Here is a 123,644-nt window from a genome sequence, read left to right on the forward strand (position 1 = left end):
ATATACTGTACAAGTATATATGTATACAGTATGTATATACATGTATATAACTATGCTACCCAGCACTTATGCAAACTATTTTTCTGGACTGTGACCTTTCATTTATTTTTTCACTAGGGACACTGATAACAAACACTAGGTTATTCAATAGGCGTTCATTACAGTAGGTATTTTCCTATATACTGTATGCTATTCATTAACTTCATTGCTCTACACATCTAGGGATTTCATTCCACCTTACCACCTTTCCTACACATGATTTGTGCTGTAGGCATTGGTTATATTACTGTATGCTAATGCAGATGTGTGATGCTTTGAGACTGTCATTTATACTTTGACAAGTCTACCTTTTGGTGTGTAGTGTGCATTATCCTTAGCGTTGTATAGGTGCCTTTGAACCCAGTAACCTATTGTGATTCACTTTGATTCTCCCTAGTGTTTTTTGAGTCACTATCCTTTTCATGTTTAGGGTTGACAGTGTGTGTCGTTCCCTAGTGCTGTTCATTAGTGTTTAAGGGTAACACCCGTGACAGGGGTCCATGCCTCTTTTTTAAGTGTTTTTAAATCATGTACTGTTTATTCATCCCTTTTTGCACTGCGTCAAATAAATAAACAAATATATCAATTGCATACCTGAGTGCTCCCATACGGGTTACTTTTTTCTCTTTTCACTCACATACAGTATGTATGTATATATATATATATATATATATATATATATATATATATATACACAAATATAGCTGTATGATATATATATATATATATATATATATATATATATATATATATATATATATATATACACAGTGTATATATGTATACTGTATATATATATATATATATATATACACAGTGTATATATATACAAAGTATATACTGTACAGTATATATTTATTTCTCTTCATGTATTTATTTATTTATATTTATTTATTAATTGTGGGGCTGCTGTGCGTGAATTTTTTTATTGGGGGTGAGGGGGGTGTTTGGCCCTTGGTGTGAGTTTACGACTTGCAGCAGCAGCACAATTAATAAATAAATCTAAATAAATAAATAAATAAATGACAATAAATACATTTGAAATACATTTTTATTCACAGTGTAGATGTGCAGGGGGTCTTCGGAGCTGAAGCGCACAGGTTTCAGGTCTGGGGACCCCGTGCCCCCCGAGATACAGGCCCCTTTAGGGGGTGCCGGTATCCCTCTGCTCTGCTTGGTTTACAGGCCGCGATCACGTGATCGGGACCTTTAACGCAGAGCACTCAGCACTCAGAAACACAGGCCAGGCAGATTTAACACACACACACACAATAGGGGGAGGTTTTTTTACATAGCTTGCAGGGAAGCTTAACGCACACACACAATAGGGGGATAGGGGGAGGGGGTTTTACATAGATTAGAGAGAAGGCAGGGCGTTTTAAAAGCGAGAATAGGGCGAGGGGGTTTTACATAGATTTTATTTATTTATTTAGATTTATTTATTAATTGTGCTGCTGCTGTGCGTGAATTTTTTTTATTGGGGGTGAGGGGGGTGTTTGGCCCTTGGTGTGAGTTTACGACTTGCAGCAGCAGCACAATTAATAAATAAATCTAAATAAATAAATAAATGACAATAAATACATTTGAAATACATTTTTATTCACAGTGTAGATGTGCAGGGGGTCTCCGGAGCTGAAGCGCACAGGTTTCAGGTCTGGGGACCCCGTGCCCCCCGAGATACAGGCCCCTTTAGGGGGTGCCGGTATCCCTCTGCTCTGCTTGGTTTACAGGCCGCGGTCACGTGATCGGGACCTTTAAACGCAGAGGGATACCGGCACCCCCTAAAGGGGCCTGTATCTCGGGGGGCACGGGGTCCCCAGACCTAAAACCAACGCGGTTCAGCTCCAGAGACCCCCTGCACATCTACACTATCAATAAAAATGTATTTCAAATGTATTTATTGTCATTTATTTATTTATTTATTTTTTGGCGGCTGCTGTGTGTATTTTATTGTTGTGGGTTGCGGGAGGGTGGGTGAATGGGGTATTCGCCCCAACGATGGTTGGGGAGGGCTTGCGGGGGGGGGGGTGGGGTAGCGGGAGGGCTTAACCCCTTCATGACCGTAGCGGTATTAACTGCTACGGTCGTGAAGGGATTAAGTGCACCCGCAACCCCCCCCCCTCCCGCAAGTCCTAAACTCACACCAAGGGCCAAATACCCCCCTCACCCATCCCCACTACACACAATAAAGCGGGCACGGTGGGTTAACCCCTTCATTGCCTTAGCGGCTATCCGCTATGGTAATGACGCAGCATTTTCCGTATTTTTAATAATATTGATCAGGAGCAGGGGGGGGGGGGGGGGTTCCCTGAGCATTAATTTCTGGCTCAGGGAACCCCCTGCTCACTTTACAATATTATTAAAATAATGCTTCTTTACCATAGCGCATAGACGCTAAGGTAAAGAACGAGTGTTTATTTATACTGTATATTGTATGTGTTTTATTGATACTGTACATGTGCAGAGGGTCTCCAGAGCAGAAGCGCACAGGTTTCAGGTCTGGGGACCCCGTGCCCCCCGAGATACAGGCCCCTTTAGGGGGTGCCGGTATCCCTCTGCTCTGCTTGGTTTACAGGCCGCGGTCACGTGATCGGGACCTTTAAACGCAGAGGGATACCGGCACCCCCTAAAGGGGCCTGTATCTCGGGGGGCACGGGGTCCCCAGACCTAAAACCAACGCGGTTCAGCTCCGGAGACCCCCTGCACATCTACACTATCAATAAAAATGTATTTCAAATGTATTTATTGTCATTTATTTATTTATTTTTTGGCGGCTGCTGTGTGTATTTTTTTAATAATATTGATCAGGAGCAGGGGGGGGGTACCCTGAGCATTAATTTCTGGCTCAGGGAGCCCCCTGCTCACTGTACAATATTATTAAATCTCTCTCTGCTGCAAACACATCTCGCCCCCAGTATGTGCAGTAATTTACTGAACATGTACTGTAGAATAAATGCATAGTTTTATTTATTCGGGTTTATTACACAGTATACTGTTCGGCTGGAAAACATCAGCATACTGTACTGTACAGCACAATATTATCCATCGAAATCCCCCCATTAGCCGTTTTCTTTTCTGAGGAAAAACAAAATGAAAAGTTTTAATGTACAGTAATGGTCAGCCCCCTAAAGAAGTACCCAGCCAGCCCCACCAAAATAATAGTACTCACCATACTGTATTACTGAATTTCCCATTCAACTTGCGCCGGCGCCGGCCCACTTCCAGTCCAGCTTTCATCATCACCCACGTCGATAGTTTGCAGAGGGACTAGCCCACCTGTAGTCAGCGGGAAATCGCTTAGGTACATGCAAGCTTCATCAAAACTGGCTGCGAAATCCATCTCAGGGTTGTCACCGACGGCGAGGGCATCATGATAAGCTGGTGCTGCTGCTGGTTCTGGTTCTGGCGCATTGCTTGGCAGGGACTGTCGCTTCTTATTTCGTTTTAACACGACCCTTCGCCTTTTGCCGCCTCCATTATCATAGATACGGGAAAAACCCTGTGACACACACCAATACCCTCCAACAAATTGGGGCTCAATACGGTGAAAACAGGGGTCACTACATAACCTTTTCCTTATTGCCCGCTTCCACAAATGAGGAGTTGGCGAAAATCTGTAAAAGTCATAATTTTCGATAAAATACTGATAAATTTGAACAACTGTTGCCATCTTATCCTCTGTTGCATTAATAGCGGCCCATATCAAATAAGCATAACTTCTGTCAGGTTTTTGGAAAGCGGGCTCCACTTGAACACTCATGTCTCTGTAGAATAGTGTAAGCGAAAATGATCTTTGTCTTTATTTAATACAGTACAGTACTGTATGTAAAGCCTAAATTGTTACATTTTTTGCAACTCTTCCTTCAGTGTCAAGGACAAGTTACAATACTGTAGCATACTGTACTGGGATAAAGTATCTTTTTTTGTACAGTAAACGAAACAACTTGCAAAGTCCACACATTACTTAAGTCATGAGTTTATGCCATCTGGTGGACAAACGAAACATTGCCGCCTAGTAAATTCTTCTCGTTATCATTTAACAGATCAGATCCCCCGTCAGCCAGGCATGAACCGTGGCTGGGAAGGCAAACGCAACGCAGCATGCAAGAGGTGAGCAGCGGCGGATTCCAGGTATCTGCCAGGTACAAATCGGGCATTTGCTCGAATAAAGTGTGTCGGTGCAGTATATAAAAAAAATATATATAAAATATATAGATATAACGAAAGAGGAAAAGGAAAGAAAAATATAGGAGAGGTATAACACCAGTTAAGTAACCTACATAGAGAATCAACCTATACTCTAAAAATGACAGATTTAAAATATTATTAAATTGTTATAATATATTTTAAAACCATTAATTACATAATTCATAAAGATAATTAATAGAGAGACCATACGTCGAGTTCTTCATTTAGTCCTAGAGGGGACAGAGTTTGCATTTTATAAATCCACAGGCTTTCCTGTTTTGAAAGCATCTTATCTCTATCTCCCCCACGTCTTCCAATGTTAACAATCTGGATACCAATATATTTCAAGAGACTAGAGTCACAGTTATGTTTATTTTTAAAATGCCTAGAAACACTATGATGTTCTAAACCTAATTTAATGTTTCTAGCATGCTCTAGTATCCGAATCCTCAAGTATCTTTTAGTGCGTCCGATATATTGGTACCCACATGGGCATTGAAGCAGGTAGACTACATGTGTAGATTTACAAGAAATGCAGTCTTTCACCGTAAAACATTCCTTTGTTGTATTTGAAATGAATTTTTTACGGTCAATATGGAGCATTCTACAGGCTTTACATCTACCGCAACTAAAGTTTCCATTAGGTCTTACAGGTAACCAGGTTGTCCCCAATTGTGAGTCAATTGGAGGACCAATATCACTGGGTGCCAGATAGTGTTTTACATTTTTTGCTCTGCGATAGATGAAGCTTGGTGTGGACTGTAAAGATGGGCCAAGGATAGGGTCATTACATAGAATATTCCAGCTATTACTAATAATTTTCTGGATATTTCTACTGACAGAGTTGTATTCAGTGACAAAAGGGACTTTAATTTTATTGTCAATAATTCTATCCTCTGTCACAATTTTAGTCTTATTTTGTATCAAAAGCGACTCTCTGTCCATGTCATAAACCTTTGCCAATGATTTAGTAAGGAGGGCCCTGTCATATCCACGTTCAATGAATTTATCAAATAAGAGTGCCGATTGACTCTCAAAGTCAGACAATAAACTGCAGTTGCGTCTTTTACGCATAAACTGGCTCTGTGGAATGTTATCTATCCAGGACCGTTTATGGTTGCTGGATGATAATATGAAGCTATTTGAATCCACTTTCTTGAAGAAAGTTTTTGTATTAATTTTCATATCTATTCTAGACTCTAGATGAAGATCTAGAAAGTGAATCTCTCTATCATTAGATTCAGCTGTAAACCTCAAGTTGAAAGTGTTCTTATTGAGATATATCTTAAAAAGTTCCAAAGTGTTCTCATCACCCTCCCAAATGCACAACATATCATCAATATATCTTTTCCAAACAATTACATGGTTTGAGAAGGGATTATTTTGCCAAATATGTTGGTCCTCCCATGATCCCATGTAAATGTTGGCGTAGCTAGGGGCAAAACGTGTCCCCATAGCCGTACCACAATTCTGGATATAATGTTGATTCAGAAAAAGAAAATAATTGTGGGACAATATAAATTTAATTGCATTGACGATAAACTCACAATTTAAAGGATGTAAATCAGGATCCTTCATTAGGGTCTCACTGACGGCTTGTATACCTTTATCATGTGGAATGCAGGTGTAGAACGACTGCACGTCGAAAGTAGCCCATCTGTAGTTTTCTTGCCATTTTATTGTTTTCACTAAATGGAGAACTGCCGTTGTGTCTTTTGTATAAGATGGCTGTACTTTTACATACTTCTGTAAGAAAAAGTCTATGTACTCAGACAGATTAGCCGTCAGTGAGCTAATGCCAGAAATTATTGGCCTACCTGGTGGATCAGTCAATGATTTGTGTATTTTAGGAAGGTGATAATACACCGGAACCTTTGGAAATTGTGCATATAAAAACTGAAACTCAGCTTTATTAATTACAGTGGATTCAATAGCTTCATCCAAGAGATTTTTTAAATCCTTAAGGTATTCATTTGTGGGATCGTGAGGGAGTTTACCATAATAAATAGGGTCATGCAATATACGAAATGCTTCTTTTTCATAGTCCCTTCTATTTTGAAGCACTACCCCTCCCCCTTTGTCTGCTTGCCTTATGATTAATTCATTGTTGTCCTGTAATTCTTTAAGGGCTAAATGCTCATTATACTTCAAATGATGTTGAATATCTGTGGATTTAAAGTTTTTAACTAATGAAATGAACTCGTTATTGACTATATTAAAAAATGAATCAATAAAACTGCCTTTACTATTAGCAGGATAAAATCGGGATGGTGGTTTAAAAGGCGTATGTGTAAGGAATCCGCTCCACGGTTTACTGGTTACCTTACCTTGCAGACCGGTGCAGTTCTGGAACAGCTTTCCTGAGGTTTGCTGCAGCCTGGATTCACTCAAAGTAATACACACTCCCTCTGGTATCTACTGCAGCTGTGCAGCCTTTCATTGCAAACTATACTTGCATTCACTCATTAGGGGCAGTACCTTCACACCCCCGCCGGGGATTGGCCCGCTGGCCTTTAAGTATTGCTTGCCCATAATGCTCCTTGCCGAGCATAGTCCTAACTGGATGTCAACTGTTTTGCCACAAGCTCTCGCTTGTTCCCCTTTGCTGATACCAGGTCACGCCCTGCGTCCTTCAGCTTCCTTCAAGCCGTTTGTTCTCCAATGCTGATTCCAGGTTACGTCCTGCATCCTTCAGCTCCCTTCAAGCCGCTTGTTCCCTTATGCTGATACGGAGGTTTCCCCTGCGTCCTTCAGCTTCTGTTCCCCTGTGCTGAAGCAGAGGTTTCGTCCCTGCGTTCTGCAGTCTCCTGGATTCCTGCACTGAAGCGGAGGTTTCCCTGTATCTACAGCTTCCTGGTTCCTGGGGCCTACTCTTTCCCTAATATAGAGAGGCCGTGTCCTGGTTCCTGCGCTGAAACAGTGGATTCCCTTGCCCGCTCAGGACTTTTGCGTTGTAGCACTGGTGCACCCGTACAGCAAGACGGTGTGCTATTCTGGTCTGCCTACCATCTCCTGTGACCAGCACCATGGGCCATGGTCGTCGCTCGCGCAAAGGCCAACCCCGCGCTCCTAAGCTGAAGCGGGTCTCTCCTATCTCCTTGTTGCCGAACTCCTGCATGGACAATGTTTATCCTGACGTCTCCTGTTCTGACCCTGGCTTGTACAACGACGACTCTGTCTTCTCCAATCCTGATCCTGCGACATACGACTACGAACTGCGCAACCCGGATCAGCCTGCGCGGTCTCAGGTCGGTGCTTTTACAACCCCACCTCAGCCTCGCGGTCCGGTCCTGGTTTGTGGCGAGCAGAACCCTGACAGTATGCTCGGCCACACAAACTCGGACCCCGCTGAGGTGAGGGTTGGTACGTTTTTTTCTGAAATCCTGTCCCGACCTGTAGACCAGTCCCAGTATCAAGACTGGTATCTGTGCGATATACTACCCCTGATGGAGGATCCATGTATGTTTGATGGTTTAACTCCTTTGCAAAAGAAATGCCGTAATGATCTCATTAGTAAGGCTTCCTGCCTCAGAGACTTAAAACAGTATTTTGCCACTTGTGTCCTCTCCCCTGATTCCCCTTCTCCCTGGGATAAGGTGAATTCTGTGAAACGGGCCAACGCCTGTAGGACTCTCAATGCCCTGGCTTTGTCATTGGACATTCACGTAGTACTCCCGGACCCTTTCGTCATGGTGGCTCTCGCTCAGAGTACGCTGCATTTACTTTCCTCGGTATTGGACGTTCGCCTGTTAAAACAGGATCGCCTCCTGGCTGCCTACGCCGCCATTTGGCAGTTCCCCTCTGCTGCCAGTCCTGTCGCTAAACCGGGGGACGTATCTCCCTCTCCGGGAGATGATCAAACGGACCCATTAGCAATTTCTTCTAACGTTGTAACTGCCACGGTTCCTAGCCCTGATTGTATGCCCGGGTTCCTTGACTCCAATGATATGTCTACATTAACCCCTGCCAATCAGGTCTGTGAAGCTCCCCTGGAGTATACATGTGTTTCGCTAACCAACACTAAGGTTCGAATATCAGAGAATAAGTCCCTTAGTTCTCCTATTTCTAGCTCTGAATCCCTCTCTCTAGGTCTTGAGGGTTTTCCAGCTTTAACCTCTGCTAGGCAGTCCTGTGTGCTTTCCCCGTCAGAGAAAGAATCCCTAAGTTCTGTTCCCAGGGTCATTTCTGTATTAACCCCTGAGGGGCAGCTCTCTGAGTCTCCTTTGATAATTCCCTGTTCTCTGCCAGCCACGGTCACGCCCCTAGCTCCAGAGGAGAGATCCCTTGTCTCTCCTAATACAGAGAAAAGATTTCCTGTGTTTTACTCTCAGGCACTGTCTGCATTAACCCCTGTAAATTCTTGCTGCCTCCAAGTTAATGCCTTCGTTTTAGCCTCAGAGAATGAGTCCACAAGTCAGACAGCAGAGGTTGCATTGAGGGATTCCCATAACCGTACGGAGTCTCTAGATATTCTTTGCTATAAATCCCCTGCTTCAGCTCAAGTTTCCGCAGTTTCGTCTCCGGAGACTTCGGCTAAAGTTCTGGTTCCTGATAAATGTATTCAGGAGTCAGGTTTTTCCCTAAGCTTAGTCGCAGAGTTCCTTCTCCCGGGTATTTCACTGAACCAGCCTGTCGCCCACATAGCGGTGATCCCTGCTTCAGCGCATAGTTCCCACATTATGGAGTCTGCAGTAAGTTCTGGTTTCCCAGACATTCCTTACCAAATACCTACTTCAGAGACCAGTACAGTTATGATTAACCCCCATGTACTGTCTGAGTTCTCCTCCTGTTTAAGCTTAGGGTTAAAGGCATACAGTAGTCTGTATGTCTCTCCTGGGGTTCATATTGTGTTCCCAGGAATGTTTGCTGACGCACGGTTTTCTCCCAAGAGTGACGCTTTTCCATATAGATTAGTAAAAAGCTTGCACACTCTTTCCCTTTTCGCTGAATTGTGTCTTTCTAGTTTTGAGACTCTGAGAGGTAATGATTCTCCTTCTGATTCTGAAGCTCTTCCTACAAGGATTATCCTGTCTGGGGGTCCCCCTGATTTCTCTCTCCAGGCTAATTCTCCAGGGATCAGCATATCTGTGGTCACTCCCTTAGTACTGTCTGAGGTCACCATGCATATATTACAAGTCCTGGGGTTTAACTCTGAGCTGTTTAGCTGTCCTGCCTTTGCTGAAACCCAGTCCCTCAGTACTGTGTCTAAATATGCCCCAGCAAACATGGGGTTACTCTGGGAAGAAATTAAAACTCCTGTCTTAAAGGGTATTTTTTCTCACATGTCCAGCAAATCTAGAACCTCAGTAATTGTTTCTAAGTCACTTATCAATACATCTGATTTTTTCTCTAATCAAACCCAGACACCCTCACTATCGGTTAGGAGTCCTGTGATCAGAGATTTTGCACTAGAAAACACACCAATTCATGTTTTTGTCAGGTTAGGTACCCCTGTGGTTAGGGCCATTGCAGTTTCGGAAAAGACTCCTTGTACTCCTAAGGTGCCTGTCATTAAGAGTTTTCATAGTTCATACTTGCTGCTTGTTGATTCTCAGGGCCCGGTCACTGAGGTACAGACTTCAGCTTCTGATGTTAGCTTCCCTCCCACCACTACCCTGGCTCTGCCTTTTTCTCAAGCTACTGATTTGAAGATCCCAAGGACTATTCCTGATTCACTGACAATATTATCTCCCAATGAAGATTTCCCAGTATTGGAGAACTCTACTGTTGTTTGCTTCTCTGCTCCTGCTAAACCATGGTTTTGTCCCTCGGAATTTTCGGTTGCCCCTGTTATTTCCTCTCAGTTGGAAATACTCTGTACGTATCCCAAGATTTCGGTCCCTATGCCTGGTTTACTGCTTGCCTTGTCACCTTCCATACCAATACCGGGAGATGCTTCTAACCAGCCTATACCATTACTAACCATTACCTGGGAACCTTCTAGAGGAAAAATTCCTCGCAAATTCCAACATGCAGTGGTCAGCCAAGACTTTTTCTGTTACAAAGTTTCTCCTGGTGTATTCGATCAACTATCAGGCCCGCTGATCCTAGATTCAGGTTTCTTTATTAAGGACTGGGCTTTCAGTTGGGGTTCTTCTACCGTTTTTGCTCTGGAACTCTCTGGTTCTTCACAGCCCTGGATTTCCAAGACATTTTGCGAGGCAAGCCATGTACCAAGGATGTTTCCTCCATCAATCTTATATCCTAGAACTGTACTCACCAAAGAACTGCTCGTTTACGGATGCCCTTTCTACCTAAAGAAGTTTAGGAACAACTCAATGTCCCCAAGGCCCATGGATGGTCCTGTCTGGCCAAAGTTCTCACCGGGGGGTGGGGGTACACTAAGGACTAATCATGAGTCTCTGGAGTACGACTCTAGCTCCAATCCTAGACGGTTCAGCAACAATTCCCGGGTCTCCAACTCTATGAGTGCTCATGTTCGCCCGGAGGTCTCGCGTGAAGGGGGGGGTACTGTAAGGAATCCGCTCCACGGTTTACTGGTTACCTTACCTTGCAGACCGGTGCAGTTCTGGAACAGCTTTCCTGAGGTTTGCTGCAGCCTGGATTCACTCAAAGTAATACACACTCCCTCTGGTATCTACTGCAGCTGTGCAGCCTTTCATTGCAAACTATACTTGCATTCACTCATTAGGGGCAGTACCTTCACACCCCCGCCGGGGATTGGCCCGCTGGCCTTTAAGTATTGCTTGCCCATAATGCTCCTTGCCGAGCATAGTCCTAACTGGATGTCAACTGTTTTGCCACAAGCTCTCGCTTGTTCCCCTTTGCTGATACCAGGTCACGCCCTGCGTCCTTCAGCTTCCTTCAAGCCGTTTGTTCTCCAATGCTGATTCCAGGTTACGTCCTGCATCCTTCAGCTCCCTTCAAGCCGCTTGTTCCCTTATGCTGATACGGAGGTTTCCCCTGCGTCCTTCAGCTTCTGTTCCCCTGTGCTGAAGCAGAGGTTTCGTCCCTGCGTCCTTCAGCCTCCTGGATTCCTGCACTAAAGTAGAGGTTCGTCCCTGCGTTCTGCAGTCTCCTGGATTCCTGCACTGAAGCGGAGGTTTCCCTGTATCTACAGCTTCCTGGTTCCTGGGGCCTACTCTTTCCCTAATATAGAGAGGCCGTGTCCTGGTTCCTGCGCTGAAACAGTGGATTCCCTTGCCCGCTCAGGACTTTTGCGTTGTAGCACTGGTGCACCCGTACAGCAAGACGGTGTGCTATTCTGGTCTGCCTACCATCTCCTGTGACCAGCACCATGGGCCATGGTCGTCGCTCGCGCAAAGGCCAACCCCGCGCTCCTAAGCTGAAGCGGGTCTCTCCTATCTCCTTGTTGCCGAACTCCTGCATGGACAATGTTTATCCTGACGTCTCCTGTTCTGACCCTGGCTTGTACAACGACGACTCTGTCTTCTCCAATCCTGATCCTGCGACATACGACTACGAACTGCGCAACCCGGATCAGCCTGCGCGGTCTCAGGTCGGTGCTTTTACAACCCCACCTCAGCCTCGCGGTCCGGTCCTGGTTTGTGGCGAGCAGAACCCTGACAGTATGTTGACAAAGTGTGTCCTCAAAAGCATCATCTCCAGATCTGTCTCAATTAATGTATAATCAATGCTTCTTTCCTTTTTAAGAAAATGCCTTTTCAAAGTCAAGTTTCTCGTAAATTTATGTACAGTAAATCAGAGAATAGCTGAAACCCATTTGGGCCACTTGACTTTGAAAATTTTAAGCCTTTATTTAGAACTTGTTTTTGGCAAGGAGATAATGTGATTGAAGATAGGTTGAAAATACCATCCACTTTGTCATTTAAGGCTAGTTGGATTCCCTTCTTTGTTTGGGGTTTCCGCCCCCCTCTTGTCCCTCTTCTGGTGAATGATGTAGTTTTTGGGATCTCGATACCTCTTGGCTCTTTATCTGTTTTTCTCTCTCCAGTTTTCCCTTCTCTGTCGGACCCAAATATCGTGATTTCAGGGCCTCTAGAAAAAGGGAACGCTGTGGAGATTGGCGCTCAGAGTTGGTTCGGGGTGGTGTACTAGCTCGTTCATATTTATCATACTGTTTCTCTCTATAGTTAGACTCTCCATGTTTAAAATATTCTGATCTGGTATTAGAACTATCTCTCCTTTTATTTTTATAATTTTTATAATATTTTTCTTGATTCTTTTTGGGAAAGGTTTGTAAGATTTTTGGTGTTCTTTATGTTGTTCACCCTGATCTCTATTCCCTTCGGTGCGGTGACTACCATACCTTTGTTTTTTCTGATTTTTTGGCGGGGGATTTTGACCAGTCTTATTACCACTTTTATCTTTTTCTTTTTCAAACCTATTCCAGTCTTTCTGTCTACCGTTATCGTAATCATATTTATCACGGTAGAATTTTTTCTGTTTATTCAACATGATTTCCTCCGTAACTGATTCTAAGTTCATTTTGAGTTCGCATTCTAATTTAGAACAATCAGTGTTAATTATTAAAGGTTCTAATATTAAATTTTTTTTACCAATGTCTTTTTCCAATTCTGTGATAGTTTTACTACGCTCATATATAATGAGTCTCATCAGGTCTCTAGAACATTCTTCTAGGATCCTATCCCACTCCTTCATGAAGTGGACATTGTCTCTCCCAAACGTGTTTTTTTTTTAAAAACGTAACCCACGTGGGGCCCTATTACAATCCAAATACCTTTGGAGGGTGTTACGTTTTAACCATAATTTGCTTTCAACCATGAGTAAAATTTCCAGTTGTTTAAAATGTGTTTCAACAGAAATTTCAGATATATCATCATCTTCAAAGACCTTATTCTCATCCTTAAACATTGAATCAAAGAGTGCTGCTCTTTTTTCTCTGCAGCTGGACAAGGTCCATGCCATGGTTAAAGGCTATAGTGCAATACAACAAAAATACAATTTTAAGTGCCGCAAAACGTGAGCTAGAGAAATAGTGATGAAAGAAAAAAGTAAATTGCGCTCTAAAAAATGTGTTAATGTGCTCTTAGTGATATTAATAATAAAAATAAGATAACCTGTTTACAATAAGGGAGGTTTATGCTGCTGCGCTCGTGGTACCACTCCACAACCAAACTAGTGCAAAAACAAAGAAAGAGATAGCGCAAAAAACCTCATTGTGCAATATTTTAGACAAAATTGTATTGGTAAACTGGTAAGTATCACACATACATCAATAAAGTTAGATTAAGCAGAACATGTTATGGACATGTTACCAATCTGTGCTCGGGGTGAAGGACTTCTAGGTCAGCTGGCTTCCCACAGGTCTCGTAGAACAGCTGCAAGATACAGACTCGGCAGTCGTCTCGGGGAACGCTAGACGCACATCCGTGACGTCATCGGGCAGTGTCGGCGTTGTGCGCGAGTGAGTCACTGCTTGAGGAAGATGGAAGTCCCGAGAATGTCCCGTATAGTGCCCGCTTGGGGTCACGAACAATTAGACAATGTAAACTTAGTATTAAAACATCCAGTATAGGCTATGGGGACACGTTTTGCCCCTAGCTACGCCAACATTTACATGGGATCATGGGAGGACCAACATATTTGGCAAAATAATCCCTTCTCTAACCATGTAATTGTTTGGAAAAGATATATTGACGATATTTTGTGCATTTGGGAGGGTGATGAGAACACTTTGGAACTTTTTAAGATATATCTCAATAAGAACACTTTCAACTTGAGGTTTACAGCTGAATCTAATGATAGAGAGATTCACTTTCTAGATCTTCATCTAGAGTCTAGAATAGATATGAAAATTAATACAAAAACTTTCTTCAAGAAAGTGGATTCAAATAGCTTCATATTATCATCCAGCAACCATAAACGGTCCTGGATAGATAACATTCCACAGAGCCAGTTTATGCGTAAAAGACGCAACTGCAGTTTATTGTCTGACTTTGAGAGTCAATCGGCACTCTTATTTGATAAATTCATTGAACGTGGATATGACAGGGCCCTCCTTACTAAATCATTGGCAAAGGTTTATGACATGGACAGAGAGTCGCTTTTGATACAAAATAAGACTAAAATTGTGACAGAGGATAGAATTATTGACAATAAAATTAAAGTCCCTTTTGTCACTGAATACAACTCTGTCAGTAGAAATATCCAGAAAATTATTAGTAATAGCTGGAATATTCTATGTAATGACCCTATCCTTGGCCCATCTTTACAGTCCACACCAAGCTTCATCTATCGCAGAGCAAAAAATGTAAAACACTATCTGGCACCCAGTGATATTGGTCCTCCAATTGACTCACAATTGGGGACAACCTGGTTACCTGTAAGACCTAATGGCAACTTTAGTTGCGGTAGATGTAAAGCCTGTAGAATGCTCCATATTGACCGTAAAAAATTCATTTCAAATACAACAAAGGAATGTTTTACGGTGAAAGACTGCATTTCTTGTAAATCTACACATGTAGTCTACCTGCTTCAATGCCCATGTGGGTACCAATATATCGGACGCACTAAAAGATACTTGAGGATTCGGATACTAGAGCACGCTAGAAACATTAAATTAGGTTTAGAACATCATAGTGTTTCTAGGCATTTTAAAAATAAACATAACTGTGACTCTAGTCTCTTGACATATATTGGTATCCAGATTGTTAACATTGGAAGACGTGGGGGAGATAGAGATAAGATGCTTTCAAAACAGGAAAGCCTGTGGATTTATAAAATGCAAACTCTGTCCCCCCTAGGACTAAATGACGAACTCGACGTATGGTCTCTCTATTAATTATCTTTATGAATTATGTAATTAATGGTTTTAAAATATATTATAACAATTTAATAATATTTTAAATCTGTCATTTTTAGAGTATAGGTTGATTCTCTATGTAGGTTACTTAACTGGTGTTATACCTCTCCTATATTTTTCTTTCCTTTTCCTCTTTCGTTATATCTATATATTTTATATATATATTTTTTATATATTAATAGATCTTTTTAAATAACAATTATATCAAGTGTTTGATTTTATGTACTAATATATGTTTCTTATATTTCTAGCAACATCGCAAGTTTTTGTCTGATTAAATAAATATATTGTGTGTATTTTATGTATAATCTATGTTTGCCTAGAAACACTTGCGTTTTAATTGTACCTCCCACAATAGAGGCTGGACTTTGTGGCAAGCAGCCAATCATAAGAGATCTGTGGGTATATGAAGCGCCCCTATGAATTAATCCTCCATTCCCTGACGAAGTGTTGTAAACACGAAACGCGTTGGACTGAGGGCGCATTCATTTATTTCCTATACTGGATGTTTTAATACTAAGTCTACATTGTCTAATTGTTCGTAACCCCAAGCGGGCACTATATGGGACATTCTCGGGACTTCCAGCTTCCTCAAGCAGTGACTCACTCGCGCACGACGCCGACGCCGCCCGATGACGTCACGGATGTGCGTCTAGCGTTCCCCGAGTGAGCGGCTGACGGTGAAGCTCCCCGCTGCGGCATACAGAGCCGAATTATCATTTCGCCCCGTGTGGCGTCCACAGCTGGCGATTAGAGGGCCTGATACAGGTGACGGGACTTCCCATTGTGGCACTTGGAATCGGAGTGTTCCCTTCATCTGGAGTGGCAGTTCCTCTGCGGTGACGACTGCCGAGTCTGTATCTTGCAGCTGTTCTACGAGACCTGTGGGAAGCCAGCTGACCTAGAAGTCCTTCACCCCGAGCACAGATTGGTAACATGTCCATAACATGTTCTGCTTAATCTAACTTTATTGATGTACGTGTGATACTTACCAGTTTACCAATACAATTTTGTCTAAAATATTGCACAATGAGGTTTTTTGCGCTATCTCTTTCTTTGTTTTTGCACTAGTTTGGTTGTGGAGCGGTACCACGAGAGCACAGCATAAACCTCCCTTATTGTAAACAGGTTATCTTATTTTTATTATTAATATCACTAAAAGCACATTAACACATTTTTTAGAGCGCAATTCACTTTTTTCTTTCACCACGTTAGAGAGTGGCTGGAAATAATTGAAAACCAATCCCCAGTACTCCATGTTATGAATAGGGTGTAAAAGGTTTATACTTTATTACAAAAAAAGACTGGACATCATAGTAGAACCACTCTGACGCGTTTCATCTCTACATGGGACTTTATCAAAGAGTATATGGTTCAGGAAACAGACACGTCTAATATACATGTGAGCCACATCTGATTGCACAAAGCCAAATTAGACACAGCAGATAACAATAAACACATGAATTGAAACATATTAACTCTAGCATGTCTGTGATACAGCAAAACATACATATATTATGATGAACTCTATAATAGACTAACAAAAAAGAAGAAAAAAATAGAAAAAATATATATAAAAGATATTAAAAACAAAGAACTTAGTATAATGTCAAGCACAATAATAAAAATTCTATATAGGAAAAGATAATCATGGAAGAGAAAGATCATGGGAGATAACAATCAAATATGCATTGTTAGTACAGATAATTATTATTATTATTATTCATAAAATACAATGCATAATATATTAAACTTGTTCTGTTGTCATATCATAAGTTTGCAAAAAATGGCAAATTATTTTATACAAATGTCAGTAATAAAATAATATAAAACAATATAATGTATTATAATACTCTCCATGTATCTACAAAAAATGTTTCAACTCCCAATCGGAATTCATTCCTAAGGGATGGAGAGTATTAAGAGTATATATCCAATACATTTCTTTCTGATTTAATCGATTCTCCCTATTGCCTCCCCTGGGGTGACGGGGTACATGTTCAATGGCTGTAAAGGAGAAGTTACCAATACCTCCCCTAGGGCACTGTGAGAAATGTCTGGATACAGGATGGACCAAATCTTTTCTCTTGATCAAATGGGTGTGTTCAGCTATGCGCAACCTAAGAGGTCTAATAGTGCGTCCCACATATCTGTGGCCGCATGCACATAAAAGAACATACACAACAAAAGATGTATTGCAATTCAAGAAGTTCTTAATATGAAACTTTTTTAACCCATTAGAGTAAGTTATAAACTTTGAAGGTAGTGCGTATTGACACATAGAACAATTCGCGCAATTATAAAAACCTTTGGGTATGGTACTAATAGTAGCAGTTTTTAAATTAGAATCAAACAGACTGGGAGAAAGGTGGGAGGCTAGGGTTTTCGCCTTGTGGAAGGTAAATCTAGGGCCACTAGATAATGAGGGGCCAATGTCTTCATCAAGGAGAAGAGTATGCCAATGTTTAGATATTATCTTTGAAATCAATTGTGATTGTGCACTGTAGGTAGTTACAAAGAATGGACTTTGTGTGGTATTAGAAGATATCCTATTAGAATTTGTAGATTTCAAACCAGTTCTTTGAATCAAAGTATCTCTGTCCATAGAGTCAGCTCTACTGAATGCAATCTCTATGTCGTTGGTAGAATAGCCCCTAGCTATAAATCTGTCAAACATTTCCTTTGATCTTGACAGGAAAATGTCATTAGTAGAACAGAGTCTTTTCAGTCTCATAAATTGAGATCCAGGAATATTCCTTATCAATGAACGGGGATGGCAACTCCGTGCATTGAGAAGCATATTCCTGGAGTTCTTTTTGCGAAAGATATCGGTCTGAATGTTCATCTCACTGTCAATATACAGGGTCAAATCTAAGTAATTAATGTGATTAATATTGTGCTCAAAAGTGAATTTAATATTATAATCATTAGTGTTTATATAGTGAATAAAAGAAAATAAAGAGTGCTCATCACCATCCCAAATGAGTATCAGATCGTCAATATATCTCTTATAAAAAACGATATTATGATGAAAAGAATTGTTAGAGTGATAAATAAATTGTGCCTCCCAAAAGCCCATAAACAAATAAGCGTATGAAGGTGCAAAACTCGTGCCCATAGCAGTGCCTAATTTTTGTAAATAAAAATGTGAGTCGAAAAGAAAATAATTATGTGTGAGTAAAAGGAATATAGATTCTTGTAAAAAAGTGCAATGTGAGACTGATAATGTGGATAAATCAAGAAAATGTCGTATCGCTTTAAGACCGTCATTGTGATCAATAATGGAATACAGGGAGGCAACATCTAATGTGACCCACCTGTATTCCTTGTGCCATGTAACATCCTGTAATTTGACAATGAGATCTGCTGTATCCCTAATGTAGGAAGGTAGTTGAAAAACCAGGGGCTGTAAGAATTTGTCCACATACCGCGATAAGCCATCTCCCAAAGATCCAATGCTCGCCACTATTGGTCGTCCTGGAGGGTCGACTAGCGATTTATGGATCTTTGGGAGATGGTGGAATACCGGAATCACGGGATGTGGACAATTCAGAAATTCACATTCTTTGTAACTTATAACATTTAGAATTCTCCCAAATTACAACAATTCGGTAAATTCCAAAGCATATTTTGAAGTAGGATCCTCTTTTAAGGGTTGGTAGAAATTGATGTCATATAATTGTCTCAATGCTTCTTGTTTGTATTGATCAGAGGACAATATTACCAAGGCTCCCCCTTTGTCCGCATTTCTAACTACAATGTTAAAATTTTTCTTAATTGAATCAATTTGTTGTATCTCTGTATATGTCAAATTGCCAGAATTAACATTGGAATAGGAAAAGCCTTGGGAAAGTAATTTTAAATCTCGTTCAACCAAACGTTCAAATGTGGTTATAGATGGGCCTCTGTTGTAATTGGGACAAAATGAAGATTTTTTACGGTACCCAGAGTCTTCTGACCCAAAGAATGGTTGGACATAAGTATTTAAAGGCTCTCCTTGTGACTCTAGCAAATTTTCCATATCAGTGATAACACAATTTTCTTGAAAATTTAATGAATTCATAGTCCCAGTATCAAGCTGTGAAGGTTCTGTAGGAACCACATCAGTAACTGTGCCTAATAAACGATTTCGTGTAGAGAGTAATTTCTTTAAAGAAAGTTTGCGAGTAAATTTCTGGAGATCAATTACTGTTTGGAATAAATGAAAATTCTGCGTAGGGGCAAACCCCAATCCCTTATTCCAAAGCCTAAGCTGGTCCAAAGAAAGATCTACATCCGACAAATTAATTACATTGTCAGGAGAGTTCATTCGTATTTCTTCCTCTTGGACCTGCCTCTGCTTTCGTTGTTTTCTCTGGGACCTTCGTGTTCTCCTCGGCCTCTGGGGTTTGACTGTAAAAAAGCCGAGGAGGGTTGACCAGATGATTTTCAAACTTTGGACTGAAATGTGGTAGTTGGGGCTCTGGGTTCATAACCAGTTGCTCCACGATCATCCCTGGAATGCCCTGTAAATCTATCAAAGGACACTGATTGAGACCTTGCTTCATAGTCTGAGACATCTGAGTCAAAACTAGATGTCTCAACTCTAGTGTTCTTTAAAATAGATTTATTGGGATTATTGTTAGACCAGTTTTTTTATTGTTTTTGTTTACCCCTTGGTGTACTAGAACCTATAACTTCCTTTGTAGGCTGTGGTTTTTGCCAACAGTATACTTGGCTTTTGATGTAATCAATGCGGTCTCTCTCAAATTTAGAGTGTTTTTTTCTCACTAATAATCTCTTCGATAGAATCAACATTAAAAGAAAGAGTTTTATAATTTTTGATAAATTGTTCCATTTTAGAGAATGGTTTAAGCTTATTTTGGAGGGTCGCTATTTCTTCCATAAGTATAGATTTTTCTGATGTTTTTTGTTGAATAATTAACTCCATAAGCTGTATGGAACATGTATCCAAAATTTTTACCCAATCTTTCTCAAATTTGTTACTCGTGAAACCAAATGAGGGCACCTTTTTAATACGTAGACCTCTAGGGATTCTGTTATATCTAATATAGTTCTCTAGTGAGGTGATATCCCACCAGAGTCTTATATTCATAACAAGGAGTTTTTCCAATTTTACAAAGTAATGTGTCAAGTCTGACGGTTCATCACAAGTGATATCCAAGATACCATCAAAAAGGTGCGCAGCTTTTCTGGAGCGTTTAGTGTTATCTCCACATGAACGAACATATGTATCAACATCTTCCCCTAATAAAACAACAATATCTTCAATAGATTCTTCCATGATAAATCAATTACAATATGAGTATCAAAAAAGAAATAAATTAATAGAAAAAATAATAATAACCGCTTGTTTAGGTAATCCTGTACAGTAAATTACAAAAGGGTGAAAATCTATCAATATATATCATAAGGAGATAAATATATCATACTACAACAATCTACATCATATAAATATAATAATAATGAGAACTTATATGATGAGCAAACGGAAAAAGTCTGTGGATAGAGAAAAATGGAGAGTGATCTCCAATATTCCAATGCTGCAAATCATAAAAAACAAAATGTAATCACTGTCCAGGAGTAACTAGGAAATGTCTCAAGGCAGGTGTAGGATAATTTATGTAAAGGAATAATGCCAAGATGGCTATGAAGGTATAGGCACACCAGTCGGGGGTTAAATGCAAATGTGAACCAGAGGTAGAGAATAATGAGACCGCAGCCCCACCAACTATAACTCAATAATAGTCCCGATAATGCTAACCTGACCCGACCGGTAATCCTGCCACCTTATCAGCCGTGGAGTGCAATGAAGCAAAAGTCCCCTCCAACCTGTATATGGCACGGGGAATCCCAGCTGTAGAAGGACCGGAGAACCGGGGCGCTCCTTTGCTGAATCTGCAGATGGAAGACCGCAACTGCTCCGCTGCCTGGCGTGTATGCCAAACCCTTGCATTTAACCCCCAACTGGTGTGCCTATACCTTCATAGCCATCTTGGCATTATTCCTTTACATAAATTATCCTACACCTGCCTTGAGACATTTCCTAGTTACTCCTGGACAGTGATTACATTTTGTTTTTTATGATTTGCAGCATTGGAATATAGGGATGAATCTCCGGGAAGCGCAGGGATATGTGAAAACAAAAATGTATATAGATAGTGCAATATTGCTGTGACAAATTGAATAAATTGGCTGATCTAATGCAGATGTACTCACAAGTGTGAGAAGGTTAAAGGCACGTAAAGGTATCTTTCCCAGAGTATGGATGTCACACTGTATTCAGGAAATCAATCTCAGCCCCATATAGAATCCAAGAGACCTTAGAAAAGAAGACTGGACATAGCGCAGACTGTATACCAAGAATTTATAAAAGGTAAGTGAAAGGTATTACACTCACATGATTTCAAAAGTTTAAAAGCATTTCGATCACACGCAGTGGATCTCAGCAGCCGGATAGATGGTGTATCTGGTTCCCCTCCTTCCGTGGCGTGCGTGTCACTGGTTTGCGTTCCAACTGCACAGGAAGTGATGTCATCGGTTTCCAGGGGTTCCGGCCAGTAGTACAGACGTCACTCTACGCGTTTCATCTCATCGATTTCATCAGGAGTGACTTTGTGATGGGTGTGGGATGCATATATACCCCTAACTTAGTTCCCATTGGTGAATGGCTAACTAGATTTTAATTGGTTTAACGATTATACTGAGTGGATACACATGAGATAGAAAGAGACATGTAATTAATCCCTCTACATCTTACATATGCAGAGGTCCAAAAAATAATACAATCAATCAATGTTGAAAATTTAATGCAGAAATGTATCTTTAAAAATGCTAATGCATAGATATAAAAAATGTTTAAATAAACATTATAAAAATATAAACATAAAAACAGGTATATATCAAATAAATAGGCAGTAAGTAAAACAATATAATTCAGAACAGGGAAACTAGCTAATTATAAAGCATAGTTGATTCATAGGAATAGATGAAATCTAATGTGGAAACAAGAAACAGGGCATAAGTAACATTATAGAAAAGGTTTCAAATCAAATTCCAAATTCAGACCAGCAGGAGACATGGTTTTAAGTTCGAACATCCAATATAATTCTCTTTTTATCAGTGCTTTATCTCTATTCACCAATGGGAACTAAGTTAGGGGTATATATGCATCCCACACCCATCACAAAGTCACTCCTGATGAAATCGATGAGATGAAACGCGTAGAGTGACGTCTGTACTACTGGCCGGAACCCCTGGAAACCGATGACATCACTTCCTGTGCAGTTGGAACGCAAACCAGTGACACGCACGCCACGGAAGGAGGGGAACCAGATACACCATCTATCCGGCTGCTGAGATCCACTGCGTGTGATCGAAATGCTTTAAAACTTTTGAAATCATGTGAGTGTAATACCTTTCACTTACCTTTTATAAATTCTTGGTATACAGTCTGCGCTATGTCCAGTCTTCTTTTCTAAGGTCTCTTGGATTCTATATGGGGCTGAGATTGATTTCCTGAATACAGTGTGACATCCATACTCTGGGAAAGATACCTTTACGTGCCTTTAACCTTCTCACACTTGTGAGTACATCTGCATTAGATCAGCCAATTTATTCAATTTGTCACAGCAATATTGCACTATCTATATACATTTTTGTTTTCACATATCCCTGCGCTTCCCGGAGATTCATCCCTACTTCTCAACACGAGGACTGACAGAGCAATCCTCACCGGGTCATAGCAGCACCTGTTTTATGTGTTTGCATAAGTATCACCTTTTGATTATTATTATCACTACGATTATATGTATAGCTAGTATTTTTATATAGAGCGCCACTATTAGATAAGTTTCCTTTTTCACAGCATTGGAATATAGCCTGGCCTTCGGCAGCTATTGCTAATTCTGGGCCTTTCCTCTGTCAGTCCTGTTAGAACAGGCAGTGGAAAGGTTAATTCCTTCAGTTGGCCTGTTTGTGAGTTTCAGCTCTGAAGTATTGTAGCAATATTCAGAGGCGGGCCTAAGCAACATGTGAATGTGTTAATCCAAAGGGTGGATATGGGTTGGAACACCCCCTAATGTGTGTGTGTGAGCCAATCGGTATCCAGCTTTGAGTTGTAATGATTCAAAGCTAGAAACACTCCCTGAGGATATTCAAATTGAGACATATTCCCAAATTCAGTTAGTGATCAGGAGTCTAGAGAGAGAGAGCTGAGAGAGGTAGGAGCTAAGAAGAGGTCTCCCCCTCTTGCCCCACCTGGGTAAGGAGGGGGGGAATTCCAGCTGCCATGAGCAGAGAGGCAGAGATTACACCATGCCTGTGATATCATGCTGTATGCTGTCTGCACACCTATGCTGAATAAAGATCCACAGAAAAGAAGCTGCTGTGTGTGTCCCTGTTCCTGTGTATGGAGAATGGAGTGTCAGTGGGGGTCTCTCCTCTGGAGACCCCAGGGGATCCCTGCTGGCTGGAGGTACTGCACCACCCAGAGAGAACAAGGTAACCTGTCCCACATCACCTCCTGTCCCTGTCCTGGTTCTCCCCACAACACCGCGGAGCCCTCAGCCCTCCTGTTTGCCAGCAGGTCACAGCACCCAGACCACTCAGAGTGACCAGAAGGAGTGTACCCCCCAATCTCATGTCGGGTGGGGTACCATAGAAGGGTTACAGAATATTGGAGATCACTCTCCATTTTTCTCTATATTAATTACCTGGACCTATTCCTTTATATAGATAATGACATGACCATACAAACCGATATTTTCAAAAAATACGTTGCTCAGGGCCAACAGTAGCCATCCTTGTTCCTTAATAAAAAGTATACCACAGGCCCAATTCATTAGGCTTAAAAGGCTCTGTTCGAATAATGATACATTTCTTAAACAATCGCATGAGATGTCAAACAGATTCAAGGCTAGAGGTTATACAGATGAAATTATCAATACCGCCTTTAAACATGCCGATTCACTACTGTAGATAGGGCTAAACTCCCAAATAAGAATAAATCAAGGAGACAAAAATCTAAGTTTAATACTTTCATTCGCACTAATGATACATGCCAAATCTTTGTAACAACATACAGTAAACAATCAAAATCCATTCGAGATATAGTCAACAAGCATTGGTCCACACTATCTTTAGATAAAGACATTACAGAAATTACTAAAGGTACACCAAAATTTACGTACCGTAAAGTAAAGACGTTAGCGTCATATTTATCACCCAGCCTCTTTGACTCCCGTTCCAATTACCCACAAATTCAAGGTATACCCAATGGGTTTTACTCATGTGGCCACTGCTCAATGTGTCGCTATGCTCGTCCTGTGAAAATCATTATGTATGATTTTAAAAAGAAGTACAACATCACAAGCTTTATTAATTGTAATAGTAGCTTTGTGATTTATATGCTATCATGTTGTTGTGATAAAAAATATATTGGTCGCACAACTAGACCTCTCAAGACTAGGATAGCAGAGCATGTGAGACTCATTAAAAAGCAGGATAAAATACATGCAGTATCCAGGTACTTTAGTCTTTGCCCAACAGGGGGTATAGCCAATTTCTCATATTCAGCAATCGAACATATATTGTGTCATCCACGAGGAGGTGATAGGGTTAATAGATTAAATAGACAAGAAATGTTTTGGATCCATACCCTGAACACACTTCAACCATCTGGTATAAATTTGGATTGGGAGCGAAAACATTTTTTGAATGGTTAGCCCCTATCATCATATATAGTGTTGTAGGTGGGATCCTTATATCATGCTTATCTCTGTTATACCTATATAAGTTTATTATTTAACATTGTTTAGATCTTTCTATGTACAGATAATGTTTCATAACATATCATCTTAATATACATACTGTATGCATTATCTGTTAGATTTTGTCTTTAATCAGCCTCTCCAGTAGTATATGTACATATTAAAGCTTATACAGAAGGTATTCATGCACCTATACTTAGTTGCAATGTTAGCTTCTTTTGCATTGGCACTTTAATAATTATTCAGTTCTATTAATGCATCTACAGTGTTCATTATGGATTTATATATCCATGTAAATCATTTATTATGAGCCAATGGAATTGATGATATAACACTCTTATTCCACATGTTCTTTGTTTTTAACCCCCTTTTTTTCTTTTTGTTTGTCATGTCATTATATTGTTATTCTGTTTTTTCTTTTGAATATATCTTGTTATATACTGTGTTCTTTATGAACACTTATGAACGCTTCCTATTCCCTCTTGATACAAGCCGATTTTACTCTAATCTGATTGGTTCTCAGCCCATTGGCTGAGTATGGTCATGTGGTTATTTTGAGCCAATGGCTATGCAGCCGATTTTGTCTTTATTTGATTGGTTCTCAGTCTATTTGAATAGAAAAAAGGGGTTGAATGTCCTCGGGCGCGTCACTCTGCTTGCGGCTCCACGGCGTGTATTATATGCAAGGCAAAAGAGAGAGAGAAGGGCCACAGTGAAAAAAGACAGCTCAAAATTTTGCACACTTTTTCATCAGGGTGGAGGGAAGGGGGGGGGTGGTTGCGAGGGGTGAGAAATAAAGACAAGGGATGGCTATTGTTAATTCAAACTTGTTGACTGGGGACACACTCACATTAAAACTCTCAAAACTTGAATTGGTATTTCCTTCTCTTTTTGTAGTAGGTGTCTTCAACAGATGTCTTCTCTTCTATGTGCAGGTAGATGGGTTGAGGCCGAGGAGATGCCTTCTAAAATCTTCCTTAGTAAAAAATAAAGGGAAAAAATAGTGCAATACAATTTATTAACGAATAAAAACTTGAGATTTAAAACTTACAAGCGACCGATCAATTCGAGCATAGGAAGGAGATGCCGCCAGGTTCCACAATTGATCCCTTTCTGGGCAGTGATGTCCTGTATCGGCTGGTTCCCACTTGGCAGATGTATGCTGTCTGTGGCTTGGGTTGCAGGTAGCCGCAGTGCGGATGTCCAGAGCCCGTGCACAGGCTATGTCCTCCCCCTCCGGCTGCCTATCTTCCCCGTGCAGACAATTCCAGGCTTCTCTGCTCCGCTGTGCATGCGCATGCGCAGACGGCGAGACGCTGGGCCAGGGAAATCAGACCTCCTCACTATGGTGGCTTGTAGAGACCAAAAAACGTCAGACGCGTTTCGCCAATGCTTCCTCAGTGACGTCAGCAGCTTCGGGGTAGCAGTAGTCTTTTATACCTTGTGGAGTCTCTGATCTTAACCTTTGCATTGCTGGTTTTGCTCTGACTGATTATCATTCCTTTTTCAGCCAAAAGTACACTATTACATCAATATACAATAAAATTAAAGTGTTACACATTTACATAAATTTAAAAACAGGTGGCATATTTAGAAAACCTTTATTAGTCATATGTCTCCTGTAAGTTTAAAAAGGAAGTCTAAGAATAGAGATCAATTGCGTATTTGAGATAGAAGGATAGTTAAAACCTATTAAAGGTTTTTACTAATCTTGTTTGTATTCCTGAATTTAAATGAAAGTCTTCGATGAGGGAAATATTAAGAACATAATTTATTTAAGAATGTGAGTGGATAACTAATTTAATAATTTTAAAACCATGGTTTTTTGAAGATGCCATCTGCTTCACACCAATTCTTTAACCCGACGTTTGCAATAAATACTTTATAATAACTACTATTATTTTGACATGCTAGATGACTAATAAAACATATGTATTGAGTCAGAGTCTTTATTTGTTTGGAAGGATATTTTTGACATTAAGGGAGAAATGCGGTGATTTCCATGTCTAGATTTAACCCCTTAGGTGCCAGGGATTGGAGTGTGAAAATCCAGAAGGATTCTCTTCTATTGATTTTCCTAATGTAATCTCCTCCCCTCCAGTCAGGTTTAACAATTTCAATCCCAAAGAATTTTAGACAAGATGGGTTTTTGTTGTGTTTGATTTTGTAATGGTTTGAGACACTATGCGTCTCTAAACCATTGCATATATTTCTGATATGTTCTCCCAATCTTGTTTTTAATTTCCTTATTGTTCTGCCCACATACTGTAGGTTGCAACCACATTGTAGCACAAAGATCACCCCTTTACTGTCGCATGTGATGTGGGATTTAATATTATAATTTAGATTTGACACGATACTATTAAAAGAAGTTACCCTACTGTTAGTTAATGTATTATTCCGACAGGCCTTGCAGTTTAAACATTTCTTGAAGCCCTTTGTTAGTTGATCTAACCAACAGCTTTTGGTTTTGGGAGGTAGAAAGCTGGGCACCAATTTCTGCTTGATATTTGGTGCTCTTGAATAAATTACAGTAGGCTTATCTCCGATAATTTCTTTAAAAAGGTCATCTTGTTTTAAAATAGGCCAGTGTTTCTTTAAAATCACTTCAATTTCTTTTGAGTTTGTGCTGTATGTTGTGGTAAAAGGAATAAAAACATCTGATTTGTTTTGTATCTTTTTCTTATTGTAAACTAGCATATCTTTCCTATCAACCTCCCCTACTTTTTGTAACGCTTTGTCAATAGTTTCTTTATTGTAATCCTTCTCTAAGAACTTATTTTTCATAGGGATTATCTGTTCCTCAAAATCTCTTATTTTTGTACAGTTGCGTTTTAAGCGTCGAAATTCCCCGTATGGGACATTCTCCAGCCAATTTTGCTTATGGCAGCTATTGGCTTTGATAAAATTATTACAGTTGACTGTTTTAAAATGTGTTCTTGTATTAATTGCTCCGTCTTCAATAAAAATTTCTAAGTCTAAAAATATCACTTTGGATATGCTTGAATCATAAGTAAAAATCAGATTCAGATTATTGATATTTATAGTGGTGAAAAAGGTTTGTATTGATTCAAGGTCGCCTTTCCATATGATGATGATATCATCTATGTAGCGTTTGTAGAGCACCAGGTTTGCCTCCCATGTCTTGTTGGGCCAAATTATTTGATCTTCCCACCAACCAAGAAACAGATTCGCATAGCTGGGGGCAAACCTGGTGCCCATTGCGGTCCCTCGTTTCTGCAAGAAGTATTCCCCCTCAAACCAAAAAACATTGTGATGTAGAATAAAACTGATCCCCTCTGTTAGAAAACTTTTTTGTGTATCTTCCAGTTCCAAATACTTATCTAGACAATACCTTGTGGCATCACACCCCTGTACATGATCTATGCATGTGTAGAGTGATGTGACGTCACAGGTAGCAAGTATATAATCAGACTGCCATTGAATCTTCTCTAGTGATTGTATCACCTGTGTTGTATCTTTAATGTGTGAAGGCAGCTTTTTAACTGCAGGTTGCAGGATGGTATCTATATAGGCAGAGAAGTTCTGGGTTAAGGAGCCGATCCCCGATATTATGGGTCTTCCTGGGGGGTTTGTTAAAGATTTGTGCATCTTTGGCAGGTAATAAAAGACCGGTGTTCTCGGATTCTGAGTTGTTATAAAATCATGTTCTTTTTTTATTTTATTTTTTAAAAGGGACAGAATAGATTATGAAGAAAATAAATATCGAGATTACAAAACCAAAGATAAGAGCAATGGGGTAGCAGTAACACAAAAGGAAAGAAGTAGCTCAAGGACAATTGATAAAAGAGAAAAAAGAGAAAGAAGTAAGTCAGCAAGAAAACAAAAACCAGAGCAAAGAGAAAAGGAAAAAGAGAAAGGGAGAGACAGGCATAGATACACACAGCCCAATAATCGCAAGGAGAATAGAGATTATTTTAGGGATAACTCCAAACAAAGTAAATATACAAATTGGAAAGCCACTAATAATAATAGAAAAGATGACGGAAATTCCAGAGCATACAAAGACAGAGAATATCAAGGTAGAGAGAATAAAGATACAACGTCTAGAGAGTATCAATATAGAAGGGATAAGGGCTATGAAGGAGGCAATCAAAGAGAAAGAAGAGAGGGTGAAAGGATGAGATCACCATGGAGGAGTGATAATCAATATCAGAATAGAGACCTCCCTTTTCTAGATCAAAGGAGAGGGTGGGAACGAGACATAGAACCAGAGGGATACTACCCACGGATGTGGAGAGCAACCTCGGACATAACGTCCAGGGAAAGAAGAGATGGAGGAAGAAGAGAGGCTGTAGAGGGGGGAAGAAGAGAGCAACGTAGATAGAGAAAGCTAATAACAATTCAGGAATATTCAATCTTAGTAAACACATTTTGAATAAAGAAGAAGAGGGTATTCTAAGTAGAGGGCTCAATTTCGCCCCATCTAATAGAGCGTCAGTATTTCAAACATTCATGGATGCTCAAAAATATATAAGAAGACTGACCCTTAAAAGGTACTTTGAAAAATCCAAAACTGATCAGGGAGATACAGGCCTGCCAATTGGAGGAGATACAAATAATCTCTTTACTCATACGGCTTTAAAAAAACCCTCTACATTCTACCCAAGCTTTTGTAGGGGCCCATATTTGGAAACCTTTCAAAAGCTGGTGGAAGAAGATATAAGAAAAATAGGAACTAAAAAAGGTAAAACAAGACCAAACCTTACTAAGAAGGAACGAGAAGTCTTGGATAATTTAGCCGATAATAAAGACCTGGTAATCAAACCAGCCGATAAAGGAGGTGGAGTGGTGATTCTAGACACTCCAGATTACATAAAGGAGGCAGAAAGACTTCTGGGGGATACTAATACATATATGAAATTAAGATCAAATCCAATTATATCTTATACAAAAGAACTCTCAGAACTCCTAAACGATGGCCTCCAGAAAGGGATTCTTTTAAAAAAAGAACATGATTTTATAACAACTCAGAATCCGAGAACACCGGTCTTTTATTACCTGCCAAAGATGCACAAATCTTTAACAAACCCCCCAGGAAGTCCCATAATATCGGGGATCGGCTCCTTAACCCAGAACTTCTCTGCCTATATAGATACCATCCTGCAACCTGCAGTTAAAAAGCTGCCTTCACACATTAAAGATACAACACAGGTGATACAATCACTAGAGAAGATTCAATGGCAGTCTGATTATATACTTGCTACCTGTGACGTCACATCACTCTACACATGCATAGATCATGTACAGGGGTGTGATGCCACAAGGTATTGTCTAGATAAGTATTTGGAACTGGAAGATACACAAAAAAGTTTTCTAACAGAGGGGATCAGTTTTATTCTACATCACAATGTTTTTTGGTTTGAGGGGGAATACTTCTTGCAGAAACGAGGGACCGCAATGGGCACCAGGTTTGCCCCCAGCTATGCGAATCTGTTTCTTGGTTGGTGGGAAGATCAAATAATTTGGCCCAACAAGACATGGGAGCAAACCTGGTGCTCTACAAACGCTACATAGATGATATCATCATCATATGGAAAGGCGACCTTGAATCAATACAAACCTTTTTCACCACTATAAATATCAATAATCTGAATCTGATTTTTACTTATGATTCAAGCATATCCAAAGTGATATTTTTAGACTTAGAAATTTTTATTGAAGACGGAGCAATTAATACAAGAACACATTTTAAAACAGTCAACTGTAATAATTTTATCAAAGCCAATAGCTGCCAAAAGCAAAATTGGCTGGAGAATGTCCCATACGGGGAATTTCGACGCTTAAAACGCAACTGTACAAAAATAAGAGATTTTGAGGAACAGATAATCCCTATGAAAAATAAGTTCTTAGAGAAGGATTACAATAAAGAAACTATTGACAAAGCGTTACAAAAAGTAGGGGAGGTTGATAGGAAAGATATGCTAGTTTACAATAAGAAAAAGATACAAAACAAATCAGATGTTTTTATTCCTTTTACCACAACATACAGCACAAACTCAAAAGAAATTGAAGTGATTTTAAAGAAACACTGGCCTATTTTAAAACAAGATGACCTTTTAAAAGAAATTATCGGAGATAAGCCTACTGTAATTTATTCAAGAGCACCAAATATCAAGCAGAAATTGGTGCCCAGCTTTCTACCTCCCAAAACCAAAAGCTGTTGGTTAGATCAACTAACAAAGGGCTTCAAGAAATGTTTAAACTGCAAGGCCTGTCGGAATAATACATTAACTAACAGTAGGGTAACTTCTTTTAATAGTATCGTGTCAAATCTAAATTATAATTTTAAATCCCACATCACATGCGACAGTAAAGGGGTGATCTATGTGCTACAATGTGGTTGCAACCTACAGTATGTGGGCAGAACAATAAGGAAATTAAAAACAAGATTGGGAGAACATATCAGAAATATATGCAATGGTTTAGAGACGCATAGTGTCTCAAACCATTACAAAATCAAACACAACAAAAACCCATCTTGTCTAAAATTCTTTGGGATTGAAATTGTTAAACCTGACTGGAGGGGAGGAGATTACATTAGGAAAATCAATAGAAGAGAATCCTTCTGGATTTTCACACTCCAATCCCTGGCACCTAAGGGGTTAAATCTAGACATGGAAATCACCGCATTTCTCCCTTAATGTCAAAAATATCCTTCCAAACAAATAAAGACTCTGACTCAATACATATGTTTTATTAGTCATCTAGCATGTCAAAATAATAGTAGTTATTATAAAGTATTTATTGCAAACGTCGGGTTAAAGAATTGGTGTGAAGCAGATGGCATCTTCAAAAAACCATGGTTTTAAAATTATTAAATTAGTTATCCACTCACATTCTTAAATAAATTATGTTCTTAATATTTCCCTCATCGAAGACTTTCATTTAAATTCAGGAATACAAACAAGATTAGTAAAAACCTTTAATAGGTTTTAACTATCCTTCTATCTCAAATACGCAATTGATCTCTATTCTTAGACTTCCTTTTTAAACTTACAGGAGACATATGACTAATAAAGGTTTTCTAAATATGCCACCTGTTTTTAAATTTATGTAAATGTGTAACACTTTAATTTTATTGTATATTGATGTAATAGTGTACTTTTGGCTGAAAAAGGAATGATAATCAGTCAGAGCAAAACCAGCAATGCAAAGGTTAAGATCAGAGACTCCACAAGGTATAAAAGACTACTGCTACCCCGAAGCTGCTGACGTCACTGAGGAAGCATTGGCGAAACGCGTCTGACGTTTTTTGGTCTCTACAAGCCACCATAGTGAGGAGGTCTGATTTCCCTGGCCCAGCGTCTCGCCGTCTGCGCATGCGCATGCACAGCGGAGCAGAGAAGCCTGGAATTGTCTGCACGGGGAAGATAGGCAGCCGGAGGGGGAGGACATAGCCTGTGCACGGGCTCTGGACATCCGCACTGCGGCTACCTGCAACCCAAGCCACAGACAGCATACATCTGCCAAGTGGGAACCAGCCGATACAGGACATCACTGCCCAGAAAGGGATCAATTGTGGAACCTGGCGGCATCTCCTTCCTATGCTCGAATTGATCGGTCGCTTGTAAGTTTTAAATCTCAAGTTTTTATTCGTTAATAAATTGTATTGCACTATTTTTTCCCTTTATTTTTTACTAAGGAAGATTTTAGAAGGCATCTCCTCGGCCTCAACCCATCTACCTGCACATAGAAGAGAAGACATCTGTTGAAGACACCTACTACAAAAAGAGAAGGAAATACCAATTCAAGTTTTGAGAGTTTTAATGTGAGTGTGTCCCCAGTCAACAAGTTTGAATTAACAATAGCCATCCCTTGTCTTTATTTCTCACCCCTCGCAACCACCCCCCCCCTTCCCTCCACCCTGATGAAAAAGTGTGCAAAATTTTGAGCTGTCTTTTTTCACTGTGGCCCTTCTCTCTCTCTTTTGCCTTGCATATAATACACGCCGTGGAGCCGCAAGCAGAGTGACGCGCCCGAGGACATTCAACCCCTTTTTTCTATTCAAATCCATACAGAGGTTGGTGAATAACCTCTGAAAGACTCAGGCAGCGAGATCACTCTGTGGAAAGGACTGGAACCACAAATTGAACAGTAGGATAATTCTTTCTTTTTTGGCGCAAACTTTCCCCCTTTTTTCCCCCGTTCTCAGTCTATTGGCTGAGACGGGTTATGTGCTTAATTTTAGCCAATGGTTACTCGGCATTGTGTATTTAGAGATAATGGGACAGAGAGGGTGTTACTCTTTGATAAAGTTCTACTATAGAACGAAACGCGTTAGAGATACACTACCATGTGGATGTTCTTTTTTGTGTCTGATTATTAAAGTAGAGAGATGTGCCTAAAGGAGGCACCAAAGATCCCTTCTAAGAGGCGCACAGCAAACCTTTATAATATAATTTGGTCAGGGGTGAATTGATATATACATAAAATAAAAAAGGTTTATTAAATGACTTCGTTAAAATCGTGTTGTGTAGTGTGATGTGTATGACACAGATAAAAATAGACTGGTTAAGTCTATAGTACTACTCTGTTATCCTAGTCACTACCAGTAGTGAACAATGCTAAAGTGATGGTTTCACACAGGTTGCACTCATATGAGAGCTTATCAGGATGTAAAGTGTTGCTGCTTACAGCTGATTCCTAAGTCCAAACTTAATAGTGTACATCCGTTGTTATCGGTGCTAAACTAGACTTTGTAGACCTGAATAGGCAGGGGATAACTGCTGGCAGCGGATAGCCCGTAAGTAAGGCTCTCAATGGGCTAAAAACTGTACTAGTGTCATTAACGTGGACCCTGTTGGGTTCTGAAGGCAAAACACACAGCCAAAGAGGGTAAGTGAAATTAGCTGTTCTAGTGTTTAACCTCTTCGCACATATATAGTTACTGCCAGATATTGTTTAAATGAATCAGATACCCAGCTGTCGACATAGTACTACTTGTGCACCATATAGCACGATCTATTAACTAACTCATGGTATTAATACTGGCTACCTGTATGCTGAACAATGCTCATGGTTATTATCACTGATACACCCATTTAAAGAGGTGTTTGTAACTTGTTTATTGCTGTGCTCTTATCACTCGGTGAACAGAAGAACCTTGGAGAGACTTACCACTTTATTTGCAGCAAGCCTGCCCTGTGCAGCGTGACACTGCGATTTTGTCCTGCATTACATTTTTAATGTACACTACCAGTATATGCTAATACATAGAGGGAACCACCCCACAGTATATATATCCGCAGGAACAATCTGCCCCGTTTCTGGGTATACACCTGCAGTGAAAACCTGACCCGTTTTCAGCAGAGATACTCACTGTGCACTGAGGAAGCAGACACACCTCCTCTGCCTAAGAACTAGCATTTAACCATATGCAGCTGGACACTTGATCCACTCCAACGAGATTACACCGGGTTCAGGGCTAGAAACTTTCTCAGCAGAGATCTATACCTTACCTGTTCAAACTCTGCCCCACTTGTGACAAAGTAACGATCTATTAACTAACTCATGGTATTAACACTTGCTACATGTATGCTAAACAATGTTCATGGTTACTATAACTGATACACCCACTTAAAGAGGTGTTTGTAACTTGTTTTTTGCTGTGCCTATATCACCCGGTGAACAGAGGAGCTCTGGAGAGACTTACCACATCTGCAGCAATCCTGCCCTGTGCAGTGTGACACTGCGATTTTGTCCTGCATTACTGTCTAACTGTACTCTGCCAGTATATGCTAACATATAGAGGGAACCACCCCACAGTATATATTTATCTGCAGGAACAATTTACCCTGTCTCTGGGTATATACCTGCAGTGAAAACCTGACCCGTTTTTCAGCAGAAATACTTACTGTGTACTGAGGAAACAGACACACCTCCTCTGCCTAAGAACTAGCATTTAACCATATGCAGTTGGACATTTGATCTACTCCAACGAAACTATACTGGGTTCAGACCTAGAAACTTTCTCAGCAGAGATCTATACCTTACCTGTTCAAACTCTGCCCCTTTTGTGACAAAGTAACTGTTAGGTCCAGTCTACCTGACCAGACCTTAGAGCAGGCAACTTCTTCTACTCGACCCGGGGAGATTCATCACGCAGCTGCTATATGCTTCTGGTCTCAGATATGATAGTCGAGCTCGGAGAAGCAAAGACTCAATGCACACAAGGTAGCCGAGTCATCACTTCTGTTTAATATGTCATCAAGGCAGTTCTTTTATACCCAAGACAAGGACAATACATCGTGTGTCAATTTCATACATCTGTTACAAATTCAGTTCCCATGTATAGATCATACATCTAAAATGACATATATCATCTGGCCTAAATTAGTAGAAATAGGGATAAAAGGTCAATAACTACTAATGGGGTCAGAAACAAGACTAGTGATCTTGTTTCTTATGTAATAGATATCCTGGGACATCTGGTCCACATCTAGAATACTTTTACCATTTGGTCTCTGAGAGAACAAAGCTTGACACATATTTATTTTAACCTGTTCAGTCCCTGAAAAGAACAGAGCTGGCAGATACAGTTTTTAACCTTACAGTAACATTATTTGTAGCAAGCTTGTCCTGTACAGTGTGACATCGTGAACTCTGCCAGCACTGGAGTGTAATTGCACACTACAGATATGTGATGATACACAGAGGGGAATACCCCATACTGCATAATAAATACCTGATCCGTTTCTAGTGGAGCCTCTTAGGAAGAACATATACACATTCCCTGCCTAAGATCCAGCACTTAACTATATGCAGCTGGGTATCTGATTCATTTAAACAATATCTGGCAGTAACTATATATGTGCGAAGAGGTTAAACACTAGAACAGCTAATTTCACTTACCCTCTTTGGCTGTGTGTTTTGCCTTCAGTACCCAACAGGGTCCACGTTAATGACACTAGTACAGTTTTTAGCCCATTGAGAGCCTTACTTACGGGCTATCCGCTGCCAGCAGTTATCCCCTGCCTATTCAGGTCTACAAAGTCTAGTTTAGCACCGATAACAACGGATGTACACTATTAAGTTTGGACTTAGGAATCAGCTGTAAGCAGCAACACTTTACATCCTGATAAGCTCTCATATGAGTGCAACCTGTGTGAAACCATCACTTTAGCATTGTTCACTACTGGTAGTGACTAGGATAACAGAGTAGTACTATAGACTTAACCAGTCTATTTTTATCTGTGTCATACACATCACACTACACAACACGATTTTAACGAAGTTATTTAATAAACCTTTTTTATTTTATGTATATATCAATTCACCCCTGACCAAATTATATTATAAAGGTTTGCTGTGCGCCTCTTAGAAGGGATCTTTGGTGCCTCCTTTAGGCACATCTCTCTATCTCGATACCCACACTCCCTCGGCAGCACGCTAACAACATCTAGGGGTTTCTGAGCGAGGTTCCTCTCTACAGTACCCTGATTATTAAAGTAATTTAGTTTTTAAGCGCCTGGTTGGAGTTCTTTGTGGAGTAGCAGTGACCGCCGTTTTTCCTTCACATTACCCGTTTACCCTCTGCGAGCAGGAGCACGCCACCGATTTCCAGCAACAACAGCAGCAGCATTTTCTTCAAGCAGCACCTGGCGGTTCTACAGTTTCAGTGGAGATGTGAGCCAGCTGATTTAACCCCTTGTTTACCAGATGCAGGTGAGGCAAGCAGTAGCTGGATATGTGACTTACTTTGGGGCTTTGTTCTGACAGGGCTCCGCTGTACTTCTACCAGCCATGCTTTAATAGCCCCCCATCTAGGTCTATGGGTTCATTATAAGACGTTTTTATTATATCATTGGACATTTATTTTGTTGCTGCGGTGTTTTACTCTACTGCTTCATTGTATATCCACCTATCTGCATCGTTGTAGCATCAATGTTTTGGGTGCAAACCCTATTTTTCTATCCACAACTGAATAAACTTTGAAGTGTGGAAGCAGCAGCCCTGTTGTCTGACTCCTCTCTTCCCGAGCTCGTATTTGTCTGTGTTTCGGAGACTGCTAAACCAGTGCTGTCCAAATCTCACTAAGTTGAGTAAAGTGATTCCTACCAAAGTAAAAAAAGTAACCCTTTCATATACTCACATATAGGTGAGCATAAATAAGCACGTCACACGCAGTGGTTCAATGTGGTATGTATCTCCAACACAGGCTGAGGCAACATCCAGTGATGTGTGATGTTATGGATGATCTTAGAAGAAAGAAGGAAATACTATTGCACAAATAGCTGTACTGAGACGTATGTACATAAAACACCCCTCCAGAATGCACATTTACACGGTGTCCGTTCTTTAAAAGCAATAACAATAAAGCACAGTGTGGAGCTGTGGCAGTCTCACCACCTCTCTGACTGATCAGGACGGCTGATAGGTGCCGGCTGGTGCTGCTTCCTTGTGCGGCCGCCCGCAAACAGCAGTAGCCTTTAGCAGAGTTCCTTCACTGATCTGGTAATCCTTCTCTCCGGGAGACAATGACTCACCTCCTGATGAAGCGTTATCGACGTGAAACGCGTTGGGGTATTGAGTTGGATTTCAATGATGTAAGACGAAATGACGACGGACGTCTGGAGTCAACGCTTCCCCTAGCGAGAACGCCGCGACCGGCTTCTACAGCTGATATGCGGGTTCCCTGCCAGGAAATAGGACTCTATGGACCCTGCGTTCCCCTCTCTCTCCTTCCCCATTGCGCAGATGAGATATAGGCCGGAACCGAGGTTCAAGTGAAACAGCTGAGTCCTACTCGGAGGATCGGACGCATGTTTATGTAAGTGTTGTTAAGTGTATGTTTGTTACATAAAGTGACATATATGTTACTGATAGTGTCCCTCCATGCGCTTTTATGTGTGTGTGTTTTTCTCTTCAGATAGAGACAGGTTTGGGCAGATAGAAGATCACAGAAGGAAGCAGCCGCCCCTGCAGAGTGTGGGGCTAATCACAGGACAGCTGTAGCCAGTAGGAGGTTGGGGGAGAGTAGGGCTGTCTGGCTGCTTAACAACTTCCGGGCAGCAGGTGGCGCTGCAGAGCTCTCCATAACTGCTCCTCTCTACATCTCCTGGTTTTGTGTGTGTGTGTGTGTGTGTGTCAAATTATCAGTGGTTAGTCTCCTACAGTATTGCCGGGCCTACCCTTCCCTCTGCACTGCCCCCCTCCCTTCTCTCCTCCAGTAATGCCGGCCCCTCCCCTTCCCTCAGCACTGCCCCCCTCCCTTCTCTCCTCCAGTAATGCCGGCCCCTCCCCTTCCCTCAGCACTGCCTCCCTCCCTTCTCTCCTCCAGTAATGCCGGCCCCTCCCCTTCCCTCATCACTGCCCCCTCCCTTCTCTCCTCCAGTAATGCCGGGCCTCCCCTTCCCTCTGCACTGCCCCCCTCCCTTCTCTCCTCCAGTAATGCCGGGACTCCCCTTCCCTCTGCACTGCTCCCTCCCTTCTCTCCTTCAGTAATGCCGGGCCTCCCCTTCCCTCAGCACTGCCCCCCTCTATTCTCTCCTCCAGTAATACCGGCCCCTCCCCTTCCCTCAGCACTGCCCCCTCCCTTCACTCCTCCAGTAATGCCGGCCCCTCCCCTTCCCTCAGCACTGCCCCCCTCCCTTCTCTCCCCCAGTAATGCCGGGCCCTCCCCTTCCCTCATCATTGCCCCCCTCCCTTCTCCTCCAGTAATGCCGGGTCCTCCCCTTCCCTCAGCACTGCCCCCCTCCCTTCTCTCCTCCAGTAATGACGGGCCCTCCCCTTCCCTCATCACTGCCCCCCTCCCTTCTCTGCTCCAGTAATGCCGGGCCTCCCCTTCCCTCTGCCCTGCCCCCCTCCCGTCTCTCCTCCAATAATGCCGGCCCCTTCCCTCTGCACTGCCCCCCCTCCCTTCTCTCCTCCAGTAATGCCGGCCCCTCCCCTTCCCTCAGCACTGCCCCCCTCCCTTCTCTCCCCCAGAAATGCCGGGTCTCCCCTCCCCTCAGCACCGCCCACCTCCCTTCTCTCCTCCAGTAATGCCGGGCCTCCCCTTCCCTCAGCACTGCCCCCCTCCCTTCTCTCCTCCAGTAATGCCGGGCCTCCCCTTCCCTCAGCACTGCCCCCTTCCTTCTCTCCTCCAGTAATGCCGGGCCTACCCTTCCCTCTGCACTGCCCCCCTCCCTTCTCTCCTCCAGTAATGCCGCCCCCTCCCCTTCCCTCTACACTGCCCCCCTCCCATCTCTCCTCCAGCAATGCCGTGTCTCCCCTTCCCTCAGCACTGCCTCCCTCCCTTCTCTCCTCCAGTAATGCCGGCCCCTCCCCTTCCCTCAGCACTGCCTCCCTCCCTTCTCTCCTCCAGTAATGCCGGGCCTCCCCTTCCCTCAGCACTGCCCACTCCCTTCTCTCCTCCAGTAATGCCGGGCCTCCCCTTCCCTCTGCACTGCCCCCCTCCCTTCTCTCCTCCAGTAATGCCGGTACCCCCTTCCCTCATCACTGCCCCCCTCCCTTCTCTCCTCCAGTAATGCCGGGCCTACAATTCCATCTGCCCTGCCCCCCTCCCGTCTCTCCTCCAGTAATGCCGCGCCCTCCTCTTCCCTCAGCACTGCCCCCCTCCCTTCTCTCCTCCAGCAATGCCGGCCCCTCCCCTTCCCTCTGCACTGTCCCCTTCCCTTCTCTCCTCCAGTAATGCAGGCCTACCCTTCCCTCTGCCCTGCCCCGCTCCCCTCTCTCCTCCAGTAATGCCAGGCCTCCCCTTCCCTCAGCACTGCCTCCCTCCCTTCTCTCCTCCAGTAATGCCGGCCCTTCCCCTTCCCTCAGCACTGCCCCCCTCCCTTCTCTCCTCCAGTAATGCCGGCCCCTCCCATTCCCTCAGCACTGCCCCCCTCCCTTCTCTCCCCCAGTAATGCCAGAACTCCCCTTCCCTCAGCACTGCCCCACTCCCTTCTCTCCTCCAGTAATGCCGGGCCTCCCATTCCCTCTGCACTGCCCCCTCCCTTCTCTCCTCCAGTAATGCCGGGCCTCCCCTTCCCTCTGCACTGCCCCCTCCCTTCTCTCCTCCAGTAATGCCGGGACTCCCCTTCCCTCAGCACTGCCCCCTCCCTTCTCTCCTCCAGTAATGCTTGGCCTCCCCTTCCCTCTGCACTGCCCCCTCCCTTCTCTCCTTCAGTAATGCCGGGCCTCCCCTTCCCTCAGCACTGCCCCCCTCCCTTCGCTCCTCCAGTAATGCCGGCCCCTCCCCTTCCCTCAGCACTGCCCCCCTCCCTTCTCTCCTCCAGTAATGCCGGGCCCTCCCCTTCCCTCATCACTGCCCCCCTCCCTTCTCTCCTCCAGTAATGCCGGGTCCTCCCCTTCCCTCAGCACTGCCCCCCTCCCTTCTCTCCTCCAGTAATGACGGGCCCTCCCCTTCCCTCATCACTGCCCCCTCCCTTCTCTCCTCCAGTAATGCCGGGCCTACCCTTCCCTCTGCCCTGCCCCCCTCTATTTTCTCCTCCAGTAATGCCGGCGCCTCCCCTTCCCTCAGCACTGCCCCCCTCCCTTCTCTCCTCCAGTAATGCCGGCCCCTCCCCTTCCCTCAGCACTGCCCCCTCCCTTCTCTCCCCCAGTAATGCCGGGCCCTCCCCTTCCCTCATCACTGCCCCCTCCCTTCTCTCCTCCAGTAATGCTGGGTCCTCCCCTTCCCTCAGCACTGCCCCCCTCCCTTCTCTCCTCCAGTAATGACGGGCCCTCCCCTTCCCTCATCACTGCCCCCCTCCCTTCTCTCCTCCAGTAATGCCGGGCCTACCCTTCCCTCTGCCGTGCCCCCCTCCCGTCTCTCCTCCAGTAATGCCGGGCCCTCCCCTTCCCTCAGCACTGCCCCCCTCCCTTCTCTCCTTCAGTAATGCCGGCCCCTCCCCTTCCCTCTGCACTGCCCCCCTCCCTTCTCTACTCCAGTAATGCCGGCCCCTCCCCTTCCCTCAGCACTGTCCCCCTCCCTTCTCTCCTCCAGAAAAGCCGGGCCTCCCCTTCCCTCAGCACTGCCCCCCTCCCTTCTCTCCTCCAGTAATGCCGGGCCCTCCCCTTCCCTCAGCACTGCCCCCATCCCTTCTCTCCTCCAGTAATGCCGGGTCTCCCCTCCTCTCAGCTCCGCCCCCCTCCCTTCTCTCCTCCAGTAATGCCGGGCCTCCCCTTCCCTCAGCACTGCCCCCCTCCCTTCTCTCCTCCAGTAATGCCGGGCCCTCCCCTTCCCTAAGCACTGCCCCCATCCCTTCTCTCTTCCAGTAATGCCGGGTCTCTCCTCCCCTCAGCACCGCCCCCCTCCCTTCTCTCCTCCAGTAATGCCGACCCTCCCCTTCCCTCATCACTGCCCCCCTCCCTTCTCGCCTATAGTAATGCCGGCCCCTCCCTTCCCTCAGCACTGCCCTCCTCCCTTCTCTCCTCCAGTAATGCCGGTCCTTCCCTTCCCTCAGCACTGCCCCCTCCCTTCTCTCCTCCAGTAATGCCGGCCCCTCCCCTTCCCTCAGCACTGCTCCCCTCCCTTCTCTCCTCCAGTAATGCCGGGTCCTCCCTTTCCCTCAGCACTGCCCCCCTCCTTTCTCTCCTCCAGTAATGCCGGGTCCTCCCCTTCCCTCTGCACTGCCCCCCTCCCTTCTCTCCTCCAGTAATGCCGGGCCATCCCCTTCCCTCAGCACTGCCCCCCTCCCTTCTCTCCTCCTGTAATGCCGGGCCTCCCCTTCCCTCAGCACTGCCCCCCTCCCTTTTCTCCTCCAGTAATGCCAGGTCCTCCCCTTCCCTCAGCACTGCCCCCTCCCTTCTCTCCTCCAGTAATGCCGGGCCCTCCCCTTCCCTCAGCACTGCCCCCATCCCATCTCTCCTCCAGTAATGCCGGGCCCTCCCCTTCCCTCAGCACTGCCCCCATCCCATCTCTCCTCCAGTAATGCCGGGTCCTCCCCTTCCCTCAGCACTGCCCCCCTCCCTTCTCTCCTCCAGTAATGCCGAGTCCTCCCCTTCTCTCAGCACTGCCCCATCCCTTCTCTCCTCCAGTAATGCTGGGCCTCCCCTTCGCTCAGCACTGCCCCCCTCCCTTCTCTCCTCCACTAATGCTGGGCCTCCCCTTCCCTCTGCACTGCCCCCCTCCCTTCTCTACTCCAGTAATGCCGGGCCTCCCCTTCCCTCAGCACTGCCCCCCTCCCTTCTCTCCTCCAGTATTGCCGGGCCTCCCCTTCCCTCTGCACTGCCCCCCTCCCTTCTCTGCTCCAGTAATGCCAGCCCCTCCCCTTCCCTCAGCACTTACCCCCTCCCTTCTCTCCTCCAGTAATGCCGGGCCCTCCCCTTCCCTCAGCACTGCCCCCCTCCCTTCTCTACTCCAGTAATGCCGGGCATCCCCTTCCCTCAGCACTGCCCCCCTCCCTTCTCTCCTCCAGTAGTACCGGGTCCTCCCCTTCCCTCAGCACTGCCCCCCTCCCTTCTCTCCTCCAGTAATGCCGAGTCCTCCCCTTCTCTCAGCACTGCCCCATCCCTTCTCTCCTCCAGTAATGCTGGGCCTCCCCTTCGCTCAGCACTGCCCCCCTCCCTTCTCTCCTCCACTAATGCTGGGCCTCCCCTTCCCTCTGCACTGCCCCCCTCCCTTCTCTACTCCAGTAATGCCGGGCCTCCCCTTCCCTCAGCACTGCCCCCCTCCCTTCTCTCCTCCAGTAATGCCGGGCCTCCCCTTCCCTCTGCACTGCCCCCCTCCCTTCTCTGCTCCAGTAATGCCAGCCCCTCCCCTTCCCTCAGCACTTACCCCCTCCCTTCTCTCCTCCAGTAATGCCGGGCCCTCCCCTTCCCTCAGCACTGCCCCCCTCCCTTCTCTCCTCCAGTAATGCCGGGCATCCCCTTCCCTCAGCACTGCCCCCCTCCCTTCTCTCCTCCAGTAGTACCGGGCCTCCCCTACCCTCAGCACTGCCCCCCTCCCTTCTCTCTTCCAGTAATGCCGGGCCCTCCCCTTCCCTCTGCACTGCCCCCCTCCCTTCTCTCCTCCAGTAATGCCGGGCCTCCCCTTCCCTCAGAACTGCCCCCCTCCCTTCTCTCCTCCAGTAATGCCGGGCCTCCCCTTCCCTCAGCACTGCCCCCCTCCCTTCTCTCCATAGTAATGCTGGCCCCTCCCCTTCCCTCAGCACTGCCCCCCTCCCTTCTCTCCTCCAGTAATGCCGGGCCCTCCCCTTCCCTCAGCACTGCCCCCCTCCCTTCTCTCCTCCAGTAATGCCGGGCATCCCCTTCCCTCAGCACCGCCCCCCTCCCTTCTCTCCTCCAGTAATGCCGGCCCCTCCCCTTCCTTCAGCACTGCCCCCTCCCTTCTCTCCTCCTGTAATGCCGGGCCCTCCCCTTCCCTCAGCACTGCCCTCTCCCTTCTCTACTCCAGTAATGCCGGGCCTCCCCTTCCCTCTGCACTGCCCCCCTCCCTTCTCTCCTCCAGTAATGCCGGCCCCTCCCCTTCCCTCAGCACTGCCCCCCTCCCTTCTCTCCTCCGGTAATGCCGGGTCCTTCACTTCACTCAGCACGGCCCCACTCCCTTTTCTCCTCCAGTAATGCCGGGCCTCCCCTTCCCTCAGCACTGCCCCCTTCCTTCTCTCCTCCAGTAATGCCGGGCCTACCCTTCCCTCAGCACTGCCCCCCTCCCTTCTCTCCTCCAGTAATGCCGGCCCCTCCCCTTACCTCTGCACTGCCCCCCTCCCATCTCTCCTCCAGCAATGCCGTGTCTCCCCTTCCCTCAACACTGCCTCCCTCCCTTCTCTCCTCCAGTAATGCCAGCCCCTCCCCTTCCCTCAGCACTGCCTCCCTCCCTTCTCTCCTCCAGTAATGCCGGGCCTCCCCTTCCCTCAGCACTGCCCCCTCCCTTCTCTCCTCCAGTAATGCCGGGCCTCCCCTTCCCTCTGCACTGCCCCCTCCCTTCTCTCCTCCAGTAATGCCGGTACCCCCTTCCCTCATCACTGCCCCCCTCCCTTCTCTCCTCCAGTAATGCCGGGCCTACAATTCCATCTGCCCTGCCCCCCTCCCGTCTCTCCTCCAGTAATGCCGCGCCTTCCCCTTCCCTCAGCACTGCCCCCTCCCTTCTCTCCTCCAGCAATGCCGCCCCCTCCCCTTCCCTCTGCACTGCCCCCTTCCCTACTCTCCTCCAGTAATGCAGGCCTACCCTTCCCTCTGCCCTGCCCCCCTCCCGTCTCTCCTCCAGTAATGCCAGGACTCCCCTTCCCTCAGCACTGCCCCACTCCCTTCTCTCCTCCAGTAATGCCGGGCCTCCCATTCCCTCTGCACTGCTCCCTCCCTACTCTCCTCCAGTAATGCTGGGCCTCCCCTTCCCTCAGCACTGCCCCCCTCCCTTCTCTCCTCCAGTAATGCCGGGCCTCCCCTTCCCTCTGCACTGCCCCCCTCCCTTCTCTCCTCCAGTAATGCCGGGCCCTCCCATTCCCTCATCACTGCCCCCCTCCCTTCTCTCCTCCAGTAATGCCGGATCCTCCCCTTCCCTCAGCACTGCCCCCCTCCCTTCTCTCCTCCAGTAATGACGGGCCCTCCCCTTCCGTCATCACTGCCCCCTCCCTTCTCTCCTCCAGTAATGCCGGGCCTACCCTTCCCTCTGCCCTGCCCCCCTCAATTTTCTCCTCCAGTAATGCCGGCCCCTCCCCTTCCCTCAGCACTGCCCCCCTCCCTTCTCTCCCCCAGTAATGCCGGGCCCTCCCCTTCCCTCATCACTGCCCCCCTCCCTTCTCTACTCCAGTAATGCCGGGTCCTCCCTTTCCCTCAGCACTGCCCCCCTCCCTTCTCTCCTCCAGTAATGACGGGCCCTCCCCTTCCCTCATCACTGCCCCCCTCCCTTCTCTCCTCCAGTAATGCCGGGCCTACCCTTCCCTCTGCCCTGCCCCCCTCCCGTCTCTCCTCCAGTAATGCCGGGCCCCCCCCTTCCCTCAGCACTGCCCCCCTCCCTTCTCTCCTCCAGTAATGCCGGCCCCTCCCCTTCCCTCTGCACTGCCCCCCTCCCTTCTCTACTCCAGTAATGCCAGCCCCTCCCCTTCCCTCAGCACTGCCCCCCTCCCTTCTCTCCTCCAGAAAAGCCGGGCCTCTCCTTCCCTCAGCACTGCCCCCCTCCCTTCTCTCCTCCAGTAATGCCGGGCCCTCCCCTTCCCTCAGCACTGCCCCCATCCCTTCTCTCCTCCAGTAATGCCGGGTCTCCCCTCCTCTCAGCTCCGCCCCCTCCCTTCTCTCCTCCAGTAATGCCGGGACTCCCCTTCCCTCAGCACTGTGCCCCTCCCTTCTCTCCTCCAGTAATACCGGGCCCTCCCCTTCCCTAAGCACTGCCCCCATCCCTTCTCTCCTCCAGTAATGCCGGGTCTCCCCTCAGCACCGCCCATCTCCCTTCTCTCCTCCAGTAATGCCGACCCTCCCCTTCCCTCATCACTGCCCCCCTCCCTTCTCTCCTCCAGTAATGCCGACCCTCCCCTTCCCTGATCACTGCCCCCCTCCCTTCTCGCCTATAGTAATGCCGGCCCCTCCACTTCCCTCAGCACTGCCCTCCTCCCTTCTCTCCTCCAGTAATGCCGGGCCTTCCCTTCCCTCAGCATTGCCCCCTCCCTTCTCTCCTCCAGTAATGCCGGGCCTTCCCTACCCTCTGCACTGCCCCCTCCCTTCTCTCCTCCAGTAATGCCGGGCCTCCCCTTCCCTCAGCACTGCCCCCTCCCTTCTCTCCTCCAGTAATGCCGGCCCCTCCCCTTCCCTTCCCTCAGCACTGCCCCCCTCCCTTCTCTCCTCCAGTAATGCCGGGTCCTCCCTTTCCCTCAGCACTGCCCCCCTCCTTTCTCTCCTCCAGTAATGCCGGGTCCTCCCCTTCCCTCTGCACTGCCCCCCTCCCTTCTCTCCATAGTAATGCTGGCCCCTCCCCTTCCCTCAGCACTGCCCCCCTCCCTTCTCTCCTCCAGTAATGCCGGGCCCTCCCCTTCCCTCAGCACTGCCCCCCTCCCTTCTCTCCTCCAGTAATGCCGGGCATCCCCTTCCCTCAGCACCGCCCCCCTCCCTTCTCTCCTCCAGTAATGCCGGCCCCTCCCCTTCCTTCAGCACTGCCCCCTCCCTTCTCTCCTCCTGTAATGCCGGGCCCTCCCCTTCCCTCAGCACTGCCCCCTCCCTTCTCTACTCCAGTAATGCCGGGCCTCCCCTTCCCTCTGCACTGCCCCCCTCCCTTCTCTCCTCCAGTAATGCCGGCCCCTCCCCTTCCCTCAGCACTGCCCCCCTCCCTTCTCTCCTCCGGTAATGCCGGGTCCTTCACTTCACTCAGCACGGCCCCACTCCCTTTTCTCCTCCAGTAATGCCGGGCCTCCCCTTCCCTCAGCACTGCCCCCTTCCTTCTCTCCTCCAGTAATGCCGGGCCTACCCTTCCCTCAGCACTGCCCCCCTCCCTTCTCTCCTCCAGTAATGCCGGCCCCTCCCCTTACCTCTGCACTACACCCCTCCCATCTCTCCTCCAGCAATGCCGTGTCTCCCCTTCCCTCAACACTGCCTCCCTCCCTTCTCTCCTCCAGTAATGCCAGCCCCTCCCCTTCCCTCAGCACTGCCTCCCTCCCTTCTCTCCTCCAGTAATGCCGGGCCTCCCCTTCCCTCAGCACTGCCCCCTCCCTTCTCTCCTCCAGTAATGCCGGGCCTCCCCTTCCCTCTGCACTGCCCCCTCCCTTCTCTCCTCCAGTAATGCCGGTACCCCCTTCCCTCATCACTGCCCCCCTCCCTTCTCTCCTTCAGTAATGCCGGGCCTACAATTCCATCTGCCCTGCCCCCCTCCCGTCTCTCCTCCAGTAATGCCGCGCCTTCCCCTTCCCTCAGCACTGCCCCCTCCCTTCTCTCCTCCAGCAATGCCGCCCCCTCCCCTTCCCTCTGCACTGCCCCCTTCCCTACTCTCCTCCAGTAATGCAGGCCTACCCTTCCCTCTGCCCTGCCCCCCTCCCGTCTCTCCTCCAGTAATGCCAGGCCTCCCCTTCCCTCAGCACTGCCACCTCCCTTCTCTCCTCCAGTAATGCCGGCCCTTACCCTTCCCTCAGCACTGCCCCTTCTCTCCCCCAGTAATGCCAGGACTCCCCTTCCCTCAGCACTGCCCCACTCCCTTCTCTCCTCCAGTAATGCCGGGCCTCCCATTCCCTCTGCACTGCTCCCTCCCTACTCTCCTCCAGTAATGCTGGGCCTCCCCTTCCCTCAGCACTGCCCCCCTCCCTTCTCTCCTCCAGTAATGCCGGGCCTCCCCTTCCCTCTGCACTGCCCCCCTCCCTTCTCTCCTCCAGTAATGCCGGGCCCTCCCATTCCCTCATCACTGCCCCCCTCCCTTCTCTCCTCCAGTAATGCCGGATCCTCCCCTTCCCTCAGCACTGCCCCCCTCCCTTCTCTCCTCCAGTAATGACGGGCCCTCCCCTTCCGTCATCACTGCCCCCCTCCCTTCTCTCCTCCAGTAATGCCGGGCCCTCCCATTCCCTCATCACTGCCCCCCTCCCTTCTCTCCTCCAGTAATGCCGGCCCCTCCCCTTCCCTCAGCACTGCCCCCCTCCCTTCTCTCCCCCAGTAATGCCGGGCCCTCCCCTTCCCTCATCACTGCCCCCCTCCCTTCTCTACTCCAGTAATGCCGGGTCCTCCCTTTCCCTCAGCACTGCCCCCCTCCCTTCTCTCCTCCAGTAATGACGGGCCCTCCCCTTCCCTCATCACTGCCCCCCTCCCTTCTCTCCTCCAGTAATGCCGGGCCTACCCTTCCCTCTGCCCTGCCCCCCTCCCGTCTCTCCTCCAGTAATGCCGGGCCCTCCCCTTCCCTCAGCACTGCCCCCCTCCCTTCTCTCCTCCAGTAATGCCGGCCCCTCCCCTTCCCTCTGCACTGCCCCCCTCCCTTCTCTACTCCAGTAATGCCGGCCCCTCCCCTTCCCTCAGCACTGCCCCCCTCCCTTCTCTCCTCCAGAAAAGCCGGGCCTCACCTTCCCTCAGCACTGCCCCCCTCCCTTCTCTCCTCCAGTAATGCCGGGCCCTCCCCTTCCCTCAGCACTGCCCCCATCCCTTCTCTCCTCCAGTAATGCCGGGTCTCCCCTCCTCTCAGCTCCGCCCCCTCCCTTCTCTCCTCCAGTAATGCCGGGACTCCCCTTCCCTCAGCACTGTGCCCCTCCCTTCTCTCCTCCAGTAATACCGGGCCCTCCCCTTCCCTAAGCACTGCCCCCATCCCTTCTCTCCTCCAGTAATGCCGGGTCTCCCCTCAGCACCGCCCATCTCCCTTCTCTCCTCCAGTAATGCCGACCCTCCCCTTCCCTCATCACTGCCCCCCTCCCTTCTCTCCTCCAGTAATGCCGACCCTCCCCTTCCCTGATCACTGCCCCCCTCCCTTCTCGCCTATAGTAATGCCGGCCCCTCCACTTCCCTCAGCACTGCCCTCCTCCCTTCTCTCCTCCAGTAATGCCGGGCCTTCCCTTCCCTCAGCATTGCCCCCTCCCTTCTCTCCTCCAGTAATGCCGGGCCTTCCCTACCCTCTGCACTGCCCCCTCCCTTCTCTCCTCCAGTAATGCCGGGCCTCCCCTTCCCTCAGCACTGCCCCCTCCCTTCTCTCCTCCAGTAATGCCGGCCCCTCCCCTTCCCTTCCCTCAGCACTGCCCCCCTCCCTTCTCTCCTCCAGTAATGCCGGGTCCTCCCTTTCCCTCAGCACTGCCCCCCTCCTTTCTCTCCTCCAGTAATTCCGGGCCCTCCCCTTCCCTCAGCACTGCCCCCCTCCCTTCTCTCCTCCAGTAATGCCGGGTCCTCCCCTTCCCTCAGCACTGCCCCCCTCCCTTCTCTCCTCCAGTAATACCGGGCCTCCCCTTCCCTCAGCACTGCCCCCCTCCCTTTTCTCCTCCAGTAATGCCAGGTCCTCCCATTCCCTCAGCACTGCCCCCTCCCTTCTCTCCTCCAGTAATGCCGGGCCCTCCCCTTCCCTCAGCACGGCCCCCTCCCTTCTCTCCTCCAGTAATGCCGGGTCCTCCCCTTCCCTCAGCACCGCCCCCCTCCCTTCTCTCCTCCAGTAATGCCGTGTCTCCCCTTCTCTCAGCACTGCCCCATCCCTTCTCTCCTCCAGTAATGCTGGGCCTCCCCTTCCCTCAGCACTGCCCCCCTCCCTTCTCTCCTCCACTAATGCTGGGCCTCCCCTTCCCTCTGCACTGCCCCCCTCCCTTCTCTACTCCAGTAATGCCGGGCCTCCCCTTCCCTCAGCACTGCCCCCCTCCCTTCTCTCCTCCAGTATTGCCGGGCCTCCCCTTCCCTCTACACTGCCCCCCTCTTTTCTCTCCTCCAGTAATGCCGGGCCTACCCTTCCCTCTGCACTGCCCCCCTCCCTTCTCTCCTCCAGTAATGCCGGGCCCTCCCCTTCCCTCAGCACCGCCCCCCTCCCTTCTCTCCTCCAGTAATGCTGGCCCCTCCCCTTCCCTCAGCACTGCCCCCCTCCCTTCTCTCCTCCAGTAATGCCGGGCCCTCCCCTTCCCTCAGCACTGCCCCCCTTCCTTCTCTCCTCCAGTAATGCCGGGCCCTCCCCTTCCCTCAGCACTGCCCCCCTTCCTTCTCTCCTCCAGTAATGCCGGGCCTCCCCTTCCCTCATCACTGCCCCCCTCCCTTCTCTCCTCCAGTAGTACCGGGCCTCCCCTACCCTCAGCACTGCCCCCCTCCCTTCTCTCTTCCAATAATGCCGGGCCTCCCCTTCCCTCAGCACTGCCCCCCTCCCTTCTCTCCTCCAGTAATGCTGACCCCTCCCCTTCCCTCAGCACTGCCCCCCTCCCTTCTCTCCTCCAGTAATGCCGGGCCCTCCCCTTCCCTCAGCACTGCCCCCCTCCCTTCTCTCCTCCAGTAATGCCGGGCATCCCCTTCCCTCAGCACCGCCCCCCTCCCTTCTCTCCTCCAGTAATGCCGGCCCCTCCCCTTCCTTCAGCACTGCCCCCTCCCTTCTCTCCTCCTGTAATGCCGGGCCCTCCCCTTCCCTCAGCACTGCCCCCTCCCTTCTCTCCTCCAGTAATGCCGGGCCTCCCCTTCCCTCTGCACTGCCCCCCTCCCTTCTCTCCTCCAGTAATGCCGGCCCCTCCCCTTCCCTCAGCACTGCCCCCCTCCCTTCTCTCCTCCGGTAATGCCGGGCCTCCCCTTCCCTCAGCACTGCCCCCCTCCCATCTCTCCTCCAGTAATGCCGGGCAATTCCCTTCCCTCAGCACTGCCCCCCTCCCTTCTCTCCTCCAGTAATGCCGTGTCTCCCATTCCCTCAGCACTGCCTCCCTCCCTTCTCTCCTCCAGTAATGCCGGCCCCTCCCCTTCCCTCAGCACTGCCCCCTCCCTTCTCTCCTCCAGTAATGCCGGGCCCTCCCCTTCCCTCAGCACTGCCCCCCTCCCTTCTCTCCTCCAGTAATGCCGGGCCCTCCACTTCCCTCAGCACTGCCCCCATCCCTTCTCTCCTCCAGTAATGCCGGGCCTCCCCTTCCCTCAGTACTGCCCCCCTCCCTTCTCTCATCCAGTAATGCCGGGGCCCCCCCTTCCCTCTGCACTGCCCCCCTCCCTTCTCTCCTCCAGTAATGCCGGGCCTCCCCTTCCCCCAGCACTGCCCCCCTCCCTTCTCTCCTCCAGTAATGCCGGGCTCCTTAGGCTCCGCCCCTCTCTTTAGGCTCCGCCCCTCTGTCTTTCCTTTTAGGCTCAGCGGGCCTGCCAGCCTCATCTGCACTGGCTACCTATGCTGCTCCAGCAGCCCATCCACGGGCCCCAGGTAATCCACATGCCCCCTTATACGCCCTCCCAGGCACCATACCCACCCCAAGGGGGGAGAGGCCTTATTTTTGTGTGTGTTTGCAGAGGTGGGCTTATTGTGTTTGTGTGTGTGTCTGTCTCTGTCACTGTGTGTGTGTGTCATTGTGTGTGTGTGTCTAGCACTGTCACTGTGTGTGTCTGGCACTGTCACTGTGTGTGTTTGTGTGTGTGTGTGTGACTGTCACTGTGTGTCACTGTCTGTCTGTGTGTGTCTCACTGCCTCTGTGTGCCTCACTTTCTCTGTGTGCCTCACTGTCTCTGTGTGCCTCACTGCCTCTGTGTGCCTCACTGCCTCTGTGTGCCTCACTGCCTCTGTGTGTCTCACTGCCTCTGTGTGCCTCACTGCCTCTGTGTGTCTCACTGCCTCTGTGTGTCTCACTGCCTCTGTGTGCCTCACTGTCTCTGTGTGTCTCACTGCCTCTGTGTGCCTCACTGCCTCTGTGTGTCTCACTGCCTCTGTGTGTCTCACTGCCTCTGTGTGCCTCACTGTCTCTGTGTGTCTCACTGTCTCTGTGTGTCTCACTGCCTCTGTGTGTCTCACTGCCTCTGTGTGCCTCACTGCCTCTGTGTGTCTCACTGCCTCTGTGTGCCTCACTGCCTCTGTGTGCCTCACTGCCTCTGCCTGGGCACAGAGTTAAGATGACAAACAATACATGGTTACAAATACAGTTACATAAGTGAACAGGGTATACATTATATACAAGACATTGCATGCAGTTACAGATAATATAAATTATAGGCATATGTAACAGTTACAAACCAGATTAAAATGTGAGACAGCCTTAGTTTTGAAAGAACTTAAACTGGTGGTGGATGCGAGAGTCTCCGGTAGGTTGTTCCACTTCTGGGGTGCACGGTAAGAGAAGGAGGAGTGGACGGATACTTTGTTGAACCTTGGGACCATGAACAGTCTTTTGGAGTCAGATCACAGATGATAAGTGCTGCATGTGGTAGGGGTGAGGAACTTGTTCAGATAGATTGCCTAGCTTGCCCAGAAAGTATTTGAAGGCAAGACAGGAAAGGTGAACTTTGCGCCTAGACTCAAGTGATGACCAATCTAGTTCTTTGAGCATTTCGCAGTGATGTGTGTTGTAGTTGCATTGGAGAACAAAATTACTTATTAAATTGTAGACGGTGTCAAGTTTGCTAAGGTGGGTTTAGCCATATACTATGTCTCCATAGTCGATAATTGGCATTAGCATCTGCTGGCGATACGCTTTCTAACCAGCAGACATAGGGAGAATTTGTTCCTGTAAAGTACACCTAGTTTAGCATAGGTTTTGGATGTCAGGGTATCAATGTGCATCCCGAATGTTAAGTGGGAGTCAAACCATATGCCCAGGTTGTTAAGACTAGTAACAGGAGTTAGGGTGGTGTTAACGTTGGTTCTGATATGGAGCTCAGTCACTGGAAGCTTTAAAAATGTAGTCTTGGTCCCAAATACCATTGTTACAGTCTTGTCAGTTTTTAAAAACAGTTTGTTTTGGGAAATTCAGTTTTCGAGTCTCAAAAAGTCAGACTGAAGTATGTGTTCAAGGTCAGAGAGGCTATGGCTGTGTGCATATAGGATTGTGTCATCTGCATACATGTGTATTGAAGCTTCCATTCAAGCTGTGGGAAGATCATTGATGAACACTGAGAAGAGTAGAAGCCCAAGAACAAAGCCTTGCGGGATCCCACAGGTGATATCCAAGGGGTTGGAGTTAGAGCCTGAGATGGACACATGTTGGGATCTACCTGATAGGTAGGACTGAAACCAGTTTAAAGCATGCTTCCCTATTCCAGAGCACTGGAGTTTGTTAAGCAGGATAGCATGATCAACAGTATAAAAAGCCCTTGCAAAATCTAGGAATTTTGCAACAGTGAGTTGTCCCTGTTCCATTCCACACTGGATTTCATTGTAAACTTTTAGTAGGGTAGCTACGGTGGAGTGTTTAGGGCAAAAGCCAGATTGTAATTGGCTAGGGAAATTTGTCTTGGTATAGTAATCGCTTAATTGGGAGTGAACACATGTTTCCATGACTTTGGATAGTATTGGGAGAAGAGAGATTGGCCTGTAGTTTGAGACAGTGTTTTTGTCCCCACTTTTGAAGATTGGGACAACTCTGGCAGTTTTCCAGGCCTTAGGGATATGGCCTGCAGACAGGATAGAGTTGACTATGGAAGCAATTGGTATGGCAATGGCCAGGGCACCAAGTCTTAGGAACTTAGATTGTAGTAAGTCAGGTCCACATTGGCTGCTTAGTTTTAATTTGAGGAGCGCTTGTGTAATCTCCTCTTCGGATACTGGGAGAAATTGAAAATTGTGGGCAGTGTTGGGAGGGGGTAGGGCTATATGGGTACTTCCAGGATGAGATTCAGGTTTGTGGTTGGGTTTCGCTAATAAGTTCGTAGCACATCCCGCAAAGTAGTCATTGAATGCAGTTGCAATGTCAGTGGGGTTTGTCAGACTAATATCCCCCTTAGTGATATTACTTGGATGTTGATGGTTAGAAGGCTGGAATATGTTATTGATCCATGTTCTTGTCCACAGGTTAGCAGGGTTTGTTGTATTTTGAAGGTTGAGTGCAAGGAAGAGTATCTAATTTTAGATTATCACTTAGTTTATATATCTATTTGGATGTATAGACATTTAACTTACTGTAGTTTCTATTGAGGAATAATTCTCACTCATCACCACAGTGTGGCAGTAGAAGATTAAATATTGTGTTAGGTGAGTTTGCTTACACACATTCACTTTTGTATAATGCAGTGTTTCCCAATTAAATGTAGTCGCGGAACCCTTTTATATTGTGTAAAACAGAATGGAACCCCTTAGATATTTTTAACACAACACATGAAAAAAAAAGATGCGCGCGGGCTAAACATTTTCTTGGTTCAAAATCATTTTTAAAAGACCCCCACCACTCCCTCCACCTAGTGTGTCTCTCCCTCCAGCCAGTGTCTCTCCCTCACCTCAGAGTCTTTCTCTCCCTCCAGCCAGTGTCACTTCCTCCAGCCAGTGTGTCTATCTCCCTCCTCAGAGACACTGAAGGGAGAGAGAGACACTGGGGGGGAGAGAAAGAGAGAGACACTTTCACCTTCTCCGTGTCTCCCCCTCCCCCAATGTCTCACACCCCCATGTCACACTTTCACTCCCCATGTCTTTCTCCCCCCCTCCCACCTCTCCATGTCTCTTTCACCCCCCTCCCACCTCACAATGACTCGCACACCTTATCATGCTGCATGCAGCAAGGGAAACGAGGTGCTGCATGAGCTGTGCAGCACAGTGCCACCTAATGGCCGAAGGAGACATTTCAGCTACAGACAGCTTGTTTTTTAAGGGGGAAATCCGGCACAGTGAGTGCGGGCGGCCCGTCCGTCGGCGGAACCCCATTTGGAAAACGCTGGTATAATGTATAGAGATATATTCACTTTAATACTGTGTAGGAGCGCCATTCCTATTATTTTGCACCTGTTTGTATATTGTAGTCGGGTCGTGGCAGAGATCAACAGCGAGGATGCAGGAATAGGATGAGACAAGGGAAACACCAACAAGGGAACAGGATTAACAGCAACAGCAGGAAAGCAAGCAGGTGCTGGAGGAACCAGTAGAACCAGGAACAGAGAGATGGGAAGGGGAGGGTTATATAGGGCAGGCTGAGAGACAGCAGACAGATGCAGGGTAACAGGTTTCAGAGTGAGAGGAACCACAGAAGTGGATCTCAGCAAGGACAGGATTCAGCAGCACTCCCGGTGGTTGTGCATGGGTACTGCAGACCAGGGCATTATAAAGAACCTGACAACCGCCATTGTCAAACTTATGGAAATAAACTAGAGACGCATATTATAAACGATTTATAGAAAAATTATCCTACAAGGAATTTCTAATTAATAGTGTTTTTTAAACAAAAACAATAAAAATTCCACACTTTCCTTAAATTTTTCTAAGTTAAATAATAAAAAGCAAAATATTCCACACAATTACAAGAAACATATTTTGTTTTTCTAACACTTGAAAGATTTTTTTTTACAAAAATAAAATCAATCATTTTCAGAGTGATATATTACAAAGTAAACTTATGTGACCAAAACATTGACGACATTTAGAGCAAACATCGTTTTTCTCTTGTGTGAATTCTCTGATGTACAACAAGACAAGACTTATTAGCAAAACATTTCCCACATTCAGAACATACAAATGGTCTTTCTCCTGTGTGAATTCTCGGATGTACAACAAGAGTAGAGTTCTGGGTAAAACATTTCCCACATTCAGAACATACAAATAGACTTTCTCCGGTATGAATTTTCTAATGTGTAATAAGATTAGAGTTCTGGGTAAAACATTTCCCACATTCAGAACATACAAATTTTCTTTTTCCTGTGTGAATTCTCTGATGTCTAAGGAGAGCAGAGTTATAGGTGAAACATTTCCCACATTCAGAACATACAAATGTTTTTTCTCCTGTGTGAATTCTCTGATGTGTAACAAGAGCAAAGTTATTTGTAAAACATTTCCCACATTCAGAACATACAAATGGTCTTTCTCCTGTGTGAACTCTCTGATGTGTAACAAGATTAAAGTTATGAGTAAAACATTTCCCACATTCAGAACATACAAATGGTCTTTCTCCTATGTGACGTCTCTGATGTTTAAGGAGAGCAGAGGTATATGTGAAACATTTTCCACATTCAGAACAAACAAATGGTCTTTCTCCTGTGTGACTTTTCTGATGTATAACAAGATGAGAGTTCTGGGTAAAACATTTCCCACATTCAGAACATACAAATTTTCTTTCTCCTGTATGAATTCTGTGATGTGTAACAAGGGCAAAGTTTTTTGTGAAACATTTCCCACATTCAGAACATACTAGTGTTTTTTCTTTTACTGACAAGTTCTTGGGAACGTTCCCTGCATTCATGTTTCCTTTGTTACACTTTGTAATAGGAGTAGATGCATATTCTGTACATGTATGTTCTCTGATGGTATAAATGTGGGAGTCTGGGAGATTTCCTTCTTCCTGTGAGGTTGATTCCTTAACCATAATGCTCACATTTTCTCTCAGACTCTGGCTTGGTGTATATTGACTAATGTCATTTGCTCTGTGATACATTTGGGTAGTACTGGTATCTTCCATTACACAATCTGGTGAACAGAGCAAAATGTGACATCCTTCAGGGGAATTCATGCTCATGAATCCATCAGCTGGGAAAAAAACATTTGAGTAAAGAAATACATTAAAATCGGAACCAAAAAATTATTTTCAAACGTCAGATTTAGTTTACGATTGTAAAGAGTCAGGATACATATGGTAAGATGTGTAACAAATCAGGTATTCAGTAAATGTTTCCAATTAGAAGTGTAGAAAAGCATTCAAAATGGCAATAAACTTAATTTGTGAGGATATTACCTCCCAGAGGGATATCTCTCCCTCTCTCTCTCACAACATATATATATATATATATGTATATATATATATAGATATAGATATCTCTCTATCTCTCTCTATATACTGTAGATATCTCTCTCTCTATATAGATATCTCTCTCTCGATAGATAGATATAGATATAGATAGGATAGATAGATAGAGATATATCTCTATCTATCTATCTATCTATCTATCCTATCTATATCTATATCTATCTATATATATATATACAGTGTTCGACAAATCACCCAAAAATCTACTCGCCCAACCAAAAAATCTACGCGCCACCTAGTCCCGCCCCCAACTCCGCCCCTAGTACCACCCCCAACTCCGCCCCTAGTCCCGCCCCCAACCCCACTTTAAAATAAAATATATAAATAAAATACATTTAATAAATTCCTAGTCAGAACAACATTCGTTTTTGACATAAATGTATTTATTGTATTACATTATACTACAATTAGTCGTGTGTGTGTGTGTGTGTGTGTGTCAATGTCGGATCTAGAAATAAAAGCCAGATGTGAATGACTAGTTTCCTGAACCCCTTAACCAGTGTCTGGACGTCGGCGCTTCACAGAGAGAGACAGACAGACAGACACCCACACACACACAGAGAGCGGCACACCCACACAGAGAGAAAGAGAGACACACAGAGAAAGAGACACACAGAGAAAGAGAGAGAATGAGAGACACACACAGTGAGAGAATGAGAGACAAAGAGAGAGTGCGACAGAGAGAGGGAGACAGAGAGAGGGAGAGGGTGACAGAGAGAGGGAGAGGGTGACAGAGAGAGGGAGAGGGTGACAGAGAGAGGGAGAGGGTGACAGAGAGAGGGAGAGGGTGACAGAGAGAGGGAGAGGGCGACACAGGGAGAGGGCGACACAGGGAGAGGGCGACAGACACAAGGAGAGGGTGGGTGACACAGGGAGAGGGAGAGGGTGACAAAGGGACAGGGAGAGGGTGACACAGGGAGAGGGTGACACAGGGAGAGGGTGACACAGGGAGAGGGAGGGTGACAGGGAGAGGGAGGGTGACACAGGGAGAGGGAGAGGGTGACACAGGGACAGGGAGAGGGTGACACAGGGAGAGGGTGACACAGGGAGAGGGAGAGAGGGAGACACAGGGAGGGAGGGAGAGGTTGACACAGGGAGAGGGAGGGTGACACAGGGAGAGGGAGGGTGACACAGGGAGAGGGAGGGTGACACGGAGAGGGTGACACAGGGAGAGGGTGACACAGGGAGAGGGTGACACAGGGAGAGGGTGAGGGTGGGTGACACAGGGAGAGGGAGGGTGACACAGGGAGAGGGAGGGTGACACAGGGAGAGGGAGGGTGACACAGGGAGAGGGAGGGTGACACAGGGAGAGGGAGGGTGACAGGGACAGGGAGGGTGACAGGGACAGGGAGGATGACAGGGAGAGGGTGACACAGAGACAGGGAGAGGGTGACACAGAGACAGGGAGAGGGTGACACAAGGAGAGGGTGACAGAGGGAGAGGGTGACACAGGGAGAGGGAGGGTGACACAGGGAGAGGGTGACACAGGGAGGGAGGGAGAGGGTGACACAGGGAGAGGGTGACACAGGGAGAGGGAGGGTGATACGGAGAGGGAGGGTGACACGGAGAGGGAGGGTGACACGGAGAGGGTGACACAGGGAGAGGGTGACACATGGAGAGGGTGACACATGGAGAGGGTGACACATGGAGAGGGTGACACAGGGAGAGGGTGACACAGGGAGAGGGAGGGAGAGAGAGGGTGACACAGGGAGAGGGAGACACAGGGAGAGGGTGACACAGGGAGATGGAGAGGGTGACACAGGGTGAGGGTGACACAGGGAGAGGGAGAGGGTGACACAGGGAGAGGGTGACACAGGGAGAGGGTGACACAGGGAGAGGGTGACACAGGGAGAGGGAGAGAGGGTGACACACTCACAGACACCCACTCTCACTCAGACAAACTCACACACACACAGTCTGTCATTCACACACACAAACACTCACCCGCAAGGCAGGGGGGTCGCACATGGCAGCGGGGGCCTCCGCACGGCAGGAGGGCCTCTGCAAGGGGCCGTGCCCCCTCCAGAGGGGGACGCCGACACAGCAGTATCCTGCTTAGACCGAGCAGGCAGAGGCCCCGGTGAGGGGATTTCCCCTGCTTAGAGCAGGGTGAGGCCCCCGGTGAGGGGATTTCCCCTGCTTAGAGCAGGCAGAGGCCCCGGTGAGGGGATTTCCCCTGCTTAGAGCAGGGTGAGGCCCCCGGTGAGGGGATTTCCCCTGCTTAGAGCAGGCAGAGGCCCCGGTGAGGGGATTTCCCCTGCTTAGAGCAGGGTGAGGCCCCCGGTGAGGGGATTTCCCCTGCTTAGAGCAGGCAGAGGCCCCGGTGAGGGGATTTCCCCTGCTTAGAGCAGGGTGAGGCTCCGGTGAGGGGATTTCCCCTGCTTAGAGCAGGCAGAGGCCCCGGTGAGGGGATTTCCCCTGCTTAGAGCAGGGAGAGGCCCCGGTGAGGGGATTTCCCCTGCTTAGAGCAGGGAGAGGCCCCGGTGAGGGGATTTCCCCTGCTTAGAGCAGGCAGAGGCCCCGGTGAGGGGATTTCCCCTGCTTAGAGCAGGGAGAGGCACGCGTGGGGTGAGGGGGGGGGCACGGAGGCCGGGAGAGATTGGGGTGAGGGGGGGGGGGTGGATGGCCCGATGGGAGGGGGTGGTGGATGGCCCAATGGGAGGGGGTGGTGGATGGCCGATGCGAGGGGGGGCGGATGGCCCGATGGGAGGGAGGGGGGGGGGGGGCGGATGGCCCGATGGGAGGGAGGGGGGGGGGGGGGCGGATGGCCCGATGGGAGGGAGGGGGGGGGGGCGGATGGCCCGATGGGAGGGAGGGGGGGTGACAGATGGCCCTGCAGCAGACAGGCGTGGAAGGGGCTGGCTGGCGGAAGGGGGAGGAGTGGAAGAGCTGAAGGGGGGAAGTTGCTGAGAGGCGGGGGAGGAGCGAAGGCAGTGATCAGGGAGCTGGCTTTTTTTTTTTTTCTCCAGCGCGAGCGCGGGAAAAACAGCAGCGCGAGCACGGGAAATTAAAAAAATACACGTGTGCTGCTTGTGCCAATATTTACTCGCCCAGGGGTTAAATCCACCCGCCCCGGGCGAGTAAATGTATATAATTGTCGAACACTGTATATATATATCCAGTGTTCGACAAACCTATTCCCCCACTCGCACCTGGCAAGTGGAAATTGGCTCGTGGCCAGTAAATTTCCCCTGCTCTGCAAAAAAAAATCCCCTGCACCAAAAAAAAAAAATCTCTCAAGCTCTGTTGTTCCCAATCTGTGCGCCGCGTGCCTGGCCTACAGGGACGCCGCCCATCTGTCCTGTGCTGGAGACCAGCCAACCGCACTACACCGGCAGGGAGAAGAGAAGCTGTAGTACGGAGAGGAATCTCTCCCCCCCCCTTCCTGCACCGGCAGCGACAGAGGAGAAGCTGCAGCACAGAGAGGGATCTCCCCCCCCCCTCCTTCCTGTACTGGCAGCCAGGGACAGAGGAGAAGCTGCAGCACGGAGAGGAATCTCCCCCCTCCTTCCTGTACCGGCAGCCAGGGACAGAGGAGAAGCTGCAGCAGGAAGAGGAAGCCAGCCCCCCACGCCTCACTCCGGTTCCTGCTGGAGAGGAAGCTCCCCCCCGCAGCTGCAGGGAGAGAGAGAAGCCAGCCGGCTCCAATCACTGCCATGAAGGTAAGAGAGACCTCGGCTGCAGGGATCCCCTCCCTCACCGCTCCACCCAGGAGCCATAGTCCCCCACAGCCTTCTGAGACCCCCCTCCCTGGCTGCCCACATATCACCACCCCCAGGGTGCCCAGGTACCAACCACCCCACGGCTGCTCAGAGCCTCCCTTCAGCAGCACCCTGTCCCCTCCACTCCTCTGCTGCAGTTCCCCTGCACTTTACGCCCCTCATGCGTGTGTATATGAAAGAGAGAGTGTGTCTGTGTATATGAGAGAGAGTGTGTCTGTGTATGGAAGAGAAAGTGTGTGTGTGTGTGTGTGTGTGTGTGTGTGTGTGTGTGTGTGTGTGTGTGTGTGTGTGTGTGTGTGTGTGTGTGTGTGTGTGTGTGTGTGTGTGTGTGTGTGTGTGTGTGTGTGTAGGACACCAAAAGTGTCCCCACCCCCCACCCAGTCACATTCTCTATTTCTCTCTCTCTGTCTCTATCGCTCTCTCTGTCTCTATCGCTCTCTCTGTCTCTCTCGCGCTCTCTGTCTCTCTCGCGCTCTCTGTCTCTCTCGTGCTCTCTGTCTCTCTCGCGCTCTGTCTCTCTCGTGCTCTCTGTCTCTCTCGCGCTCCCTCACACTCTCTCTGTCTCACGCTCTCTCTGTCTCACGCTCTCTCTCTGTCTCACGCTCTCTCTCTGTCTCACGCTCTCTCTCTCTGTCTCACGCTCTCTCTCTCTGTCTCACGCTCTCTCTCTGTGTCTCACGCTCTCTCTCTCTGTCTCACGCTCTCTCTGTCTCACGCTCTCTCTCTCTGTCTCACGCTCTCTCTCTGTCTCACGCTCTCTCTCTCTGTCTCACGCTCTCTCTCTGTCTCACGCTCTCTCTCTCTGTCTCACGCTCCCTCTGTCTCACGCTCTCTCTCTCTGTCTCACGCTCTCTCTGTCTCACGCTCTCTCTCTCTGTCTCACGCTCTCTCTGTCTCACGCTCTCTCTCTTTCTCACGCTCTCTCTGTCTCACACTCTCTCTCTGTCTCACGCTCTCTCTCTCACTCTCACACTCTCTGTCTCACTCTCACACTCTCTCTCACACTCTCTGTCTCACTCTCTCTCACTCTGTCTCTGTCTCAGTCTCACTCTCTGGATATCTTATTTACCCTATATATCTTAACTGCCCTATATTACACCGAAATAACCTATACTGCTTTCTTCCAGATCTGACCCAAGCTTCACACGGAAGACATCGGAACCCCCTCTAACCCAGAAGACAGGTAGGGAACACCTCCCCTCCAATGTATAACATTGCGGGAATGAGGGTACCTGGACATTGAGGTACTGCGGATTAGGTAAGATCCCAGGTGGGATTGCTGCTTTAGTTATTGTTAAGCGGGGGCGTCCAGACACTGGTTAAAGGGTGCAGGAAACTGGTCATTCACATCTGGCTTTTTTTTCTAAATCCGACATTTACACACACACACAAACACACACACACGTAACAAGAACTAATCGTAGTATAATGTACTACAATAAATAAACTAATATCAAAAACAAATGTTGTTCTTACTAGGAATTTATTCATTTTTTTTAAGGGGCGGGACTGGGGGCGAGTAGATTTTTTGTTCGGCGAGTAGATTTTTGGGTGATTTGTCGACCACTGTCTATGTCTATATATATATCTATATCTACTATATATTTCTCAAAGTGTCCTATGTGTCGTTGCCTGTCTGTCTGTCTGTATGTGTCTCCCTGTGTACCTCCCTGTGTCCCTAGCGGCAATCAGATTGGACCTTGGGCCAGGCCAACGAGATTGCTCCCTTGGCCAGCCCGCCCCCGCACACCTCTCATTGGCCTGAGGCGGGGGGACACAGGCGCCGCTACAGTCAGCGGTGGAGCGGAGCGAGCACCCGGGACACAGCGGGGGACTCTCACCTCCCCACGGCTCTCACCACCCATAGGCCACTCCCTCACCTGGCGCTCACCCCCCCCCGCTCACCTCCCCTGCTCACCCCCCCCCCGCCCCTCCCTGCCCTTTGCCCCCCCCGCCCCTCCCTGCCCTTTGCCCCCCCACCCCTCCCTGCCCTTCCCCCCCCCCGCCCCTCCCTGCCCTTTGCCCCCAGCCGCCCCTCCCTGCCCTTTGCCCCCCCACCCCTCCCTGCCCTTTGCCCCCCCACCCCTCCCTGCCCTTTGCCCCCCCTGCCCCTCCCTGCCCTTTGCCACCCCTGCCCTTCCCTGCCCTTTGCCCCCCCCACCCCTCCGTGCCCTTTGCCCCCCTACCCTTTGCCCTCCCCACCCTTCCATGCCCCTTGGCCCCCCCCACCCTTCCACTCCATGCCCCCTGCCCTTCCACGCCCGGGCAACACCGGGTATATCAGCTAGTATATCTATATATATCAATCTCTCTCTCTCTCTCTCTCTCTCTCTCTCTCTCTCTCTCTCTCTCTCTTTCTCTCTCTCTCTCTCTATATATATATATATATATACATCTCTCTCTCTATATATATATATATACATCTCTCTCTATCTATATACATCTCTCTCTCTATCTATATACATCTCTCTCTCTCTCTCTATACATCTCTCTCTCTCTCTCCCCTACGGGGAGAGGGGATCCCACTCCATTGGGAGGGCGTACCTTTTAAAAGGGAGCACGGAGCGATGTGCGGCTGAAGCACTGACTGTGAGGGGCAGCTGGCCCTTATCACCACGCACAATAAAGATGACTTGTTCAACGAGAACCCCATGGTTTGAGTCTGACATTACTCTCCAGGGGCCATCACCACCAAGAAGGAGTTCCTCATCAGGACCATCTCTCTGCGGACGCATAGATCCCGATGAGGTGGAGGCGCTGCACATGATATAGGTAGGACTCTCCCCCACTACCTCAGCTGCCTGTCTGGCGTGACATCCCCTATACCATCATGCGGGAGACTCAGGAGTCCTGTTGCCTACAGGTGCACCACCAGACACGAACATGTAATGAGGGCTGGATAGACCACAGGGTCCAATGTGAGATTGAGTGGGTCAGACCAGAGGGAACAACCGTTACAGTTGGAGGCGCTGCTGAGATACCTGTCAACAGGATAGGCTTTTGCTAGGCACACTGGGAAACAGGAAGAGTGTCTGCTGCCACTTTGTGCTGCGTGGAAGGGAGCCAAGGGTAGTCAAGGGAGCTGCTGGAGACGCGGACCGCACGGACGTCCTGGGATCCTGCCAGGAGTTAGCTGGGTCTGGAGCCGGGCTATAGCTGTCACAGAAACCTTGAGGTAGTGCTAGTGGTATGACGCCTAATGGGATAAACTGGTAACTTAGGGCAGGAATCCTGGAGAGGGTCTGCGCTAGACTGGCCAACAGTAGGTAGACCCCAAAGTACTGCATGGACGAACCAGAGTACTCTAGTCCATTCCAGACCACTCACCGCAGGGAGCACAGACTGGGAGGATGGAGATACAGCAGACACAGAGAGAGTGAGCCTAGCCTGAGGTAGTGCAACACGAGTCAGATCTACATCAGGTACACAAGGTGGAGCACAAGGCATTTTTATTGTACCGGTGTGGCAGCTGCCCCGCAGAGTGGAGCTCCATGTACAATAATTCAAGGAACAGTGGCCGAATGGCGACCGCAAGAATGGAGGATCCGCGCGGTGCGGAAGGTCCAATATGGCGGACGGAGGCCGAAGGAGAGAACGAATACTGCTGCGACACACTTTATTCGAGCAAATACCCAGTATGTACCTGGCAGATACCTGGAATGCGCCACTCCTCACCTCTGACAAGCCCCGTTGCGTTTGCCTTCCCAGCCTGGGTTCATGCCTGGCTGACGGGCGGCTGATCTGTTAAATGATAATGATTAGGATTTAATAGGCTGCAATGCTTCGCGTGTCTACCAGATGGCATAAATTCATGAATTGTAATGCAATATATATATATACTGTGCAGTATTGCAGCCAGCGGGAATAAAATGCTTCAATCCCTGCCTGGAAAATAACGCAATGCACTCGGGCAGAAAACAGTCACAAACCTCAATACACCCGAGTATACCCGAATTCGTGGGACTAGCCGAGCTCGAATAAAGTGTGTCGCCAGTGTATGTCATGTGTGAGGAGGAAGAGCAAGCTACAGAAGAGACTTTTGTGAGCCTGCTGTGGAATGGCCTGAAAACAGTGATTGTGCCGTGTATGTCCTGCTTAGGACCTTGGGGTACTGACCCTGAGGATAGCGGAGAGGACACTATTGTGAGATGGGAGGAACGTAATGGACTTGCTTGTCATTCAACATACAAACAGTCAAACGCTACCTCAACAGTGAACTCGAATGACAGTGCAGACCAAAATGGCGGTTCCCGCGTCTCTGGGAAACCCCGTGGGCCAGTTGCAGAGAATATTGCAAAGGCTCAATTTGCAGAAAGCTGGCCAGGAGTGGCGCCAAGGGAGAGACCCCACCCTGTTGGGGGGTATGGTGCGAAAGCTGGAGCCGCGCCCACATGGACTGTGACTAATTCCGCCCCTGTGCTGGGTCAGCCTACAAGTCTAATGGACCTCCCCTAAGTTTCAACCAGGGGGAGTGGTTTCCTGTCTTGGCGGATGCGGATGGAGAAAGCTGGAGGAAGGGTTGGCAACCCAGCCCATGCCCTTCAGTTGCGAGGAACCAGCAAACAGTACAGACCACTAGTGCGAGTACCGCAATTAGTGACTATGGCCTGCAAGCAAGAAGAAGGCCCTCTGATAACCACTCATCCCTACTTGGCTCCAGGAGGCTTCCTGATCCTCAGAGCAGAGGGTGTAGAGACGGTGGCATGCTTATGCCTGCAGTGTCGACTGCCGGGCGGAGCGGTGAGCTCTACTGCACGATGCGCTCAAGGTGGCCTACAATACTTATGGCCCATGCCGACATTCGTGCCGGTTCAGGCGGTAGAGGCTGCTGAAGATGTCGCTATGTTAACCGCGGAACTTCCCGGTGCGCTCTGGAGGGAGACTACGGGTCCCGGAGAACAGGGACCAGCTCCGGTCATCAAGGCGGAGCCGGCAGAGGAAACCGGTCACCGACGCGGTAATAAAAGGGGGGCGCACCGCAGATCACCAAGCGGAATGCCCCGGCCTAACGCGAAGTTGGAGTCCTCGGACGAGGACACCGCCAGTCCTATTGCGTTGACGGCCCGACCGCCGGCGTACCACAGCAGCAGTACTATTAAAAGAGTACCACTTACCTGTGTCGGCGAAGAATGGAGCCGAGTATCGCCCGTACCGCGGCTAAGTCCCACGGCCGTGGTGACCAGCGGGTCCGATGGCGGTAGGTCCACCCCAACGCCCTGGAGTGGTAAGCAGAGTCCATGCTTGTCCCAGGCTCCCAAGGTGGCGGTGGTGCAGGAAGGACGGAGCCAGGCGGCGCAACGACGGAAGAAGGCGTTGCCGGATATCGTGGTGGAGGAAGAGGTCCCGCTTGGGGACCCAACCCAAGATGGCGGCGTTGGAATCAGACGGCATCCTTTGAAATGATTCCTGCGGCTAATTGCGGCTAACAGTTCCTGTATTACAGTTCCTCTATTACAGTTCCTGACAAGGATTTTATCCTGACATGCACATTTTACTCTGTGATTTCGTAAGTAGGATCTGTGCTTACGTTGTGTGTCAATAATACATACATACATACTTCACCATATTTGGCTTTCTTTTCATTTATAGATCTCACTCAATCCAGGATTCTACAGATTGGACTTTCATTGCATCATTATTGTATTGTTATTGTTTAGTAACTTAAGCATTGTGGTCAGTGGTTTGCACATACATACATACACATATATATATATAGTGTTCGACAAATCACCCAAAAATCTACTCGCCCAACCAAAAAATCTACTCGCCACCTAGTCCCGCCCCCAACCCCGCCCCTAACCCCGCCCTAGTCCCGCCCCCAACCCCGCTTTAAAATAAAATATATAAATAAAATACATTTAATAAATTCCTAGTCAGAACAACATTCGTTTTTGACATAAATGTATTTATTGTATTACATTATACTGTCGCGGCCGAGTTTATTCGAGCATTTGCCCGGTCTCGGCCGCGACAGTAACCGGGCGCGCGCCGGGGTGTGCCAGGCGCGCGCCGAAGCCGCGGAGGAGCGCCCTCCGATCAGGGCTTTCCCCCTCCCCTCTCCGGGTCCGCCGGGTCCCCCGGAACCCCCCACCGCCGTCCCCACATCGCGGGACACCAGGGCTCCCTCGGGGACCCCTGGACGCGCGTGCAGGGGGCGCAGGCACCCGATGACGCGTGACCGCGCATCGGTGACGCACGGCACGCTGAGGGAGTGCGGCTAGCAAGCCGGGGCATCCCCCGGCTTGCGGTACTAGCCCTGCTCGAATTAAACGTGTCGCCTCTGTACTACAATTAGTCCTTGTTACGTGTGTGTGTGTGTGTGTGTGTGTGTGTGTGTGTGTGTGTGTGTGTGTGTGTGTGTGTGTGTGTGTGTGTGTGTGTGTGTGTGTGTGTGTGTAAATGTCATATCTAGAAATAAAAACCAGGGTAATAGGAGCGGGGAAGAAGGGAAGCAGCCTGGTGGGAGGTAGAGGGAGGGGCGTGCGCACGCGCACGCGCTGGAGGGAGGGAGGGGGGGGTTGGCAATGTTCCCGGCCACTTTTCCCATCGGGGAGGTTGGTGTGGCCCGTGCGGCTGTTCCCAGCATGGCTGCCTGACCCCCCTCCTGGCTGCAGCCTGGGCGCACGCGCGGCTTGCCACGTTTCCCATCGGGGAGGTTGGTGGCCGTGCGCCTGTCCGGCTGTCCCCGGGTTTGCTGGGTTTGGGGGTGGGACTAGGGCGGGGTTGGGGGCGGGACTAGGTGGCGAGTAGATTTTTTGGTTGGGCGAGTAGATTTTTGGGTGATTTGTCGAACACTGTATATATATATAAAAAAACAGATATTTACTGTAGATAAGGTAGGGTGTTAAGTGTTTGAAGCCAGGGGACAGTGTCAAAGAAAGGTGGGGAGGGGAAGGGATGCTGGGGGGGAGAGAAAGTGTGGATAAGAATTGAGGCAAGCAGGATAATCAAAATATAGATATAAATTTATATATATATATATTTTGATAGATATCAATTTTTTTGTAATTATCCTGCTTGCCTCAATTCTTATCCACACTTTCTCTCCCCCCCCCCACAGCATCCCTTCCCCTCCCCACCTTTCTTTGACACTGTCCCCTGGCTTCAAACACTTAACACCCTACCTTATCTACAGTAAATATCTGGTTTTTCCCCCCCTCTCTCTACACTGTTTTAGCCATTGAATCCTTTGAATATCAGTATTGCTTGACCTGAAGAAGAGAGGAGAACTCTCGAAAGCTTGTACTATGACATAAATTGTTAGTCCAATAAAAATGGTATCAGTTTATAGCAACATCAACTCCAAACAGACATAAAGTGAATAGATAAACCCTTCTACTTAATTTTAATAATTTGATATCAGTATAATCCAAAACCTAATAAAAGATATAACATTGTATCTCTATATATGAATTTATAATATTTTGGATGTTGTTCTTTTCACACTTTTTAAAATAATTCCTTGTGTCTTTAATTTTATATCAAAGTCTTGTCCACTTTACCTCTCTCCTAGAGAACACATTCTATACATAGTATCACTGTAGGAGGGGGATATGGTGCTGTTTTATTTTATGTCATCTCATTTTATCTCACTTATCTTTTATTGGTTTTTGGATTATACTGATATCAAATTATTAAAATTAAGTAGAAGGGTTTATCTATTCACTTTATGTCTGTTTGGAGTTGATGTTGCTATAAACTGTTTGGAGTTTATGTCTGGTTTTTTTTTTTTTTTTCAGGCCAGGCGAGGGAATCAGACCCTTTCTCTCTCGGATGTTTGTCTCCAGGGTCCTTTCTCCTCAGTCGGTACACGTCTCACCAAGTGGAGGAACAATGCCACCGCCGGTACGAAGCGACGCCGACTTCTCACTGGATCTGTATGTCGGGTTTTCGGGAGCGCTCTGATGATGTAATCAAAACTCTGTCGCCACTTTTGTAGATTTTGCTGATAAAATTGTCTACATAAGTCACTAATTTTGATGTAAGGATAAGTCCTCAATGATATTGAGTTTGAGCTGGAACGCGCCCTCTTCCTACGCATTTCGTAAATAAATTACTTTGTCAGGGAATATCTGGAGGTTCACATTGGGCACTTCTTATATCTATAACTCTCTCGTGATTGGCTGTTGGAGGATGGGACAGCCCCTCACTGGAATATACTGCAGCTGATTTGCAATACAATCTACATACCCTTATATTATGACCATGGGACCATGCTAATTAAATCTTTGAAAAGAGTTAATGATTCCAGTCATCAATCACCAAAAGAAGCCTCAAATAAAAAACATATTCAATTTTTATCTTAAAAATGCAAAAAACAAACCAATTGATTGGCACGGTGGTATACCCATGCCCTGTGGGCATGAGCTGCCACTATGCCAGGCAATATGCATCCTGCAAAAAAATAAATACAGTACATGCATCAAATAAAAACCACATTGCATTGCCAGCCATAACACAAAAAAGCCAATAAACAAATTGATTAACACAGTACCACACCAAAGCGCTGTGGGCATGGTCTGTCACTATGCCAGTCAATGGGCAACCTGTAAAAAATACATGCATGTGATGGTGAAGGGGTTAACCAGACTCACTAATAAAGGTTAAGCCCACTTGGTTACCCTAGATCCTTGTGTTGAGGTCCTAGAATGTCAGTTCTTGGACGTAGATGTCAGAAATGCATTAATGTGTTTTGCCTTTCTTGGGGTGCTGGGACCAGGAGATTTCTAGGCTGTAAGTTTCAGGGTGGGTTTGCAGGAGAAAGTCTTCACAGAATGTGTCTATGTATCGGGGTTCCGGAGTTATGGGATACCCCAAAAGCTGGATCCGGGAATCGAGTGAGATTCTCGGATGCAGCCAAGCACATTACTCCGGGCAGACTCTGATCCTGAAAATGTTCTTGCGACTCACCGCCAGGATTTATTTATTTCTAAAAAAATTTTACCAGGAAGTACTGTAATGCATTGAGAGTTACCTCTCGTTTTCAAGTATGTCCTGGGCGCAGAGTTATAAAAAATACATGGTTACATTAAAAGAACAGGGTTATACAGTGAATTCACAGACATTTCATGGACAGATAAGATTTGGAAAATTGGGTATAGGAGATAAATGGCTTCTGAGTTTCAGATTGAAATAGAGCAGCTTTAACATCACCGAACATCAGCGAACGGCAGCAAATGGCTCACACCCTTTGGCTGCCCTTCGGCTGCACCAAAGACTGTCCACTTTTGGAGCAACGCAGATGTACATTGGGGTGGTTGAGATTGAATCTCTTGCAGCTGTGAACAAAAAGATCTTTGTGTCCTCTTGGCTCATTAACATTCCAGTGGGTGGGGTTGACGTTCCACAACGTACAAGCACATGTTAACCCTTAGCACGCTGGTCATGTGCAGAGGGGAGCAATTCTTGGGGAGCCCCATCAGGCTGTCCGTCTTTGGGGCAATGCAGATGTACACTGGGGTGATTGAGATTTAATCTGTTGCAGCTGTGAACAAAAAGATCTTTCTGTCCTCTTAGCTCATCCCCGCTGCAGCATCATCCAGACCAGGTAAACAGGCATGAAGGGGTTAATGTATACCTGCAACCATACAGGGTGTCCCTAGTATAAGGAGGGGTGCCCAGGTACATGCCCAGGTACCCAGAACCAATATAGGAGTTCAGGGGATGCTCCAGCTATATGATAAAGCTGAGATTGATCTCTTTTGTGTAAAAAGTTTCAAAGTAATTTCTAGAGTGTGGCAAGAATGAGGCTAGGGAGTGTAGGCAGAGAAAAATCTTAGGGAACCCCTATCTGGCTGATACATATTAGATTAATTTCCCACCTCACGAGCTCCCTCTATTTCCCACCCTGTACCCAGGTATTTCTCTCCCATTCGTCTCACTCACCCCCCTCCCGCCATGCACGTATTTATCTCCCCTGCGTTTCACTCTTACTCCCTCTTTTCCTCACTCGTAGTAATACAATGGGATGATGTTCTTGCAGGGAAAAATGTAGAAGATAAATGGGCAGTCTTTAAAACATTGTTAGAAAAGCACACTTATCAGTGTATACCCTTGGGTAATAAGTATAAAAGAAATAAGTCAAAACCAATGTGGCTAAATAAACAGGTAGGGGAGGAAATGGACAAGAAGAGGAAGGCGTTTAGATTATTTAAGTCAGAAGGGAAAGAGACATCGTATCAGAATTATAAGGAATGTAACAAAAATTGCAAAAGGGCAATCAAATTAGCAAAAATGGATAATGAAAAAAGGATTGCAATAGAAAGTAAGGTCAACCCTAAAAAGTTCTTTAAGTACCTTAATAACAAAAAAATGAGAAAACAAAATATAGGACCCTTTCAGTGTGAGATGGGTAGGCAGATTATTGGAGATAAGGAAAAAGCAGAGGTATTAAACAAATTCTTTGCCTCTGTGTTTACCAGGGAAGAATCAAGTTCAATAGTAGCGCCACAGGAGGAAGCCACAACCTCCATATTAATGAACAATTGGTTAACTGAGGAAGAAGTTCATAAGCGACTTGAAAAAATTAAAGTAAATAAGGCACCTGGACCCGATGGCATACATCCAAGAGTTCTCAAGGAGTTAAGCTCAGTAATAGCAAAACCATTATATTTAATATTCAAGGACTCTATTTCCACAGGCTCAGTACCACAAGATTGGCGTAAAGCAGATGTGGTGCCTATATTTAAAAAGGGAGCTAGATCACACCCAGGGGGATTACAGACCTGTAAGCCTGACTTCAATAGTAGGGAAACTACTCAAAGGTTTAATACGGGATAATATTCAGGAATACCTAATGGAAAACCAAATTATTAGTAATAGTCAGCATGGATTTATGAAGGATAGATCTTGCCAAACTAACCTTATTTGTTTCTTTGAGGAGGTAAGTAGGAATTTAGACCAGGGTAATGCAGTTGATGTGGTCTACTTAGATTTTGCAAAGGCTTTTGATACGGTTTCACACAAGAGGTTGGTGTACAAAATAAAGAAAGTTGGACTCAGTAATAATATATGCACCTGGATTGAAAACTGGTTAAAGGACAGACAACAGAGGGTTGTCATAAATAGAACTTTTTCAGGTTGGGCTAAAGTCGTGAGTAGAGTACCTCAAGGATCGGTACTGGGACCCCTGCTTTTAAACTTGTTTATTAATGACTTTGAGGTTGGCATCAAGAGCAAAGTCTCCATCTTTGCTGATGATACTAAATTGTGTAAGGTAATAGAATCAGAGCAGGGTGTAATTTCTCTTCAGAAGGACTTGGAGAGACTGGAAACGTGGGCAGGTAAATGGCAAATGAAGTTTAATACAGATAAATGTAAGGTTATGCATTTGGGATGCAAGAATAAAAAGGCGACTTACAAATTAAATGGAGATATATTGGGGGAATCCTTGATGGAGAAGGATTTAGGAGTGCTTGTAGACAGCAGGCTTAGCAATAGTGCCCAATGTCATGCAGTAGCTGCAAAGGCAAACAAGATCTTATCTTGCATTAAACGGGCAATGGATGGAAGGGAAGTAAACATAATTATGCCCCTTTACAAAGCATTAGTAAGACCACACCTTGAATATGGAGTACAATTTTGGGCACCAATCCTAAGAAAAGACATTATGGAACTAGAGAGAGTGCAGAGAATTGCCACCAAATTAATAAAGGGGATGGACATTCTAACTTATGAGGAGAGGCTAGCTAAATTAGATTTATTTACGTTAGAAAAGAGGCGTCTAAGAGGGGATATGATAACCAGTGTTCGACAAACCTATACATTTGCTCGCCCCGGGCGAGTGGATTTAACCCCCGGGCGAGTAAATATTGGCCCAAGCAGCACACGTTTGGTACTAGGTGGCGAGTAGATTTTTTTGTGTGGCGAGTAGATTTTTTGGTGATTTGTCAACCACTGATGATAACTATATACAAATATATTCAGGGACAATACAAGGAGCTTTCAAAAGAACTATTCATCCCACGGGCAGTACAAAGGACTCGGGGCCATCCCTTAAGGTTGGAGGAAAGGAAATTTCACCAGCAACAAAGGAAAGGGTTCTTTACAGTAAGGGCAGTTCAAATGTGGAATTCATTACCCATGGAGACTGTGATGGCAGATACAATAGATTTGTTCAAAAAAAGGTTGGACATCTTTTTAGATGGGAAAGGTATACAGGGATATACCAAATAAGTATACATGGGAAGGATGTTGATCCAGGGATTAATCCGATTGACAATTCTTGGAGTCAGGAAGGAATTAATTTTTCCCCTTAATGGGGTTTTTTGTTTGCCTTCCTCTAAGTAAGTAAGTATAGATATAGGATAAAGTATCTGTTGTTTAAATTTAGCATAGGTTGAACTTGATGGACGTACGTCTTTATTCAACCTCATCTACTATGTATGTAACTCCCCCCCCTCTCAGCTCTCACTCACCCTACCTTCCGTCAATTACCCCACACTCACTCATTCCCCCCACAAAATACATACCAAAAAAACACACCCCTAATTACATGTAACCCTACCCCGCAATACATAATAAAAATACCCGCCCCCGCCAATACATATTAAAAACGCCCACGCCAATACATATTAAGAATGCCCCCGCTGCCCCAATACATTTTAAAAAGACCCTTGCCACCCCAATACATTTTTAAAAGATCTCCACCCCCCAATACATATTTTAAAAAAATGAGCTGCACGGGTAAAATCATCATCATCATATCTCCCCCAGCACCCCTCATCATCATCCTCCTCATATACCCCCACCTGCATGTCACATCAATCCCTCCTGCATGTCACATAAATCCCCCCCTGCATGTCACATCACTCTCCCCTCATGCATGTCACATCACTCACCCCTCCTGCATGTCACATCACTCACCCCTCCTGCATGTCACATCACTCTCCCCTCCTGCATGTCACATCAATCCACCCTCCTACATGTCACATCAATCCACCCTATATCTCACACAACCATCCCCTGAAGATACCTGCTCCCCACCAGAGAAGATTTTAGCCTCATTAATTGAAATGTACATTGACTATTCCCCAGCCCAGGGAAAACTGCTTCATAGCATATTAATTAGGAGTGAGAGATTGATGTTGAAAACTAGTTTCTGAAATACTTGGCTGAATAATGTATCCCCTCACTAGCCATGTGATTTTTTTTTTGCCTGGGTGAAAGAGTAAAAGGAAGGGGTGATGAGAAAGTGGGTTCAGGGAGACAGAAGGAGAAGGGAGGAAGGAGATGTACTACAGGAGCGTAGCTGTTCCATAGTTAAAGTTGCTATCAAATTTGTAACATGAAAATCAATATTCATACTGGCTATAAAAAAAACTGAACAGCAATGTGACTCAACTGATGCACCATGAGCATCACTCACAACACGCGAGCCAGCAACAGCCCCGATGTCTGTCACTGTGTGTGTCAGTCACTGTGTGAGTCACTGTGCCTGTCAGTCACTGTGTCAGTGTATCTGTCAGTGTGTGTGTCAGTGTGTCTGTCACGGTGTGTCAGTCTGTGTGTGTGTGTGTCAGTGTGTCTGTCACTGTGTGTCTGTCACTGTGTGTGTGAGTGTGTCAGTCACTGTGTCAGTGTATCTGTCAGTGTGTGTGTCAGTGTGTCTGTCACGGTGTGTGTCAGTCTCTGTGTGTGTGTCAGTGTGTCTGTCACTGTGTGTGTCACTGTGTGTCTGTCACCGTGTGTGTCAGTGTGTCTGTCACTATGTGTGTCAGTGTGTGTGTCAGTGCCTCTGTCACTGTGTGTGTCAGTCACTGTGTGTGTCAGTGCATCTGTCACTGTGTGTATGTCACTGTGTGTGTGTCAGTGTGCCTGTCACTGTGTGTGTCAGTCACTGTGTGTGTGTCACTGTGTTTGTCAGTGTGTCTGTCACTGTGTTTGTCAGTGTGTTTGTCACTGTGTGTGTGTCAGTGTGTTTGTCACTGTGTGTGTCAGTGTGTGTCAGTCACTGTGTCTGTCACTGTGTGTGTGTCACTGTGTTTGTCAGTGTATCTGTCACTGTGTGTGTGTCAGTCACTGTGTGTGTGTGTCACTGTATGTGTGTCAGTGTGTCTGTCACTGTGTGTGTGTCACTGTGTGTGTCAGCGTGTGTGTCACTGGGGGGCAAAAACGGAGTGGGGAGCAAAAACAGAGCTGGGGCGACAAAACAGAGCTGTGGGGGCAAAAACAGAGCTGTGTGGGGGGCAACAATGGAGCTGGGGCAAAAATGGAGCTCGGGGGGCAAAAACGGAGATGGGAGCAAAAACGGAGATGGGAGGGGCAAAAACGGAGATGGGGGGTGCTCTCCGATAAACCTGCTCTCCGCACTGACACAGACCTCCGCATATCACAGAAAGTACAATACATGCATTCATTAAGCTCCCCACCCCCGAGCAGCAGCAGCCGTGTGTGATTTTGTGTGATTTTTTATGTAATATTGAGTCAATTTATAAAGTTTTTCAATTTTGACTGATGGTTTTTCCTTTTTTGCGATTCCTTTTTGTGTATATGAAAGCTGGAGTAGTGGAAAGATCAGGAACAGCAGGCACAAGAGGAGGACGGGGTTCCTGTAGGGTACGGGAAAGAGAGCGGAAGTCCTCCTGAAGGGAGAGCATGTTTTGCTCACTACCCACAATTTTTTTCTCTAGGGTAGGGAGGTTGCTTGCGTGTGTGCGCAGGACTCTTCCTACCTCAGCGGGGTCGAAGTTTGTGTGGCTGAGCATACTGTAACACGTAGCTCACCACAAACGAAGTGCGACCGTGATGCTGAGGTAGAGAATTGCTTACTGCCAACCCACAATCGTGCGGGCGCACCTAGGATGTAGTCATTCAGGCCAGGCCAGGGTTATAGATTGGAGAATAGTAGTAAGTACTTGCCATGTCTGAAGTGGAGAGTTGCGGATTGTCAGAGAGTGTAGCCAGGTTCAGGAGTGGAGAGTTGCGGATCGTCGGGGTGCGTAGCCATGTTCGGGATTGGAGAGTAGCGGATCGTCGGGGTATGTAGCCAGGATCAGGATAGGAGAGTATCAGATCATTGGAGTACTTAGCCAAGGTCAGGACTGGAGACAGGAGAATGGCCGATCCTAGCCAGATCAGGAGAGGAGAAGTGCGGAGTCCAAGAGAGATGCAGGGTCAGGCAACAAGAGTTCAACAGGTAAGGCAAGGTCACAAGAACTGGAATGCAGCAAGGCACGGCGTCACACTAGACTATGCTCAGCAAAGACTGAATGCAGCAGGAAGGTATAAAATGGGGGGCCTCCAATAGCCAGCCAGGGCAGAACCAGGAAGAAGACTCCAATACGCTGCTGGTGCATGGGGGCATGCCCTAGGATGCAGCCTAATCAGGGATGGGGGTAGAACCGATCGCGTGCTGACCCGTGCGTGTCACGGAGGACAGGGGGAGGAGCCTGAGACATGTGTCACTACCACACTGGTCCTGGATATTCTTAGAATGAAAGAGGGCGGGACCGATCACGCGCCGACCTGCGCACGTCACAGAGGTCAAGGGGTGGAGCCTGATGTGCACGTCACTCCCACGCCACTCCTGTCTATCAATAGAGCGGGGGCGGGGCTTGGAACACGTGTCAGCGGGGAGGCTGGACGAATGCACCCATCGTGCGTCAGAGCGGGGGTGGAGACAGAATCTGCAGACGGGGAATCAGGCCTCGCACGATCTGCGCGAGCGTAGTGGGACCTCGAGACAGTGCATCCCGAGTGTCCGTCGCGGAAGGGTTATTGAGGTGAGGAGATGGTCTGCGACCGCCAGGATGGCGAATCCTCACAGTATCACAGCAAAGGGCAGAGTAAGGGATGACTTACACAGGCATCGCAGCACGAGGAAGAGTAAGGGACAACTTACACAGGTATCACAGCACAAGGCAGAGTAAGAGACGACTTACACAGGCATTGCAGCATGAGGAAGCATAAGGGACGACTTACACAGGCATCAAAGCACAAGGCAGAGTAAGGGACGACTTAGGTCGTGCTTATAGTGCCGGCGACGGTGCTTCAAAACAAATGAATTGCAGCCGACACTTGCGCTTATAGTAGAAGCGACGCGACGGCTTGGTCACGATCACTGGAAGTTATTTCAATTTGATATTTTGTGCGACCGCAGCGTTACGCCCCCGTTGCTGTCACTATAAGCGTGGTCTTACACAGATTTATTAAGTCAAATGCCAACAAAGAGCACCACTAGCATAAAATACAGTTACCACACATGATACGGTGTTAAGTGTTTACACTGTAAGTGCCGAATCGTGCTATTTGTTTCAATCTTTTTTATTGCAGTTTTTGAGACATACACATCTTTTCTTCGCAAACGTAAAATCACAACGAAAGCTATATATTGTGCAAGGTTTTTTCATACAGCATTACTATCCACAGTTAAGATATATAATCAGTATTTGATTTGTGAATTTAAAGACCCATTCATTGTTTATATACTACTCCCTTTGTTTCTTAATAGAGAACTGTTAATCTGTAGACTCAGGCGTGAATTCAAAGTGGATTGAGAAGATAAGATGGAAGAAAGGTCGAGTGGTGAAGCAAAGGGGGTGGGGGAGTGGGGGGAGCATAGTGGGGTGAATGGTGCTGGGACTATGTACATGGAGAATCTGACTGCCCAACTAAGTCAATCCATTGAGCAGTTCTACCAAACATGGGAGCCGTGGCTCCAAAGATAGGAAGACAAAGGGAGGAATAGTCCCGAATCTTGCTATTTTAACAGGGGAGAAATATACCGGAGGCTCTCTCCCACAGGCAAAACTAATGCAACAGCTCCACCTAGTGGTGAATACTTTTTGCACAGATAGAACAAAAAGAAAATCAGTATAGGATCATGCTATAAAAACAGACAATAGATAATAAGACTGTAAGAGCAGATAAAATGTAAAAAAAAATCTAAAAAAGTCTAAAACAGCTACTCAACCTCTAAAAGAAAGAAGACATAGGTACACACAGGGTGAGGGAGTGGTTGTTTTGCAGACACAGTAGGTAAACAGCAGCCCATTCGTGGCTTGACAGTTGTGGATAGAGTGGTGATTGTGGTTGTAGGTGCAATTTGGATCTTGGCAAGGATGGGAGAAAAAGGGGACTAACAGCGCAATATATAAAATAACTTTTAATACAACATGCACAAATAAAATAATCCCTCTGAATGCACACTCAAATTTTTATGTGTAATTCAGGACTCAAAATTGTATATTTTAGTAGAGAACTGTCTCTCTCTCCAACACAGGGTTCCGGTGGATGTCTCTGCTTCTATGGTTCACCTTGTGTTCTCTCCTAGTGCGGCCACTGGAAATAGCACTCGGCTCACCACGAAGCTGTGATGTCACAATTCTCGAGTTCTGTCAGTTGTTTTCTCCTCCTTAAAGATAACATTTTGTGTCCTGAATGACACATAAAAATGTGAGTGTGCATTCAGAGGGATTATTTTATTTGTGCATGTTGTATTAAAAGTTATTTTACATATTGCGCTGTTAATCCCCTTTTTTCCCCATCGATGCCTAGATCCAAATTGCACCTGCACCTACAAACACAATCAACATTCTACCCACAACTGTCAAGCCACGAATGGGCAGCAGTTTACCTACTGTGTCTGCAAAACAACCATCCCTCACCTTGTGTATACCTGTATTTTAATAGGGGGTCTACTATCTCTCCTTGGGTGCTAGACGCTACATAAGCCCTCATATCCAGATAATCTCCCGCAAATCTACCCTTCTCTGCGGCTTTGAAGTCTTCATATCACCGCTGGCTCGTATTTCCAGGTACTATCCAATCACTGAGACTACCCACAAGCCACATCCAGCTTTCTGGAACTCTGCAGCAGCATGGCATGTGGACATTTCCCCCTCCCATTCATACCAATGAAATATCTACAAGTCTAGCTATTGGCTGACCATGACGTCACGTCAAGCACCAGATACGGATCGGCCAACCTTGAGAGTGCCTATGCAGGCAGCCATTGCCAGACGAAGGGATCCAACTCAAGAGTTCAACAAGGGCAGACTGATAGATGCCATTTCGGTAGCAAAAGAAAAACTGCTCCTTCGGTCCATGTGCAATTTCAGTAGGGCGTCTTTGGTCTCAACATTCCCTGGACTCTGACCTTCCCAAGTTCTGGAAAATGAGTGCCTACGTACACTTCTGGTAACCATCGGAAAACAATTGTCCAGGAGGGGGGCATAGCTCCAACGGAGAAAGTGGTCTCTGATCTGCACCGCTATGTCCAGTAAGGTGCTACTACAGCCCCTACAAGCGTTAATAAATAAAATACATGGTACCACTACGTTTAAATACAATAACCTTTTACATTGTTTTTGGAAATACATTCACAGGTAATTCCAGTGCCCCACAACAACCCTGTGGTGACAGGCAATGAATTTCATGAAAGGGACAACAGGACAGGGCTTAATCTTTATTTAACCGTCCTGTTGCCCTTTTCATCACAGAATCCAATGCTAGTTTATTTTATTTATTGCTTGTAATATTAACTATAAACAGCACATGTACTGTAAGGTGTGTCAGAAATCAATTTCCAAACTCAAACTTATGGGAATACACTAGACACATTTTATAAACTATTTATTAAAAAAAATAATCCTAAGGAATATCCAACTAGTAGTACTTTAAAAAAACAAAACAATACAAATACCATGCTTGCCTTCCATTTTTCTAAGTAATAATGAAAAGAACAATATTCAACACAATAATATAAATGCATTGTTTCCATACCAGTTTAAAGATAATCCTTTTTAGAAAAATGAAATACATATTTTCAGTGTTATATTACAAGGTAAATGTTTCTGTGTGCAAAACATTTACCACATTTAGAGCAAAATGTTTTTCTCCTGGGTGAACTCTCAGATGTCTAACAAGATCTACATTCTTGGTAAAACATTGCCCACATTCAGAACATACAAATGGTCTTTCTCCTGTGTGAACTCTCTGATGTTTAACAAGAGTAGAGTTCTTCGTAAAACATTTCCCACATTCAGAACATACAAATGTTTTTTCTCCTATGTGAATTCTGTGATGTTCAACAAGAGTAGAGTTCTGAGTAAAACATTTCCCACATTCAGAACATACAAATGGTTTTTCTCCTGTGTGAATTCTCTCATGTTTAACAAGAGTAGAGTTCTGAGTAAAACATTTTCCACATTCAGAACATACAAATGGTCTTTCTCCTGTGTGAATTCTCTGATGTGTAACAAGAGTAGAGTTCAGCGTAAAACATTTCCCACATTTAGAACATACAAATGGTCTTTCTCCTGTGTGTATTCTCTGATGTCTAAGGAGAGAAGTGTTATGGGTAAAACATTTCCCACATTCAGAACATACAAATGGTTTTTCTCCTGTGTGAATTCTCTGATGTTTAACAAGATTAGAGTTATGAATAAAACATTTCCCACATTCAGAACATACAAATGGTCTTTCTCCTGTGTGAACTCTCTGATGTTTAACAAGAGTAGAGTTATTTGTAAAACATTTCCCACATTCAGAACATACAAATTGCTTTTCTCCTATGTGAATTCTGTGATGTTCAACAAGAATAGAGTTCTGAGTAAAACATTTCCCACATTCAGAACATACAAATGGTTTTATTCCTGTGTGAATTTTCTGATGTGTAACAAGATTAGAGTTCTGAGTAAAACATTTCCCACATTCAGAACATACAAACGGTCTTTCTCCAGTGTGAACTCTCTGATGTTTAACAAGAGCAGATTTCTTCGTAAAACATTTCTCACATTCAGAACATACAAATTGTTTTTCTCCTATGTGAATTCTGTGATGTTCAACAAGAATAGAGTTCTGTGTAAAACATTTCCCACATTCAAAACATACAAATGGTTTTTCTCCTGTGTGAATTCTCTGATGTTTAACAAGAGTAGAGTTCTGAGTAAAATATTTCCCACATTCAGAACATACAAATGGTCTTTCTCCTGTGTGAACACTCTGATGTTTAACAAGAGTAGAGTTCTGAGTAAAACATTTCCCACATTCAAAACATACAAATGGTTTATCTCCTGTGTGAATTCTCTGATGTTTAACAAGAGTAGAGTTCAGGGCAAAACATTTCCCACATTTAGAACATACAAATGGTCTTTCTCCTGTGTGAACACTCTGATGTCTAAGGAGAGTACAGTTATGGGTAAAACATTTCCCACATTCAGAACATGCAAATGGTCTTTCTCCTGTGTGTATTCTCTGATGTCTAAGGAGAGTACAGTTATGGGTAAAACATTTCCCACATTCAGAACATACAAATGGTTTTTCTTTTACTGACAAGTTCTTGTGAACGTTTCCTGAATTCATGTTTCCTTTGTTACACTTTGTAATAGGAGTTGATGCATATTCTGTCCCTGTATGTTCTCTGATGGTATAAATGAGGGAGTCTGGGTTATTTCCTTCTTCCTGTGAAGTTGATTCCTTAACCATAATGCTCACGGTTTCTCTCAGACTCTGGATTGGTATATCTTGACTAATGTGATTTGCTCTGTGATACATTTGGGTAACACTGGTATCTTCCATTACACAATCTGGTGAACAGAGCAAAATGTCACATCCTTCAGGGGAATTCCTGCTCACGAATCCATCAGCTGGGGAAAAAAATTGATGAATTGAAATGATTTTCAAACGTCAGATTTAATTTAAGAATGTAAAGATACAGGATACACATGGTAAGATTTATAACAAATCAGGTATTCAGTAAATGTTTCCAATTAGAAGTGCCGAACAACATTCAAAATTGCAATAAACTTTAATTTGTGAGGATATTGCCTACCAGCGATATATATATATATATATATATATATATTTATAAAATTAGAAAGCTGTACCACATACATTTCCACTTTATTATGGGAATGGTAAATTTACAAAAGAATATTAGAAATTATTGATAGATATACAAATTTGTGATCAAGTTTCCTTTTTTTAACAAAATATGTTATATAATGATTGTTCCTAGAGTACACCCCACTAAAGAGTTTATTACTCACCAGTGCTGATATTTGTAGGATTATCCTTCTCAAACTGCTGGTGACCGCTTATATATGGCTCTTCTCCACGCTCAATCATTAATACAATCTCAGGCGTCCCATTGACACATCCTGTATGTCAGGGGAGACACGTATATATTTTAATTGTTTGCACCATAGAACATTCTTATTCCCATAATCAGCTATATTGTTATGTCACGTTTATTACATAGTTACATAGTAGATGAGGTTGGAAAAAGATGTACGTCCATCAAGATCAACCTAAGCTAAATTTAGACAACAGATACTTTATCCTATATCTATACTTACTTATTGATCCAGAGGAAGACAAACAAAAAAACCCAGTCATATCATCCAATGATATCTCATAAGGGGAAAAATAAATTGCTTCCTGACTCCAAGTATTACTGCTGTGCAGTGCTACGATCACGGCTGGTGCTATATAAAGATATACATTCAGTTCCTATAGTTTTGGAAATCAAATGATTTTTTAAAATATATATATCATTGTCAAGACTTCAGGAGCAGATAGGACCTCAGTGGCCGCAACCACATGGGGCAGGCGAGGAGGCATCAGGTTCATCAGCAGGGGTCCAGGGCAGGTGGCAATCATCATGATCTGGGTCACAAGCAAGGGTGTGCAGCAGGAAATCCACAGTGACAGAGGCAGGGCAAGAACAAACGGGAACAAGCCTAGTGCAGGCAAGGGCCTTTATTATGGAACAGATACAAGAACAAGCTCAAGCATAAGTCAGGGAACACAACACAAAGCACAGGCAAAGAAGCACAGGAAACAATAAGGACTTGCCGAGACAGAGAACAGGAGCACCAAGAGGAGACAGAGGAAACCAAGAGCAGACAGAAAACAACAGCACACCCAGTGGACAGAGAAAGGAACTATGGCTGGGAGCAGAATGTCTAGGAGACCCTGACATTACTCCCCCTCTCAAAAGTGTTCTCCGGATGATCCGCCAGGTTCTTCCTGGAGACATTGATGAAAGGCAGACTCAGGGTGACCCACCTCTGGTGGATTGTTGACAGGCAAAGTACTTGTCGCCACAGCAACGGCACAGGAACCAGTAACCAGTACATCAGGTGTTGCAGGAAAATTTAAGAGGGGTGCATTTAACTTAAATTGCAGGGGCATGGACATCAGGAACATAGGCATCAGGAACAGGTACATCAGGCTCTTCACACGAGTCAGTGAGGGCATTGAGTTCACTTTTCGTGGTCTCCTTTTGTGAACAACGTATCTCTTGGAATTTCTTTCTCTACCTTCATCTTTTTAGACTCCAATTTAGCACTAAATGTCTGTTCTTTGTAACCCTTGCTCAGGTCTTGCAAAGCCTCTGCCAGCTTGCTTTTGAATTCAGTCTGATGTCCGGAATCTATTTCTACTGTCCCAGTCTTGTGCTGTTTTGTGGTGTCACTTAAAGCGCATTTAAGACCAGCTATTTGAGCTTTCAGCTCTTGAAGCTGTCCTTCTGCATTTCTTTTCCCACTCAATGCAGTTGCCAGTTCAGCTTTGTTGGAGTTGAGTTGTGATTCCACATCTCCCAGCTGACTCAGAGCAAGGCTTAACTCTGTTTCCTTTTGTTTACTTCTCACTGGCTGTGTGGTTCAGCAATTCGCAGGCATCGGCCATTTTGGCATCATAGCGCTGTGTCGGGCCGGCCACTCGACGGACACCTCCTCCCTCTCTTCCTTTTTGGCGAGCTATATCTTGAGCTCAGCGATCTGCGCCTGCAGAGCTGTGAGTTGCTGGGATGTATGTTCAGCTGCCAGCTTTAGCTCTTCTACTATAGGCTTTGCTGTAAGTTCCAATCCTCAGCGAGACACGTTTCTTGAGTGCATCCTGCAATTCTCTTCTCAGAGCCGTCATCTCTTCACTCTGCTCGCTCTGAGCTTGCTTCCACGCATCCTTCATTACGTTTTGGAGCTCTGCCAATTCCTTTGCTAGGGTCTCAGCAGCTTGCCTTTTCTAGGTTTCTTTCTCCTGGGTGTACTTATTGTTGGTGATGGAACAGTGTCTCTGCTCCTCTAGCTTCAGTTTCTGGACTGCCTCATGCTCCCTCTCATACAGAGTTACATGGCCTCTAAGATCCTCCTCCATCAAGGTTCTGGTTATGCTCAGTGTGGCCTTCAGCTCCTCATGCTGCTCTCTGGGGACACACTGGGTACTCAAATGCTCCTGCAGCATCTTTACTTCATTAACAGTCTGGATACATTTTTCCTGCAGAACTCGCTGCTTCTCCTCTGCATTCACCTGTTATTCCTTGGCATCCTGCAGACTCACACGCAGTTCTTGCAGCTGGCTCTGTAGCATGTTCTCTCTGTGCGCTTTTGACGGGGGAGGGGTGCCACGCGAGTAATAAAGGGGTCATCCCCATTAGGCATCCCCTTCCACCATCTGGGAAGTGAGGGGTTAACCAAAAATGTACTGATAATACATATGTTCCCCTGCTTCACAACCAAACGGTATGTCCCTTGGTTATCCTATTCCCACATCTAGAGGGAATTAATCAATTTTTATTCCCCTGCCCCAGGGCAAACTGTGTTCTATGTGATAGAAATGTATATGGGTACAATTATTGGTGTTTGTACCTGTACAGTGTATGCATCAAGGCCGGGAGGGAAAGGGTTAATTGCATTTGCAGGTTTATGGCCCTTTGTCCCCTTTCCCGCCTTTTCAGGCTCCATTTTGCAGCTCGTCCATAGGCCGCCATTGCAGTCCCATGCAAGTCAATGGGAATTTCAGTGGTTTGGGCCTGATATCAAAGAAGACCTGCAGGTGTCGTCCGAGAGAAGGAGCGACGGTTCCCCATTTAAAGTGAATGGAGTAATGCATTTCAATGGGGATTCCTTGAAGCCGACCTCCGGAGACGAGCTGGCAGCCAGCCAGACCGCAGAACCGCAAAAGCAGAAACTTTGTCTTGAAAGAGCTTTGATCAATCCCCGGTCAAGTTCACGTTCAATTGGCGTGGGAAACTTAGGTTCTAGGGCACCCAGGAATAAAATTCTTTTTGCCCCTAGATCCAAGGAACCCCCTCACTCGACCCCAACCGGGTCCAACAACCAATGACCCCGTTAAAGGGTCACCCTCACTACGAGGGTCGCACCATTGACTCTAATGGCGGAGGTAAAAGCCGCCTGGTGAAAACGGCTAAGTCGAAATGTGCAGAAAAATGAAATCCATAACTCACTCCAGTTCTGTTCAACCTAGAGGGCTGAGATTTGGCCACCATGTAGTCATAGTTCCGGCATGACTGCATGGCAAATACCGACCTTCCCGGAGCAACAGGACAGAGTCAGGGTAATGGTTAAATTTGGGTTTCTGCCATTTACTTGCATGGCAGAAAAAAGCCACTTTTGTAAATGTGCTTTTAAAACTGTATTTGTGTAACTCCGGTCCGGTGAGTCGCAGAGAGCTGAAACTTGGTCACCATGGAGAGTCCCCTCCAGCATGAGGGTCTGGCAATTTTTAGCCCACTCGGCCCAGCCGAACTGATTATTTTAATATGTTTAGATATTACGAAATGTACTGTCTTTTCGGTCTGGTATAAAAGCCCACGAAAGATACTGGCTCTGCTAAATGTTAATGCTCAGGGGGGCGACCAGTTGTCTACAACAGACCCCCTGATCAAAGGCTTCACCACTCTGAGTGTGTACACTAGGGCAGAGAAAAGCAGAGCTTGAGTGGTCTGTAAGTGTTGTAGTTCACACTTACAAAGGCTTTCCTGGCCAGATACACGTCTGGTAGACTTTAAGGCGCCTTTTCTTTAGTGTGGGGCTAGGGAAGTGAGACCCCAAGTGAAGAATGTGCGCATGTGCCAACTAGCTGGGGGCATGGTCCAACAATGCTTCCCACGTTAGCTGGCCAAGAGGGATTGCGTGCAGGTAATTGTTAACCAATGCCTGGCACCCAATGTTAGGGTATAGGGTTGAAATCCCATATAAACCAGTGTACGCCCTATGCCCAGTCTCTTCGTTTGTACATCTGAAAGAATCCTGATTACCTTGATGAATTGCCAATCCTGTACCTGATTGCTTCATTGCCCAATCCCATGTAAGTGCTATATTCTGTATGTTATTTGTGCAATCTTGTGTGTTCACCTTTTTTAAGGAATAAACTTAATTTATCATATCTTAGTCGTGTTCAATTCAACCCAGAGATTTGTGTATATCATAACCCTGCACAAGTTACCGTAACAGCGCTGCTCCAGGGAGATACGTTCTTCTTGCAGCACTCTGTGCATTCTGCAGTGCAGCCTGTACATCTAACTTTTCCTGGGCCAATTGTTTCTTCTAATTCATGGAGTCTCATCTCCTTCACTGACTCAGACAGAGAGGGTCTTGCACATTTGGTTTACAATTTCAAACCCACTATTAAACCCTCCGAAGGTCTCCCTCACAGAACATATGTCTGTGTTTAAGTAGCAAATCTCCTCCTGAGGCTTCCAGCTCTGTACTATACCTGTGAAATTCCTTTTGAGAGGCTTCAAGCTCTGTATCAAGCCTGTCAATTTCCTTCAGAGATTTACAGTGCTGCGTTACTTTTATCAATAAAGCGCTGATCCTGGGCAGCATTCGTGTATGCCTTCTCCAGCTCACCTAACAAGACCACCCAGTCACTCTCCAACCGCTTCTTTTCTTTTGCGGCCGTTCCTATTTATTTTATTTATAAAATATTTTACCAGGAAGTAATACATTGAGAGTTACCTCTCGTTTTCAAGTATGTCCTGGGCACAGAGTAAAACAAATAATACATGGTTACAAATACATGGTTACAAATACAGTTACATAAATGAACAGGGTATACATTATATACAAGACATTGCATGCACAGTTAAAGAAAATATATATTATGAGCGTATGAAACAGTTACAGACCAGGTTAAAATGTGCGACAGCCTTAGATTTGAAAGAACTTAAACTGGTGGTGGTCTATGTGAGGGTCTCTGGTAGGTTGTTCCAGTTTTGGGGTGCACGGTAGGAGGAGGAACGTCTGGATACTTTGTTGAGCCTTGGGACCATGGAACAGTCTTTTGGAGTCTGATCTCAGATGATAAGTGCTGCAAGTGGTAGGGGTGAGGAGCTTGTTCAGGTAGCTGGGTAGCTTGCCCATGAAGAATTTAAAGGCAAGACAGGAAAGGTGAACTTTGCGCCTAGACTCTAGTGTTGACCAATCTAGTTCTTTGAGCATTTCGCAGTGATGTGTGTTGTAGTTGCATTGGAGAACAAGACGACAAATTGAATTGTAGAGGGTGTCAAGTTTGCTAAGGTGGGTTTGAGGTGCCGAGCCATATACTATGTCTCCATAGTCAATAATTGGCATTAGCATCTGCTGTGCGATACGCTTTCTGACCAGGAGACTTAGGGAGGATTTGTTCCTGTAAAGTACCCCTAGTTTGGCATAGGTCTTGGTTGTCAGGGTATCAATGTGCATCCCGAATGTTAAGTGGGAGTCAAACCATAAGCCCAGGTATTTAAAACTAGTGACAGGTGTTAGGGTGGTGTTAGCGTTGGTTCTAATCAGGAGCTCAGTCACTGGAAGCTTTACAAATTTAGTCTTGGTCCCAAATACCATTGTTACAGTCTTGTCAGTGTTTAAAAACAGTTTGTTTTGAGAAATCCAGTTTTCGAGTCTCAAAAAGTCAGACTGAAGTATGTGTTGAAGGTCAGAGAGGCTATGGCTGTGTGCATATAGGATTGTGTCATCTGCATACATGTGTATTGAGGCTTCCTTACAAGCTGTGGGAAGATCATTAATGAACACTGAGAAGAGTAGTGGCCTATGCTGGCCACGCCCATCACTCGGGTCTGCAGCACATTTCGGCACCTTTCTGACGCACATTGTCCTGACATCGCAGGCTCACCAAGTGTTTCGGCCACTTCCTCTTTGGGTTGAGAAACACATTTCTTTCTCTTTGCTTTAGTAGCTCCTGAGACATCAGTGGTACCGTACTCACCCTTATTGTTTAAAACGTCTATATTATTTTGTGTGTACCCATCGTGCTTAGAATCAGAAATTAGTATCTTGGGCTCAGTACATGAGTCAGTGAGAAACAATCTTGTCTTTAAGGTGGCAGCCACATAATCAGAAATAAGGAACCCAAACCCACAGAAACACCAGTGAAGAATGAATGTGTGTTTAAAACAGAAACATTGGAATTAGCAATAGGAATATCACACATTGCAGGGAAATCAGGGACAGAGGAACTTTCTTTAACATTTGAGACTTTAGAATCAGTAGTAGGAATATCACATAGCACAGTAACAATGGGAAGTACACTTTCTTTTGAAATGGGAACTTGGAAGTCAGCAGTGGTGATAAGCAGTGCATTGGAATCAGGGAATAGCACATTTAGCTCTGAAAATTGAGTCCTGCAACCAGCAGGGGTTAAATCAGATCTGTAGAGGAGTCAGGAAAAAATATGCTCGTCTCTAAACTGGGAGTGTGAACATTGGCAATTGTAATATCAGGTACAGCATAGGAAAAGAGGAACCTGTCTTCAAAGCAGGAAACCCAATAACAGCAATAGGGGGATCACTGATTGAAGGGAACACTATAGAAGGTAAAGAAGGGGCACCATACTCAGCAATCAGGATCTCGCACAAGCCGGGCAAGCGGTGTCTTCAAAATGAAAAGAGGACATCCGTAAGTTTTTGTAGCGCAGGGAAAACAGTGAGAGAAATGTTCATTGACTCCAAGAAGGGAACCTTAGTTTGATCTCCCCCAGAAGGGGAATGAGGTTTCTCAGGAAGAGGCAGGTAGGCTGCCAGCTGAAGGGGTGTGACTGACTGATGAGTACATAACTCCTGCAGCAGAGTCATACCAATATTAACTCTAACAAGCACATCCCCCAGTTGTTTTTGCAGCTATGTGACCACATGTAATAAGTGGACCTCAGTGGCCGGAACAGCAGGGGGCAGGCGAGGAGGCGCCAGGTTCATCAGGAGGGGTCCAGGGCAGGCTGCAATCATCATGAACAGGATCACAAGCAGGGGTCCAGGGCAGGCGGCAATCATTATGGTCGGGGTCACAAGCAGGGATCCAAGGCAGGCGGCAAGAATCAGGGTCACAAGAAAGGGTCGGTAGCAGGAAATCCACAGTGACAGAGGCAGGAACAATGCAAGAACAAACAGGGACAAGCCTAGTGAGGGAAGGGCCTTTAATACGGAACAGATACAGGAACAAGCTCAAGCATAAGTCAGGGAACACAACGGCAAGGAAGCACAGGAAACTATAAGGACTGGCAGAGACAGAGGACAGGAGCACCAAGAGGAGACAAACAGAGGAAACTCAGAGCAGACAGTATACACTACCGACACGCTTTATTACTCTGCGGCCAGATCCGCAAGCCGGGAGATTTCCCGGCTTGCTACTGGCCGCCCCTCGGCGTGCCGCGCGTCATAGACGTGCGGTCACGCATCTTCGGGAGCGTGCGCCCCCTGCACGCGCGTCCAGGGGCTCCCCGAGGGAGCCCTGGTGTCCCGCGATCGCGGGACAGCGGCAGGGGGTTCCGGGGGACCCGGCGGACCCGGCAGCGGTAGGGAGAGCGCCCCGATCGGAGGGCGCTCTTCCGCTGCTTCGGCGCGCGCCCGTCACTCTCGGGCGCGCGCCAGGCTACTGCTGCGGCCAAGAACGGGCAAATGCTCGAATAAACTTGGCCGCAGCAGTACAGCAGCACACCCGGTGGACAGAGAAAAGAACTGTGGCTGGGAGCAGGATGTCTAGGACACCCTGACATCTTATTTGCCATAATTATTTCTAATAATAGGGTAAGGTAAGATGGGAGGGAGCCCCCGCGTCAGCCTTATAGTACACAAATTGCATTAAAGTGTTGTAGTAATCTTAGATGGTGAAAATGGGAATGTAATTTGTAGGCAGAAAATGAGAGAAAAGAAGCCCCCATGAATCCACTCGTAGCAATGTAATGAATATGTTGTCATATTAGATAAAAATAGTAGTGAAAGAGCAGAGCACTGCCAAAATAATAAAGAGGGCTTGATGCAAAAAATGAGTTTATTTATTAGGCATAATAGCCAAAAAAGGGCAGACACACTAAATTAAAAAACTCTGACGCGTTTCCCGCCGTGGAGGCGCTTTATCAAAAATGATAAAGCGCCTCCACGGCGGGAAACGCGTCAGAGTTTTTTAATTTAGTGTGTCTGCCCTTTTTTGGCTATTATGCCTAATAAATAAACTCATTTTTTGCATCAAGCCCTCTTTATTATTTTGGCAGTGCTCTGCTCTTTCACTACTATTTTTTGACTTTCTCCCTGCATTGTAGCACGCACCGGCACTTCATACACGGAGCAGCTGATCCATCTGAGAGGATTTCCTTCACTAGCTGCGTGTGTCTTGGTCATTGCCAGTGTGCAGCCGATAACCCCTTCCCTCACCTGCTCCGGGACATTCCAGCATTGACGGACCCAGCTTGGAGGTTTTGAGTGTGTCGTCCTCCCCACCAACAGCCGCCACTTACCCCCCTGCAGCAACGGACCGGTTCATCAGGAGATTTCCAGCAGGCACCCGGTTAGACGGCCAGAGACTCTGCTTGCAGGGCTCCATTACACCTGTCAGTCTCCTTCACCGGGTTTGCCGCACGTTCAGCCGAGGAGGTTAATACCAGCTATCATCTCCTCCCCGGGGGGGTGTGTTCCATCGGCGTGGGGATATCGTTTCCAACGGCTCCAAACAGGTGAGGTGGGGGTATTCAGGCCCGCACATACCATCGGCATACCAATTGGAACACCCTTACCGTTTATTTACTCAGTATTTGGTTCTTTATTAAGTGCTTATTTTTCACTGACTGCCTGGCATATTTGTAGCACCACCAGGGGATCATCCCCATTTTTCTCATATTAGATAAAAAACCTTTTAATAGCCAAAAGTTTACATATTGGTTCACACATACCTTCTCCATTTTGGCTTTATTTTTGTTAAATAAATCATGACACAGTGTAATATGTCATGTGTTGTTGTTCATCTGAGGTTGTATTTACCTAATTTTAAGACCTACTAAAGAACAGATGATTGTGATTATGTCCTGATATGTAAAAACATAGAATTCAAAGAGGGTGTACTTTCTTTTTCACACAACTGTATAATATCTTGTGATTGAGCTCTTGAAGCTAGAATACATATGTAGCAACTACATTTTATGTAGCAATATGGCGACCACACTCCGTTATCAAATGCTAGTTGTTTAACTCTCTGTTATAACACTTGTAACTAAGAGGTAAAGTGTAAGTTATTTACTCTTAGAGAAGCCCTTAAAGATGAAATACAAATGTAGCTGAAACTCATCTGTGTCTGTGTCAAATGTCTTCAGCTTTCAGCTTGGAATTGTTAGCACCGTGTTTGTTGAACGGCTACATTCACAGGGACTTCCGCATGATAACGTCATTCCGTCTGACCACCTGATCACCGAACGTACGTTTCACGCTAATGAGCGCTTTTTCAAAGGCAAGTACATTGTGGTAACGTATCGTACAATGTTCCTAGATTATAAATCCAGCGCGATTCTTTCTGTATTATGTCCCTATCCCAGTCACCACCTCGAATATTTTTAGGGATGTAGGAACATTGTCCCCACAGGGGCTTAATGAGGGATTTGTCTTTTCCCCATTTAGCGGACTGATTCCATGTATTATTATAAGTAATTCTCTTCTTGATCTGCATGACAAACACGGTGTGTTCAATGCCCACTTTTCCTCCTGGCATGGTTGATCTAGCACCTCCTTTATTGGAGACACACAGTGGACACAGCAGGCTGCAGCACAGCCTCCTCCTCTACATGTTTCACGCACACAGGCGCTTCGTCTTGGAGTAAGGAGGGTGCCTGCAAGCCCCATATTTAAAGCACAAACCCTCCCAAACAGGAGGTTAATTAAAATCATAACAGCTGTGAGCATCAAGTGGAGAACTAATCTATTAAGCTAGCTGCATGGTAACACATAGCAACATTATTAATATAATTCTCATTGAATCATAATACATTAAAGCACATATCAAAACAGTCTCTAAATGATGCTCATTGTATACAAACAAGATAAAAGTTAAAAAATAAAAATAAAAACACATGTTGTAAATAGATGCTGCAAAGTGGATCTATGTGAACATGATCTGTTATTTTGTACTATAAATTGTGTTGTACTATTAGACTATGATCAACATGTATCACTAAACCCAAATGGAGACAGAAAAAGTGTGACCTAAAAAGGAAAGAAAAAGAAGGATGAATAAGAAAGAGGGGAGGAAGGAGGGGGTAGGAAATGCAGTTTCCTTTACTCTCTCAGAAAGTGACTTTTGTCCATCTTCTGGAGAAGAAAATGCTACTTCAGTTGTCAACATTAATCCCAATAGAGCAGAGGGCTATAAAGCTCCAAAAAACAGGGGAAGACCAGAAGAAGTCAAAGGAAAAGTGTACGGTGGAATGCCGGCCAAAAGGTTAAAAACCTAGAAAAGGATAATTGTAATGTAATTAACATCTCCCATTATGAACGCACTGCTGCAGAGCAATCGGTGTTACATCTGGGACTTTCGTTTGCACCCAACACACGATTCAATTTGTTTTCAACGATGGTTGACATTTATTGTTTTATACACAAATTAACCCTTAAACGTTTCTTCTCCTCTAGGAGTACACAATCTGCTGACAATGCTATGACTCCTGTGTTTGTGCTTTAAATATGGGGCTTGCAGGCACCCTCCTTACTCCAAGACGAAGCGCCTGTGTGCGTGAAACATGTAGAGGAGGCTGTGCTGCAGCCTGCTGTGTCCACTGTGTGTCTCCAATAAAGCTTTGATGTTCAATTTTGGATTGTGACGTCATTGGGCTGTTTTGCTGTTGCTTCGGATGTACCTCTCCCTTCCACATGACCTCTCTGCCGGATGCACGCTGTAGGATTCACTGCTGAGGAACTATTGGACCCAGGATGGATGAGCTGACAGGGGTAAGATTGCTGTTTTGCCCCTGAGCCCCAACTTTTATAGTGGTCTTTATTTATCCTCTCATTTTCCTACCAGCCCTGCACAACCAGTGCTTCATTCAACTTTAGCCTAGGAGCGCATGACAGTTACATATCTCTTTTTTCTTTTGTATACTTATGTTCCAACAACACATTTTCTGATATCAAATTAAACCCTACCAATCCATAACAAACATTTTGAATGACAAAAACACGGAACTAATAGACAAACATACATACACACGTACACACTATACAAAGGGAAAACAGGAGGGGGTGGGGAGGAAAGGCATGTACGTGAGTTAACTCCAAGCGTTCTTTTGGTCGAACTTTTTAGTTTAGGTGACTCTTCTATCTCTGTGGCAACACCCCAATTCCTATAAATGTTGACCCTACCTGTCTTGTCGTTAAACCAACTGACTTCTTCAGAGGAGAACGCATTTGTTTTTATTAAAGCAAAACAGTGGTCTCACTCATTCCTGGGATATCTGTCTCCTAACCATGGCGTCAAGACTTTTAGAAATTTAGCGCCAGTGTCATTAACCAAACTTGTTAATTTTTCCATCTGGCAAACAAACCAAATTCTGTTTCTAATTTTGGGGATGGATGGAATTTCTATCTGCTTCCATAATGCTGCGAGCTCGAACATCACCGCTATTGCAAAATGCGCAACCAATTTATGTTCCACTTTTGCTAATCCTGGGGTCTGTCTATTCAGAAGAAACAGCCATGTGTCCAGGGGAATTGTGAGGTACAAAATCATCTGTAACAAATCTCAAATTTGTTCCCATAAAGGAGCTACCCGAGGGCAGGCCCACAGCATACGTAGCAATTCTGCAGGCTCCCCACATTGTTTGGGGCACAATGGGGGGTAACCTTTAATAAATTTTGAGAGCTTCAATGGAGTGAGATACCACCTCATCAGGACCTTATATGCGTTCTCCTTTAATGTTGTACAGATGGAACTCTTAGATACGGCCAGTGTGATCTCATCCCAGTCCTCGACCTCAAGTGTTTCCCCTGCATCGTTCTCCCACTGTTTCATGTAACTTGGTCTCTTATCTTTGTCTTTACCAGTACCGACTACCTTATACATCCTAGATGTGAGTCCTCTGGTGTCTTTCTCTTGAACAGAGCTGTTTAAAATTAGTTCGTGCTGGGTCCATTGGGACTTTGGTATGAAATGCACATACCTGGAGGTATCTAAAAAATTCAGAACTTGGAATACCCTTTTCGTCCTTAATTTGTTCAAATGTTTTAATATTTTTCCTACCCTCCAGGTCCTTGAGTATTGTAAATCCACTCTGTTTCCAAATCTTAAAACTTAAACTATTCAAACCTGGGGCAAAGCCCAGATTATCGAATAATGGGGTCATTAATGAATTGTGGTCAATGAGCATTTACATTTGGTGGCCTCCCAAACTGCCACAGAGCTGGTCACAGCGGATAGCAGTTCTGTTATGGATTCAATAATCCTTTTAGGGTACCAAATTAAATTTGTGCAATTCTACTGGTGCACAACATTCACTCTCCAATGCCACCCATCTTCTAAGACTGGGATCTACGTGCTATTGAATAATTTGACATAATTGGGCCGTTCTATAATATGATAACAAGCAAGGTACCGCTAAACCTCTGTGTTTGTCTTTTTAGAATTTTATGTTTGATCCTTGGCTTTTTATTTTTACAAATGAACTTGGACATAAGAGATTGCAGCAAGAGGATATCTTTCTGGACCACGGGAATCGGGAGTGTTTGAAACAAATATAAAATTCGAGGGAGAAGATTCATTTTATACAATGAATCCTGCCGATCCATGAGATATTGTACGTGGACCCTCAGATCCTCTTTCAACATTCTCAAAAGTTTAGGATAATTTGTTTTATATATCGTGTTATAATCCCTTGTGATGTATATTCCTAGATACTTTATTGCAGTGTGTTGCCATTTAAAATTAAAGTTTATGTCTATCAATTTCTCTATATGTTTTGGGAGATTTATACTTAATGCTTCCGATTTTGTCTGATTGATTTTTTTTTTGTTTCAAAGTTTTTTATTAGGCATTTATAACATTTACAGCTTTTTGCATATTTGTCAACATTTTGGCCTAATACAATTTTTCTGGTTTTTGTCTGAGGTGGGGGAGAAAGTCCCAACATTCCTCTGACCTTCAGAGGTCTGTCGGGGAAGTGCGGGTTAAGAAACAGAAAAGGGGAGAGAGAGTGATAGAGGGGGGGGGGGTAGGGGTTGAGGGGGGGTTGAGATAGGGGAGGTGGGGGGATTGGCTCCCTGTTCTTGGCTGCCTTAATTTGGATCTTTGTTTATTATTACTATGGGGCATTTTGGCGTTGGGGGAGCATATACGTTAGCCATGAGTCCCAGGTATTGTTGAAAGAGGTGGTGGACCTTTTCAGGAAGGCTGATAGTCTTTCCATGTCCATCACCTCTTGCACCCTTTTTTTGACTGTCTGTTTGGAGGGGGGAGACACCTTCTTCCAGGCGGCTGCCACCGCACACCTAGCCGCTGTCAGGATAAAGGAGACTAATTTGCCTGTTGGTCGATCCAGCACTTCTATGGGTCTGGCCAGCAGGTAGGTCAGCAGGTCAATGGGTATTGTGAGGTCTGTGACCTCTTTTATTAATTTTTGTATAGTTTCCCAGTACTTCTGTATTTCCGGACAGGTCCACCAGATGTGGGCCATGTCCCCCTTTTGACCGCAGCCTCTCCAGCATAGATCGGAAGCCAGAGGATAGATTTGATTTATTCGAACTGGGGTAAGATACCAGCGGAACAGTATTTTGTATATGTTTTCTTTGATTGTGGTACATATGGAAGTTCCTGAGGCATTTTCCCAAATACTTTCCCAGTCCTCTCGGTCTATATCTATTTCCAATTCTGCTGCCCAATGCAGCATATAGTCATGCGTGGGGGGATCCCTAGCTATCTCAATTTCTGAGCAAATTTGTGATATAAGACCTTTCTTATGGGCAGTCTCACGGCAGAGCTGCTCGAAGCTAGTGAGAGGAGGAAATTCCAACGTTGGGGTTAAAGTTTGAATGAAATGCCGAATTTGTAGGTATTTGAACACATTCAGCCCTACTATTTCATATTTAGATCGTAGGTTTTGGAAGCTCAGGAACTTCCCGAAGCTCAAGAGGTCGGCAATCGCATTGATATTTTTGGCTTTGAATTCGTCGAATTGTCCGGGCTCACATCCAGGTGGGAATTTCGGGTTTTTGTGAATTGGTGTAAGTTGAGAGTGAGATGTTGTGAGCTTAAATTTGAATTTGCATTTCGTCCAGGTCTCCCATGTGTGTCTCATCGGGCCTAATTTGAATTTGTTATTCTGCATGTCCTCCTTGCTTAGGGACCAAAGGCAAGCCGGCAGCGAAAGCGTCCCGGCATATTGACTTTCTATGTCTAGCCAGCAAAATTGGTTTGGGTTGGCATTCCAGACTACTACCTGTCTCAGTTGTGTAGCCAGGTAGTATCTTGTGATGTCTGGAACTCCCATTCCTCCTCTCCCCCTTGAGGCCAAGAGAACTGTTCTAGAGACTCTTGGTTTTTTTCCTTGCCAAATAAAGTGGAAGATTAGTTTTTGGATGTTTTTCAATTCTGAGCCAGGGATGTGGACCGGGAGAGTCTGGAAGTAGTAAAGTAATCTAGGGAGTATATTCATTTTAACCGAGATCATTCTCCCGATCCATGATATCTGATATTCTCCCCATTTTTCTAGATCTTGTTTGATTTTTTGGAACAGGGTCGGATAGTTATGTTGGTATAAAGATTGGTAGGTCCTCGATATCTTAACTCCCAAGTATTTGATACAAGAGGAGCTCCAACGATAATTAAAGTTTAGTTTGAGGAGATTCACCTCTGGCTCTGGCAGGCTTAGGTTCAAGGCTTCTGATTTATCACTATTTATTTTATATCCTGAGATTTTCCCGAAATCCCAGAGTTCTTTTTGAAGGTTGGGTAGGGAGATCTGGGGTTTTGATAGGGTTAGAATGACATCGTCTGCGAATAGGGATATTTTATGCTGCCTTTGACCGATTTCTATTCCTTGGATGTCAGTATTGAGCCGAATTGCCGATGCTAGTGGTTCGATCGTTAGTGCAAAGAGGAGAGGAGATAAAGGGCATCCCTGTCGAGTTCCATTTGTGATCTCGAATCTCTGGTTATTGCCCCCTGGTAATTTTACTGTAGCTGACGGGTTTTGATATAGTCTACGGACCCCCTCTAAGTATGCGTCTTTAAAGCCAAATTTGCGCATAGTCTGGTCCAGGAATTGCCAGTTTATTCTATCGAACGCCTTCTCTGCGTCTAGGCTTAACAGGAGTGCTTTGGTGCCTGTGAGGTGAACATGGTCAATAATATTAATTATCTTCCGGGTATTGTCTGAGGCTTGCCTGCCCGCGACAAATCCTACCTGGTCAATGTTGATTAATCTCGGTAAGATGGGGTTTAATCGGTTTGCTAGTATTTTGCTATATAATTTGAGATCACTGTTGAGGAGGGAGATTGGACGGTAGCTTCCACACTGCATCGGGTCTCTGCCATCTTTGTGTATAATAGCTAAGTTAGCCAGAGACATTGTTGGCGGGATTTGGTTCCCTTCCATGAAATAATTAAATGTTTTCAGGAGATGCGTGGATAGAGTAGGCAAGAATCTCTTATAATAGACATTAGTGAAACCGTCAGGACCAGGAGACTTAGTGATTTTTAAAGATTTGACCGCCTCTTCCAGTTCCTCTTTTGAGATCTCAGCGTTGAGGACTGTGTTTTCCTCCTCCGTTAATGTGGGGAGATGGCATTTGTTTAAATATTGCGTTATCAATTCTGATGCTATTGGTTCAGGTCGGCCGTTTTTAGATCTTAAATTATATAGTTCTGTATAGTATTTTGTGAATTCCATAGCAATTTTGCTGTCACTATATTGTATCTCGCCAGATCTACTCTTGATCGCCGTTATTTGGGATCTTTTTTGTACCCCTCTCAATTTACTGGCCAGGAGTCTGTCGGCCTTGTTACCCTTGTCATAGTATTGTTGATTGGTCCATTTTAGGGCCTTTTCAACATCCTCCAGCTGGGTTTGTCTAAGTTTTGTTCTGGCTGTTAACAATGTTTTGTATATTTTTTTGGAGGGGTTAGCTTTGTGGGCTTGTTCTATTGTTTTTATGCTATCTGTGAGCTCTTTGGTTAGTTTTGGCGGGCTTTTTTCCTGTGGGATGCGATGGAGATAATTTTTCCTCTGATGTCTGCCTTATGGGCTTCCCACAGGATTGCTGGAGAGGAGACTGTTCCTTCGTTGAAGTAGAAATAGTCCTTACGTGAGGATCTAATCTCTCTTTCTATCGCAGGATGATTTAACAGTGAATCCTGGTCCCGGGGCCTTAGATGGTTTTAAATTTGTAATTACCTCTGATAATTCTTCCATAGTGAAGTTTTCCTGTAGCGCTTCCCTTTCCTGTCCTGCAATTTTGAGTCAACTAGGAAATCTCTTAGCATTTTGCTAGTTTTGTCATTATGCACAACCTTTTTCCCATCATATAAGCTTTCATAATACTGTTTAAATTCTTCAACGATAACTTTAGGGTTAGAGGTCATGCTTCCTGATTTTACTCTGATGGCTTGTATATTATAGATTATACTTTGAGTGTCTGCTTCTAAGTTTATTTGCAAGTAGAGTATCTGGCTTGTTTGCTTTTTCCAAAAACTTCCGTCTAGACCAGCTTAATTCCTTATCAGCCCGGGAGGTCAGGAGCATATTTAGCTCTATTCTAGTGTACGTCAGTGTAGAGGGAGAAAGGGGGTGGCCCGGGATTAAACCCCATTTGGCCATCCCCTGACCTCACCCGGGAGTCAAAGGGTTAACTGGGCTAAGACCCAGAACAGTGATTTAACCCCTGTAATGACATGTACATGTGTATTCCCGTTTTATTGTAACACTAGCTGAGAGACCCGGCGTTGCCCGGGATGTAATTTTGGGGGGGGCGTACGACAAGGGGGGGGGAAGCCTAACCCTAACAGCTAGGTGGGTGACTGAGTTGACTGAGTGTGTGGGTGGGTGGGTGACACTTGACTGAGTGGGTGGGTGGGTTGGTGACTGAGTGGGTGACTTTGGGTCGGTGACTGGGTGGGTGACTTTGGGTCGGTTTGACTTTGGGTCGGTGGGTGGGTGACTTTGGGTCGGTGGGTGGGTGACTTTGGGTCGGTGACTGGGTGGGTGACTTTGGGTCGGTTTGACTTTGGGTCGGTGGGTGGGTGACTTTGGGTCGGTGGGTGGGTGACTTTGGGTCGGTGGGTGGGTGACTTTGGGTCGGTGGGTGGGTGACTTTGGGTCGGTGGGTGGGTGACTTTGGGTCGGTGGGTGGGTGACTTTGGGTCCATGGGTGGGTGACTTTGGGTCCATGGGTGGGTGACTTTGGGTCCGTGGGTGGGTGACTTTGGGTCGGTGGGTGGGTGACTTGGGTCAGTGGGTGGGTGACTTTGGGTCAGTGGGTGGGTGACTTTGGGTCCGTGGGTGGGTGACTTTGGGTCGGTGGGTGGGTGGGTGACTTTGGGTCGGTTTGACTTTGGGTCGGTGGGTGACTTTGGGTCGGTGGTTGGGTGGGTGAGTTGGGTCGGTGGGTGGGTGAGTTGGGTCGGGGGGTGGATGACTTTGGGTCGGTGGGTGACTTTGGGTCGGTGGGTGGGTGACTTTGGGTCGGTGGGTGACTTTGGGTCGGTGGGTGGGTGACTTTGGGTCGGTGGGTGGGTGGGTGACTCTGGGTTGGTGGGTGGGTGGGTGACTTTGGGTCGGTGGGTGGGTCGGTGACTGGGTGACTTTTTCAGGGTCGGTGACTGGGTGGGTCAGTGACTGGGGTCGGTGACTGGGTGGGTCAGTGAGTGGGTAGGTGGGGTCGGTGAGTGGGTGGGGTCGGTGAGTGGGTGAGTGGGGTAAGTGACTGGGTGGGTGGTTTTGGGTGAGACTGGGTGGGTGGGTGAGTGTGAGACTGAATGGGTGGGTGAGTGTGAGACTGAATGGGTGGGTGAGTGGGAGACTGAATGGGTGGGTGAGTGGGAAACTGAATGGGTGGGTGAGTGGTAAACTGAATGGGTGGGTGAGTGGGAAACTGAATGGGTGGGTGAGTGGGAAACTGAATGGGTGGGTGAGTGGAAAACTGAATGGGTGGGTGAGTGGAAAACTGAATGGGTGGGTGGGTGAGTGGGAAACTGACTGGGTGAGTGGGTGGGAGACTGACTGGGTGGGAGACTGACTGGGTGGGAGACTGACTGGGTGGGAGACTGACTGGGTGGGAGACTGACTGGGTGGGAGACTGACTGGGTGGATGAGTGGGAGACTGAATGGGTGGGTGAGTGTGAGACTGAATGGGTGGGTGAGTGTGAGACTGAATGGGTGGGTGAGTGTGAGACTGAATGGGTGGGTGAGTGGGAGACTGAATGGGTGGGTGAGTGGGAGACTGACTGGGTGGGTGAGTGGGAGACTGACTGGGTGGGTGAGTGGGAGACTGACTGGGTGGGTGAGTGGGAGACTGACTGGGTGGGTGAGTGGGTGAGTGACTGGGTGGGTGACTGACTGAGTGGGCGAGTGGGTGACTGACTGGGTGGGTGAGTGGGTGACTGACTGGGTGGGTGAGTGGGTGACTGACTGGGTGAGTGGGTGACTGACTGGGTGGGTGGGTGACTGACTGGGTGAGTGGGTGACTGACTGGGTGGGTGAGTGGGTGACTGACTGGGTGGGTGGGTGACTGACTGGGTGAGTGGGTGACTGACTGGGTGGGTGAGTGGGTGACTGACTGACTGACTGGGTGGGTGACTGGGTGACTGACTGAATGGGTGACTGAATGGGTGGGTGACTGAGTGACTGGGTGGGTGACTGAGTGACTGGGTGGGTGACTGAGTGGGTGACTGAGTGACTGAGTGGGTGGGTGAGTGGGTGGGTGACTGAGTTGACTGAGTGGGTGACTGGGTGGGTGACTTGACTGGGTGGGTGGGTGACTGGGTGAAAGTGACTGGGTGGGTGTGTGGGTGGGTGACTGGGTGGGTGACTGGGTGGGTGGGTGACTTGACTGAGTGGGTGACTGAGTGAGTGGGTGACTAAGTGAGTTTTTGGGTGACTAAGTGAGTGGGTGGGTGGGTTACTGAGTGGGTGGGTGACTGAGTGGGTGGGTGACTGAGTGAGTGGGTGGGTGACTGGGTGGGTGGGTGACTGGGTGAAAGTGACTGGGTGGGTGTGTGGGTGACTGGGTGGGTGACAGTGCGTGGGTGGGAGACGGTGGGTGACTTACCTTGACCCCGTGGCATCTGGCTGGGGCAGGAGGTGAGTTCAGGAAGCTGGGGGGGGGGCAAGAGTGGCAGGAGACCCGCGCCGCGCTTACCCTCCGTCCGGGAGCCGGCACACGTGATGGGGAGTCCCGCGCCGCGCTTCCCCTCTCCGGTAGCGGTGCACGTGAGGGGGAGTCCCGCGCCGCGCTTCCCCTCTCCGGTAGCGGCGCACGTGAGGGGGAGTCCCGCGCCGCGCTTCCCCTCTCCGGTAGCGGCGCACGTGAGGGGGAGTCCCGCGCCGCGCTTCCCCTCTCCGGTAGCGGCGCACGTGAGGGGGAGTCCCGCGCCGCGCTTCCCCTCTCCGGTAGCGGCGCACGTGAGGGGGAGAGCAAAAGGCCCGCGCCGCGCTTCCCCTCTCCGGTAGCGGCGCACGTGAGGGGGAGAGCAGGAGGCCCGGGCCGCGCCGCGAGGGGGGAGGAGCCTGGAATTTGCTGCTGAGCAGGAGGGCCGCGGCGCACTGTGAGGGTGATGGTGCGGCTGGGGATGTTGCGGAGCGTGGGGATTTGGGTGAGGTGGGGGGAGAGAGTGAGGGGCACCGGGAGAAGAGGGGGGGGGTGTGTGTGTGGAAGGTGAGCTGCGGTCCAACTGACGGGGGAGAGTGAGGGTGTGTGTGTGTGTGTGTGTGTGAGGGGGTGTGTGTGTGTGTGTGTGTGTGTGTGTTTTTGCCCGTCACTCTGCCTCAGGCCAATGAGAGGTGCGGGGGCGGGCAGGCCAAGGGACCAATGAGATTGCCGCTAGGGACGCAGACATACAGTGCTTTCAGAAATATATAGTAGATCTGGTCTGCAGCACACACACACTGGGATCCATCCGGGAGCACAAGGGTTAATGGTTGTATAGTGATTATAGCCCTTTGTGTAGATTTTCCCGCCTTTTCAGGCACCATTTTGCAGGTTCCCATAGGCCGCCATTAGGGCTCAATGCTTCTTAATGGTGAATCTTGCTGTGGAGTCCGGTTCCTGAGAAGACCAGCAGATGGCGTCCGAGAGGGAGAGCGGCGGTTTCCCATTGAAAGTCTATGGGCTCATTGAATTCAATGGAGAAACCCTCGAAAGAGCTTTCCAGGAACAAGCTGGCTGCCGTTCAAACCGCTTAACCGCAAAGCGGATACATTTTCAATAGGAGAGCTTTGATCACTTACAGGTCAAGTTCAACGACAAGTGGCGTGGGAATAAACAGTTCTAGGGCCCCTAGGAATAAAATTCTTTCTGTCCTTAGTTCCTAGACCTCCCCCCACTCGACCACAACCGGGTCCCCGTATCCTGGACCCCCGATAAGGGTCGAACCCATAAGAGCAGGCCGCGCCATAGGTTCCAATGGCGGCGGCCGAACCGGCTCAGGAAAACGGCTAAGTGTGAAAAGCTGAATTTTGGTATTCCATAGCTCCGGTTCCGGAGGGTCCAGAGAGTCAGGGTTTGGGGTATCTGTAGCCACTGCTCCGGCATCGCTGCAGAACCATCCTTGACCCTCTGAGACCAACCCAACGGAGTATGGACCCCCTTGAAAGTTCGGGATTTTCCCCATAGACTCCAATGGCGGCCAAACCCCATTGACCGGCTACGGCGGAAAACTCCCATTGACTTCAACGGCGGCATCGCCCCGTTGAAAGTCTATGGCGGGGATTCCCATAGCCGCCAACGGCGGCGGTTTGCCATTGAAAGTCTATGGCGGCAGAACCCGTTGTTTTCAATGGAGATTTAGTGAAAAAACGTGATTTCTTTTAGCGGAGATTTTTGTATTAAAATGAAAAATGAGTTAAGGTGCATTTATGTAACTCCGGTTCCGAACGTCGTAGCACGTCGCCTTTTGGACCATACGGTGTCCCAGTTCCGACATTGAGAACTGGGAAGTTTGGACCTGCTGGACCCAGCGGAACCGGATATTTTAATACGTTTATGTTTTATGTTTAATACTGTATCCCAAGGTATGGATAGAACCCCAAGAAAATTATTTTGCATGCCAGGATAGCAGATGGCCCTAGAGGCGACCCAATGTCTAGGACTTAAGTATTGTTCAAAGGGTTTTGTCACCCTCCCTGTTTATGTGAGGGCGGAGAAGGCTCAAACCAGAGCGGTTTTTAAGTGTCCCATTTAACACCTTCAAACAAAGGTTTTCCTGCCAGAGATCCAAATGGGTAGACTGGCTGGCATTCTATTTGCATATGTGGGGCTACAGAAATGAGACCCCAGAGTTCTACTGCGCCTGTGCCAGCTAGCAGGGGGGCATGTATTAAAATGTGTTCCCACGTTAAAGATTGGCTGGAGGTAATTGAAAACCAATCACAGGTAATTAATGTTAAGGATAGAGGGACAAAAGGTTTATAAACTGCTGTTCCCCCTATATCCTATGTCTTCGTTTGCTGATAGGGTTACCTGATATAACCTGAATGATTACCTGATTGCTGAGAGAAATGCTACATCATACTTCTCATTCCCCAACCCCTAAGTAAGTGTACTTCTTGTCTGTTGCTGTATTATTCGTGTGTTCACCTATCCAAAGGAATAAATATACTTTATTATATCTAAGACTCGCTTCAGTTCAGACCCAGTGATAAATATATATCATGTTATATATATTTATGTGACCTTATACAGCCTGCCATAATCTCACCGTGACAGTCAGCTCCTTTAATGTTTTTGTTCGTTTATGAGACATGTGATGCGAGAGTTCCTTCAGTTTTGCTTGTAATTTATGTATCTTTGAATCTCTCTCTTTTTTGTCTTGCCGCTTGTTACGCCGGTGCTGCCCGCAGACCAGACCCATCCCCTGAGCTGAAGGGGGAAGTGGTAATACACGCACCCGCAGCAAAGGGAGCGTGTCAGGAGTGTGGTATAAAGTGTTGCCAGGCCAGGTGTAGTAATGTAGACAATATTTGCCGGTACCGGTTGTAGAGATAGAGTGAAGAATGCCTTGCCGAGGTCAAAGAGTGGAGAGCGGAGATAGGTTGTAGTCCAAGCCGGGTTCGAGGTGTATCAGAGTGAGCGTTGTCCAAGGAGTGCCGAGATCGAGAGCCAGGGGGGGTAGTCGTACGAGCCGTGTAAGAACCTGTGAAAACACTAAGAGAATCCAGAAGTACTTCCATGCAGAGACTATGTCAAGCAAAGACTGAGAGCAGAGAGGAACTAGATAAAGCAAGAAGGTCCAATTAGGAACGAGGCGGGACAGGAAGAGCTACAGGGAGACACTGCAGATTGGTGCAGGCATAACAGGCCAGGTGAGACTTGTTGGTAACCTGAGTATGCCCGTGCGGCCTGTGAGGGCGGAGCCTGAGGTCCGGGGGACGGGAAGAAGAGTGTGCAGAATGAGCGTGCTCCATAACACGTGTACGCGTGTGGACCGAGCCAGTGGATGGTGCAGGTGTGCGCGGGAGGGCGTGGGCGCGCCCGGCGCTGAGCAGATGAATCGCCGAGGGAAGTGAGTGCTCTGTGTGGGGAGCGCGGAGAACGCCGATTCCTGACACCGCTATACCCATCAAAAAGCCTCTAAGTGTTGCCTTGTGGGCCTCCCACAGTGTGGTTTGTATTGGGACACTATCCTTATTTTCTTTGGAAAAGTAGCCTGTCTCCTTACTAATTGTCCGATAGATCTCTGGTACCTTTGATAGTGACTCATTTAGTTTCCAATTTGCTCCAGTTTTGTCTAGACCAATTCGGGAGCACCGCAGCTCTATCGGTGCATGATCTGCCCATGAAATATCATGGATCCCTGTATGGGAGATCTTCGGGACCAGTCTATTGGACACAAAGAAGTAGTCGATCCTGCTATAGCTGTCATGTGGATGTGAAAAAAAAATGTGTATCCCCTCTCTCCCTGGTGCTGCTCTCTCCAAATGTCTTTTAATTGGTTTTCTCTTAAACCCCTAATCAATGTGGCAGTGTCCCCCTTTCGAGCTTTCTTTGCTTGGGATGACATGTCCGTCTCTGGATCGAGGGCTCTGTTAAAATCATGGGATCATTTTCGCAAGGGGCGTATACATATTTGCTACCGTAAAGTGTTGGCCCTGTATGGAGCCCACCAAGATTATATACCTTCCCCGTTTAACTTCTTTTAGTTTGTTCCACACAGAAAGAGAGTCTATTGTGAAGCAAGATTGCTACTCCCTTCTTTTTGGCTGAGGCGGATGCCAAGAAATAATGTCGATAGTTCTTGTCAAAGAATTTAGGAAAGCTTGTTCTAGTGAAGTGGGTTTCCTGTAGCAGAATGATGTCCGGCTTTTCCCTCTTATAATCTGCTAATGCTAGCCTTCTCTTAATTGGGCTATTGAAACCTTTTACATTGTGTGATGGCATTTAACATTCTATCACGATTTGCTGTGACCTTTGCTTACCCTGGGCTGCCTCAGAGCAGGGTGATTCTTCTTCTCCTTGAACTGCCTAGTCTTTCCTCGCTTAATCTCTGAGTCCTCGTTCACCTGCTCCTCCAGGCCAGGGGGGGGAGGGAGGGGGGGAAAGGGGTCACACAGAGACGGAAACATGGGGCAGACAAACATATAACAGAACATTTCTTTGTACGCTTTGTACCTGCCGACCTCTATCTCCTTTTCCCTTGGTGTAAGACAAGGCTCCGAGCCTAACCAGAGCCCTGTCCAGCTACCTGGGTGATACCCCCACCCATTCCCCCAAGGGACTTGCCTTGAAATCTGGTAAAGACCCCCAATGTCCTGTTACGGGCGCATGAAGACAGCTGGGTAGGCTACCTTCGCCCCCCCCCCCTGCATACTACCTAACCAACCCATATATTTAGCATGACAACCTTTATTGAACCCTTTACCTTCTAACTCTTCCCTATTAACTTCTTATTACCAATCAAACTGTCTAAAACAAAATTAACATAAACTTTCTTGGTGTAACTGGAAATATTTACCTAAGTCCTCTAACTGCCTTAGAACATCATCACTCCCAATAGCTTTTGTGTCTTGTTCATCTGATTAATCTTGGCCCTCTCAGCTTGTTGCTCCTATTGTGTGTATCCCTGACCCAAGTTCAGTACCTTTATTAAACCAAGGATCGTCAAGAAGCAGACAAAGAAGTTCATCCGCCACCAGTCAGATCGCTATGTCAAGATTAAGAGTAACTGGCGTAAGCCCAGGGGTATCGACAACAGAGTTCGCAGGAGGTTCAAGGGACAGATCCTGATGCCCAACATCGGTTACGGGAGTAACAAGAAGACCATCTGTCCCCCTCCTCTTCCATTCCAGACTTACTATCTGACCTCGTTCTTTCAGAAACTCAATGAAGCTCATTTCCTAACTTGCTGTTCCCCTCCACCCCATCCCTTCTCCCCCCCGCCTACCCTATTTCCTTTCTACTATATCTCTGCTTTCCCATTCCACTGTCAGCCTTAATTTCCCTGCATTGTTATAACCCCCTCCCTCCTCCCCCCCCTAGCAGCAGAGTGCGCGAACCACCACCGGGTACATTCAATCCGATCTCCCCTTGCCCCCCCCTTGTGTCTGCGCCCGCCTGGAGCCTTCTCATAGTCTCTGTCCATTTCTTCATTGTTGCTCCTGCAGCTGCGATGTACACCAGTCTCACCTTCCGCTGTTCATCACTTCCTCTCGAGGTCGCCGCGCCCTCACACCGCCTCATGACACCTGCTCTTGCTTGTAGCTTACCGAAGGTCTCTCCAAGATGGCAAAGAAGGATCCCAGCGGTCACTGCTAGCCTTCCGTAGACTCAATCAAGCGTTATCTCTTTGATAAAGTCCCTTCACGGGATGAACAGCGTTAGAGGTTCTTCCATGTTTACTATTTTGAACCAATAAAGTTTTTTTGAATCAACTACGCTTGGTTGAGTCTACGGAGGGCTAGCAGTGACCGCTGGGATCCTTCTTTGCTATTACTCCTTACCTTATCATCTGGAGCACGCAAGACCTCACCGCAGCAGGAGACGCAGCCCTACATAAGATTCAACGGCAGATTTCACGGACAGCCATCTGATACAGACAGCACTTCGTGTGACACGGGGATCTGGTAAGGGCAGCAGTTTCTGTTTATCTCTTGGTGATTTACTCGGTGGAATGTGTCTCTACGTGTTGCTTTGTATTTCATCAGTCACTGCTTCATAGCCCCCAACCCGGTTTAGTCAATACACGTGTGTTTGGGTATAATCCTATTTATATTCATTTTATTGACTGCTGCAGTGTTGTGGTCACCTTCGTTCATTATCACACAGGACATTACGGCACTGTTTGCTGTGTAGCAAGTTTTTGCAGCATCGGGACACTTGTGGGGTCATACCCTTATTTTCTCTCCAAGATGGCTCCTTCTGCTGTCATGGCCATTCCTGCCTTTTCTTGTCTTCTCCATGGATTCATCCATCATGGCGCCTTCTATCAGTCTATCTGGACCGGCTTCTCTGGTGAGTATTGTTTAGTTTGCTGGAGACACAAGCTAGGGCCATGCCCTTTTAAGCGGGGGGCTGTAGGATTGAATAATGAAACTCTGTCTTTAAATGCTTAATTGGTGTCAATCAAACCAATTAAGCTGTTGTTTCCTGCCTCCCTCGTGCCGTGTGCTTCACTTGTCTCCAGGGCGGCTCGGGTGAGGATCTCTCATCGGTGTGGTAAGTGAAAGCATTTTTTATTCCTAATTTCTGCAGGAATTCCTCCCCATCTTCTAGGTTATTTACAGAGAAGGCTTTTCCGTTCTTGATTACTAACAAGCTAGTAATATAACAGTGGATCTTTCTCTCAAAATCTTTGTGAGGGGCTGCAGTCTCCTTCGCCTGCTTAGCGTTGTTGGGGCCCGATCCTGCAAAATCTGCAGGACAGCTCCCTCATAAGTGCAAGATGTGGTGCTCCGTGTTAACCTGAATAACGCCTCTTGTTTTGAAATAATGCAGTCTTATTACATCCTTTGGCATCTCTTCTGGCATTAGCCTTGAATGTAGGGCCCTATGGCACCTATCCATATGCAGCTCCTCCGCAGTTCTCTGGGAGCATGGCTGCCAGCCATTTTACCACATGATCCTCTATATCCGTGACCGACTCAGGGATTCCTCGCATCCTAACAATGTTTCTTCGGCCCCTGTTTTCCGAATCTTCTTGCCTCTCAGCTACAGTGATGGATTCCCTCAGATGATGGGTGACTGACACATGAATATGAAATGGTGAGTAAATTAAAAGAACTTTATTAGGAGAATATCTCAAATATTAAAATAAGTATGAAGGTCAACAGACCTAACGCCTATAGAAAAAACAAGCGAATTTAAAATAAGGCTGCTCTCATTATAGGGGATTCTTTTCTCTCTGTGCATTTGTTATAGCATTGCCCCTGATTGTAGCACCTTCAGTGCGGCTGTAGCGAGGGCCATTCTTTCCTTCCCTCCCTTTCCTCTCCTCCCCCCTTTACCTAGTGTTTAAATTGCCTGTCAGCTACCTCTGCAATTTGGGTTTGCAGGTAAGCAGTCATTTTCTCATTTTTTTTTAACGCTTTAATGGTGGTGTCACGTTTGCTTTCTAAGTCTCCAGTCCTGTCTCCAATACTGTTTAAGTCCCTTCTTAATTCTTTCACCTCTGCCTGCAGAACAGATTTCAGATCATTGTATAGCCTATTAAAGTCACTTCTCCTCACCGGCTGCTCCTCAGGGCAGTCACTCTTCTCCCCTCCTACCTCCTACTCCGAGTCGGAGCCGTGGCTGGAGACCGGTGTTGCTTCTCCCTCTGCTCGCGCCATCTTTGCACTTCGAAAATAATGCTTCAAATCCGCCTGGTTTTTCTTCTTCTGGGACCTCGTAGTCATCCCTGAGTGATCCCAAGCCTAGCGGTATGCTTTATTTAAGTTTGTTTTGGGTTCTCTGTTTTGCTTTGTTTTTATTGCCGACGGGGAGCGAAGCTATAGACTCATGCAACCATACTCCTTGCCATCGCGCATACGCCTCCTTTGCTGTGAACTTTTAGATAAATACACAGTAATTATTCTCTCTTGAGTCGGGATGTGCATCAACAAACTTACCTGGACTAGCAGGGATTAATACTAGTTACTTGGTTGCCATAACTACCATTTGCTTATAAATACGAGACGTGACCACAACGTACTCGCCATTGAAAAAGCGCTCATGCGTGAAACGTACGTTAGGTGATCAGGTGGTCAGACGGAATGACGTTATCATGCGGAAGTCCCTGTGAATGCAGCCGTTCAACAAACACGGTGCTAACAATTCCAAGCTGAAAGCTGAAGACATGTGACACAGACACAGATTCGTATCAGCTACATTTGCATTTCATCTTTAAGGGTTTCTCTAAGGCCTCCGGCATGGTCAGCGCCCGTGCTGAGGAGCGCATCCGCTCGGCAGTGAGCCCCTGCAGCCGCAATGAGAGCGGCTTTAGCAGGGGCTCGCGCACGCTTCCCTCAGCCTCAGCGCACCTCCGCATGGCTGCAGTCACCATGGACTCGGCCTAAGAGTAAATAACTTACTCTTCCTCTTTGTTACAAATGTTATAACAGAGTTAAACAACGAGCATTTGATAACTGAGTGTGGTCACCATATTGCTACATAAAATGCAGTTGCTACATATGTATTCTAGCTTCACGAGCTCACTCACACGATATTATATCTTGTTATAGAAACAATAGCAGTACTCAATATTTAGCAGCTTAAACATTAGTGCTGTTTGAGAGTGGTGCATGTGCATGATTATGTTTAGCATTGCAGTATGGACTGCGTGTGATTATTAATAACAGCGCAATCTTATTGTATTACTGAGAGTGAGCTATATACTGCAGTCTCTTTAACGCAAACCATAAAGGGCTATAACGGGATACGATCTTAGAATCGTGCCCTGGGGACTAAAACTACACAATTAGTGTGTTCCTCTTACAGCAGATTATCCACTAAGAGTGGCTGCATGTTAATGTTTAATGATAATGTGCGATTATGATCATAATATGTTCGTCTGACACCTCTCCATGAATACAATACTCTCAGTGTATTAGCGTATCACATATACCCGAGAAATACTCGAGCAATAGCTCACTGAGTATACAGTGAGTCAGGGCATAGAGATACTGTGTGTGTTTGAAATACAATTTCTACTCTCTGTGTTTTAGATAATACAAGCCCACTATACACAATAAGGGCTGATACAATATTGCATGAGAAATATAGTCTATTTGCACTGAAGATAGTGTTTATACAGGATCTCTGATAAGACAGGATGTTATGGTCATTCTTTATATGACCAATAACCACTAACGTTGTGCTTCAATAAGTATAAAGGTTCTAAGGGCTGGTCATGGATTTTTATACCAGGTCCCCTCATAACAAATTTTTAAACTATTGACTATTAAAAGGTTTTTAACTAATATGACAACTTATCATTACATTGCTATGAGTGCATTCATTGGGGCTTCTTTTCTCTCTCTTTTTGCCATAATTAGGGTAATATTTTCTTACCTATAGACCAGAGAGTCTGGTAATTCTCCATCATCACATCTTTGTAAAGTTCCTTCTGTTCTTCTGTTAAATAATCCCACTCGTCCTTGGAGAAGTAAATTGCAACTTTATCAAACTCAACTGGTTCCTGAAACAGAGAATTCTCCAATTGTTGTTGTTTGTTTGTCAGGAAGAACAATATCATCAAAGCAGCTGCTGGCATTTCTGAAAGCCTCTTACTGTTCAATAAAGTACCGTATTGGCCCGAATATAGTGCTATGTTTTATTCCAAAAAATGTCCTTCTGAAAACTGTACTCATATTATATGCGCAGCCTAAGGCCCGGGCCATAGAGGTGTGGGGAGAGCGGAGGCGCGCTAACGCTGAGGCTCGCCTGCTTCAGTCAGCGCGATTGCACGAACTTGCAGGCGAGCCAGCGTGCGCGGGGTGAGCCGGGGGGAGGTGGTTGGAGGCGGGGCAGTGACGTCGCTGGGCCAATCGCCCGCGACGCACTGACGTCAACGTCACGGTGCTGACATCACGGCGCCGTGACGTTGACGCCGCTGTGCTGTGATTGGAGGTTTTCAGCCGACAGCGCGCTGAAAAACAGCTTGGTGCTCGGCTGAAACCTCCAACTCCTCAGCACGCCTGCGGACGCTCGCGTGAGCCCCCTCTCAAGGCATCCTCATTGAGGATGCAGGGGCTCAGCACGGAGCGTCCGCACGCCTCAGCACGGCTGGTCCATCTATGGACGCAGCCTAACACTTTTTATTTTTCAAGTAGAACACCTTAAAAACTTTAGGGTCGTATTATGTACGAGGCCGTACTATATTCGGGCTAATACAGTATGTCTTGTGGCTTCACTCAGACTCTGCAATCAGTATATTAGTGTATTCCCTGCTAGATTAAATTATCTGTCCTACTATTAGGGGAGTATCTGCTACAGTATGTTACTAAACAGTTATAATGTGAGGCTAAAATATAAAGTAGTATCAACAACAGAATCAGTCTGTATAAAAGCTTATAATTAATACATAATGATCTGTTGTAAATTGTACATAAAAATATGAAATAACAGTTTACAGAGAAAAATTAATAGAAATATAACAAATATAAAACGGCACAATTTCTGTGCACTTTTGTCTTCTCGTTTTTTGATGCTAATTTGTACATTGCTGATAAAATAAACCTGTTCATTTATTTATGTGAAACACCCAGCATTTTGTACTTGCTGGAAGATTATAGTAGGAAAGTATCGTCAATTATTGGTTACCAAAAGGCCATTAAAATGGACTGAAATCATTATCCATCAAACTTGTTTTTTTATCTGTTGATTCTTCTACCTATTAAGTCAAAATGTTTGGAAGTTTCAAATGTTTCTTCAAAATCATGTTATTATATGTTGCACAAATCAGATCTCCGAGTAAACACTGATTAATATTTCATTTGCAACAAAATGCGTATACAACATTGAAACTATAATGTACTGCAGGAAAATTAACATGAATCAAACATTTAAAAAAAAGAACAAGTAAACATAATTAGTACAAGTTAATTTAAATGCAATCTAACAAAGAAAGTCGTGCGAAATAAATCTCAATATAAATACAACATCAAAGTATGAATTGTATGAAGTGATATTTATTTAGCTAAATACTCACCATCTGGAGCTGGTTCATGAGCTGGAAGACAAAGGGACATGTTGTACAAAGATGATCACAAACAGACTGATAAGAACTGTATCAGCTCCTGCCTTTTATACCATGACCTGCTGTGTCCTGGTCCCTCCTCCACCTCCTCTGTCCAATAGGGAGCTCTGGTGAAGATCCCTGACCAATCAGAACATTGGAATTGGCCACACTTAGCTCTGCCCCCTGACTGCAGCTTCTCAGGGGTTTCCCTCCCAATAGACTTGTTTCCCAGGGGCTGCTCAGTTCTTTAGGTTGCTATAAATCATGGTATTTGTTGCTATTTTGTCACTTTGATAAACTTGTTATATTATACACAGTCATTATTATATTTCCTGTTCTTGATGCCTTAATAGTGTTAGTTGTGTGAGGGAGAGGATAACATTGTGACAATTAATGCTATTCTCACCTAATGATTCAGGACATACAGGATATGTAAGGATTATTTGCACAATAACTGTACAGCTGAGTGCTACAGTGAGACAAGATGGGGGGGGGGGGGGTCATTTGACTCCGGAGACAAGGTAAGAGGGCGGGGGGTGAAGAGCAGGTAGGGGGCAAGGTTTGCGCATCCCTGCCTTAGAGTATCACCCCATAGCTGCCAGAAGGGATAGGTTCCCAGCTGTGTTCCATATGGGGGAGCAGAAGCTATGTTAGGGTGATAGGGTGGGATTCCTCAAACGTGAGGGCACTGTCACGGGAGACCAGGTACTTACACCTTTTATCCTGGGATCATATCATTAAGCAAAATAAAAATGTTAAATAAATTGCGTTTATTTCTTGGAAACTGACACACAGTGAATTACAATAATACAGGAGAAAACAACACACTTACTGGGGTTTTGGGCTGAAAAACGAAACTTCTTTGATCGAAATAAAGTCTTTAACAAGTCCATTGGAAATGGTGCTGAAAGTAGGACTTAGAAAATATTCTGCTCTGCCGTCCTGCAGCCGCTTCCTTGCTAGCTCCGCAAGGCTTCTTTGGGCTTGGAGTCACAACTTGGATATGTCTTGGGATCCCTTTCCTGGGCTGGCTACTAACTTTGTTATAACATTTGCAAAGCCAGTCCCACAGCATTACTGCCAACCCACAAGCGTGTGCACTTTACTGCTAGCCATTCACATGTTTGACAATCTTGCGACGTCTGGCACCTGAGCTTCAACAAAGCAAAGGGGCCGGTGTGAAAATCGCCATCTTACCTACTTGTCATGCAGAGGCAAGGTGCCTCTCAGTCTAGGGAGGTGACTACTGGCAGGAAGAGCCTGTAATCAGCCCAGGACTTGGACACTTAACTCAGCCATCCTGCACCGATGGCTGTTCACACTCCTGGCAACAGGTGTCACTTTTATCTATGGACTTAGGACAGACTTACTGGCACCACACCCTGGTGGCCCATCAGCCCCCTGGGCAGTCCTGCAGTAAAAGGACCCAGCTTATGTTACAATGTATAAGTATAACATATTGTTAAACATACCAGATTTAATAAAATATACTTTATACATTTTCTTATTAAATGCCCTAAGTCTATTGGTGTGAGAGATAGAGTGAAACCCTGAGCTGTGTTACCCCACTAACCACATCCCTTACACTCTGCAAACGTAGACTTTTAATTTTAATAAGAGCCTCACAGTCTTATACCTGACTGGAGAACCCCCTGAACCCCTTATACCAGGGTTAGAGTTATCTGGAACTCAGGGAAGGGCTGGGGAGGGGGAAGGGAAGGAATATACCCTCGCAACTGCTGGAAGATACATCTGTGGTGCTACAATCAGGGGTAGATAATGAACAAATACTTGTAGAGAAAAAGAACCCCAACGGAGAGCACTCAACAGTGCACAAAAACAGTGAAGGAGGTAGTGTAGGATGCAATGTGTATATTGAGTAAATTAAAATATCATTTATTGGAGTCTTAACTCAATTAAAATAAAGCGGACACTAAGTACCAGGGTGATATGTGCTAGTAGGCCAAAAAAGCGCAGCGAAAATAAAAGGCACCAGACTCGTGTGTTAAGTGTTGGCTCTACCCTTGATCATATATGCAGGGTAAAGTCAGGTGTTATGAACAGCCACAGGTATCTGCGTAATAGGTGTATAGATAACAGATAGAACCCCTATCTACTTAGTTACATGAACCAAGTTAGTATATACCACAGTGGGTTAATGTAGGGATGAGCAGATCACTGCTTAAGTCCCTGAGTGGTGCTTCTTGTGTCAAGACGCCATAGTGGTATAATATCACACACACTCGCTATAAGCTCCCCCCACGTCAGTCTCCTGTGGGGGGGGGGGGGATAGTATATAATATTGGCAGAAAAAGAATTGCTGCAGACCTGTGAATAGAGAAAATGTAGATCACAAGTAGTGTCTACTAACACTTGAAAAAAATAAAAAACAACACGAGGTACTGGTAGCATAAAACTGGCAGTAACCGCGACCAAATTGTAACAAACATACACACTTCTGCTAATGCCTGTTCTGTGACACACCAGGCATTAGCAGAAGTGTGTATGTTTGTTACAATTTGGTCGCGGTTACTGCCAGTTTTATGCTACCAGTACCTCGTGTTGTTTTTTATTTTTTTCAAGTGTTAGTAGACACTACTTGTGATCTACATTTTCTCTATTCACAGGTCTGCAGCAATTCTTTTTCTGCCAATATTATATACTATCCCCCCCCCCCCACAGGAGACTGACGTGGGGGGAGCTTATAGCGAGTGTGTGTGATATTATACCACTATGGCGTCTTGACACAAGAAGCACCACTCAGGGACTTAAGCAGTGATCTGCTCATCCCTACATTAACCCACTGTGGTATATACTAACTTGGTTCATGTAACTAAGTAGATAGGGGTTCTATCTGTTATCTATACACCTATTACGCAGATACCTGTGGCTGTTCATAACACCTGACTTTACCCTGCATATATGATCAAGGGTAGAGCCAACACTTAACACACGAGTCTGGTGCCTTTTATTTTCGCTGCGCTTTTTTGGCCTACTAGCACATATCACCCTGGTACTTAGTGTCCGCTTTATTTTAATTGAGTTAAGACTCCAATAAATGATATTTTAATTTACTCAATATACACATTGCATCCTACACTACCTCCTTCACTGTTTTTGTGCACTGTTGAGTGCTCTCCGTTGGGGTTCTTTTTCTCTACAAGTATTTGTTAGAGTTATCTGGGCATGCACTGGGCACCCCCCTGAGACTGGGGACCCCGGTACTGTTCTGGGGATACCTTCCCCCATATCTTTATGGTTGCACATTTTACACACATTGCATAGCAGTACATGTACAACAGGCAGGACTAAAGAGCTGACACTCTAGGACCCCAAACACAGCTCACGGGCAACCAAGTGGGCTCAACCTTTATTAGTGAGCCTGGTTACCCCCTCTCTGTCACAGGCACCCTGCCGAGTCCCAGTGGGAGCAGCCACATGTATCCAGGGTGAGCCAGGCCTTATCCGTGACAATGTACACAGGAAAAGTATGTGCCTGTTTGGGGAATGCGGTGTGGGCGTCTCTCAGGGAAGACGTCATCTGTTAATAACGTTTTATACGTTCCTGGTGCCCTTTTCTTCCATTGTTCTCCTTGCCAAGAGCCTGCACAAACCTTCTGAGAAGAACAAGGTAACCTGCTGCACACCCACAAGTATCTCTCTACTTACACAGACAGTAACACAATTGGGAGTGTTATATTTCTGGTGTGAGACCTCCTTCTCCTTTATCTGGGGGGTGGGGGGAGAGGGGGGTGTTACATAAGTATTATTTGCAAAATAACTGTACAGCTGAGTTTTAGGGTGGGACAAAGCCTGGGGGGTTTACAACTGTGTCACGGTGCATCTGTGACACACACACACACACACACACACTGTGCATTGGGAGCAGGGGGGGCTCTGTATAGCTCCGTCCTCGGTCAATAGTTGAAAAGTGCAAAGCACGTGGATCACTATTGTGAACATGATAAAAGCGATCCAACGCGTAGGAAGGATCTGGGGGGGAGGGGGTGTTGCATAAGTATTATTTGCCTAATAACTGTACAACTGAGTTTTAGGATGAGACAAAGCCGGGGCGGGGGGGGGGGGGGTCACGGTGGATCTGTGACACACACACAATGCACATTGAGAGCAGGGAGGGCTCTGTATAGCTCCGCCCCCTCTGAATAGCTCCGCCCCGGTCAATAGTTGAAAAGTGCAAAGCACGTGGATCACTATTGTGAACATGATAAAAGTGATCCAATAGCATCATATTAGGTTTCATTGTTGGGAACATGCTCCTATTCCCAGGGACGTGTCCCTTCAAATAATTTTAATCAAGTTCAATTAGTATTAATGCAATATTTAAGCAGCGTCTCATTTGGCCAGGCGTTGTTATGTGTTATTTTGATCGCTGTGGCGGACGCTGCAGGGACGAGAGCCCTCCCCTCAATGGCGCCGGGCCCGCTGCGAGGGGGGGTCGCAGCGCTGCACCGGGAATTTCTCCGGCTCGCAATAGAATTGAGAGCAGGACTCGCGACGAAGCGCTAGGTCGCGCCCCCCAGCGGTTCAGCCAATAAGGGCGAACCTGCCGGGTTACATCACGGCCGCGCCCCAACACTCTCCACCGGTCTTTCCCCCTGCAGACCGGGGAATCGGCAGCACGCGCCGCCATCCTTGTGGGCGCGCGTGCAGCGGAGGCAATGAGGCCGCAGCCTTAGCGTCTGCGCGCGCTGCCACGTGTAGGACGCCTCAATGGTAGATCAGCTGCTCGGAGGCTGGATGTGCGAGTCTTTCCACCTTAGCGTCTGCGCACTCTGCGCGTGCAGGACGCCTCCGCGGTAGATCAGCTGTTGAGCTTTTCCTGTGATTTTTATTCTGTGATCCCCACATCCCCGAGTGCTGCGAGCCGCGGGTCCTGGGACCTGGTGCACCGGGTCATATCAGAATCACAGGTTTGGACCTTCGTGCTCTCACTGGGACTATATGAAGCTCAATTTTAATATAGGTTTGTGATATGTTTATGTGTTTTTTAATACACCTTCTGCCAGTCACTGTGGTTGCTGTGTCTTTTCTGTTGTCTGGTGCTATCCGGGGGACGTCCAGCCTCCTTAAAGGCAGAGCGCCAGTAACCACAAAGACAGAGCATGAACCCAGCACTTAGCAGGTTAATATCAGGACAGGCTCTCTTAATTAACTCAGCTGGCTCGTTAGAGACCTTTAATAAGCCTAAAGTGCGCAGGACTCTCTGATCCAGGAAGCGACCGGCCAGCCTGGCTGGAGAGAGACCGCCCGGTCAAAGAGAGACCGCCCTGCGCCACTGAAGAGACCGCCTTGCGCCACTGAAGAGATCGCCCTGCGCCACTGAAGAGAGACCGCCCTGCACATGTACTTCCCACCCACCCCTCCCCCCCTATCCCAGCCAGGAGGCCCACAGGTAAAACTGACGTCATACTGAATGTGTGTTATTGTTGGTAAGGGGCTGAGCCTCCAACCCACAGTTCTTGTGTTAGTCAGCGCTCCACATGGCGCTAGGTATGTTTCTTTTGGTGAAACATAAGCTATATTTTCTGCTGTTAAAATTTCGGCTAATGAAAAGCCTATATTATTTTTCCCCTAATATACATTTCCTGTTTTACCCTCTGCATGAATCTCCTACATATGGTGTGAGAAGTGGGGTGCAAGGTGGCCCTTGAATTTCAGCATCGTTTAGGTTAAATTGTAGCGGAGACTGGTGAGAGGCAGGAAGGCCGGACAGCAGGAGGTTAGCGTAATCGAGAAGGGAGAGAATGAGAGCCTGCGTTAGAGCTTTAGCAGTGCTGGGTTTGGGTTCTGAGCTTACAGGGGGTGTGTGCTGGATTTGGGTTCTGAGCTTTATCCTTGATAAAGTGCGATCGCACACAAAACGCTATCAGGGATATGTTTGTCATCTAAGATGGCCGCTGCCATGAAGCAATCTGGACCATCTCCCTTCCTGGCAAATCTTGCCCTCAGTCACCAACAGGAAGTGACTTCAAGCACACTGAAGCAAGCAAGGCCACCTTGCTTCTTGGCAAATCCTGCCCTCAGTTGTTTGCCTCTACCTCGGCATCGGACCTCACTACCCTTTGCCTGCCTCGACCTCAGACCTGACTACCCTTTGCCTGCTGCCTGCCTCGACCTCGGAGCCGACTACCCTTGCTTACCAGGCCAAGGTCAGTGTATTACTCCCTACCTCTGCCCTGTGGGTCCGTATCCTGTTTGCAGTCAGCAACGTAACACGCCATGCAATGGACCCACAGAGGTCGGGAACACCGCCCCCCCACCTTGGATCGTCCGGAGGTCCCTCTTGATGGAGGGGCGCTATGGGGCCCTGGACGCGGCCAGCGCCCACTTTCTAGTGCCTTGCACCCTGGATGTTCCTCACCTGGATTTCTGCCTGTCCCCTTTTGTTCCTGTTATTGCATGCTTTGTCCTGCCTGGACTTACACATGGACCCCTGCTTGTCCTCTTTTTGCTCCCCGGATATTGGGACATTTCTGCCCCCATTAGAGAGGTATAGAAAACCATTGCAGGTAGTTTAGGACCTGCTGAAGAGGGTTTACCGTGACGTGGTAGCAGGCTTAGAATGCTTTGTACAAAGAATTTAAATAAAGAACCCTTACTTTGTATTTAGTGCTGCTTTTCACTTTCGCTCTCAATGAGGATTCGGCTGTCTTTGTGGTTACTGGCGCTCTGCCTTTAAGGAGGCTGGACGTCCCCCGGATAGCACCAGACCATGGAACTCTGTTCCTGTGAGTTTCCAGGTTGTTCTGTTTTTAAAGTCTGTTCATAGTTCCTGTTCCGCGTACCGTGCCTTGACCGCAGCCTGGACTCTCTTCTGACCGCTCCATGGAAATCTGCCCGGAACCCAGCCTTGCATGCCGCATTTGTAATAACTTTCTCTTGATTGTTTCCCCCCAAGCCAAAAGTGGATGTCCGGAGTCCGATCCTGAAGGGGAGGATACTACAAGGGATCTGTTCGTCACCTAAGATGGCCGCTGCCATGAAGCAATCGGGACCATCTCCCTTCCTGGCAAATCTTGCCCTCAGGTCACCAACAGGAAGTGACTTCAAGCACACTGAAGCAAGCGAGGCCATCTTGCTTCCTGGCAAATCCTGCCCTCAGGTGCCGACAGGAAGTGTCTTCATCCCCACTGAAGCAAGCGTGGCCATCTAACTTCCTGGCAGTATTCAGGAGGGGTGAGTGGGGGGTGCGGGGCGGCGTGGGGACAGTGCGCAGGTGGAGAGAGGACGTAAAGTGGGTAAAACTTACCAAGGTGGGTGTGCTGGTCAGGCGACGGGTATGTGTAGTCTGCTGAGGGCTCAGTTTAGGCTTCAGAGTCTCGGGTGACAGTCTCAGGGGGTATGGTGAGTCTGCAGGGTTGAGACTCTGTGGCAGTCAGTATGTGTGTGTCTGTGTGTGTCAAAGTGAAGTAGGTGTGTCTGTGATGTCAGCGTACCTCTTGGCCAATGAGACCCATGGGGGGCCGAGAGACCAATGAGAATCCCCACATTTACTAACAATCACGCAAATTTCATATCTATGATATCTCTATGATATCTCTATATTACTTGGCCTGAGGGAGAGGAAAACTCTCAAAAGCTTGCCCTATGACATAATAATATGTTCTTGTATAGCGCTGCTAGTTGTACATAGCGCTTTACAGAGACATTTTGCAGGTAAAGGTCCCTGCCCCGTGAAGCTTACAATCTATTTTTGGGTGCCAGAGGCATAGGGACATGCACAAGGTCGCAAGGAGCCAACACAGGGAATTGAACAAGGTTCCCCTGCTTCAAACTCACTGCCAGTCAGTCTCTTTAATCACTGAGCCACTTCCTCTCCCATAAATTGTTAGTCCAAATAAAAAAAAGGTATCACCCAATACTGAAAAATCTCTCTCAAAAGACAGGGGTGCCCAATGCTACATCCAATTGTCAAAACATATATGGCAATAAGTATAAAGTTTAAATACTTAAATTATAATTACTTGGTTATTTAGTTAAACCCTTTGGCCAAAGCGTCATAAGCCTGCATACCAACATCAAGGTATAAGCAAATTAATGCAGGTCCTACACTACACTGTGAACCCTTCCTTTTTACGTCTGTATGAGGGGAAAGAACCATAGTAGATCCTGTTCTTGCAGCAAAATGAAAATACCTCCCAAGTTAAAAAGGTGAGGAGTGAGCTCTGGGGGGAGGGGCCACCTACCTCCAAACAACTCTAAGTCTGTGTTATTAATGTTTTACCTGGTACAGGGTTACTAGTTCAAACACCGATATATTGTTTTCAAATCTAATTGCAGATAGATACATATCTTACCTTCTTCAAAGAAATACAGCCATATTAACGCTTCATTATCAGATATATTTCAAAATTGTTATATTTCTAAATTGCGCCGGATGCTATTGATAACACAATATATAAATATTTGTGTATATATGTATGTTATCTTATTCTTAGTGAAGTGAGATCTCGATCCATAACATCTATGTGAAACGTTACACAACCTGACACATGTAAGGGCTGTTATATAGTGTGCGGCCGTGCGCGCCTGTGCGAAGGCACGTGCACTTGCCGCACACGTTTTTGTGTATATACTGTGCGCGACTCTGTGTGTGTTTTAAAATAAATAAATAAATCCTGCAATTTTTTTAATACGTTGTACAGATATGTACACACATACATACACACACACACACACACATACACTCATATACTTACAAAAATTTTTTTTTTCCCCTGTCAGCCAGTTCTACTCGTCTTGCCGTGCGCGCAGCGCCATTATAGAAAGGCTGACTGACGTCAGCCAACTAAATTTCCGCGCCCTATAGAACGGGCCAAACCTGCATCGAAGGCCTTTCCCTCATATGTAAACGATTGGCTGCGTTCAAATAATATACCGCCCCTAACGGTCCTGTTATCTCATGTACGCAGCGCTCACCTAACTAACCGCCTGACACATATATAGGTGATATAAGCCATATTACTAAGCAGCGCTACTCCATAAAACATTCTGACAAAATCATATGCATAGCAGCACTTAGTATATCTGGCCCATAGCAATCTACTCCAGGTCACACACAGTAGCACTGGGCCACCTCATCCCACGTGTGACCGGCTCCCACTGTCCCCCTCCTCCCCACCTCATCTCACGTGTGACCGGCTCCCACTATCCCCCCCCCACCTCATCCCACGTGTGACCGGCTCCCACTCCTCATATTATAATATTATTCCTGTTACAGAGACTCACCCAGTGATAACTTCGGGGGGACTCTTCCTGTCTGCTCTAACCACTTCCGGTCCCGTGGTAATATCTCCCCCCCCGGTAACAAAATCCCTGCAGTAACACCCCCAGTACGGCGGCTCAGTGAGATCAAACAGGAGAGACATGCAAAATCCTCTAGCGGTTACCATGGAAACTGACACAGCACGGGAGTGCTGATCAGGGGGGGAAATCTGTGACTGGGGGGGAATCTCTGTGACGGTCTCTGTGACTCGGTCTCATTCATTGCACATCTGGGGGAAGTTTATGAGATCTCTACTCACATGCTGACCGGACTTCAGATCAGAGAGCAAGCTGGGAGGTATATAGTATATACAGCCACTAACCTAAAGCTGGGAGGTATATACAGTATATACAGTCACTAACCCAAAGCTGGGAGGTATATACAGTATATACAGCCACTAACCTAAAGCTGGGAGGTATATACAGTATATACAGTCACTAACCTAAAGCTGGGAGGTATATACAATATATCCAGTCACTAACCTAAAGCTGGGAGGTATATAGTATATACAGCCACTAATCTAAAGCTGGGAGGTATATACAGTATATACAGTCACTAACCTAAAGCTGGGAGGTATATACAGTATATACAGTCACTAACCTAAAGCTGGGAGGTATATACAGTATATACAGTCACTAACCTAAAGCTGAGAGGTATATACAATATATCCAGTCACTAACCTAAAGCTGGGAAGTATATACAGTCACTAACCTAGAGCTGGGAGGTATATACAGTCACTAATGTAAAGCTGGAAGGTATATACAGTCACTAACCTAAAGCTGGGAGGTATATACAGTCACTAACCTAAAGCTGGGAGGTTTATACAGTCACTAACCTAAAGCTGGGAAGTATATACAGTCGCTAATGTAAAGCTGGGAGGTATATACAGTCACTAATGTAAAGCTGGAAGGTATATACAGTCACTAACCTAAAGCTGGGAAGTATATACAGTCACTAACCTAAAGCTGGGAGGTATATACAATATATCCAGTCACTAATCTAAAGCTGGGAAATATATATTGTCACTAATCTAAAGCTGGGAGGTATATACAGTATATCCAGTCACTAACCTAAAGCTGGGAGGTATATACAGTCACTAACCTAAAGCTGGGAGGTATATACAGTCACTAACCTAAAGCTGGGAGGTATATACAGTCATTAACCTAAAACTGGGATGTATATACCGTCACTAACCTAAAGCTGGGAGGTATATACAGTCACTAATCTAAAGCTGGGAGGTATATACAGTATACAGTCACTAACCTAAAGCTGGGAGGTATTTACAATATATCCAGTCACTAACCTAAAGCTGGGAAGTATATACAGTCACTAACCTAAAGCTGGGAGGTATATACAGTCACTAACCTAAAGCTGGGAAGTATATACAGTCACTAACCTAAAGCTGGGAGGTATATACAATATATCCAGTCACTAACTTAAAGCTGGGAGGTATATACAGTATATCCAGTCACTAACCTAAGGCTGGGAGGTGTATACAGTATATAAATAAAAAACACAGCGCACAACGCTCATCGTGAAAACTGAAACACTAAATTGTATTAATAAAGATAAAGGTTCTGCGTACATCAGGTTAACAAGCCGGCATAGTATATGGCATAGGAGGGGTTACAGCACCCTGGGACCGAAACCACCGATTCAGATGTTACCGTCTGTGTTACTCTCCTTCAGTGGCAAGATGCTTCAGCCCTCTCTGCATTCAAATGTGGGAAAAGTCTCTTATATCATCATATCCCATCCAGTTCTCCGTGAAGGTAATCTCACATTCACACTGTCTCACATCAGCCGGTAAGGGGCATGCGGGGGGAGCCGCTGATGTGAGGCAGTGTGAATGTGCGCTGTGGTTTTTCTGTATTTTCCAGTGTTTACGGGTGCTGAGCCACCCCCTGTGCCAGCTGCAGACGCTCCTCATGTTACTAAGGTTATATGTATTTATTCATGCACATTAGTCACTTGTACATGTGTGGGGATATTTGAGTAAGGTTTATAAATACCTCCACCTCTGTGTATCAATTTTAGTAGCGCACTTCTTTCTCCATTTTTTATTTACAGTATATACAGTCACTAACCTAAAGCTGAGAGGTATATACAGTCACTAATCTAAAGCTGGGAAGTACAGTATATACAGTCACTAATCTAAATCTGGGAGGTATATACAGTCACTAATCTAAAGCTGTGAAGTATATACAGTCACTAATCTAAATCTGGGAGGTATATACAGTCACTAATCTAAAGCTGGGAGGTATATACAATCACTAATGTAAAGCTGGGAGGTATATACAGTAATATACTGGAATGGTTCCCTCCCATCAGCTTAATAATAGTAGGGGGGTGGTGTTGCTGTTTGGGGTGGGTAGAGTTACAGCACTGAAGATAAGAGCCCCGGTATGATAGCGCTCTCGCACCTTTTTGGAATGGTTATAGTGTTTAAAATTCAATAGGTTTATTGTGAACGTTAGTTAAAATATAGGGCTTGTATTGTATTGTATGTCTTTATTTATATAGCGCCATTAATGTACATAGCGCTTCACAGTAGTAATACATGTGGTAATCGAATAAATAACAGATAATATAAATAACAGATCATGGGAATAAGTGCATTAGACAAACATACCATTAAGGAAGAGGAGTCTCTGCCCCGAGGAGCTTACAATCTAATTGGTAGGTAGGGAGAACGTACAGAGACAGTAGGAGGGAGTTCTGGTAAGTGCGTCTGCAGGGGGCCAAGCTTTATGTATCATGTGTTCAGAATGTTCACAGTGCTATTCGTATGCTTCTTTAAGCAAGTGTGTCTTAAGGTGGGTCTTAAAGGTGGATAGAGAGGGTGCTAGTCGGGTACTGAGGGGAAGGGCATTCCAGAGGTATGGGGCAGTCAGTGAAAAAAGTTTAAGGCGGGAGAGGGCTTTAGATTAAAAAGGGGGTAGAAAGAAGACATCCTTGAGCAGAACGCAAGAGTCGGGGTGGTGCGTAGCGAGAAATTAGGGTTCAGATGTAAGGAGGGGCAGAAGAGTGTAAAGCTTTAAAAGTGAGGAGAAGAATGGAGTGTGAGATGCGGGATTTGATTGGAAGCCAGGAGAGGGATTTCAGGAGGGGAGATGCTGAGACAGATCTAGGAAAGAGTAGAGTGATTCTGGCAGCAGCATTTAGGATAGATTGTAGGGGAGACAGGTGAGAGGCAGGAAGGGCCGGACAGCAGGAGGTTACAGTAATCAAGACGGGAGAGAATGAGGGCCTGAGTCAAAGTTTTAGCAGTCGAGCAACAGAGGAAAGGGCGTATCTTTGTTATATTGCGGAGGAA

General features: G+C 46.5%; 1 protein-coding gene and 1 pseudogene across 1 annotated transcript; both read right to left on the bottom strand.

Moving 5' to 3' along the window:
- Positions 1-54,532: 54,532 nt before the first annotated feature.
- On the bottom strand, positions 54,533-55,740 carry LOC142471472 (uncharacterized; annotated as a pseudogene).
- A 21,526-nt stretch (positions 55,741-77,266) lies between these two features.
- LOC142471211 (uncharacterized) lies at positions 77,267-120,463 on the bottom strand. Its single transcript, XM_075578007.1, has 5 exons — positions 120,292-120,463; positions 111,013-111,033; positions 109,374-109,500; positions 80,674-80,784; positions 77,267-80,271 (listed from the first exon to the last, which is right to left on the bottom strand). The coding sequence occupies exons 2-5, from the start codon at positions 111,028-111,030 to the stop codon at positions 78,461-78,463; spliced, it is 2,067 nt and encodes a 688-aa protein (XP_075434122.1). The 5' UTR covers positions 111,031-111,033; positions 120,292-120,463; the 3' UTR covers positions 77,267-78,460.
- Between the last annotated feature and the right edge of the window lie 3,181 nt (positions 120,464-123,644).

Source organism: Ascaphus truei, chromosome 20 (assembly GCF_040206685.1).
Source record: "Ascaphus truei isolate aAscTru1 chromosome 20, aAscTru1.hap1, whole genome shotgun sequence".
In the NCBI taxonomy this organism is placed as follows: Eukaryota; Metazoa; Chordata; class Amphibia; order Anura; family Ascaphidae; genus Ascaphus; species Ascaphus truei.

Coding starts and splice junctions, on each gene's coding strand:
- LOC142471211 (XM_075578007.1), bottom strand. Junction 80,785..109,373: donor CCAGACTCTCTGGTCTATAG/GTAAGAAAATAT, acceptor CCTGACATACAG/GATGTGTCAATGGGACGCCT. Junction 80,272..80,673: donor TCCTACAAATATCAGCACTG/GTGAGTAATAAA, acceptor TTTTTTCCCCAG/CTGATGGATTCGTGAGCAGG.